Source organism: Cinclus cinclus, chromosome 3 (genome assembly GCF_963662255.1).
Source record: "Cinclus cinclus chromosome 3, bCinCin1.1, whole genome shotgun sequence".
In the NCBI taxonomy this organism is placed as follows: Eukaryota; Metazoa; Chordata; class Aves; order Passeriformes; family Cinclidae; genus Cinclus; species Cinclus cinclus.
In genome coordinates, this window is record NC_085048.1 from 258362 (window position 1) to 386609 (window position 128248).

The window sequence follows — 128248 nt, forward strand, 5'->3', positions numbered from 1 at the left end:
CTTCTGTCAGCTTCTCACAGAGGTTGCCCCTGTAATCTCCCCACTACCAAAACCTTGCCACACAAACCCGATACAAAACCAATAAAATGGACAAAATCCCACAAACGGGACACACAGTTGGGTAAGTGATGACAGTAAGTGGACAACCCACCTGCTTTTGGGCAAGAAAGTGAAAAGACATTCTTTAGGTATGTTAACATTATGCCCCTCATGGAGAAAAAGGCCTTTGGAAGCATAGTTATGGAGAAGAATAAAGAGAAATAATGATGGTTCTTGGAGACACCCTTGAACAGCAGCTGGAGCAGGCTGTGTGATAGAATCCATGCCCAGAGCACAGATCACCTCTTCCTGAAATCTCAGGTGGGGGTACAATGTAACCAGACAAGCAGAGGCACCAGCAAATTCCAGGGGGCTGTCCAGAGGCCAGGCTGCTTTGGGAGGGCAGTGTCAGGGGATGAGCACCTGGACACAAAGCACAAGGTACAGAATTGCCCAGAACAGAAGAGAACTAAGGTGGGGCGCTCCTGAAATATCTCAAGCACCGGGGTGGCACCCATGGCACCCAGCTGAGGAGCTGCTGAGTGCCTGAGAGTCCCCCTCGGTCACCTCCGCAGGGTGACGGCGACAAGGGAACATCCCTGAGGAGGGGGGAGGAGGCAAATGCTGCATCCACAAAAGTCTGGTGCAGGCATGGGGAAGCCACAGCCCCTCGTGCTCCCCAGGGATCACCCAAGGCCTGCCGGGCACGTTTCTGGTGTGGGAAGGAGCACAGAATGGTGGGGAGCAGCTGGTGCTGGTGCTGGTTCTGGTGCTGATTCTGGCTCTGGTACTGGTTCTGGTGCTGGTTCTGGTGTGTGAAGGAGCAGCTGGGCTGGGCCCCGGGGCTGGTCCGCCGGCAGCCACATCGCCTGTGCTCGGAGCGGCAGCTCGGGACCCGAGAGCGGAGATGTCCCGTTTGTCACCGTGGCTGTCGCCGTGCGCCGGCTGCTGGGGGGCCCCCAGGGCTCAGCCCTCGGTGTCCCCCGGCTGGGCAGGACGGGGCCGCGGGCCCTCCCCGCGGAGCCCAGCCCCAGGGGACCCGTCCAGCCCGAGGACCGCCGGCCATGTGCATCACCGGCCGCGCCGCCATGGCGACCGGGAGAGGCGGTGACGCAGCCACGGCAGCCGCGGCCGTCCCGGGGGACCCTGCGGGGCTCGGGGCCGCGGGCCCGACCCAGCGCTGATGTGGCTGTGCGTGTACTCAGCCAGCTCGTCCCGGCACCGTTTGCTCGGAGCGCGCAGGGGACGGTGCCGCCGCGGGCACCCGGACGGGGGCGGCGGGATGGGGCCACCTGAGCGTCCTCGCCCAGCAGGAGCAGAGCTCACGGGGCCCACAGCCCAAAGCGCCCGAGTCGGGCTCTGGGGTCTCAGCCCCTTGCCTGAGGTCCTGGGGGCGCTGCTGGGGTGACGGGGCAGGGGCTGCGCTGGGCTTGACCCAGCGGGGCCGAGCGGAGCTGCTCTGGGGCGACCCCCGCCTCCAGCCCGCCCACAGACCACACGGGAGAACGTGTCCTCACACTCTTTTAATGTTAGAGAGGGCCAGCGCCCATTTGGGGAATTCCAGCAGCAGGGATGGGGCTCGCCTGAGAGTGCCAGGGATGGCCCTAGCCAGGGCGGGGGTGACAGGGACAGCCATAGCTGAGGACATGCCAGCATTACCCCGTGGCTTCACTTCAGTGCTGACCTGCGCAGAAAAGAAGCCTCAGCCCTGTGACCCTGGGACTCCCTTCCCACTCCCTGCAGCAGGGAGACAGGATGGCCTGGGGGGAACCTGAGGTGTGACCTTCCCATCCACATCCTCATCCCCATTCCCAGGGGGTGTCTCTTCTGCCCCACAGCACCCCATGGCTGTGCCCATCTCACTCCCCATGGGGGTCTCACCATGGGGAGAACTCGCTGGCTTCTGCCTCAGCCCCACATCTGCAGAGGGAAAGAGGGAACAAGATCGACCCTGGCACCCTGAGGGACCCATGCTGCCACACGTGGACTATGGCACAGACAAGCAGGCATGGCACTGGACGGGGCACTGGGCATGGGGCCGCCACGGCATGCACTCACCTTCAGCAGCTTCGGGCACCTCCAGGCTGTCCAGCCGCTCCTCATCCGTTGCAGCCTCACTGCCGTCCCCAGGTCCATCACCCTCATCCTCACCCAGTGGTTCTGTGGGCAGGGGACAGCTCAGCTGGGACCTTCCCTCCCTCCCGCATCATGGGGATACACCAGGACACGCCAGGAGGGAGGTGACCAAGCAGGACACTCCAGGGTGTTCCCGGGAGGAATGTGACCAGCCCAGTGTGGGAACCAGGGAGAGAGAGCCTGGGGCAGGAGTGACCCTCCAAGGTCCCTGGGTAGTGCTAAGGGTGGGGGTCACATCCCCAGTCCTGTGTGGGATCTCCACACAGGGCATGTGGCAAGGGGGGCTCTGCTTGTCTGAGGGCTGGGCACCCCAGGCATCCCCAGTGCCCCCTCGGGACAGCAGCAATATCCCCAGTGCAGGCACCTGTCTGGAACTCAATGGTCCTCAGCATCTCAGCCACATAATCCACATTGATGGAGAAGTGGTCCATATTCTCGTAGCCAGGCTCAGGGCAGCTGCTCATTGATGCCTTGGACATGTCTGTGATCCTGCAGGGCAGAGACACCCTGGGAGCTGCAGGGTCCAGAACCCAGAGGGCCAGCAGCCACAGGCCTTTTGCCCCCATACTCCCCACTCACTTTTTCAGGAGTTCCTTGGAGTGCTGTGAAGGAAAGCAAGGAGGGATCAGTGTCTCCTAGACATCACCCCCACCACAGGTCCACCCCTGCACATCCCAGGGGCACCTGCAGATCCTTTTGGGTGAGCACAGCCCGCCGCCCCTCAGGGAACCATGGCACTACCACACAGCCCCAGGGCAGTCCCAGCCCCCTCCATCCCCTTCTCCCCCTATTCCCCTGGCAGAACCTGCAGGTACAGGGCCATCTGGGGCTCCTCCATGGCCTGGATGGCTGACTCCACCAGTTTGGAGGAGGCCTCCAGGTGGTCTCCATACTGGCGGATGAGCCCACGGACACGCTGCAGCTTGGCCTCCTGCTCGGCCGCGATGCTCTGCAGCAGCTCTTTCTTGCGCTCCTCCAGGATCCCGTACAGCGCGTCGAACCGCAGCCCCACGTGCTGCTTCTGCCGCCGGCCATTCTCCTGCGGGACGGGAGTCAGGGGCTGCACCGTGTCCCCCCCAGGACAGCCCCGGGGCTGGACCCCTCAGTCCCAACCTCGATGGTGTGGCAGATCTCCTCCATCTGTGTGATGATGGCCTGGATCCGGTCGTTCCCCGCCACCAGCATGGCGATGCCGTCGCTGAGCTCGCTCTGGGAGGAGAGGGCTTGGGTGTGAGGGTGGCTGTGTAAGTACCTCCGGTCCCCCAAGACCCCAGGGGCTCCCACCTTCTGGCGCTGGTAGACAGCTGGCAGCGGGGCCACCTCGCAGTCCTTGTGCGCCCCAAACACCTTGCACAGGGAGCAGGTGGGCGCCTCGCAGCGCAGGCAGTAGATGTTGATCCGCTCGTCCTCGTGCTCCTCACACATGAGGTGCTGCTCAGCCTTGGCATGGAGGGGTCTGCATGGGGTTTGGGGGTGTCAGATGGACACCCCGGCCCCCAGAGACACCCCAGAGCCAGCACTGGCCCCAAGACCTGCCCAGCCTTAGAGACACCTCTGGCTCCCAGGGACCCTTCAACCCCAGGGACATTCCCGGCACCAGAAACACCCCTGGCCGTGGAGACACCCCCAACCCCAAGGATATTCCCTGGTCCTGCATGGGCCCCATGACTCCCCAGTTCCTGTGGGATGCCCCCCACCCTCAGCCCTCTCGGTGGGCTCGCTGCCACCCGCAGGTCTCGCCCCCCCGCCCCGGGATCCCCGCGCCTCCGGACCGGGCCGACTCCTGTTTGTAGATGTCGATGATGTTCTCCACGAGCAGGTTCCGCTGCAATCCGTACACCCCGTGCCGGTCCAGCACCACCTCGTGCCGGCACGACGGGCACCGGAACCGCCCGCCCGACGGCACCGCGCTGGAGCCCCGAGACTGCCACAGCGGGTTGGAGGCCTGGGGGGGTACGCGAGGGGTCACGGCGGCAGCACCCCGCACCCCCGGCACCCCCGGCACCTCCCCTCCGCACGGATCTGCGCCCCACAGCACCCCGGCACGGACCCGGGCACGGACACGGGCACGAAGACAGAGATGGAGAAGGGCAAGAGCACGGACACAGGCGTGGACAGGCACAAGGACACATACACGGCCCCTGCCTCCCGTTCACCGTCCCCGCCAGCCGAGAGCGGCACCGGTCTCAGTGCCTGGTCCCGGAGCCGGGATTCCCGGTGCCGGACCAGGCCCCCCTGTGAAGAGGATCCCGGTGCTCCTGGCGCCCCCCGCTCCTCCGCCTCGCTGGCCGGGGACCCCGGGATGACGGGGCCGGACTGGGGTCCTGGGGACGGAGGTCCCGGCGCCTCCCCCCGCCCCACCGGGGGAGGGTCCCACCTGGAAGACGTCGTTGGCGCACTTGCGGCAGAGGTTGTGCTGGCAGGGCAGGATGACCACGGGCTTGGAGAACATCTCCAGGCAGATGGGGCAGATGAGCTGCTTCTCCAGGCTCTCCATGCTCCGCGCCTCCGCCAGAAGCGGCTTCAGCCCTACCGCGAAGTTCATGGCCACGGTTCTGGCCCGTCCCGGCCCGTCCCGGCTCTGTCCTGCGGCTCCGCTCCGGCTGCCCGGTGCCCGCTTTGTTTCGGCCCCGGCCCCGGCCCCCGGCGCTAATTTTAGCCGCCCCCGCCCCGCCGGGGCCGCAGCTGTCGGCGGCGTCGGGTGACACTGAGTCACCGTTCCTGCCCACCCCTCGGGACCGGCTGGTACCGGGACCGGCTGATGCCTTGGGACCGACTGAATTTCGGGACCGCTGATCCCTCTGAGCGGGGAGGAGTGCCCGAGGTTCTGGGGGACCGGAACTGGCTGGTGCAGGGGCTGCAGGGCTGGCAGCCACGCTGAGGAGTCTGTGCCCCCCTCTGCAGGCAGCAGGGCTGGGAAAGATTGGGGTCCCCCAAGATCTCACAGCCCCAGCCCAGTGCCAGCCCCCCCGAACAGCAGGGTGGAGGAGCTGGTGCCAGGACAGACCATCCTCACTCACCCTGGCACCCTGTCTATATTTAGGGAGTGAGGCAGAGCCCATGCAGCTGCAGGCAGAGGCAGTGACCAGAGATGGGAAGAAAGGGCAAGCAGCTCACTGTGTCCCGCTCGGTCCCATCCCTGTCAGTCCTGGCCCTCGGCAGGGCTCCAGGACTGCAGCAGCAACGAATGGGAGGAGCAGAGCCTGTGGGAGCCAGCATCAGGGGACAGAAAGTGGGACCAGGTGGGTGACAGGAGACAAGTGACGTTCACTCAACATGACCACGCCACACAGGACATGACCTGCCTACTGCACACCCCAGGCAGTCTCACCACCCCGCAGGATCCATGGACACAGCCCCCAGCACAGACCACACCGGGCAGAAGCACATCATGCTGCCAGGTGCTCTGGCAGCCACAGACAGAGCCCAGGCATGCACACACTCCCCTCCCGTCAGCCTTTAATGGTGCCCACAAAAACCCAGACAAACCCAGAGGGCAGAGGAAAGGGGTACAGATAGAAGCACCCCAACCCCACAGCAGCGTTTGGCACCCAGCACCCATCGGGAGGGTGGCATGAGGGGGCAGCGGGCTCAGCCCAGCCCCAGAGCTTACAGTGCTAATGGTCTTGGACACGCTCAGCTCCCTGGCGTGAGCCACAGAGCTCGGCCTGGAGCATCTCTGCTCGTGCCTGGTGCTCAGTGCCTGGCAGGGGCACAGGCAAGGCACTAAAGGGGGCCGCAGCAGCACGGTCTCCAGGCTACTGCCACCACCAGTGCTGGGACGCAGGGGCATTGCCCTGGAGCTCGAGCAGGGGCCCAGGAGCCTGTGCATTGATGCTGGTCAAATTAACCTGAGATTCTATCCCTCCCGAGGCTGATGAGCCAGTCGGGGGGGGGGTAGGGCGGGACCACGGTCCCAAAAAGTGACAGTCCCAAAGGAGAATCCCTGCCCCAGGTCCTGGGGGAGTCGGCAGGATGGGGCCGGCCTCAGGCATCACTCCTGGTGCTGGCTGGCAGCGGCTCTGTGCTGGCAGGTGGGGGCTGTGCTACAACAGGGATCTGAGGATCTGGAAAGGAAGAGCTGCAGATCAGTGGCTCAGCCCCATCCTGTGCTGCCAGTGACCAGGAATCTCACAGCAGCCCCACAAGGGCTCCCACAGCCCAAAGCTCCCACACCCGTGGCCAGAGCTGGGCTGCGAGGGAGTGCCCAGACCCCACAGAAATCTGCAGGAGTCATCCAACCCCCCTGACACCAGTATGGCTAGTGCCAGGGAACAGAGCTGGCCGGGAGCACAGCTGCTCTTCCCATACTCTGTGCCCCAAAGGGCACAGGCCCAAGGGTCTCTATGCTTCAGGCCTGTACAGGGGGCCTTTGTCCAGAGGGAAGGAGAAGGTACACCCACGGCCCACACAGCGGCTCCCTCTGTCACCATCACCAGCCCTGGTCCACAAAGGAAACACCAAGGGCTGGTTGGAAGTAAGAGCTGTGGCTAAAACCAACCCAAGGCCTAAGCCAGAACTCTGTACCTCACATGAGATGGGACATGGGATGGGACACAGGGAGACCTCAGAGCCCCCATAAAGCAAACACAGGTGCTCCCAGCAGCTGGGCTCTAGGCTGACTTACCGCCGTCCTCTGCACGCATCTGTGCTTCCAGGTCCTTGGGGTCCACATACTTGTAGGACTCGTCCTCCTTGGGCGGGCAGCATGTCCCGCAGCAGAAGAAGCAGCAGCAGCAGCAGCAGCAGCAGGTGAGGGCACCGCAGCACAGCAAGAGTGCCTGCATCACGGACAGATGCGCTGTGAGCCCACACAAGCCCCTGGCACCCATGACATCCAAACCACCAACCAGTCCGGGTTTGCCAGGACTGCAAACCACTACGCATACCTGACCCGCCAGCCCCATAACACCAGCCCCGTGGATGCCGGATGATGCCCGGCTCACCTGGAACCACCACTTGGACATAAGGAAGTAGTGCCGGACAGCATCATCGCCGAACTGCTCGGCCACGTAGAGGCCAAGGGAGCCGTACTGGTCATACAGGCGCCGCTTGTCCGCGTCGCTCAGGGTGGCGTGGGCGCTGTTGATCTCCTTGAACCGCTCGGCTGCTGCCGGGTCATCGGGGTTCTTGTCTGGATGGTACTTGAGAGCCAGCTTCCTGTGGGGTGCAGCGGGGGGACCTCCGGCATGGGGTCACAGCCTCACGGAACCGGGACAGACCCACACCCCCGGCACGGAACCGGGACCCCCGGCACGGGGTTACAGCCTCGTTTCCCGGAACCGACCCTGACCGCCAGAATGGGACCAGGACCATTCGGACGAGAACCCGGCCGCGTTCGCGGGACGGTCCCTCGTGCCTGGGCTCCCAGGACGACCCCGCGGACCCGACCGGACCCCCCCGTACCGATAAGCCTTCTTGATCTCCTCGGGGGAGCTGCCCTTCTGCAGCCCCAGCACGCGGTACAGGCTCTCCCCGACCCGGGACAACTTCCGCTGCGGCCGCGAGGGCTCCGCCATGGCCGCGCCGAGGACGCAGCACCGAGCGCCACCGGCCCGCCCGCAGCACCGAGCGCCACCGGCCCGCCCCCGCCCGCCGCCGCTTCCGCCCGCGCTCTGCGCAGGCGCGGCCCGCGACCCGGGACAGGGCACGGCGGGGACAGGGCACACCCGGCCTAGGGCACACCCGGCACCGGGCACGGCGGGAACAGGGCACACCCGGCACCGGGCACGGCGGGGACAGGGCACACCCGGCCTAGGGCACACCCGGCACCGGGCACGGCGGGAACAGGGCACACCCGGCCTAGGGCACACCCGGCACCGGGCACGGCGGGAACAGGGCACACCCGGCACCGGGCACGGCGGGGACAGGGCACACCCGGCCTAGGGCACACCCGGCACCGGGCACGGCGGGAACAGGGCACACCCGGCCTAGGGCACACCCGGCACCGGGCACGGCGGGAACAGGGCACACCCGGCCTAGGGCACACCCGGCACCGGGCACGGCGGGAACAGGGCACACCCGGCACCGGGCACGGCGGGGACAGGGCACACCCGGCCTAGGGCACACCCGGCACCGGGCACGGTGGGAACAGGGCACACCGGGCACCGGGCACGGCGGGAACAGGGCACACCGGGCACGGCCCGCCCCGGCCCCAGGTCCGGGGCTGCAGGAGGCGGCACACGGGATCGCGCTGCTCCTTTATTGGTACAAAACGGCGGCTGGGGGAGGGGGGGACGGTGTGAGGGCACGGCCGGGCCCGGGACAGCGCGGGGTGCGGGGCAGACCCCCGCCCCCGGAACCTCCTGCGGCCGCGGGGAGGGGGGAGGAACAAGGCTGCCGCTGCCCTTTGGAAAAAGAACCTGAGCAACTGAGGGCAGTACCGGGAACGCCTCACCACTCCCTAGTCACCAGCAACTCCGCGCACCGAGAATGGGACAGCACCGGGAAGGCAGCCCGATGCCTACCCCCCAGCCCCTGGGACCGGGGATGGAGTGTGGATTGACAAGGACAGGGTGATCCATGAGGTCCAGTCCCTGATGGCAGAGGGTCCCACTGAAGCAGGGGGCTGCCCCCAATAAATACAAATAAATACGGATTCCAGGCATGAAGCGCACCTGGACTGGACCTCATCCCCCTCTTCTCCTGGGGAGAAGGTGAGCACCACCTCAGGCACAGCCGCACAGAGGCCACCACTCCCTTCTGAGGGAAGGTGGCTGGCCCAGGCCCAAGTAGCAAGGAATGTCCCTAAATGTCCCCTTCTCCGTGGTCCACAGGGGAGGCCATCCCTCTCTTCTCCTCCCTGGGGAGGACTGGTCCTTCGGGGCAGAGGAAGACAAGCAGCAGGGACTTGTCGTACAGGTCTGAGAACCAGGGGCTGGCAGGTGGGCACAGCTGGCAGCTTAGGGCCTCTCTTGGGGGCAGGGATGGGGGCCAGTCCTGCAGCCAGCCTGGCCCGTGGTCCTGTGGCCAGCCAGCTCAGCAGTCCATGCTATCACTCTCACACCAGGCCGAGGGGCCATCGGTGCCGAAGTATCTGTCTCCAAAGTTACCTGGCAGAGAAAGAGACAAAGTGAAGCGACAGCAGCACCAGCCCCACCAGCGTCCCTTTAGTGTGGCCACAAGGCTACCCCCCTAGGGCTGCTGGCCCCAGCCAGGGGCTACAGCACATGCTGGTCCCCCTCACCAATGCCCGGGATGATGTGGAACTCCTCATTGACCCGCTTGTCCACAGCAGTGGTGATGATGCGGACACGGGGAAAGGCGTAGGCCACGGAGTGCACTCCCATCTCTGCCATCAGCAGCGACAGCAGGAAGATCCTGTCCTCCTGCACATCATGGTCCTGTGGACATGACACACATGGAGATGCGAGGGCCCAGCTGGGCGCAGAGGATCTCGTGCCCCCACCTGCCCAGCCGGCCCCTCACCAGCAGGACACGCACGGCCATCATGGCCGCGGCCCCCGTGGACACGGTGCTGTCCATCAGGATGACGTAGTCCTCGCTGATCTCCTTGGGCAGGCGCAGGTAGTGCAGCTGGGGAGGGAAGGAAGGGTGCTTGGTGACGTGCCAGTGCTGCAGGGCTGCGCGCCAGGCTGCAGCAGGCCTCACCTCAGGCTCCCCTGTGTCCAGGTTGGTCTGGATGAGGATCTTGCCCAGGCGGATGTCCTTGCAGACAGCGGTCAGGGCCTGCTCCATGGTCTCGCCTGCTCGCAGGATGGACACGCCGGTGATCTGGGAGAGGGGCAGGGACATGTGCTGGGTGCTCCTAGGGCATGCTGACCCCAGGAGCTGCGCTCTCATGGGGAGCAGGGCTCGTGTCTCACCCGCTGCCTGTGGAACCGCTTCCCCTCGTACATCGTGCCCTGCGGCGTCTCCACCGTGACCGACTGTGGAAAGGGGAGCACGAGGAGTGTGGGGGGAGCCAGACTCCTATGACTGGGAGCACCCGGGAGGGGAGATGGTGATGGGGCTGTGGCTACACCCAAGAGTGGACACTCACCTTCAGCGGCAGGAAGGACAAGGCATGTTCGATCAGCAGCCGCATCAGGCGCTTGGAGTAGAAGATAAATTCATCCCTGGTTGTGTCCTTGTTCCTGGGAGGAATGAATGACACATGTGAGGTGGCAACAGAGCCCTTGCCATCCCCTGCACACCACACATAGGGCTCCAGAGGCCAAACAGCATGGACAGCCGTCCTAGTCTGTGGGAACCAGAGCACACTTGGAGTGACACAGTCAGTGACCACCACAACCGTGGGGCTGAGGCTCAGTGAGACCTCAGCTTTTGTCTTAGACAGGACCACAGATGAAAGAGAGTGGCTTAGCTACTCTGGGAAGGAGATGCACCACCAGTTACAGGCATCAGAGAGAGCTGGGAGAGTGGGGAGCAGGAACAGGTCAGGCAGGACTATTGGTCCTGGAGCAGCACAAACTCAGGAGCAATGGGTGAGTGTTGGGGAGCCTGGGGAGAAACAGAAGGAGAGCCAGGATGAACTAGGAGCCTGCTGTGGAAACGGACATAGTGCACCACGGCAGAGCACGCTGGATGACAGAAAAGAGTTGAACATGTCCCCATCTCTCCCCTCTATGTCCACCAAGTCAGAGATAAAGCACTGCCAAGAACCAGGTGACTCTGAAATACCCATCCTGCCCTTTTCAAACCTCTGATGTACTGAGGGCAGCAAAACAAACACAAACCAGAACAAAGCTGCCACGGGGCTGCATTTCCCAGAGAACCTCTCCCCTCCCTCAGGAGGGGTAAAGCCAGCCCTGCATACACTAACCCCCCAGCAGAGGGAGAGTGGATGTCTTTTCCTATTGGGAGCACCCTGGCCACCAGCCTCACAGGGAACATGAAGACAAAGGAGTCCCGCAGACACCTGCCTGTTCTGAGATGGAAGAGGTGGAGCTGGCAACACTCCTGAAGAGGCAGAAGGATATGGAATATTTTTACTCTGGATTTGAAGACATCATCTGCCATTTCTAACACCTCGCTGGATGACAGACAGCCCTGCTGAGGCGCTCAGAGGAGGACGAACAGTCACTGCTGTCCCTGTGTGCTCCTGCAGCCACTCCAGGGTCACTCACAGCTGAGCACCTGCAGTGCCCACGGTATAAGTACATTCCCAAATGCCTGGGCACATCCAGCACCCCCAGGGAAGGCAGAAAATCAGCTCTGGTCTGCAAGGAACAGGCACCCTGCCTACGGCTTGCAGCGTGAGCATGCACTCACAGGTGGGCTGCACCCACACATCCACCCACAGCAGCTTGGGAGCAGCATGAGCCTGGCAGCCTCCCTGCCTCCACGGCAGCTTGTCCAGTCCCAGCCAGCTGTCCCCACTGAGACCCAGAGGGGCTGTGCTGGCCCCTGGCTGGGTGGGATGGGCAGGTTCCTCTGGGGATGGAGAACCACCCCTGGCTACAGTGCAGAGACACAACCATGAAGCTTCTTGCCCAGTGCACAAGCATGGCAGAGGGAAGGGCTGTGCCATGGAGGGCAGCCCAGACATGCTCGGCAGCAGCAGGTTAGCAGGATCCATAAGGGCTGCGACCCCACCTCCTCAGCTGGCAGAGCACTGCCAAAGGGGCCATCACTGTCTGGGTGAAGCCTGAAGAAACATACTGCTCCTACCCATAGAGGAGGCAGATGAATCTCAGCACTGGGAGCCTGCCACTGGGCATGGCAGCACCACAGCTGGCACTCCTGACAACCTCAGCCCTCCCTAACATGCTCAGGAGATGACAGAGGGACCCAGGAGGATGTGCCTGGGGCCTGATCAGCTCTGTGCATGAACTGGACTGTCTGCAGCTGAGTGCCACCTCAGAGTACCAGGCACCAGGAAATCTGGGCATAAATGGATTACAGAATCTCAGAATGGTTTGTGTCAGGAGGGATCTCAAAGGTCATCCTGTCCCACCACGGCACCTTCTATTAGACCAGGTTCCCTCAAACCCTGTCCAGCCTGACCTTGGGGCAGCCAGCTATCCTGGGCAACCTGTGGCAGAGCCTCACCACCCTCATGGAAGAACTTCTTCCCAGTATCTCATGTCACATGCACTCTGGCAATGGGACACCATTCCTCCTCATCCTGACATTGCATCCTTCATACCCCATCTATTCTCAGCCTCATTACTCAAACTGTGCAGCTATTCCAGTGTGGGACTCATTTTCAGCTTCTGTCTCTCCCCAACAGCAGAAATTGCCCTAGGGAGTGCTTCCCCCTGATGCCAGCCTGGATCTGCCACACGATGCTCATCTGCTGCCACCAACACCCTCCCAGCAGACAGACGGGCAGAGCAGGAGGAGCCTCTGGTGTGGAACAACAGGGAATGGTGCTGGCTGACATGACAGGATTGACTGTCTGCCTCCTAGAGAGCTGCACTGGGAAAGACCAGACAGGAAAAGGAGGGGAAGAACCCTGGGTCAGAGCTCTGTGGTGATGCAGGTGCCAGGCTGGACATGTGGAGGGGCTCAGAAAGGCTGTACTGGTGGGAGCAGCAGCACTCCATCAGTTGGAACCTGGTGCAGAGGAAGGTTCCCTGCTGATGTCAGGGGCTCAGCTAGGTAGCCTCCAACTCAACAACTCACACCACTGTATGATTAAATTAATAAAGACCAGGCACAGATCTGCCAAGATGCAGTAACCCCGCATATGGAGGTGCAGACAATGTGGCTAAAGGTTTGAGTCTCATCAGCCTGGAACTGTCTGGGAGCCCAAGAGAAGGGCAGCAGGCAAAAGCAGCACCTCAGGAGTAGAGGGTCACATGTGGTGACCAGCAACAGCCCCATGCCATGCCCAAGTGACACAGAAGCCAACGAGTGCTGCCAAATCTCACCAGAAACACATGCTGCCTCACTGTCCCCTGACACAGACAGCCAGCAGAGCTCCTCAACTCAGAGGTCTGGGAAAGGTACTGGCCCAGCAGGATTTCAGGGGTAGCTGACAGGCTGAGCTGGTGTTCCTCAGAAATGTGGCATTTCTTATAGACCATCTGGAACGGGCTCAGCTGCCTCCCCACCACCCCTGGCCCTGCTCCCACATGGGCATCAGCACAGCCACGTGATGCCAGCGGTGCCAAAGCCCTGCAGACTCAGGAAAAGCCCAACCCACCCCCAGGGCAGCCTAGCACAGCCCTGAGCCTCAGAGGATTAAGGTCATCAGGCACTTGTGGTACAAAGGTAGAGCCACAGCCTGGGGGAGGGACATGGACACTGGCACAGGGCCCTGCCAGTGGTGCCACATCACCTGCTCTACTGCCGTGACCTGTCTCGGAGCCTGTGGAGGTGGCTCCACAGGAGGAGGGAGTCAGGAGAAGGAAAGGAGGTGCCCAGCCTACATGTGGTCGTGAGTATCAGAAGATCATAAATTGTTTGGGTTGGAAAAGCCCTTTGAGATCAAGAACATGTGGTTTCTAAATTGCACCAGGGATGGGGACTCCATCACTACCTGGAGCAGCTGTGCCGAGGCTGGACAATCCTTTCCATGAAGAAACTGCTCCCAATATCCAACCTAAATCTCCTCTGGAGCAGCCTGAGGCAGTTTCCTCTTTTCCCCTGTCACTTTTTCCATGGAAGCAGAGCCTGACCCTCACTTGGCTGCATCCTCCTGTCAGGAAGCTATAAGGAATGAGATGGTCCCCCCTGAGCCCCCTTTTGTCCAGGCTCAGCCCCTTTCCCAGCTCCCTCAGCCTCTCCTGGGGCTCCAGCCCCTTCCCCAGCTCCATTCCCTTCCCTGGACACACTCCAGCCCCTCCAGGGCTCTCCTGTCAGGAGGGGCCCAGAGCTGCCCCCAGCACTGGAGGTGTCCCAGCAGTGTCCAGCTGGGACAGCCCAGGTGCCACTGGCTTCTTGCCCACCTCGGCTCATGTTGAGCCAACACCCTCAGGGCCTTTCCAGCTTTTCAGCCCCTCTACCCCAGCCCGGAGTGCTTCGTGGGGTTGTTGTGACCCAAGGGCATGACCTGGCACTTGGCCTTGTTGACCCTCACACTGCTGGTCTCAGCACATCGATCTAGCCCTCCCAATCCCTCTGCAGAGCCTTCCTGCTCTCCAGCAGATCCACACCCCACCCCACTTGGAGTCTTCTGCAAACTTACTGGAGGTGCGCTGAGTCCTCTCCAGGTCTCTCACAAGGATATGAACTTACGCTTTCCAAACACACATACAGGTGCCATAGCAGCCACAGCATGAGCAGGCATAGGAGGACCTGAGCTCAACATCCCCTCTCTGCTGTGCAGAAACACACCTGGGGGCTGCCAGGTTCTGCAGCCACAGAAATAAGGCACCTCTGGGTAGTCCTAAAGCCCTCAGCCCTTGACTCTCCACTAACTGATGCTACTGTCACCTGAAAAAAAGAAGCATCAGAGGGGAATGAAAAGATCAAAAAGTGGTGAAGTCATAGAAGCGCTGCCCAGGTCCCTTCTCTATGCTAGCTCTAAACCCAAGCGCCCTGGGAGAGGGGCAAGAGGAACCTTGCTCCACACCACCAGCTGCTCCACCTGTGCTCCAGTGAGGAAAGAGCCAACCAGTCCCCTCCCACTGTAGGAAAAGCCTGCCTTTGGCTCAGGAATCACCCAAAGCAGATGTGCAGAGATCTGGTTACCACAGAAGTGCCCATGGGGCCAGGGCCAGCTCCATTCAGCTATTCTGCTCCAGGCCAACACCCACAGCTGAGGTCCCAGAGGCAAAGGGGAAAGACTCACTGCAGGCCTCATGGTGTGAGCCCATGAACCAGCCTAGAGAAGGGGCCTGGGGGCAGCATGTACCTGATGATGGTGTGCATGCCCCGAACCTGCGGCGTGCTCTCCAGGACGCTCAGAGTCTTCGGCAGTGGCTGTCCTTGGTGGGCGGAGGCCAGAGCTGCCCTGCAGCGAGGAGGGGGTGTCAGAGCAGTGCAGCACACACAGAGCCACAGCACCGGGTCTTGGAGGGACATGACCCCACCAAAGGGAGAAGAACCAGAAGAACCCCCCTGGAAGGTCAGAATCATCTTTGGCCTTCCCGCCTGGATCCTGAAGAATGCCCCAAATCTGATACCAGACATGGAATCCCAGAGCCTGACTACCCAAAAAGACCAGGGTAAACCTCCTGGACTACACATACTGCTGCTGCAGCCTCTGCACAGCCTTAGCCAGCACCAGGACCTGCAAGGCAGGACATTCCCATGCACCCTGGGACCGGGCTGTGCACTGTGTCAGGGACAAGGGCTGTCCTGCTCAAACGGGACATTAACTGCCAGGAACAGGGACCATGCAGGGCACTTCTCCTGCAGAAGTGAACAGCCCAGGGTAACTCAGCAGTTGGGACAGGAGCCCTGCTCCAGCCAGGGGTAGGACCAGGGCAGGGAGCTAGCCACACGCACCAGCCACAGCGTGGGATGTGTCCCACAGAGCCCAGAGCTGCAGCCAGACAGACCCCAAGTAGCTGACAACATCCACTGCAGCACTGGGGAGGAACAGCTACGCTCAGGCACCTCAGCAAAGTTCTGCCAGCAGGGACAAGGAAGCTGCAAGACTTGGAATCCAGTGGGTGCCAGTAGCCCTCCCCAACCCAGAACTGGCTCCTCTGTAGCACAGGTCCCACGTACCTGACTGTAATCTCCCGCTGGATGATGGAGAGGTCATCAGCGTGGCACAGGGGAACAGGAAGGACACCCTGTCAGTCACTCACAGGCCAGCACAGCCACCACAACAGCCCAGGTGGCTCCCCACCCTCCTCCCCAGTGCCCACCTCACAGATCTGCTCCCCCAAGCACCATGCTGGGGTTTTTTGAGAAGAGAGGTGATGTCAAGACCCCTCCAGGTGCTCCAGGAGCACAGGTCTGTGTGCAGCCACATCCTGCTCTCTGCATGCAGGACCCTTCTCCTCCTCACCCCGGCTCACCTTCTCCAGCTGGCTGTGCACATGCTGCACAATGAGGTCCAGCGCCACGAAGTTTTCCCCACCTGAGAGTGGAGCAGAGGAGCCAGGTGGGGCAGATGCTGACCCAGCCCTGCCCCAGAACACCCGCTCCCAATGCCAGGCTCAGCTCGGGCCTCACCCCTAGGCACCACGATGTCGGCAACCTGCACGGTGGGCTCGATGTACTGCTCGAAGGCTGGCTTCACAAACTTGTTGTACTGCTTGATGACCCCTGCAACATCACGCCCTCGCTCCATGATGTCGCGCTGCAGCCGCCGCACCAGACGGATGTCGGAGTCCGTGTCCACAAACACTTTCATGTCCAGGAGCTGGAAAACTGGGAGGGGTGAGCACCCCCTATGCAGCTCTCACCATACCTGTGTTACTCCCCTCCACCACCCAGCAATGGCACCCAGCATCACCTCCCCTGAAGCTCCCGATACGTAGTGGTCTGCCAGCAAGTGGAGTCACCTCTCCCTCCACAGCCCCCACTGCTGCAGGGGCACCCGGGGCCAGTGCTTGTCCTGCTGCAGCACATCCCCTCCCGGGCCAGTGGCCACCTGAGGCAGCGATACCTTGAGCAGCTCCTTGTTGGCAAAGGCCAGGATCCCTTCAAACACGATGACATTGGCCCCATACACTGTTTTCTGCAGGCAGAGAGGAGCTGGCTTTGTCCTGTTTCTCTCACATGCCAGAGCAGTACTAACACTGACAAAGACAGGGCACTGACCCCCCTCCTCCCCACCCGGGCTCTCACCACTGTGTTGGGGCTCCCCATAACTGTCCTGCAGCACCCAATGCTCATGCCTGTGCATGATGCTCCAGCCCAGGGCAGAGCCCGAATCTTGCTCCAGATTCCAAGTCTCTGCTCAATACCATCCCCCCAGGACCCCTCTAAGTCCCTCCCTTATATCTGCAGTGTTTGCAGAGCCACTCACAGTCTCCCCAGAATGAGTCCCCCACTCTTGACGACCCCCAGCTGCCCCCTCCCTTTTAGCCTTCCAGGCCCTGCAGCACCCAGAGGCATTCTCCTTTCGCGGGACTCTGCCCCCAGGCTCAGCCCGGCCCCTGCGGCACCCACCCACTCGCGGCGCCGGCTGTGTGTGGTGAAGTCGTACACCGGCACCTTCACGCTCTTGCCCTTCTTGAGCTTGCGCAGGACACTGACGAGCAGCTCGAAGTCAAAGGCATCGGGGTGGTCGAAGTTGTAGTCGCTACGGGCTGCCAGCGCCTGCTGCCCTTCATCCAGCACCTGCAGGCACCGGCACCGCTCAGCGTCCTGCCGGATGCCTGGACCGGGGCACCAGCACCACCCAGCACTGCACCGGATCCCGGCAGCCACAGTCACCGGCACACCGGCACTGCCCAGTGCCGCACCGGATCCCTGAAGCCCCGAGCATGAGCGCCACCCAGCCGCACGCTGGAACCGCGAGTGACGGCACCGCTCCGCGCTGTCCCGGCCCCCGGGCCCCCCGTCCCGCACCTTGTAGAAGGAGTCCATGGAGAGCAGCACGACCCAGGGCACGTCCAGCGCCTCGATGATCCGCGTCGCCACCGTGGTCTTTCCCGAGGCGCTGCCGCCGCACAGGCCTGCGGGGAGCGGCGGGGGCACCGCCCCGGCCCCGGATCCGTCACGGCCGCGGATCCGGCCCGCTCCTCGGCCGCTCCCTCGGGGCCTGGTTCCACGATTTCCGACCGCAGCCCGACCCCGGCCCGGTGCGGCCTCCATCCCCTCCCCGGCCCGGTCTCGGCTCCATCTCCTTTCTGATCCAGCTCCATCCCCTCCCCGTCCCCGGCCCCGGCCTCGTCCCAGCGCTCACCGATGACAAAGGCCTCATCTACGGGCGCGCCGGTCTCGCTGTACCAGGGCGGCCGTCCGGCCGTGTAGATAGTCCGTTTGCTGGTGCGCAGCAGCGGCGGCTCCGGCTTGCACTGGCTGGCGGTGCGGCGCCGTGGGGCCGGGGCGGGCGCCAGCGGCAGGCGGCTGAGCAGCGATCCCAGCGGGGGCTCCGCCGCCCCGCGCCGCTCCCGCCGCTGCTCCGCACCCGCCGCCGCCATCGCCGCGCGCGGCCGCGGGGGCTGCCGGGATAGGTCGCGCTGAGGGGCCCGGCCCGGGCGGGCCCCGCCCCCTGCCGGTGCCCCGCCCCCTAGGGCCCCGCCCCCGGGAGCGCGGGGCTCACCTGCAGACCCCTCCCCACAGGTGGCACAGCCAGGGATCCCCGGGCCCGCTCTGCCCCGGGCTCAGCAGCCGCAGCTCCCTCGGCCTGACCCCAGCAGAGACGCTCCAGCCCTGCAGCATCGCAGGGTGCTCGGCGGGCTCTGCCCAGCTTGTCCCTGTCCCTCGTGTCCTGGGGAGCCAGCGCTGGGCCCGCCGCTCCGGGGTGGTGTCCAGGAGGCGGCAAGGGTGCGCTGTTGGTTCAACAGTGGCCAACTCGGTGTGTCCCAGGACCACGGGAGCCTTTTCTGCGGAGCTGCTTCCCAGCCGGTCCTGAGGTTGTTCCTCCCAGGTCAGGACCCGGCGCTGCCCCGTGCTGATCCTCTCCAGGCTCCTGCCCCCGTCACCGCAGCGCATCCTGAATCCCTCCGCACTACGGAGCAGCACGACCCGCCGGGTGAAGCCACCTCTCCCCGGTCCTTGTCATCTATCACCGTGCTCTGCCTGGCCTCCAGGTCCGTAAAGGCGGCGATAGACGGGGCTAGTACTCAGTACTAACCCCGGGGGCCGCTGAATACCCTGCTCTGGGCTCGGCCATATAGATATTGTTCAGCGCAGCCCCCCCGGCTCATCCAGCCCATGCTGCCAACACTGTTCTCGGAGGATCCCAAGGGGTACAGCGTCAAAAATCTTCCTTGCAGCCTGGGCAGACGCGGTCCCCTGCACTCCCCTTGTGCACCGGGTCCGGCATTACACCGCGGAAGGTGAATGGAATGGTCAAGCACGATCCCCGTCGGCGACACCGCGCTGGCTTCTCTTCAGCTCCCTTCCCTATCTTCCCTTGTTCAAACGGCTTCCAGGATCAGTTGTGTCATCACCTGCCCAGGGACAAGAGGTGAGGCTGCCCTCGAAGAGCTTCTCCCGTGAAAGCAGCGCCCCGTACACACAAATACTCCCACGGATTTGCCTGGAGATCCATTGGACCGCAACCCCCGAGCACCCCGCCGCGGACGCCCCCTCCCCGGAGTCCGGACCGGCGGTGGGGCGGGGCCGGGCCCGGCGGGAGGGGCGGAGTCACGGCAGGGGCGGGGCTCGGCGGTGCCGGTGCCCGCGGTGCCGCTCGCTCCCGGGATGGAGCCCCCGACCGGCACCGAGAACGCCCGCCTGGTCAGCCCGCGAGGCGGCCGAGCCGACGGCAGCCTGCGCCTTAAGAGGTACAGCCGGCACCGGCAATCATCGCCCCGGCATCCATCACCGGCACCTCCGGCTCACCCATCACCGGCACTCATCGCCCTGGCATCCCATCACCCCGGCACCCTCACCAGCGCCAATACAACCCCATCACTGGCGCCTCCGGCGCCGACGGCACGTCCGTCACCGGCACTCCCATCACTGGCGCCCGCATTGCCCCATCACCACTGGTCCCGGCTGCCCCTTTATCGGCACTAGCACCTCCATCATTGGCACCCCCATTACCCTGCCACCGCCACCCCCGGCGCCCCGTCACCTCCCATGGCCCTCGGCAATTCCTCGCACCGCCACCTCCATTATCCCCCGCATCCGCAACCCTCGGTCCTCCCGCACCCGCGCTGCCGGCACCTGCTCGCCCACCATCCCCGCCACCTCCACCGCCCCCATCGCCCCCAGCTCCTCCGGGACCCGCAAGCCCCCGGCACGTCCGCGCCGCCCACCCCCGACACCGGCGCTCCCGGAACGTCCCTTCCCGCCCGCCCACGTGCCTCCATCCACCCAACACGGACATCGGCACCTCCGCAGTCCCCGCGCCAGCCCTGACCGTCCGCCACTTGCACCGTCAGCCCGCTCGCCCTGCCACCGGCACCTCCGCTCAAGCGGAACCAGCCCCACCGTGCGCCAGCCTCGCTTCCCCCTCGGGTGTCCATCCCTCACCTATCGGCGCCCAAACACCCACGCACACCTGTACCATCCATCCATCACCCGCCCACACCGGTACCATCTATCCATTCGCCCCCGTCCCGCTGGGCTGTCCGTGCCCGCTCGTCTCCGCCTCACGTCTCCGCACCGCTGGCCCGTCCCTCAGCCTGGCCCCAGGCGCAACACCTCGCTCCCACCAGCACCTCCCCGCGGGTACCTGCACCAGTCCCGTCTCCGGTTCCGGCGGGAGCCCCGTGCCACCGCCTCCTCCTGCTGCCGCCGGTGCAGTGGCTGCTAGTCCCGCTGGGGGGGTTCCGGTGGTGCCCCACAGGCTGCCTGGCTGCGTACCATCGGGAGGTAGCAGGACTCTCGGGGGGTCTGGGCACGAGCCCCCGAGCCGGTGTTGCCGGCAGTGACCCCCGCCCCCAGTCTTTTCACAGGCTCTCGAGACCCTTCGGCACTGGCGGCCCCCCCGGCTCCAGATCCCCGCTGCCGCTGCAGCCTCCCGGCCCCCAGCCCCGGGCAGGGCAGGCTCCAGGCCCGCCAGCAGCTGAGAGTCGCCTGCGCCGTCTGCTGCCTCTTCATGGTCGGGGAGGTGATAGGTAACAGCGGCTGGGCCAGGGCGGGGGGCTGCTGCGGGGCGCGGGGTGCCAGTTGCTCTGTGCCCACAGGTGGGTACCTGGCACACAGCCTGGCCATCATGACGGATGCAGCCCACCTGCTGACAGACGTGGGCAGCATGTCCGTCAGCCTCTTCTCCCTCTGGGTCTCCAACCGCCCGCCCACCAAGACCATGACCTTCGGCTGGCAGCGCTCAGGTGAGCTGAGGGGCGTGGTCCCGCAGGGCTCCACGGGACCCCCCTCAGCCAGGTTGGGTGCTGACTGTCTCATCCCACAGAGACACTAGGTGCGCTGGCCTCTGTCCTCTCTATCTGGGTTGTGACTGCAGCCCTTGTCTATCTGGCGGCCGCCCGCATCATCAGCAACGACTACGAGATCGAGGCGCGAGCCATGCTGGCCACATCCGCCTGCGCTGTCGCCGTCAATCTAGTGTATGTCCCACATAGGGCTCCATCAGCCCAAGTCCTGCCCCACCTCTGCCCCCGGAACCCCAACAACCCCAGGTGTGCCCCCGCCTGTGTCCGCAGCCACTGCCTGCCCCACTGCCCTGTCCCCCACATGCTCGGTGCTTCCAGTCCGTGTGCCTACATCCCCACACCTCACAGTCCCTGGTCCCCAAGCAGTGCCTCCTAAGCCCTGCCATGAGCCCGAGGAACAGCCCCCTGCCCTGTTCCTGCACACCTTGTTGCACTGCCAGCCCTGCTCCTCCCACTGTCCCAAGACCCAGGTGTGACTGCCTGTTCCCCCTTTGCCCAAGCAAGGCTAGCAGGGCCCCCATGTCCTGTCAGTGGCACTGAACCAGCCCTGCTCTTCCCAGCATGGCCTACATCCTGCACCAGTCCCCTGCTGGCCATGGCCATGGCACAGGGGCCTACGAGATGCTGGAGAGCTCTGTGGCCTGCCAGCCCAGCCGTAGCCCCCTGCCTGGCAGCACCAGTGTGCGGGCGGCCTTCGTCCACGTGGTGGGTGATCTGCTGCAGAGCATCAGTGTCCTCGTGGCTGCCACCATCATCTACTTCAAGGTGCCCGGGCTGCACTGCCCCAGTGCCACCTGTGGGAACAGCTCTCCCAGTCCCATGTAGAGTGCCACGTGGGCTCTGCCCTTAGCTCACAGAGACCCCTCTCTCTGCAGCCCCAGTGCAAGATCGCAGACCCCATCAGCACCCTCTTCTTCTCAGTCTTTGTCCTTGGCTCCACCATCACGATCCTCAGAGACGTCTTCAGGGTCCTCATGGAAGGTGAGCAGTGAATGAGAGTGCAAGACCATAGGTGCAGGGTGGCCACAGGAGCTCCTGGAGCTGCATCTGCCACAGCACACTGTGCATGACGCAGGTCACCTCCTCTGTCTGTCCTTCCTTTGACCCACCTGAATCCCCCCAGTCCCTCCTCTCCACTCCAGCAGGTTCATTGGCCCCAAGGTGAGGCCTGTCTCACCCCAAAGCCACCACACCCAGCCTGGTTTCCCTGGGGAAGCCCCCAGCCCCAGTGGCTTCAACTGGGAGCCCTCACCCAGGTGGGTGCTACAGCTGGGGGCCAAGGGTGGCCCCCTGTGACCAGGTGGTGCTGGCAGGGGCACCGCGGGGCCTGGAGTTCGATGCGGTGAAGGAGGTGCTGCTGGGGACCAGCGGGGTGCGGAGTGTCCACGACCTGCACCTCTGGGCGCTGACGCTGAGCCACCCCGCGGTGTCGGTGCACGTGGCTGTGGGTGAGTGACCCGTGCAGGGCACGGCTGGGGGGGTCCCGCTGGCCATGCCAGGAATCAGCCCCTGCCCTGCTGCTCCTAGATGCCAGCGCTGACGCTGAGATGGTGCTGCAGGAGGTCACTGCCCGGCTCCAGAGCAGGTTTGGCTTTGCCTTGTGCACGGTACAGGTGGAGCAGCACCAGGAGGAGACAGCAGGCTGTCCCCACTGCCAGGACCCCCGAACCTGAGACCCCCACCTGCTGCTACATTGGGCCAGACGTGGCCTGGGTCCCAGCTCCATGCGCTAGAGCAGGGCAGTGCTTGAGATCCCACCCTCCCTTGTACCCACCCCACAGCTGTGGAGCCCTGGGGTGATTCCAGTGCGGTGTCCCGGGGGTATGGACACATGGCCTGGTCTGTGCAGCACAGGGGCTCCCTGGGATCTTCCACTCCCTGCTGTGCCACAGCTCCTGAGGAGATGGAATCCTGCCCCATCACCCACTCCCCAGGGAGCCTGCCTGTCCCAGCAGGAAGGGACATCCCCCATAGGGGACCTAAGACCGGGCCTTGGCCCCAGCCCCCCACGCTGCTGCCCGGGCTCCATCCGAATCCTGCTGTGCCTGGGCCTGATCCATTCCCTCTGCCGAGTTGTGCCTGTGCCCCTGGTGTCCATCTGTCCATCTGTGCCAGCAGCGGTGCCAGCGCTGCCAATAAATGTGTTGGAGCAGCAGCAGCAGTGCAGCAGACAGAGGGGCATGGGGAGGGAAAGGGTGGTTGGGTGTGGGACCCTATGGTCACAGCTACCAGCCATGTCTGCCCCGGTGCCAGTACCCACCACAGCCATACAAAACCAACCACATTTATTCTGCACAGCTGAACACAAGCTCAATGTGAGCGACTCCACAGCTCCCGGCCCCCTAGCCGCCCCCGGGCGCACAGTGGGGATGGAGGGAGCACAAGCACAGCTCCGTGCAGGTGGAGCCCATGGCCGCTTCCACAGGGTCACCCCCACAGCTCAGCCCCAGGACAAGCACAGGTCCCACCACCCCTGCCCAGCTCAGACCAAACAGCGCACACGGACCCTTCCAGGCCCAGAGGATGAGGACAAGTGTCCAGAGCATCCCAGGGAATGGCTGGGAGCAGCTGTCCCTCCTGCAGCAGACACCCATTGGGAAAGCAGCACTGAGGGGCCCACAGCCCCACACCAGCACAGCTGGCCCCAGCCCCAAGCCCTGCCCAGGGTGAGCACACAGCAGCAGCCTGAGGAACTGACACCCCTACTCCGCTGGCAGCAGGGAGTGCTCAGGGGGGCCAGGGCAGCTGGGTGTGTCCCCATAGAGGACGCTGAAGCGGGCCTGGCACTCCAGGAGCAGCTGGTGGCCCACGCCAGAGGCCAGCCCTGCCAGGCAGTGTGCCCGCACAATGCCCGCCTGCCCGCCTGACACCAGCCATCCCTGCGAGTCCAGGTTGGGGCTGAAGCGCACCTGTGGGAAGAGAGGAGCTCATAAGGGAGAACTCTGGCCCCCAGAACGAAGCCATCTGTGCGCAGGGCTGGGGCTCAGCCTGGCACACTCACCTTGTGGAGGGCCTCCATCTGCAGGCGGTCAAGGCTCAGTTCTGCCTTCAGCTCCTGCATGTGCATCCGTCGCATGGGTTCCCGGCTTGGGAAGTTCTGGAAGCTGCGCTGGAAAGTGGTGGCACCACCTTGGGCTGCAGGCCCGAGGCAGGAGCATCGCATGCACCGTGATCTCAGCCCTGCCGGAGGTAAGGGGCTGCCCCAGTGCCCCAGCAGCACCTCCTGGCCCTGCCACCCCCACTGCCCAGCCACAGCCCCACCAGCCCTGTTCATGGGCCGGACCCTGGCTGCCCCCTGTCCCCTCCTACCAGGTCCGTGTCCTGGAATCGGATGTAGCTCCTGGCTACCATCTCACTGTAGCAGTGGGTCCTCGGCAGTGCCTGCTCGGTACACTCAGGCCCATCAGGGCCGCATGGCAGCAGGTCAGCTTTGTACACTGGCTGTGGGTGAGAGGGGGCTCAGGGCAGGGCGGACAGAGATCCTGCTGCTCCGCCAGGGAGGGGACAGGGACCACTAGGGACCAGGGGGATGGGGGGCTCAGGACACTTTTGCTATGGTCCCCCTGCCCCCCGCTGGCCCCGCGTGCCGGGCTGGGCCACCCAAGGGCAATGGTCTCTTACAAATCTGCGGTCCGAGGAGCGCTTGACGTTGAGGGGGTTGACAGCCAGGTCAGGCAGCACAGCTGCCACCAGCTCACCGGTGATGTCACCCGCAGCTACTGTGTTCAGCCAGTCTGAGCCGGAGATGCTCTGCAGGGACAGAGGGCTGGAGGGAGGGCACGGCGTTCCCACCACCCCCAGCCCGGCAGCGTCACCCCACCCGCAAACCCCGCGCCCCAGCTGGTGTTGACCTGCCCACGGGGACAGAGTAGCCCTGCACTGGTCCTTACCCACACGGTGCCCTTGCGAGGTGCCACAAAATAGGCCTTGAAGCCCAGGTACCCGGCATCAATGTAGTGGATCCCACAGAGCCCGTACCTGGGGTGAGAGGGACAAAATGAGGTGTGGGATGCCTGACTGCTGTCACCAGGAATGCAAAAGCCAGGCACAGTCCACCTCCCCACAGAACTGGCCCAGGGTGAGGGGGCTGTTCTTGCTCTAGCAGCACATCATAGGGTCAAGAGGCAGCTCAAGGCAGCTCCCAGAGGCCAAGAACTGACTGAGACCCCAAACCCCTTTAGCAGCACACCTGTTGCCCAGTCCAGTGGTAGGCCATCCCCTGGCCCACCCTGATTCTGCCTTAGGATGGCATGGCAGAGGGGATGTCACGCTGTGCTACAGCAGTGTGACCAAAGACAAACGAAGCCTGCCCTTGCCATGGCACAGCTGGACAGTCCCAGGGAGAGCGAAGCCAGAGGGGCCCATGGGAAGTCGGCTGAAGCCCTGGCAACAGGACTGGCCCTCCAGCACTCACGGGGCATAGCAGTTGTCCTGGGCCACAGTGATGCCGTTGTAGGGCAGCAGCCAGGCCACCTCGGTGCTCAGGAAGCGCTTGATGCTGTTGATGGGCTCGTAGAGCCGCCGCAGGTCCCAGAACTTGATCTTGCGATCGCTGCCTACCGTGACCAGGAAGTTGCTGCGAAGCAGAAAGGCAGCACTCAGAGCCCAGCATGGAGCTGTGCCCCACCCCACTGCCCCAGTCCTGCAGTGGCTCAACTGCCCTGCCCTGGAAAGCTCTGGGTGCTGCAAAGGGCCAAGTGCCATTGGCACCACAGCCTCCCAAGCCCTTCTGGACAAAGGACCTTCTCCCGCAAGAGCAAGTTCCTCTCCTGGCAGCATCTGTGCCTGCTCCTGCCCTCACCTGTCAGCCTTGCACCACTCAATGCTCCGGACTGCGTGGTCATGGGCTAGAAAGCACCGGAAAGGGTAGAGCTTGAGGGAGGCATCGGGCTGGTGCACGCACTGCAGCAGGGATTTGGTGAGCAGGTTCCACACCGCCACGGTACCTGTGGAAAGGTCTGTGTCCATGAGGCCCTGCCAGTGACACAGGTACTTCAGTGGAGGACCAGCAGTGTCACATGCAGGGCTGTGGGAGCTGCAGAACACAGCAGCCAGGCTGGAGCTGGGGCTGAGACCAGGACAAGATGGTGGCAAGACACAGCAGCAGCATAGGCAGGGCCACGGGACATGGTGGCCAGGCTGGAGCTGAGGCTCCAAGCAGACAGCATGGTAGCCGGTCCTGGCAATATAGCACAGAGCTGTGGATCACTGCAAGCCTAGCAGAAAATTCCATCCAGGCAAGTTCAACAGATGCGGATAAGCCGAGAGGCACAGACAGGGACAACCAGCCAGGAAGTACATCAGAATGACAATAGCCAGCCCTGAGAAGCCTTCCCCTGACCCAGGGCTGGACAGAGGTTTCAGCACCAGCTGAGGCTGAGCACAAGGCTCCAGTGACTGTGCCAGGGTGAGGGCTGCTCCCCAAGTACTGCTGCAGGGCATGGAAAGAGACTCACCGTCATAAAACCCTGCTGCCAGGTGATGGTGGGGCTTGGAAGGCATCCAGGAGAGACTGAAGCACTGTCCACACTCAGATGCATTACCTGCCTGGATGGAGCCCACCTGAAGTGTGGCGATGCACTGCACCTGGGGGCCGAGGGAGAGCCCTGGGTCACAGCCCTGCACCAGTCCCATGCATGCCCCAAGAGTGGGATGCCTGGGGTGGGAAGACGGCACTGCTCTGCCCCTCCAACATTCTGCAGGTGCCTTGGCTCCCCAAGCTCTGCCACCTGCACCAGCTGGGGGGCTCGCCAGGTGCCGGCCCTGACAGGGATCACCATGGCAGGGAACACTGACCTTGCAGATAAGGTGCTTGTGGAGGGACCCATCTAGAAGAGAGCAGAAGGGGGTCAGGGCAGGCATTAGCTGTCCTGGGAGCTCCCTGCCTGGAGCTTGAACTGCAGCTCCTCATGGCCCTGGCCAGGGCTCCCAGTCCCTGTCCTGCCATTCCCCCGGAGCAGTGCTCCCAGCACAGCAGGAACTGAAGCACATGGAGGAGCAAACTGGCAGCAGCGGGACCCCCAGGAGCCAGGCCTGCCTGTGTGTTGGAAGAAGCAGCCCCTGAAACATGCCACAGGCAGAGACAATGTGCTCCTGCCCATGGCCAGTTCCAAAGTCAAGGTGACACAGTGACACACAGGTTCCAGCCCTGACTTTGACCACTCCAGGAAGGCAGAGAGCAGCCGTGCAGGACATCTGCTCCACGGCTGACAGGACCGGAGCAGCCAGGCAGCACTCCTGGGGAGGGCAGGCTGCAGAGGCCCTACACCAAACAGCTCAGGGCAGGATACCCACAGGACCACCAAGCACCAATTCTGTCTACCAGAGAATCCCCTCCATGAGCAACACCCAACACCTGTGCTGTGGGGACCCCGCCCCACATCACTCGGGCCTGGGCTCCCTGACCCCCAGTGTGGGGCTGTCCCCCAGCACAGCGAGCACCAGACAGGCACGTCACAGTCTGGAGTGTGGCAGCCATGGGTGGAGATACGGAGCAGCTGTGCATCTTCCCTGGCCGGGATGCAGTATGGAGAGCAGCCCCAGCTCTGCCAGGCAGGGACACAGGTGTGGGTTCCCAGTGCCCCTAGCACAGCCACACCAGTTTGGGAGCTCCCAGCAGGGCCTGTCCCCACAGCCTGGCCCTGAAGCTGTGGCTGGAAAGCAGCGCTCCAGCCCAGCCGTGGGTGCAATGACCGTAAGCGCAGCCGCAGCCGAGGACGTGCCGGGCACGAGCTGCCTGGGCTCCATCACAGCGTGCCACAGGGGCTGCGGCACGGCCCGGCCAGCCACAGCCACAGCCAGACTGCAGGGGGGGACGGGAGCTGTGTCTGCCCACAGGCAGCCCATTTCCCACTGCCAGCAGGGAAGTGCTTGCTGCCTGCCGGCCACGGCTGACTGCTCACCGCCAGCACGCACTGGCCATCGATCCTGCCCGGCTCCGGTGCAGTTCATTACAGGCACCATTAGCCCGAGCTCGCCAGCACTCCCTGTCCCACCCTAACACATGGAGGGAGCAGCTCTGGCAGCAGGGAGACGGGGAAGGGCTGGGGACACGCTTTGTGGCTGCACCACACCCTGCACCCCGCTGTGGCCACAGTGACGCTGCTCAGAGTCCCCTCCTAGTGCCCAGCTTTTGGGGGCTGTCCAGAAGCTACACCCCAGCCAGGCTGCTGTAGTGTCCCTGAGACAGAACCAAAGCAGCACTTTGCACATGGCCTCTGCTCACACAGGCAGTGAGTAAGGATGGAGCTCTTCTGCACTGGAATTCCACGATGGAATTGTGGAAGCCGTTGGAAGGAAGGTTTCGGCACTGGGGCTTGGATCTCTGGGCACAACAGTACTCAAAGCAGGTCCCAAACACCAAAAAGCAGCCCTGGATCCCACACTATACCTGTGACAGATGCCAGGCTGGGGGCAGCAGGGTCCCGACCTTGGGGATCAGGTGGGCTCACTCCCCCACCATGCAGCTCCCAGACTGGGGCACAGTCCTGCTGGTAGCTCCCCAGCACAGCAGGCTCCTACAGATAGAGGTGCCCAGCCCGGGGCTTGCAGTCCCACCCTGGCACAGCGGGAGGAGGGCCAGGACGCCCCTGCTCGGTGGTGTGGCTCTTCCTACCTTTTACCTGGGTTGTCTTGGCGTGGTGCAGGGCCCCAGGGTGCGGCAAGGCATACACCACCACCCTGCCGTCTGAGAAGGCAGCAGCCAGCAGGCCCAGCCGGCTCATCTGTGGGTGCTGGGGGTGGACAAATGGGCTCAGACATGGGGTCACCTCTCAGGACCCTTGGGGAACCCCAGGGCAGTCCCTGAGCAGCACTCACCATCCGGGCTGCAGTGGGTGGCTCCCAGGCACCGCTGGGGCAGAACTTCATGTCCCACACACAGCCATAGTCAGCAGCAATGGCATAGGCCAGCCTGGCTTTGTTGTCAGAGCTGTGGGCACGAGTTCAGCCATGAGTAACATGGCAGCTGGTGCCCAGCAGCTCCAACACACGCCAGCGTACACCACCAGCAGAGCTGGCCACCAGCACAGCCTCCTTGGGGTTCAGGCTGTGGCTGGTGGCTCTGGGAGAGGACAAGCCTCACCACCCACGCAGCTATGGAGGGATGCAAGATCTAGGAAGGTCCCAGCCTCAGGCCCAGGCACTCACCCCTGCTCTGTGTGCAGCACGCCCAGGTCCCAGATCTGCAGGAGTGCAGGGCCTGAGTGAAGCCCAGACACACTGTGTGTCTCCTCCATGCTCCTGTGGCAGGACACGGCCACGTACTGCGGGGCTGCGGAGCCCTCCGGGGTCGGGCACCACTCCATCGCCCACACCGGGCCGCCCACAAAGAAGGAGACATCCAGGCGCTCCGGGTGGGGCTGCAGAGAGCTGAACCTGTGGGTGGGAGAGGGGTGAAGGCTTCTGCAGAGCTGGGGCAGGGGCTAGTGGGAGCCCAGGGCACAGTATGGGCTGGCTGCTCAACCCATGGGTGCAACCCTCAGGGTAACCCCTGGTCCCAGTTAGGCCAGGGGACACCCTGATAGCCACTGCCATGCTAGGAGGGGGACAGCCTGACAGGCAACAAACACCTGCTGGGCCTGGGGACACCCCATCACACACCTGCTTAACCTGTACAAGGCACCATCGTCCTTGATGCCCTCACGCTGAATGCAGAAGAGGGGAGACTTCTCCTCTGCCGGCAGGTACGGGGCAGCCTCGCTGTGCAGGCACAAGTGAGAGGAGGTCTCCCCACCCTTCACCCAATCACCCCAGCACAGCCCCGTGCCCCAGCACCATCCCAGCAACCACACAGCCCGGTAAGCCCTGCTGCTGCCCACGCTGCTCCACAGCCAAATCCAAGAGACCCCCAAAGCCCACAGCAGACACAGAGGGGTGTGGGAGTACAGCCCCCCCCCATCCCCTCGCTCACCCCAGACACTGCTGGGACCTGCCCCGCTTTTCCTTTGGCTCTGCTCCCTTGGTACCTGTCAGAGAGACACGTCCACCTGTGTGCCACTGGGATCCAGTCAGGGAACTCCCACCGTGAGTGCTTCTGCTCCCGCCTGCAGGGCATGCCAGACCTCAGCCACAGCCCCACACCTTCACATCCCCTCCCCACGGCACGAGCAGCACCCCCCACCTGCACCCTGTGGCACAGCCTCCCCTTCTGAAGCACGGCTCCCACCCTTTGCACCCCTCCCGACCCAACTGTGCCCCATCCCAGCAGAATACTGACATTCCCAACAGCACACGCTGCCTCTGTGCTAGTGATGGTACCAGGACACACCCACTGCTCCCTGCAGTAGCCCCCCTGAGCCTCGAGCACCCCGAGCCTCCACTCACAAGCTGCAGGTAAGGCTGGAGCTCTTCTCCACTGGGGCCATGATGGAGTTGTGGAAACCATTGGGGGCAAGGCCTCGGCACTGGGGCTTGGATCTCTGGGCACAAGAGCAGACTCAGAGCAAGCCCTGAGGGACCCACCTGTCCCAATGGGAACCACCACAGCCCCCAAGAACAGAGCACTTCCCAGCCACTGCCAACATGCCACACCAACCTAAAGACACACAGCCCCACTATGAGAACTTCCACCAGGACCCCTTCAGGACTTGTCTCCACCTCCCCCTGCTCCAGCAGGAGTGTAGGCCTTGCTTCCTCTCCCAGAGGACCTGTCCCTGCTCCCATCCCCACTGGCCCTCAACTGGAGCTGCCACATGGCCTCCCCCATATGCCACCCCTGCCCAGTTGTCCTGCCCTGGCAGCAGGGACACTGTGGGACAGCACAGGCATCAGGAGCTGTTGGTGCTGGGACACAGGCAAGAAGGGACCTAGGCAGAGCCCCTGTCCCTGCCCTCACCCCTGTAGCTGCCATCCTCCCGCCGTGCCCTCGAGGTGCCTCCAGCTCTGGCTCCGACACCTCACTGAACAGCGTGTCGCTGCCCTCCTCCTCCTCCTCTTCTGCCTGCAGCACCTCCTGCGAGGGCACGAAGTCAGCATCTTGTGCAGGGTCATCGCTGTCTGTGTCCTCCCCCTTCCTCCTCCGGCTCCGGCGCTTCCTCCGGACGTGCTCAGGCTCTGGCACCCCCTTGGCTGGAGCAGGGGGCTGGCACGTGGGCATCAGCTCCTCCGCCAGCTCCTGCAGGTACAGCAGAGCCCTGGAACACCAGGGCAGTGCCTGGAGGTAAGGAGCAGGATGACACAGGGGTGGGCCAGCCCTGCCTCCCTCCCTCCAGGACCCGGTGGATGTGTGACAATCCAGCCCGTGGTGTGGGCAATAAATCTGCTCCAGCTGTGCCAGAGATGCTGAGCATACAGCCTCCCCCCACCCTGAACTCCCTGGAGCTTGCCCTGCTACCACCAATAAGCTCCTCCTGCTCTGTCAGGAACCAAGGGAATTCCTCCTGCCACAGGCAGCTGCTGCCCCCTGCCAGGGGCTCCTGGATCCAAACACATTCCCTAAAGTGGGAAACGATTGGTCTGTGAGGAATCAGTACATCCCACCAACATGGGACAAAGTCCTACAGAAAAGACACTGAGACTCTCTAGGGGAGACAGAGATCATGGAATCATGGAATCAGGGAATGGTTTGGGCTGGAAGACACTTTAAAGCTCATCCAGTTCCAACCCCCTGCCATGGGCAAGGACACCTTCCATTAGACCACAGGGTGCTCCAAGGCCCATCCAACCTGGCCTTGGAAAACTCCAGGGATGGGGCAGCCACAGCTTCTTTGGGCAACCTGTGCCAGGGCCTGCCCACCCTCGAAAGAAAGGATTTCTTCCCAATATCCCATCTAACTCACAGTGGGAAGCCATTCCCCTGTGCTCTGTCCCTACAGATCCTTGGCCAAAGGCCCTCTAAAACTTTTTTGGTGCCCCTTTAGGCACCATAAGAGGCTTCAAGGTCTCCCTGGAGCCTTTTCTTATCCACGCTGAACATTCCCAGCTCTCTAACACGTCTCTAGGGCTTAGGTGCCCCCGGGCCCGATTGCCACCATCACTTACACCTTGGCCGCCCTCCTCTTGGGCCGCCCGCCCCGAGGGGTCTCAAGGCCGTCCCCGTCCTCGCATCTCGCCAGCCCCTTTTCCACCGGGATGGGCTCCGGGTCCTGCGACAGCTCCAGGAGCAGCACCTCGGCCTTGCCCTTCCTGCCGCGCTTCCCGGCAGCCCGTGGCGGTGGCACGGCCCCGTTCGCCGAGCTCTCGCCGCGTCCCTCCACCGCCCCGCCGGCACCGCCTTGGGGCCGTGTTACAGATTTGTCCGGAGATTTGGCAGCTTCTCCTCCATCCTCACCGTCCAGATCTCCCGCCGGCAGCTCTTCCCCTGCCCGAAACAGCGGAATTATCAGAAGGAGGTAGCAAGACCCCCTGGCACGACTCGGTGTACCGCAGCACAGAGCACGGCGGCACCACCTCGCGCCCCGGGGAGCGGCCCCGCCTCGCTCCGTCCACCCCCGGTACTTACGGAGAACTCTCTGTTCACCCTCTCGCTCCCCGCTACGGCCCCGGCTCCGGCCGGCAGAACCCGATCGTCGTCCCGGCCGCTCCCGGAGACTCCGCTCTCGGCACGGCGGCCCGCGGGCGGCGCCTGACGCCATCGGGGGCTCCCAGAGCCGCCGCCCCGTCACGGGGCGCGCCACCAGCACCGAACCGGAACCGGGGACGGCCACAGTGATGACGTCACAAGGACCCGACGAGCGTGGGGTGGGCCGCGAGCCCGTTCTAGCGGGGCGTGATTATTCAAATGAGCCGCCGGCGCGCGGCATGCCGGGACTGAAAAGCCGCGCTTCACGGCGCTGCCCTCGCGCGTCCTTGGGCGCTGCGCGGGCCGGGCCGTGCGGGCCGGGGCTGGGGTTCGGGGCCGGTTGGGTGCGGGGCTGGCGGGGCTGTGGTCGGGGTGGCCGTGTGTTGTGGAGGCGTGTGGCGGGCAGGGCGGGAGGGCGGCGTGGTTGTGAAGTCATACTTACCTGGCAGGGGAGACACCATGATCAGGCAGGTGGTTTTCCCAGGGCGAGGCTCATCCCTTGCACTCCGGGTGTGCTGACCCCTGCGATTTCCCCAAATGCGGGAAACTCGACTGCATAATTTGTGGTAGTGGGGGACTGCGTTCGCGCTCTCCCCTGGTTTTGGTGGTTTAAAAGCAGAGCTTGGGCTAGGCAAGGCTTTCCGCCAGGTTCGGGGGTCTGCCGGTAGGGGCCACCTCCATCTCCGGTGATTTTGGGGGCAGCGGCGAGGTCTCTGCGTGCCGTCCCCGGGAGGTGGCTCGGGGGCACCGGGGATCCGGAGAGCTCCCGGCCTGCCCTCCACAGACAGGCTCTGCCCCTGCCCGGGTTATTCGCTCGCTGCTGGACTTGCAGAGCGGTTCCCAAGGGGGACTCTGGACTGCCGTGTCCGGATCCGGGATGATCGTGGCCTGTCCCAGCCCGGATCTGCGGGCCCAGGGAAACAGCAGAGAGCGGTTCCGAGCGGGAGGCAAAAGTCCCGGAGGTGCCGGTCGCGCTGGGCGATCACTGTCCGGGTGTCACCACACCGAGTCCCTGAGTGCCGCCGGACTTCGGCGGCGGCAATGTGACGCGTTCTTGTGAAGCGTGAGAGTTGATACAAAAGGAAATTCATCCCCTTGCTTGCTGAATAGAAGAAACTGTTTACGATGTTATGCTTGACCGTAACAGACGAGGCAGAACAACAAAGGGCGCCTTTAGCTGCAAATGTACAAAATCCCGGGCTGGAGAGGACAGGCGATGGAGCTAACGAGAAAAGACGAGCTGCCAAGAAAAAGTTGATCGGAAGCCAAGGCAAGACAGCTTCGGAATGACCAGAAAAGGAATTATAGAAAATTATAGAAATTATAGAAAAGCGTATAATGAACTGTTTGTGATATAAGATAACAGCAGAGACCATGAATTAATGCAAAATAGGTAGGCGAAGTTATGAAAAACATTTTTAAGAAAATGCAAATGATGTCTTAGAAGTTAAATAAATAAACAAGCATGCTGTAACGCTAGATAAGGGAAATAACTTTTTCAGGAAAATCCACAAACGCCGGAGGGTTATGTCCAAAAAGGAGACAAAGGAGTTCTTCAGCAGAATAAAGGCAGAGTCCACCGGGCACACGCCAGCGGGGTTTTGTCTCTCAGGGTTTCGGAGGACGCAGCCACCCTTTATCCCAAGCTCCCGGCCGCACACTGCCCAGTTCCTGTACCAGGAAGGTACAGCCTTCCCGAACCTCCTACTGCATATTCCCTCTTGGAGCGGTTATTTTACCCCAAAGTTCAGAAGTTCAGCCTTGTGCAGACCCTTGTCTGTCTCAGGTTCTGCAACAAACCTGCTGCCCGAAATTAGCAGAGACATTAAGACCCATTTCAAAGAACACCCACACCTTCGCCCCTCAAATAGTTTGTAAAAACATTAGCACGCATATTTCCTCTCATAAACTGTTATATTATTGGTTTTTCGCAAATATTAAAATGAATGCTATACATATAATGTTGGAAAATTTTGCTGAATGAACAGGTTTTCTTTCAGTTCTGCTATTAACAAAACTTAGAAGTGTGATAAATATATTTTCCTTGGACTGTGACATGGTGATGTAAAAAGCTTTTGTTCATGTAACTAACTCAGAGAATGGTAAAAAGATAATCAGAAAATTCTTCACATTACTGGATTGTCCTATCTGGATGAAGACGGGGTGACAAACGCCAGAACTCCAGGGAAGGAATTTATTGATCTCTGTTATCAGGGAGTACACAGACAAGAAAGAGCCACAGGGGGAAAAAATATATGTAAAGCAAATAATGTTGATTTACAGGTTGCGGGGGGGTGATTTTGAATAATGCATGAAGGTCTATGAACAGCAATAGGTTGATGCATTTAACAAAGTGTTTTCTGAGTTGGTGTGTGCTCCGTTGTAACCTTTTACTTTATTGCCTCTTACTGTCTTTTATTAAACTTTTTAAAATTTACCAGGAAACTGAACCTCGTTTTTCACGTAACCAAGGGCGTGGATGAAAGGCCAGAGTTACCCCTCATGCACCGGGCATGCCGTAACAAAGAATACCTGCTCGACAGGCGTCCACAGGTGCTGCCGAGTTCCCAAACCCGAGCTGGACGAAACCTCTCCTCCCGTCGGGGTCGGTGTGCGGAGTCTGCCAAAAACGCAAACGCGAGTGTCGCCGTCCGGCAGAGCCGCAGCTCGGGCCGGGCCGGGGCCGCTCCGGGCGCTGCTCGGCCTGCAGGGAGAGCTCGGGGAGGCGAAGCCGCGCTGCTCCCGCGGGGCTGCGCTTCTCCACCGCTTCTGCACGGACACGGAACAGCGACGGGAATGGGCAGGCACAGACCGAGAACATCACCGAGACCACCGAACAGCGGGCTAGGAGAGGGTGGAAAAAAATCTTTAAATTCCCGAGCACAGCCCACCGGACATGGACGAAAGCTCATAATCCTCCGCACTCCGCGGGGTAAGCACTGTCCGCTTGAACCTATTTTTAAACCACCAAAACCAGGGGAGAGCGCGAACGCAGTCCCCCACTACCACAAATTATGCAGTCGAGTTTCCCGCATTTGGGGAAATCGCAGGGGTCAGCACACCCGGAGTGCAAGGGATGAGCCTCGCCCTGGGAAAACCACCTGCCTGATCATGGTGTCTCCCCTGCCAGGTAAGTATGACTTCACAACCACGCCGCCCTCCCGCCCTGCCCGCCACACGCCTCCACAACACACGGCCACCCCGACCACAGCCCCGCCAGCCCCGCACCCAATCGGCCCCGAACCCCAGCCCCGGCCCGCACGGCCCGGCCCGCGCAGCGCCCAAGGACGCGCGAGGGCAGCGCCGTGAGAGCGCGGCTTTTCAGTCCCGGCATGCCGCGCGCCGGCGGCTCATTTGAATAATCACGCCCCCTGCCGACCCCCCCATGGTGTTATTTGCATGGCCACGCCTTCTCCTTAAAAGCCCCGCCCCCTGGAGCGCGGCGGAGCCTCCCGGGCGCGTCCGGATCCTTCCAAAGGGATCCAGATCCCAAAGGGATTCAAATCCCAGAGGGATCCGGATCCCAAATGCATCCAGAGCCCAAACGGATCCGGATTTCAAACAGATCTGGATCTCAAGAAGACCTGGATCCCAAACAGATTCAGACCCCAAAGAGATCCAGATCCCAAACGAATCCAGAGCCCGTCCCAAACGGACTCAGATCCCAAACGGATTCAAATCCCAAAGGGATCCGGATCCCAAACAGATCGAGGCCCGGCAAGGGAAGGAAGCACGGTGCTGTTTAACACGATGATTGCCAGCAGTCCGTGCCAGGTACAGGAAAGAAACTCGGGGAAAGACAAGGAGCAGAGACGATGGTTATTTCCCAAGTGATGCCTGTAACCATGGGAAGAAGTAGAAGAGAAGGAGAAAAGCCAAAAGAAATGACCCAATCTGTTCTCAGGGGCGGCGAAGAGGCAGAAGGCCGGGCACATTTCAGGGACAAGGTCCTGAGTTGGGATTAGGCCCTCCAAAAGCATCAGGGTGCAGGCCGGACGGGCTGAGCACGGGCAGAAGGAAAAATCAGAAGAGGAAGAAATTGGGCTGGACGGAAGGGGACCGGAGCATCTCCCACTTGCCCAGGCAATCCTTTGGTCCCAGTTAAGGCAGGGAATGGGACCCTGGAGTTTCTAGTGGGTACAGGAATATCTTGTTCCGTAGTCACTGGCTGTAAGGGCCCTTGGAGTAAAAGGTCATTGTTGTTGCAATGGGAGGAAATCCCTCAGGGCAGGAAATCCCTCCGGGGCAGGAAATCCCTCAGACCTTTTTTACAACCCCTGCCTGGAATTCAGGACTGGGAACACAAAATGACCCCAGCGCTTTCTCCGCGTGCCCCAGTGCCCTTTGCCATTGCTCAGGCACGGTTTGCTGCACAAGTTAAATGCACACTTAACTTTTCCAAAGCACTCCGTCCAGTTAGCATATTCCTCTGCAAAATGCATGGAAAGGACAGCTCTGCCCATTCCATTCCCCCAGGGTAACCTGGGGGGTGAAGGAAAGGAAACGCCGGGTGAAGTTTTGGCACACTTTTTGGTACCCGTGCTTTGGCTTTGGGAATCCTGGGGCAAGAGAGAAACCTGAGTGTGCGAGAAGCTGAACTGGAAGGGGGAGTGCAGCCGGTAAGAAAAGACCTACCCCGATACAACGAGAGGCCCAAGGGGCACTGGAAATGTGCGCGGGCTCCTTTTTAGAGTTTGGGTTATTGCCAAGTCGAATTTACCCGTGCAATCCCCCCAGAGAAGCAGCCGAAATCACGGGGATAGAGCGGTGCAGGAGTTACAGGAACTTAACTGAGCCCAGCCTGCTGATGTCCATCGGGTTGTCCCGAATCCCGACGCCCTTCTGGCCTCGGTGCCAGCGACCGAGGCGCCCCGTGCGGGGCCGGCCGTCAAAGACGTCTGCTCTCGTGTCCCTGCGGGTGAGCGGCGTCACCTGGTCTTTGCCACTGAGGGGGAAAATCCAGCTCAAAGGGGGAAATGATTTCTCGAGATTCGAATGAAACTGTGCGGGGTTTTTAAGGTGTTCTTCAGTACCTGCAGACGGACACTTGAGAGCTACCAGCTCTCCCGTGCACGCCGAACGCCGGGCCGATCTCTTGTCTCGGGGAGAAGAGAAGCCCAAGAGGGATGGACAGTCTGGCCGGGAGGCACCGGGAGGGCGACCGGCAGGAGCGGGCAGGACCGCGGGAAAAGGCAATTCCGGCAGCGGGAGACGGCGAGCACCGAGCCACGGCCGCTGGCCGGGAGCAGCGGCCGGCCCGAACGGAGGGAAGAGCTGCGCCCGGGGCTCGGGGCAGCGGCTCCCGCGGCACACGGGGCTGCCGGCGGGGCCCGGGCCGGGCGAGTGCGGGGAGCGGCGGGGCCAGCCCGGAGGGGGGCGGGGCAGAGGGGAGGGAAGGGCGGGGGCGTGATTATTCAAATGAGCCGCCGGCGCGCGGCATGCCGGGACTGAAAAGCCGCGCTCTCACGGCGCTGCCCTCGCGCGTCCTTGGGCGCTGCGCGGGCCGGGCCGTGCGGGCCGGGGCTGGGGTTCGGGGCCGGTTGGGTGCGGGGCTGGCGGGGCTGTGGTCGGGGTGGCCGTGTGTTGTGGAGGCGTGTGGCGGGCAGGGCGGGAGGGCGGCGTGGTTGTGAAATCATACTTACCTGGCAGGGGAGACACCATGATCAGGCAGGTGGTTTTCCCAGGGCGAGGCTCATCCCTTGCACTCCGGGTGTGCTGACCCCTGCGATTTCCCCAAATGCGGGAAACTCGACTGCATAATTTGTGGTAGTGGGGGACTGCGTTCGCGCTCTCCCCTGGTTTTGGTGGTTAACAACAGAGCGGTTGCGCGTGGGTTGTACTGTCGCAGCAAATTATGAGTGGCAGCTGAGGTGGTTCCTGGTCAGGTGCTGCTGCTGTCCCCAGAGAGGTGACAGTGGACAAGCAGGTCCGACTGCGCCCGTTCTCCCTGCAACCCCTCCCGCCTCCCCTTCGGTCCCATTGCGCAGCCGGCTCGGGGGTTTTCCGGGTTTTTATCCGATTTTGCATGGCTCCCGTCCCTTGGGTTCCACCGAGTCCCCGCACACATACCCACCCTTTCTCCGGAAGGAACCGCACGAACATACAGTGAGAGCCTGCAGCTTTATTGATCCCAGGAGCCTCCCAAGCCACAGAGCTTCCAGCCCAGGCACGATCCCCTGCCCTGCTCAGGGGGTCTTGACTTTCCTCCGCTGGGTGCCCCACAGCAGCAGGGACAGGGACACAGTGGCGGTGCCCAGGATTCCTCCAAAGAGAAGCATCGGGAACGTGCCCTGCCCGGGACCAGGAGTGAGCATCACCGTTCCCTGCAGCCCCTGCTGATCTGGCCAGGGCACAGCCGGAGACAGGTTCGGTCTCACAGGCACTCACCTCACGCAGACACTTGTAGCCATGGAAGGGACTGTCACAGAGGCACTGGATGAGGCCCGGGCCGTCAGGGGAGCACACAGAGTTTTCAGGACATGGCCAGGCTGGCAGAGCAGAGCAGGGGGTCAAGGGCCAAGGCCAGACCCCAGTGCCAGCCCCGTGCACCACTGTGACTGCCAGGGTCACAGTCCCCCACCATACCGAGCTTCACAGAGCTGTTGCAGGGGTTCCTCTGTCCGTGGCACAGCCGGCTGCTCCTGTCCACTGTCACATTCTGCCAGGCGTCATTCCCGCCTGGACACTCCAGCGGCAGCGGCACCGCGCTGGGGGCAGAGCTCAGCACTGGCACTGCAGTGACCCCCCAGCCCCTGACTCCCCCAGCACTCACAGGTTCTGCAGCTGGATGAAGCCCAGGAAGGAGCCATCGGGGAGAGTTGTCAGGGGGTTCTCAGTCAGGTCCCTGCGAGCACACAGACCTTCAGTGCCATCCAGCACCCCTGGCCTGGCAGGCACCGGGGATACCCCTGGTACCTCACTGAACCTCGGGAGGCTCCCATGCACCCACAACCCTCCCGTGCCCGCCCCAGGCCCTGGCAGTGCAGCCCTACAGCCTGGGCTCAAAGGTCTCTGCAGAGCTGCTGAGGGACTGCTTGGTCATTAACAAAAGCACTGATGAGCTGAGGTGTCATGGTGCCCCGAGGGCCACCACAGCTTGCTGGGCTCATTTGCACACTGAGCCCCGTGCCCTGGATGTGGCAGTCCAGATGAATCACCTCCCTGACTCCTGTCTCTCCAACCTGGGGACAAGGACACCGTGTGGGACTGTGGCAAAAGCCAAGATGTGACCACGTAGCTCATCTCTCACCTGCCAGCGCAGGCCCTCACTGGAGGATATGACAATGGTGTCACCCGGACAGAACTCCAGAAGGATCTGTCCCATGCTGGGGACAGGGGTGAGCCTGCCTGGACAGAGAGGTCCTGGTGCTCCCCATTTAAAAATGGGGGTGGTTTCCATTTGTTCAGACCCTGTGGATTGTCGTTGGTAGCCACCAGGGCAGAGGGTGGCCACTGCTCCTGGAACCAGCAGGACACGGCTGTGCTGGCCTGGGCACATGGTAATGTCCCACCAAACCTGCCCCAACCCCCTCTCCCAGCCCAGCCCAGCCCAGTCCAGCTCAGCTCAGCTCCTTGCAGGGGCCCAGGGGAACTCACAGGACAATGGCAGCAGTGGCCTCGGCCAGCTCTGGGGGGACACTGTGCAGGGAGCAGTTGCTCAGGTCCAGCCTGGGAAGGGGCAGAGGTTGGGGGACACAGTAGCCTGCCTGTCCCCCATACTTTCGCCTTTTTGACCCCTGCCTGTACCTGGTCCCCCTGCACCACCACCCAGGATGCTCCATCCAGGCATTCCCCAGCCCCGCCATTCCCCGGACACCCCTGTTAACCCAAAGACCCATCCCGGAACACTCCATCCCTCAAGCACTCCCATTGCGTGTCCCCCGACACCCTCAGCACCCCAGATTCGCCCCCAGCCTGTGCATCCCCGTCCACCCCCGTGCCCCCCGTACCCCAGAAGCCGCCCTGGGGACGAGCCCCGCTCCCGGCAGCAGCGCCCGTCGCTCTCAGTGCCTCCCCGGGACTCACAGAACCGGGACACGATGGAGACGTTCCGCGGTGGCCCCGGGCAGAGCCCGCACACCTGGAGAGGTCGAGGGGTCACGGGCAGCACCGGCACAGCGGCATCCTCCCACTCCCGCGCATCCCTCAACCTCCCGGTATCCCAGAACCCCGGGCACGACCCGAATCCCGGGTAACGCCGCTCCCAGGAAAAGCCACCCCACGACTCCCGGGCACCCCCGAGCTGGGCACCCCCGAGCTCGGGACACCCCCGATCGGGGACTCACCGACCCTCGGTTTCCCCTCGGGACTTCCCGATCCGGCCATCCCCGTTCCGGGCCCTCCCTGACCACTCGGCACCTCTGATCCGTGACATTCTCTGCCCACCGGAGCCCCCCGTTTCCGGCCCTCCCCTGGTTTCCGTGACCCCGACTCTGTTTTCCCGTTGCTCACCGCGACCCCGCGGGCGGCCCGGGGTAGCAGCAGCAGCGGCAGCAGCAGCAGCAGCGCGACCCCGCGCACGGCCCCGCCAGCCCCGAGCATCCCCGCACCGCCGGGGAGCACCGAGTGGGCGGGGGCAGGCCCGTGCCCCTGCTCCCCCCGTCTCCACGGGCCGGGAGCCCTCTGGACCCGAACGAGGCCACGGAGGGGCCCCCGCAGCGCGGGCACCGGGGCGCGGTGACCGCCCGAGGGGGCGGGGCGGGGCCGGGGCCGGGGCCGGGGCCGGGATAGGGACTGGGATGGGAACAGGGACGGGGCCGGGATGGGGCCGGGATGGGGACCGGGATGGAGACCGGGATGGAGACCGGGATGGGGCCGGGATGGAGATCGGGATGGGGCCGGGATTGGGATCGGGGTGGGGACCGGGACGGGGCCGGGATGCAGACCGGGATGGAGACCGGGATGGAGATCGGGCCAGGAGCCCCGGGCGGCGGTGCCGGTAGCCGCGGCCGTGCGGAAGCGGCAGCGGGAGCGGCCCCGCCTGCTCGCGGCGTCATCCCGGTGCGCCCCGGCTGCGGGCTCACATGGGGTGAACGCTGCCGGTGAGTGTCGCACCGGGACCGCCGGGACAAGGTCATACCCCCACCCCGGCACCTGGGGCACTGCGGGCAGAGGGGACCGCGGCGGGGGCGGCTCCCGGGATGAAAGCCCCGGGGACACCGGGGACAGGGAGCAGAGCCCTGTGTTAGGGACACGGCGAACACCGGGGACACCGGGGAAGGGGAGTAGAGCCCCTCAGAGCCCCGGGATGAGGACACCGGGGGCAGCGCTGGGCAGCGGCGCGGCGAGCGGGGTCCCCGAGGACACGGGGGGACAAAGGAGGGTGCGATGGAGCATGAGGAGCGGAGAACGGGGGAAGGCAGGCTGAGGATGGCAGGGACAGCATGGTCACCACGTGGGGACACGGGGCACCCTAGGGCTGGCAGAGTGGGACCTGGGCCTGCTGAGTTTTGTGGGGACGCATTCTGGGACCATCGGGCTGAGGGGGAAACAGGGTCTCGGGGGGGTGACCGGGACAGCAGGGCTTGGGATCACCAGGCGATGAGGATGTGGGAACACCAGGGCAGAAGGCAGCAGAGCCTCAGGGACACCCAGCGGTCTGTGGGGCTTGGGAGCCTCGGGCCAGGGCCATCCAGGAGGCTGGGGCTGTTGTGTGCCCGTTGGGGACAGTCTGTAACCTCCCATGTTTAGTCTGGATGGGGGAATGTGGGGAGTGACCTTGGACTCTGGCCGTGAGCTGCTGCATTCAGAGCCACGTCCTGGTCAGGGACAGGCCAGCCAGCGCTGGTGGCAGCAGAGACGCTGCCCTCTCACCCCATTCCCCACCCAGACACTGCTGGTGCTGCTGGTGCTGCAGAAACCCATGCCAGCTCAGTTGCCCCTGGCCCTGGCGGGCAGGCCCAGGCAGGCTGTGCCAGGGGTGCCAGGAGAGGCTCAGCCTAATCCCACCAAGCATTCCCCAGGCAAGCATTTCTCCAGGGATCACAATGGGATAATGGTGGGCGCTGTGCCACTCCCTATCTGCCTCCCCCAGTCCAGACTTGTCCTCTCTGTGCTCCTAACATTGCCCTGCTGGGACAGAGGGACCCTTGGAGCCTGCACCCCCTCCCAGGCCAGGAAGAGGGGGTATCCACAGCCCTGTGGCACCTGCTGCTCCCAGGTCCCCGCAGCCGGAGCCCTCTGGATGTGGAGGGAGGCAGGGGCAGCCCAGCTGTCCCATCCAGTTCCACAGTGATTGGAACCAGGGCAGGGCCGGAGCACAGGGGGCTCTGGGGAGATCCCTGTGAGCGGGTCATTGTGCCGGAGCTGGTGGATGCTCAGGTGTCTGCTCCACCTGACTGACACCCAGAGCCCCTGAGGCTCCCAGCTCCCCTGTCCATTCCAACCCTGTGTCCATCCCTGGCCTGTGGGGTGTGTGATGTGTGGGTGTGGTGTGCACAGTTTCTGCATTCTGGGACAAGGGTGTGGGGCTCCTCCTGTTTCTCCTCTCTCCTCTCCAGTGCAGACTGAGCTCAGTGCCCTCCCCAGCCCAGTCCATGTGTTCTGCAGCTCCAGGAGCTGCCGGGGGGGGGGGGAGCGATTCTAATGCAGGAACAACTGCCCCAGTGCTGGATGTGCTGTGCTGGCCCCAGAGCATCGGGCTGGCATTAGGGCCAGGGCAGTTATGCTGGGCTTAGCCAAGCTCTTGAACTGGGGACAGTTCTGACAGTGCTGTGGGGTGCTGGAGTGGTTGGGCTGGATTGACTTTGATGCTGGTGGGACCGGTGCTGCTGGGTTTGGTGGGGTTGTGCAATGCTGGGGTGGGTGGGCCAGGTTGGGTTTGACTTGAGCAGGACTGGCACTGCAGGCTCAAAGCTGTTCAGCTCCGGGGGTGGTCATGTTGGGTTTGGCTCAGGTGGGATTGGGACTGTCCTGCACCGGAGGCGGCTGTGTTGGGTTTGGCCAGTTGTGCCGGGACCGGTGGTGCCGGTGCTGCAGGGGGCCTGGGTGGGAATGTTTTTGCAGCCATTGTCTTGGTACCCTTTGAAGATTCTTCAGTTTCCTTCAGTGGGGCAAGTCGCACAGCCCAGGCGTGGCCAAGCCCGGCCCAGAGGGAGGAGGAGGAGGAGGAGGAGGGTCTGGCTGTTTTTTCCCCAGCTCTGGGTCCTTGAGGCTGGGACAGAGCGAGCGAAGGTCCCTGCAGCACTGACACGTCCCTCCTGCAGCTGCCAGGGCCAGGCTGATGCTGGTCAGGACGTGCTCCCAGGGTCAGGTGCGCCCATGAAGCCGGCAGGGCGTGTGCAGCTGGGCAGCGGTGGCACCGGCTGGGCAGTGGCACAGGGACACTCACCATGGAGTTCACGGCCATCGACTACAGCATCTTCGCACTGCTGCTGGTGCTGTCCTCGGCCATCGGGCTGTTCTACGCGCTCACCGGCGACCGGCAGCGCACGGTGCAGGAGTTCCTGCTCGCCAACCGTGACATGGGCTGCCTGCCCGTCGCCCTGTCCCTGCTGGCCTCCTTCCAGTCAGCTGTAGCCATCCTGGGTGTGCCTGCTGAGATCTTCCGCTTCGGCACCGAGTACTGGTTCCTTGGCTGCTCCTATTTCCTTGGGCTGCTCATCCCGGCGCACATCTTCATCCCTGTCTTCTACCGTCTGCACATCACCAGCACCTATGAGGTGAGCAGGGGGGACACGGGGAGTGCAGGGGGGGGTGTGGGAACCACAGAGGACCCTGCAGTCAGCCTCTCTGACCTCTCTCCTTGCAGTACCTGGAGCTGCGCTTCAACAAGACGGTGCGAGTCTTTGGCACCGTCACCTTCATCTTCCAAATGGTGAGTGGGGCTGGGGCTGTGGAGGGTGCAGAGTCTGGGGGGCTGGACATGGCTCAGCACTGCTCTTCCCTGCCCACAGGTCATTTACATGGGAGTGGTGCTCTATGCACCTGCGCTGGCTCTCAATGCAGGTATGATGTGGACAGGGGGTGTGGGGGGGGTGGCCATGCCAGGAGGCTGCTGCCTCTCACCCCATGAACGTCCTCTGCCACTTCCAGTGACAGGCTTTGACCTCTGGAGTGCAGTGCTGACCATGGGGCTGGTCTGTACACTCTACACTACACTGGTGAGTCCCTGTTGCCGCAGGTGCCCCGTGTCCCTGCCACGCCAGGGTGAGCACTGTGATCCCATGGTGATGGGCATCATGTGTCCCCAGGGTGGGCTGAAGGCCGTCATCTGGACAGACGTGTTCCAGACGCTGGTCATGCTGGCGGGGCAGGTTGCCGTCATCGTGGTGGGCGCATGGCGGGTGGGGGGCATGGCCCGTGTCTGGCATGTGGCTGAGCAGGAGGGCAAGATCGCCGGCATTGAGTGAGTGATCTCCTGGGACACCCCTGTCGTGCTCTGGGGACACTTAGGGCATCCTGGGGTGGAGGAGACAGACCCCAGTGTGCTGTGGCAGTCCATCCCTGTTACCCTCTCTCCCATGGGGCATGGGTGCCAGTGAGGACCTGCCACCACGACCCCCCTGGTCCTCCCCACAGCCTGGACCCCAACCCCCTGGAACGTCACACCTTCTGGTCGCTGGCTGTGGGTGGGATCTTCATGATGCTGTCGCTGTACGGGGTGAACCAGGCGCAGGTGCAGCGCTACCTCAGCGCCCGCAGCGAGCGGGAGGCCAAGCTGTGAGTGAGGCTGGGACTGGGGGTCCCCGCAGCTGGGATGGGCCCCCGGCCACTGCCCGTGCCTGACACCCCCGCACTGACACACCCACAGCTCCTGCTACGCCGTGTTCCCCTGCCAGCAGATTGTGCTCTGCCTCAGCTGCCTCACTGGCCTCGTCATGTTCGTCTATGACCGGGAGCACCCGCTGGCCCCTGCCCAGCGCCCCACCTCCTCTGACCAGGTGGGTTGAGACCTCCTCCCACGTCCCCTGCTGCCCCAGCCCCTGCATTGACCTCTTGCCACAGCTGGTGCTGTACTTCGTGATGGACGTGCTGCAGGACCTACCGGGGCTGCCCGGGCTTTTTGTCGCCTGCCTCTTCAGTGGTGCCCTCAGGTGAGCGGGCGGCCCTGGGACGGTGGTTCAGGCCCCTGGCCGAGCCCCCTCCTGCTCCCTCTCCTCCCCAGCACCATCTCCTCGGCCTTCAACTCGCTGGCCACGGTGACCATGGAGGACCTGGTGCGGCCGCACTTGCCTGGGCTGTCGGAGTCGCGGGCCACGCTGCTCTCCAAGCTGCTGGGTGAGTGGGTGGGGGCAGCCGTGGGGCTGGCACGGTGGGGGCATCACCATGCGCCCCACTCCCACCACCATGACACCCACCCCAGCACCACCGTGACATCCCACTCCCCTCCCCAGCTCTTGGTTACGGGCTGCTATGCCTGGGGATGGCGTATGTGTCCTCCATGCTGGGACCCGTGCTGCAGGTAGGCACGGAGATGCAGGACCCCTGGCTCTGGACCCCAAATGGGGTGAGGGACCCCCGGCTCTGGCACCCCTAGGGGCACAGGGCTGGTGCTGAAGGCCATGTCCCCGCAGGCAGCCATCAGCATCTTTGGCATGGTGGGGGGTCCGCTCCTGGGGCTCTTCTGCCTCGGCATGTTCTTCCCCTGTGCCAACCCCACGGTGAGTGTCCCCTGACCCGGTCCGTGCCCCCCTGCCCCGTGTGGGTGCGTGGGGACGTGTGGGGCACCCTGAGTCCGGAAGGGGGGCAGTGCCCTTCTTTGTCCCTTGTCACAGGGAGCCGTCGTGGGGCTGCTGGCTGGACTGGCCATGGCCTTCTGGATAGGCATCGGCAGCTTTGTGAATGGCACGGGAGGGGCCAAGGGCACGGCCAACAGCACAGCACTCCCCACTGTGGGCAACCTCAGCACCGTCCTGGCTACTACCCTACTGCCCACCACATCAGCACCCCCAAGGTGAGTGGGACGAGGGGGCTCAGGGGCTGGGTGTGCAGGGTGTGGAGGTGCTGCTCCACACACCTCCTGACCCCGTGTCCCCCAGCCCCACGGGGCTGCAGCGGTTCTACAGCCTGTCCTACATGTGGTACAGCGCCCACAACTCCACCACCGTCATCCTGGTGGGCGTCCTAGTCAGCCTGCTCACCGGTGAGTGCGGGGTGGCGGGAGGGGCCACCACGATTCCCCTGCCCTACTCATGTCCCCGTGCCCCGCACCCCCAGGCCCCACGCCGGCAGCGGCCCTGGACCCCCGCACCATCTCCCCCGTGCTGCCACAGCTGCTCTGCTGCCTGCCCCCCAAAATGCGGCAGTGGTTCTGCTGCGGGGGAGCCGACCCTGCCCAGGTGAGGGACAGACTCACAGTACCCCAGGGGGAGGGGGACATAGGGGGGTATCCCCCCATGCCCCTGCTGCCTCCCCTGTGCTGTCCCTGCCCCCCGCTCTGTCCCCACAGGCTCCCGACCATACGGACACCACAGAGAAGAGCAAGGGGGTGCCCAATGGCCTGCCCCCCCCTGGCCCGGACCGGCAGGAGGAAGAGGAAGGACAGGGGTACATCCGCAGTTCTGGTGCCCCCATCTGCAGCGTGCAGGAAACCTCTTTCTGATCCCCCAGCGTGGGGGTCGTGGCCACCCCCCTGGTTGGGGAGCTCAGACCCTGGTGGGACACCCACAGACAGCCGGGGAGTGCCCCATAACAGGCGGCTGGGTCTCTGTGGGGAGACTGGTGGGCTGCCCCGTGGTGGGGCTCTGGGACCATGGTTGGGGGATGCCTCTCCAGGCCGGGACGTTGTCCAGTACCCCCGGCTCAGCCATGTGCCTTACACACCGCTCCAGGGCTGGGGGCTGCCCTGACCCCTCAGGGTGCCAAGTGCCCCCACAACCCCTGTCCCCTGGCTTTGTATTTGGTGTCCCCCAAATAAATGGTTCTGGAGCGCAGGTGTTGGAAGGTCCCAAGGAACAACCCTGCTGTACCCCAGGACCCCCAGCTCCCCCAGCAATGAGTGGGGTGTCTCCACTGTCCTCCAAGAGCCCACAGGGTACACGAGACTGCCATGACCCCAAACACCGGGCTACTCCCACTGTCCCCCAGCATCCCACAGGTGCCCCATGTTTCCAGCCAGTGGGATCCCCGTGGAGTTACAGGACCGCTGTCTCCCCACGTACCGCACCGGGGTGTCCCCGCTGTCCCACAGGACGGTCCCGTTCCCCGTGCACCGGGGTGTCCCCGTTGTCCCACAGGGCGGTCCCGTTCCCCGTGCACCGGGGTGTCCCCGTTGTCCCACAGGGCGGTCCCGTTCCCCGTGCACCGGGGTGTCCCCGCTGTCCCACAGGGCGGTCCCATTCCCCGTGCACCGGGGTGTCCCCGCTGTCCCACAGGGCGGTCCCGTTCCCCGTGCACCGGGGTGTCCCCGCTGTCCCACAGGGCGGTCCCATTCCCCGTGCACCGGGGTGTCCCCGCTGTCCCACAGGGAGGTCCCGTTTTCCCGTGGGAATCTCCCCGTTCTCTCATCCCCCCAAGCACCGCGGTCTCCTCCCCGGCCTACGTGACCTCGTGGCCACACCCCCCGCGGGTGACGTGAGTGACGCAACAGCGTGCTGAGGTCACGGCGCGCTGACGTCACGCCCCTGTCATGGCGCCCCGGCGTCCCGCCGAGCTGTACCGGGCGCCGTTCCCGCTCTACACCGTCCGCCTGCACCCGCGGCGGCCCCTCGCCATCACCGCCGGCGGAGGAGGCGCCGCCAAGACCGGAATCCGCAATGGCGTGGTGCGGGGGAGCGGGGACGGGGCTGTGGGGAGAGAGAGGGCACGCGGGGGGCTGAGGGGTCCGGGAGGTCCGAGCGTGGCGGGGCCTGAGCGGGTTGGGGTGTCCGGGCTGCGGGTGCGGAGGGGCCCGGCTCGGGGCAGCTGTCCCCCGCGCAGGGGCCGTGACTGAGCCCTCCCGGCCCGCAGCACTTCCTGCAGCTGGAGCAGATCGGGGGGCAGCTCAGCGCCTCGCTGCTGCACTGCCACGACACCGAAACCCGCGCCACCATGACCATGGCGCTGGCCGGGGACGTCATTGCGGCCGGGCAGGACAACAGCTGCCACATCCTGCGCTTCAGCCTGCAGGAGCCTGAGGGTCCGGGCACCGCCGGGAAAGACGGTGAGACACCGGTTCACCGAGATGTGGTGTGAGGCGCTTGCCCCCGGGGCTGTGGTGTGCTTTGGGGGTGGCCCTGAAATTCCCCTTCTGCCTGCCCTGGATGGTGTGGGGAGGGCTGAAAGGTGTTTTGGAGATAAGACGTTCTGTGAACAACCCTATGCCCCCTGTGGATCTCCCCTGTGCCTGCCCTGCATCCCCCTCCTCTTGCCGACTTTGGGTGCCACGGGGCAGAATATGGGGGTCTATGGGGTTGTTTGGGGATGGGGCCCTGCCTTGAACCACTGCCTGCCTGTCCTTAACCTTCTCTTTGCTTGCCCTGGGTACCATGGCAAGCTTTGGGGATGGAACACTGCCCTGGGACTCCCCGCCCACCAGATGCTGTGGCCAGACTGTGGAGGGCTATGGGATGTTGTGGGGCCGGGGTAGAGCTTTGGACTTCCCATGCTCACCCTGTACCTTCCCCTTGCCTACCCTGGGTGCTGGAGGGCAGGGAGCTGGGGTGGCTTGGTGACGGGCATTGCCCTGAACCCCTCCATCCCTGCCACGGACCCGCCCCATGTCTGCCCTGAACCCATCTCCGTATGCCTGCTCTGGGTGCCATGCAGAGCTTTGAGAATTGGACACTGTCCTGGAACCCCCTGGAACCCCCACCCAGTGCCTGCCCCGAACCCTCTCATGCCAGACCTGGGTGCCGTGGAGCTGTGCAGTGTATCGGAGGGGGGCACTGCCTCGTAGCCCTGACCAGCCGTGTCCCGGCCCGCAGGCAGTGGGGACAAGGGCGCGCGGCGGCGGCGAGGCGCCGGCGGGGGGGCGCAGGGGAGCACGCAGAGCGGGGCCCGCGAGGTGAGGGTGGAGAGCCTGCAGCGAGTGCGCACCGACTTCAGCCCCGACGCCCTGCAGAAGGCCGTGCGCTTCAGTGCCGACGGAGCCCTGCTCGCCACCGGCGGGGCTGACGGCTTCCTGCGCCTCTGGGAGGTGGGCACGGGGGCTGGGGGACACAGGGGGAGGCGGGGCCAGCAACAGGGCTGGGGGCACAGGAAAGTGGAGGTGGGCAGGTGAGAGCAGAGGTGAGTGGGGGGGAGCCAGGCCAGGCACAGGGAGCTGGGTGGGCATGGAGTGCTGGGGAGACATGGGGAAATGCATGTGGGCACAGTGGTCTGGGGAAGCCAGGGTGGGCAGGGGGAGCTGGGACAGACACGGAAGAGCAGCAGTCACCATTGCTGTGCCGATGGCAGCACAGGGGCAGGGACAGCTGGGTCAGCAGCACCCGCAGTTACCTAACACTGTTCCCCCCACACCTGCCTGGGGCTGTGGCAGGGCCTGGCCCATGACCAGTGCCCATGCCAGCTCTGCCCCCACAGTTCCCCAGCATGAAGAAGATGTTGGAGTTCAGAGCCCATGACGGGGAGATTGAGGACATCGCACTGGGCCCTGACAACAAGGTGGGTGTCAGGTGGTTCCCCAGTTCCCTGGCCCTATAGGAAAGTGGCCTCAGACCCCTGTGCTGTGTGCAGCAGGTGGTGACAGCAGGGAGGGATTTCCAGTGCTGCGTGTGGCAGCAGGACCATCTGGTGACAGGTCTGCGCTGGCACGAGAACCTGCCTGGCATCCCTGACAAGGCCTATCGCTACCAGGCCTGCCGGTGAGGGCTGGGGATGGGGCCCTGGAGCTGGAGCTGGAGCCGGGGGCAGATCCAAGTGCACTGGGGGATCAGACCAAGGGCAAGGGGACAGGGAGGGGCGTTGGGGCTGGGGCTAGGCAGTGGGGCTGTGGCCATGGTCAACAAGTCTTGGGCTGGGTCAAAGGGCAGGGAGTGGGGAGGGGCCACTGGGGCTGGAAAGGGGCCATCCCTGCCTTCTACCCTGCCCTGTCACTGTTCCTACTGGGTCTGTGGGAAGGGGACTCCTGGGCTCTGTTGACAGCTGTTTGGGGAGGGGGCTGGGGCCAGGTTTGGATTGGGAGAGAGGTGGTGGTGAAGGGCTGTGCCCCATATACCCCCATGCCCCCTGTGGCCCTCTCCCCTGTGGCAGGTTTGGGGCCGTGGAGGGCAGTGCCGGGGCTCTGCGGCTCTACACAGTGCAGGTGCCCCACAAGCGGGAGCGCCGCCCCCCGCCCTGCTACCTGACCAAGTGGGATGGGAAGAGCTTCCTGCCACTGCTGACACGGCCCTGTGGCTCCGAGGTGGTCTCCTGCCTCTCCATCAGGTACCCCAGGGCCAGTGGGTATGGGGTGGGGGCCATGGCAGCCCCCACTCACTACCCTCCCCCATAGTGATTCGGGCACCTTCCTGGGGCTGGGCACAGTGACGGGCTCCGTGGCCATCCACATTGCCTTCTCACTGCAGGTGAGCTGGGGCAGGGGTGTGGGGCAGCCCTGCTGGGCCCCGAACAGCCCCTCACCTCTTGTGTGCCCCCAGAGATTGTACTACGTGAAGGAGGCCCATGGCATCGTGGTGACCGACGTGGCCTTTGTCCCCGAGAGCCGGCCCGGGCGGGAGCTGCTGGGGGGCCACGAGGCCGCCCTGCTCAGCGTGGCCGTGGACAGCCGCTGCAAACTGCACCTGCTGCCCACCCGCCGTATGTCCGGGGGGCTGCCTGCAGGGCTGAGGTGCCTCTGCTCCTCCTCTGGCATGGGGGGCTGCAGCCTCCCCTGACCCAACTCTGTCCCACAGGCTCCCTCCCTGTCTGGCTGCTGTTGCTGCTCTGTGCCGGGCTCATCGTGGCCACCATCTTACTGCTGCAGCTCGCCTTCCCAGGCTTCCTGTAGCCCCCTGGACCCCGGAGGGACCCCTTGGCACCAGGAGCGACCCTCCAGCCTCCACCTACCCCACACAGACTGTGAAGGACATGAGGGACCACCCCTGGCCCCGCTGTCCCCGCTGGTGTCGGGGAGCAGATGCGGGTCCAGGGAGCCACGCAGGGCGCTGTCCCTGTGGGACTGTGCTGGCAGCAATGCAGGGCTGGCCCCGGGACAGGGGGGCTCCTACCCCAGGAGAAGAGGGTCCTGCTGGCCCCCCGCCCTGCTGCTGCCATTAAACTGGAGCATGAAGGCAGTGTTGTCCACGTGTGCTGGGGGAGCGGGCCTGGGGCTGAGGGCATCACACTCTGGGACGGTGCGTGCCCTCCGGGGCCTGTCTGTAGCACAGGGGCTGGCTACCCAGGACCAGCGGGGCCCGTGTGTACCGGCACAGGCTGACCCGGGACCCCGGGGGTCGGTGCCGCTGGGCTGCCCGGCTGTGCCCGGGACCGTGGGGGGCTTGGGCGGCGTCTCACCCACCGGTATGGGACCATCCTGCTGTGCCTACGCGCACCAGTTTAGAGGAGCCGGGTCCCGGTTACCCCTGGCGCTGCCCCGGGATGTGGGACTGAATCCCGGCTCCCCGCGGGCTGGGCAGGGCAGGACCGGGGCGGGCGGGGCCGCTCCTGGCTCCGGTGGCAGGGCCGAGACGTGTCGGCTACGTGGCCCCGGGGCGGGGCGGGCGGCACCGACACGCGAACGGTGCTGGGTGAGTGGGTACCGGGGGCACCGGCGGTACTGGGTGTGCTGGGTCAGTGGGTACCGGGGGGATGCATTGCCTGGGCAGCCTCAGCCGATTCCGCACGCTCTGCGTTCCCAGCGCAGCCCCTCGCGCTCTCGGAGCCCTCGCCCCTTTCCCAGCACCGGGGCCCCACGGGCCCTCCCATCGCCCCCCCCGACCCCGTGTTCTCGTCCTGCTGCAGCCCCAGGTGTTGGGATGAGGAAGCCGCTGGTGATGCTGATCCTGCTGCTGCTGCTGGGGCCAGTGGCCTGGGCTGCCCCCAGGGCGGGGACAAAGAGGTATGGGGGGCACAGTGATGGAGGCAATAGAACGGGGGAACACAGTTAGGGGAAGGCAGAGGTGTGGTGTTTTCACGGGTGCAGGTGGAGTAAAAGGTGGCCACGGGAGGGGCAAGCACAGGGGTCTGAGGCTGCACAGTGAGGGATGGGACCCATGGATCTGCAGGGGTCGTGGGTGGAGGGGTGTCAGGCTGGAGTGGGCAGCCCCCCAGGACCACAGGTAACCAGCTCCCTGTCGCTTGGCCAGGCCTGGGCCCGCCATGGCCACACTCGTGGATCCATATCCTGACCCGCTGAGCCCGGAGTCGCCTGCACTGCTGTGAGTCCCTGCCCTGGAGAACCCCACAGCACCGGGACCCCCACCATGGTCCAGGGCTGTGCACTGGGGTTGGGTGGTCACAGTGATGGGTGGAGGGCATGGACAGAGGGCATGCCAGTTGGCCATGGGGCAAGGTGGGCCAGGAGGCAGGTGCACTGCTTCCCACCCCAGCTCTGCTCCCCCCAGGCTGCTGTGGAGCGCAGTGAGGAGCCTGGGGCCACCGGAGCAGGATGTGAAAGCCATGACACGGGAGCAGGGTAAGGCCACAGGGGCGCTGATGGGGGGCTGAGGGGCTAGTGGGATCAGGGACCCCAGCCCCACAGCACCCCATGCCTCACAGCCCTGCTCTACCTCTTCGTGCTCCACGACCACGACCGGAGCAGGCACCTGGATGGGCTGGAGCTGCTGCAGTTGCTTGGCACGGTGCTGGCACAGGCTGGGGGGCAGCCAGATCCTGATATGGTGGGTCCCACAGGGATGGCTCCTCGTGCCCCACTGAGCCCCTGGGCTGAGCCCTCACCCTGTTCCCCATCCCCATAGGTGGCTGCAATGGTGGACCAAGCCCTGGCAAGGCAGGACCTGAATGGGGATGGGCTGCTGGACCCCTTTGAGCTGCTGGACCCCCCCGAGGTGCTCTTGCCTGGCCAGGACCAGGGACCCCCAGGACAACCTCCCTTAGAGCAGCAGGCAGGGGTTGGGGCTGTGCCTGGGAGGGGCACAGAGATGCCCAGGCAGGACCTGGGGTTGAGAAACCTAGGACAGGCACCCACTGAAGCTGGAGACCCCCAGAGTGGAGCCCCCGAGGATGGAGCCCCCAAAGTGGAATCTCTTGAGGTGGAATCTCCCAGTGCTGAGGCCTTGGAGGCAGAAGTGATCCCTGAGGCCAAAGCCCCCAGCAGTGATGCCGCAGAGGAAGAGGAAGCCCCTGAGGCTGAAGCCCCTGAGGAACAGGCAGCCCCAGCCTGGAGGGACCACGGGGAGGGGTAGGCAGTGGGGGCTGTGGGATGCAGCCCTACTCCCTGCCCTGCTCAGGGCACAGAGTGGCAGGGGGATGCCCAGTGGCCAGGCTGCTAGGGCCAAGGAGGGCTGGGGTCACAGGATCTCCTCTGTAATGCATCGGATGTAGAAATAGAGGCACTGCTGGGAACCTTGGCTGTGATCAGTGCATCCCAGGGGCAGTGGGACCCCAGCCAGGGCAAGGGGGGCACAGCCAGGGGACACAGTAGGCAATAGTGGTGCACGTCGGGCTTTACTGGGAGGTTGCTGGGTGCAGTGGAGGTGGCGTGTGCCTGGGGATGCAGAGGTCTCCAGGCATGAGCTCAGACAATGCCATCGAAGCCGTGGATCCCACATTTCCTGCCCGCGATCTGGCAGCCAAAGGTGAGGGCATCCTGCAGGGTCCTCCCTGGGGATGGAGCCCAAGATGAGATGTGGCCGTGCTGTGGCTGTTCCATGGCCATGACAAACTGAACCACGGCCACGTCATGGCCGTGCCATGTTTGTGCCCACCTTCTGCGAGCGCAAAGATGACGGCGGCATTGAAAGTGTCCCCAGCCCCCAGTGTGTCCACAAGGGTCTCTGGGGGGAAGGCGTCTGAGTGCACCAGCTTCCCGTCAGGCCCCATGGCATCAGCCCCCTCCTCAGCCCAGGCGCAGATCAGCGTGGCCCTGGGGGAGTGTGAGGTGGGTCTGGGGCACACCATGTAGCCCCCAGCCCCTCAGATGCCCTCCTACCCTGGCTGGATGTGTCCCCGCAGTCCCTGCAGGGCTGCGGGGGCTGATTGGTACCCGAAGTGCCGGGCCAGGTCCTTGCTGATGAACACCTGTGAGAGAGAGGCTGGGGCGGGGGGCAGCCCCCCGTAGCCCCAGCCAGGTGTGATTAGGCCTGTGCCCTGGTGGCATCCCCAGACCTTGCCTGCACCCCTGGATCCAAACCCCCACCCCTGCACCCCCTGAGGCTTGACTCCCCCGAGCCAGGAGTCCCAACTCCCGTTGGGCCGAGCCCCCCCGCAGATGTGACCGCTCCCGTCCCGACCGAGCCCCCCACCAGGCCTAGGACAGGTAATCAGGACAGGTGATTGAACGGGAGATAGGGACGGGGAGATCAGGACGGGAGGGACGGGTGATCAGGACGGGTGATCAGGACGGGTGATCAGGACAGGTGATCAGGACAGGCCATCCCGCCCCATCGCCCCGGCCCCGTCCCGCACCACGTGTCCCCGCCCCATCAGCGGCAGCAGCTCCTCCCGCGGCTTCTCCAGCTCCACCGAGATCCGGACCCGCTGTCCCGGCGCCGCCGCCCGGTTGTGCCGCTCCACCCGCTCCAGCATCGCGCCCTGCTCCGCCGCGTTCCGGGCCTGCAGACACGGGCACGGCTCCGGCATCACCAGGGGATCGCCGGTCCCGGGAGGCCCCTCGGCCCCGGGGATGCTCCCCCGCTGGGGATGTCCCCCAGATCAGGATTCCCTCCGGTCCTGGGCTCACCTACAGCCCGAGGGATTTTCCCCAGCGCCGGGGATCCCCCAGATCCCAGAACCCCCCGAGCCTCGGGCTCACCTCGAAGTGGATCCACTTGTACTGGGAAAGGTCGACCCGCTCGAAGTCGCGGGCTGTCACGTCAGGCAGGTTCCTGTGGGATGGAGGCCAGGTGGGAGATGGGGACCCAGGGGCCGTGCAGGGCCCCACACTACCGGGACAGAGGTCCCGGAGGAGGCACTGCCTGAGTGAATCATTAATGATGGCATCTGTCCTCAGCTGGACTCGAAGGGCAGCACAAGCGGTGGCCAGGCTGGGGCCTGGGGGTCAGCCATGCCTGACAGCCCCTAACCCTATGGCACGGCTGGGGAGCCAGGTTATCCCCATGGGGCCGTGCCGGCTGCCCTGCCTGCGCTCCGGAGTCTGGGGCTGCGTGGAGACACCTGCACCGGTCCCAGCAGCGGCACCGGAGGTGACAGGGCTGCAGGGGCCATCGGCGGTGACAGTGTGCGCGGGATTACGGCGAGTCGCCCCATCTGGCACTCGGTAGCCCCCGGTAGGCAGCGGGAGGGACCCTTGAACTCGAGCTGGCACAGGGCAGCGGGGTCGGGGCTGCGGCCCTTACGTGTCGTGCAGGACGATGGTGCGGGAGCCGCTGCGGGCGTTGACGAGGCAGCAGGCGCAGGGCACTTCTCCGCGGGGCTGCCAGGCCACGTGTGCCGTGTCCACACCCCGGCGCTGGAAATCCGCCGCGATGAAACTTTGGGGGACAGAGAGCGGGATGAGGGGGACGGCGGGCGCTGGTGGTGATGGAGGAGGAGGGCGGGCAACCGGGACACCACGGCCACGCCGAACGTCGAGGCCGGCGGCAGCAACACGAAGGGGCCGGTGAAGCGCCGGGACGGGTCGGCCCGGTGTCCCGCCGGTGCGGGAGTCCTCGCACCCCACTTACTCAGCGGCAGGGCCGGGGGCCAGCGAGCCCATGAAGGCGCAGGGGACTCCCAGCAGCGCCAGCACCGTGCAGGAGTTGGAGGCGTTCCCGCCCCGCTGCCACCGCTGTGACAGGCACCTGCGGGGGGAAGCAGAGGTTGCGGTGGGCGCCGGGTCGGTTTGGGGGACACCGGAGGAGTCCCCCCCGTTGCCGGTACCTGGTGTCGGAATCCTCGGCCGGGAAAGTCTCCACGACGCTGATGATGTCCAGGCACACCAGCCCCACGCACATGATCCGCCGCTTCCCCGCGGCGCCGCCCGCCTCTGCCGCCATCCCGGGCCGCTGCGGTGCGGGACCGGGAGTGGGAGAGGGACGGAGAACGGGAACGGGACCGGGACCGGGACCGGGACCGGGTCAGAACCACACCGGGCACGGGCGCAGCTTTGGCCCCGCCCCCTCGCGCCGCCGCCAATCAGAGCCAGCGGCCGCGCCGGGCCCTCGGGGGGCGTGGTCATGCAGCACTTCCTGGACACGCCCCCTGCCGCAGGGCGCGCGATCGGCGGGACAGGGACACACGGACACACAGGGACACACTGACAGGGACACACGGACACACGGACATGGACAGACAGGGACACACGGACACACAGGGACACACGGACACACAGGGACACACTGACAGGGACACACGGACATGGACAGACAGGGACACACTGACAGGGACACACGGACACACGGATATGGACAGACAGGGACACACGGACACACGGACACACGGAGAGGGACACACGGACACACAGGGACACACTGACAGGGACACAGGGACCGGGACACACGGACAGGGACCCACAGGGACACACGGGGACACACGGACAGGGACACACGGACAGGGACACACGGGGACACACGGACACACAGACACGGACACACAGGTGCACAAACACATGCCACCCCCCATGACACACTGACCAGGACAGACGGACGGGACTGCAGAGCGTGTTTGGTGCCAGCAGCTCGGGGACAGCTCCAGCTGAGCCATCGGTGGGAGCCCCCGAGGAGGGGCCAGAGCTGCCAGCCCTTGGCACAAGGAGAGGCTTGGGGAGCTGTGGCCGAGGATGGGGAGCTGCGGCCCTGCCAAGTTAGGGACACCTGGAGGCAGCAGGAGCCGAGGTCTCCAGGCTTTCCTGTATCCAGACTGAGAGGGGGCAAGAGCCCACAGGGTCCTTTTTTGGATCCCTCCTTGGAGGCACCAGCTAGGGCTGTTAATTTGTTATTTGGTGAACGAACTATGAGTAAATTATTTTAAGGGCTGAGTCGTCTGAGGCTGCACTGGGAGCCCTGGGGCCAAGCCGCAGGGCAGCTCTTCTGTCTGGGGAAGGGTGGGCGGTGCAGCTGCAGGGAACTTTGGTCCCCGCTCAGGTGGGGCGGGTGTGGCTGCCGGAGCAGCTCCGACAGCAAAGTTTCCGTGGCAGTTTGGTGACGCAGGTGTGACACTGGGCCATCCCTTTCACACCCTCCCTGCTCCAAACACCCACCCGCCAGCTCTGGGTGAGCTCACCTGGATCTTTGGAGCAAGGAGGAGCCCAAAGTGTTACAATTCCTGGAGCAGATTCAATGTCAGCGATCAGGATCTGTGACTAAATTGCTCCAAATCTCTCAGTCTGTCTGCAGGTGCAGCGTTTTGTAGACTCCGGGAAATTTCTGCTTTGGTTTGAGCGTGAATGCACGGCTCCAGCAGCTGGAGGGGAAATTGGGGCATCTGGGGTCTCATCCAAGGTGTGCAGGGGGCTGAGGGCACCTGTAAAGGGGCACGGGAGGGTTTGGAGCCTCGCCAGGCACGGAGGCATCTGGGCTCCCTCGTGGGGTGCACAGGGGCCGAAGTTAAAGGGGCTTTTTTGGACTACTTTAAGTACCTCCAGCAAAGCAAGGGGTCACTCTTGGCCAAAGTTGTGCAGTTGGGAACACTGGGGATGATTTGAGTCTTCGCTGACCTAGGAGTGAGAGAAAAGGTTGACAGCAGAGTTGTTGAAGCATTTTAGAAGATTAAGAGAGAAATGGTGTAAAATCCTGGGCTCTAGCATGTGCTACAGACAGTGTTTAATGTCTGGCAATTCCCTTAAGGCACCTGAAGAGATTCTTTTGCAGCTACCTAAGAGGCAGTCGGTGCCCAGACATCGTGTCTGGAGCACAAACACACTCAGAGGGAGGCAATCACTCTGGCTTGCTGCTATGTGCACACAGGATCTCCCCAAAAAGAGGAATTCAGGGAGGTCTGCATCCAGAGGGAGCTCATCTCCCACCTGTGCTCTTTGTACCTGTCTGAACGGGTTGTTGGGGTGTAAAGCTGAAATCCTACACCAGGAGCAGGATCTCCAGAGGGCAAATGTCAGCTGAAATACTGCTTTATCTTTGTACCTGTATAAGATTCCTGTGCAGTGGTGCTTGCAATGGTGGTTATTCTGTGTGTGTTTCTAAAAACTATTTCTAAAAGTACATTTTCCTGCATGCAAATTTCTATTCGGTGAGAGGATAGCAAATGGGCACATAGCATTTGAAGACTTTTTTCATAATGAGGAGAACTTGTGGTGGTTCTTGAGGAATTGCTGTGTTCTATCCATGGCTGAAGGCATCATTTGTGCCTGGTTTGCTTCACTGGCACAACAAGAGGAAACGGTTTCAATTTTAAAATTAGTGCTATTCATATTAACTTGGGGGAACCTGTTTCATTTCCTTCCAAGAGGATGGTCCAGAGTCCTCCCTGAGCAGGAGAGGGGTTCTGGTGCCTGATGATTTGTATGGCCCCTTCATGGAGGAGGGAAGGAAGCCCTGTGATACTTAAGAAAAGTAAATGAGAGGATGCTTTTAAAGTTCTGCTGTAGTTTTTTGATGGTTGAAGGTACGACCCCTTGAATCTCCAGAGAATTTTGGCTCTTAATAGACTGGTACACAAGGCACCAAGGTACAGAATTCCTGTGCCAGTCAGCTCTGAGGAGCTGGCTCCTGTTTATCCTTAGCAAATGGGGCTGAGGTGTCCTGTGAACAGGGAGCAACTGCATCTCCATCCAGGCCTCAGCTGGGCCAAAAGGAAAGGGAAATACTCGGGCTTCATACTGGGGAAGGGGCAATGAATGACAGATCCAGAGAGAATAGAATGAAGTTCCCATGTCCAGTCACAAAACGCACGCACGAGATGTGGGATTTTGGTGGCTGTGGATTCCTGGGTTGGAAGAACCGACTGAGGCAGCCAAGGACTAAGAGCCAGAATCCCTTGTGGAGAGGTACCACAGTAAGGAAGGCCCAGGAGAGGTGGCAGGGGCACCTCCAGGGGCAGCAGCCTGTGCTCAGACAGGAGCAGCAGCAGCCCGAGCTCCAGGGCCACACAGTAGGGACCTGGAAGGGACTGGAAAGGAAGGAACACCTGGAATCCAGCAAGCCTGATGGCTGTGTGTGATGGTGGAGAAGAGCAGCAGCAGTGTGAGCAAGGGCTGGTGTGGCTGGTGCTCCCTCTCCCTGCCCTGTGCCATGGGTCTCATCCTGGACAGGACATTACAGGGGTGCTGTGGGGAGCAGGAGGAGCAGGAGCTGAGCCCCTCCCAGCACGGAGCAGGCACGTGGAGCAGAACTGGGGGCTTTGACATGTGCAGCCCAGCTGGGAAGAGGAAAATGACTCAACACCAGTCCAGATGTTTGGGCTGCTTTTTGCGGGGGTGATGTGCATCGGGGATGCTCTGGGAAGAGCAGGGTTGTCACATCCACAGGGAATCTGATGGTGGGCCAGAATGAAGGCCAGATCTGACAGTCCCTGAGTCTGTGCATGAGAGGGATAGCTCAGCAGGAGAAGAAAGATGAGGGGAAAAGTTAGAGGCAACTCAAAATGGTGATGGGCTATGGATAACTGGGGGAAAGCCACCTCTGCCAAGGAATATTTACTCATTTATACTGCCAAAAAAAAAAAAAATCACAAAGGGCTGCCAAACTTCCAACTTGTCAGGAGTTCTCAATTTTCAGACTGAGCTTGGAGTCAGAGGGAAGCCTTGGGGCTGCTTCCCTTTCCAGCCCTGCAGCAGGATGCTCTGCTCTGGTCAATGAGCTGCTAAGCTGACCTGGAGACATGTGACTGGCAGTCCTATCACTTCACTCTGTAAAAGTCCAGTCCACCCTCAGATGGTCGGTTCTCCTGGCATATTCTTTCTTGGAGTGTGTGTGTGAAGTTTTCTCCCTTGAGAAGCAGACACTCTCCAAGTATAACTCCTTGGGTACTTAAGAGAAAGAGAGCTGCCCACCTGGTGTGGTGAGTTACATCAATCTCTGATTAATATTTGTTCCTTTTTGCTTGCTTTAGTGTAATTTCTTTGATATAATTGCTTTGATATAATTAGAATATAGTGTATATACTATACTATACTATACTATACTATACTATACTAAGTGGTTTTGGCTTTTATACTGTGTAGTAAATACTTCTGATTAAGATCTTTCATCTAATAATTTATCGTAATAAATAACTCATTTTACACAAATACAGCTGCTTTGCAGTCTTTCATCCTATGAGACAAAGTTTCTTAAACCATTGAGAATCTGAGGCTATGACTGGATCCAGCCTCGCCAGGGCTGCTCTCTGAGGAGGAGTCCAGGGGTCCTCTCTGCATGCCGTGACTCAACAGCAGGGCTTCTCTAACAAACTTTGTCTGAAGCTCCCACTCCCACCCGTGACAAGCTGTGCAGAGGCCCTGGGAAACGCCGCCTGTGCTGGGAGCAAGCGTTTCCTGGTGACAGCAGAGCAGTGATCCGAGCGGGCAGAGAGAGCCCTTCTCACAAGAGGCACTGCCACAGGAGGAGCAGGGAAAACCTGGCCAAAGGGAGCTACACCTGGAGATGGGGCTCCACAGTCAGTGGGATCAGACAGGGGTCATTTCACAGGGACCGTAGCTGATGAGCTGTGTAAGTCTCTGGGGACAGGAAGACTCCTCAGGAAGCTCCTTGGCTATGCCAGGAACTTGTCCCAGCTGGGAGCAGCCTGTTGGACAGAGAATGCCTGACCCAGCATGAGAACAAGTAGTGAACGGTCAAGTAGTTGATATTAAATGACTTTTGAGAATCCTTTGTGATTTAAAGTCGATAATAATTTCTGCCCTATGACAATCCTGTTCTGTTTGGTACTTGCAATAATGCAAGGGGTGAAAGCCCAGGCGTTCCTTTGTTCTGGGTCCCTTCTGAGGCACCAGCTCAGGCTATCATTCTGCTACTGGTTATTGCACCAAGATTAAATTATTTTAAAGACTGGGACATTTAAGCCTCTGTGATGGGAAACCTGGGACTGAGTCAGTGAGAGGAACTGGTCTGACTGGGGGAATGTGGAGGGTGCAGCTGCAGCTCAGGTGGTGCAGGTGTGACTGCCAGAGTGGCTCCAGGATGCTCAGACAGGGAAGTTTTTCTACCACAGACAGACAGACACAGAGACACACACATGGACGCAGGGACATGCACACGCAGGATGGGTCATTTCAGGTGCCTGGAGCAGCCTGTTCTAGTGGTAGGTGTTCCTGACCATGGCAGGGGGTGGAACGAGATGAAATCCCCAGGGATTTCTTTGTCTGGGTCCCTCTTTTGAGGCACGAGATGCTGTGATTGATCTGTGCCAATAAATCCGATGGATACCAGTGCCTAGTGCCAAAGCTCCCTTTAATATTCCCCCATGGCAGGACTCCCCGTGCAGCTGCCCAGGCACAAATCGTTTGTTAACTTCAGTTTAGAGGAGGAAAAGTGCTGTTCCCTCTCTTGGAACTGTGATGCTGTCAGTGTTTGGGTAGTTTCTCTGCAGTTGCCATCATGGTGCCTCAGCACCACAGGAGTGAGACTCTGGAAATGCCCAACACCAACACTGATCCCACGGCTCCCTACATTCCCCAGCCCTGAGCTAGGGTCAAGTTCTTGAGGTCAGGGCGTGCTGATCTCTGTGCTGGGGGTGGCTGGCTCCTAGGAATGCCTGGCAGTGAGTAACATGTCCGACATTCCAACCTGTGGTTTTAGTTTCACTTGATTGCTCCATTCCAGTTCTCCCCCAGGAATGACGATGTCAGGTCTCAGTGATGCTGAGGTGGGACATCCCTGCATGCCTGGGCTCCCTCCCATCCTCAGGCACACATTATCCCCGACTAATTATCAGGAATAATTAAGAGCCCTCTCTCCAGGTTATCTGCAGATGCAGCAGATCCAGGTCAGCTGATCTTCCCCTCCTCAGTGGGTTCATTGTCCATCTCACGTTCTGGAAAGCATTCATGGATAATAAAGGTTAATGGATAATGGATAAAGGATAATCTTCCTCGGCTGCCTCAGCCCTATCCTACCCTGTCAAAAGGAGCCTGCAGCACCCCACAGCACTGCTCTGCCCATCCCCAGACCGGGGAGGGGGATTAACCCTCCAATAACTGTGAAAATGATCCAGCTTAGAGCAGGCAGGTCAGAGCAGCCCCATGGGACTGCAAGGGCACAGAGTCCAGAGCACAAGAAGCAGCTGAGGGAGCTGGGAAGGGGCTGGAACCCCAGGAGAGGCTGAGGGAGCTGGGAAAGGGGCTGAGCCTGGGGAAAAGGAGGCTCAGGGGGGACCTTGTGGCTCTGCACAACTCCCTGACAGGAGGGGACAGCCAGGGGGGGATTTGGGATCTGCTCCCAGGGAACAGGGAAAGGACAAGGGGAAATGGCCTCAGGCTGGGCCAGGGCAGGCTCAGATTGGATATTGGGAACAATTCCTTCATGGAAAGGACTGTCCTGCCCTGGCACAGCTGTCCAGGGCAGGGGTGGATTCCTCATCCCTAGGGGAGTTTAAAAGCCCTGTGGTTGTGGCACTAGGGGACAGGGGTCACTGGTGGCCTGGGCAGTGCTGGGGGAACGGTCAGGAATACTCGATGGTGTCAGGGGACTTTTCCAGTCTTAATTATTCTGTGATTCTAGGAGTTGTAGGAAGACTCTCACAGTCATTTTCTGTATAAAACTCCTTCTCATGGCTAGGAGGACAATGATGCTTCCAAGATTGGTAAATCTTAGAAAGTCACCAGCAGGAATCTCTCCTTCCCCTTGCACCCCATGGGCTGAGAGGGGCCAGAGCCATCATTGCCCAGGGATGATCCCAGGATGGGACACAGAACTTTCCAAGTGGAGACAGCGGAGGGACAATACAGAAAGACTGAGCCCTTCTTAGTTTTCAGTTCCCTCCTGCCCAAGAATTACTGTCATGGCTCTGGATCTCCACCTTCTGCTGACAATGGGAATGCCATCCCAGAGAAACAATTTCCCAGGGATTCTGCTCATGATGGGATTTGCTGCCCCAGAGCAGGAATGAGAGCCTGGCTATGAAGTGCCAGAATGGCTGGTGGTGAGCAGGGATCCCATTGATCCTAAACTGATAAAAGTGAGCGCAGAGGAGGTCCTGGAGCTGCTCCAGGGCTGGAGCTTCTCTGCTCTGGAGCCAGGCTGGGAGAGCTGGGGGTGCTCACCTGGAGAGGAGAAGGATCCAGGGAGAGCTCCGAGCCCCTGGCAGGGCCTGAAGGGGCTCCAGGAGAGCTGGAGAGGGACTGGGGACAAGGCATGGAGGGACAGGACACAGGGAATGGCTCCCACTGCCACAGGGCAGGGCTGGATGGGATACTGGGAATTAGGAATTGTTCCCTGGCAGGGTGGGCAGGCCCTGGAATTCCACAGGGTGGAATTCCCAGAGCAGCTGTGGCTGCCCCTGCATCCCTGGCAGTGCCCAAGGCCAGGTTGGACATTGGGGCTGGAGCAGCCTGGGACAGTGGGAGGTGTCCCTGCCATGGCAGGGCTGGCACTGGGTGGGATTTGAGGTCTTTTTTCACTGAAACCATCCTGGGATTTGATATTTTCTCACACATTTTTTATCCATCACCAGCAGTGGAGCTGCACTAACAGAATGACCGTGCTCTGACCCTCTCCCACACCAACCCCCCAATGAGCTGTTGAAGAACCCAGGCACAGACAGACAGACAGAGCCACTGGTGCTCACCCGATGATGGCACTGAAGATGTCAAGAGCACTTGAGGACAAAAGACTTGGTCCCAACCTCACCATTAATGAGCTCCCATGACAGTTATGGCACGGACTGGGGCCGGACACCCCCCTCTGCCTAGCCCCAAATCCTGACCTTTCTGCACCAAAGTATCTGCACAAAACTATGACCAGAACCGCTCAAATCTCTGGGGAGGTGCCAGTACCCCAGACCCTGGAGCCTGTTCTACCATCCATAGCCCTGGGACCTCCCACCACCCCCATCCTGCCCCTTCCAGGGCACAGTGGTAGGCACAGTACCCCCGACACCCTGGCAGGCCAGGAAACAGCCCTGAAGTGGAAGAATGGGGTTACCCATGGCCAAGTAAACAGCAGAGGGTGAAAGCACCCCCAGAGGAGGATTCAGCAGCAGTGTGGTCCTGTAGGGCCTCCCGGGCAGGTAACCCCGCACCAGCTCCAGCCCTCCACCACCTGGGGGGATGGGGCGCGCTGGAGGCTGCTTCAGCACACCAGGACATGACCACAGCACCTGGCAGGACCCAGCACCTCTCCTTGGAACACGAGTCCATCCCCATCACACCACAACCAAAACAGCTGGACGTGCCCAAACCCCCACCCTGCTGTGATGCTGTTCGGGCCGCCATGGGACCATGGTGCCATGGTGACACTTGGCAGCCACTGGGACCCCTCCCCACAAGGTCCTCCCCCCCCTCCCACCCCGCGGGCGAGGGATGGACCCGGAGCCACGGGTACAAAACCCGGTGCCGCATCTTTATTGTGGGGGGCAGTGGGGGGGCCGGGGGCCGTGGGGCAGCGTGGGAGGCCAGGGCATCCGGGGTGGGCGGCGTGGGGCAGGAGTGTGTGACCGTGGGACAGCGAGGGCTGGGGGGTGCTGATAAATAACGGGGTGGGGATGGGGGTCCCGGCAGGGCGTGGGGACCCCCCGGCCTGGCTGTGCCCCCGCGGGGGACCCGGCGGTTCTAGGGCTCGTTGGAGTCGTAGAGCAGGGCGGCGCTGAACACGGTGAGGGGCTCGTCGGGTGCGTGGGCCAGGCGCCCCGACACCAGGTCCACACACAGGGTCTCGCCGGCCGCCAGCGGCAGCAGGAGGCTGAAGACGCCAAGGGCACCGGGGCTGGGGGCCTGCGCGGCCACGGGCCCCTTCTCCAGCCCCTCGGGCTGGAACCCAGCCGAGTCCAGGCGGGCGATGCCATGGCCGGAGCGGGACAGGACGGCCTCCAGCGCCTCGCCCCGGTGCCCCGTCAGCACCGCGCTCACCAGGTACCGCCCGGACACCGGCACCGTGAACGTGCCTAGGACACGAACAGGGGATCAGGGACCTGCAGGGACCCCTGGTGCCCACAGAGCCGGATGTCCTGCAGCACCCCAAGGTCAGTGGGCCATCCCGTGACAGGCACGACACCATCCGAGAACCCCTGGCCACCAGCACGCGCGGCATCATGTTCCCCCTGTGACTCCGCAGCCCCCGCAGCTCCTACTGCAACATCCATTACCCCAAAACCACCGCGGAGCCCCCAGCGCACCCTCGTCCTGGCTCTCACCTGTCTCGGGATCGTAGGCACCGCCGTCGTTGAGCAGTACCTGATCGAAGAGGACGGTGCCTGGCTCCGTGCGCTGGGTGCTCAGGGCAGCCGAGAAAGCGATGCGGGGCACCGAGCCCGGCTCCCCGACCTCGCCTGGGCACGGTGTCAGGATGAGGCACACCTGTGCCCACTTCCCTCACCCCTCTGCCACCCTGGTACCCTCTGCAGCCCAGCAGCCCCTGACTCCCAAGCCCAGCAGCCACACCCCATGACCCCTCCATACTCACCCCTTTAGTGTCTGCTCCCCTCCACATCCCCACCATGCCCCCCTGCTCCCCAGCCACCCAGTGCCTTCCCATGCCAGCTCAGACTGCTCCCTGCTCCCATTGAAAGCCCCCAGCCCGCAGCCCCTCCCAGATCCCCACATGACTCCCGCCCTCCATGGTCCTCCCTGTGCCCCAAGCCCCCAGACTGGGGTCTTACCAGCCTTACCTCTCTCTCCAGGCAGCCCTGCAGGAAAGATGAGGAGGGGCTGCTGCAGGGCCAGCTTGGGGCAGGACCCCAAGGGACGAGGTCCGGCCACAGCTGAGTGGTCGGGGCACACGGAGGGGGGCTGAGCCTTACCGGGGGGACCCATGGGACCCTGTTCTCCATCCTTGCCAGGGGGCCCAGTGGGGCCAGGCGGGCCTGTCTCGCCCATGGGGCCGGCAGGTCCAGGGGGGCCAGGGGGGCCTGGAGGGAGGAGGGCGTTAGAGCCACCCCATGGCCGGTGCTGCCATGTGCGATGTCCCCTTTTCCCCACACAGTGCAGCCCCACAGCCGGGATCCTCCTGTGGCCTTGTGCCCCCACAGCACAGCATCACCCAGCCGAGCCCCTGCCTCCCCACACCCACTGCAGCACTCCCTGCTTATCCGCGTCCCCACATTCCCGCGTCCCCACACCGCCACCACCGTTCCCGCAGCCCCACGGGCCCACCATGTCCCCCTGTCCCGAAACACCTGGGATGCTCTGAACCCCCGCAGCCCCCCCGCAGCCCCACAAGCCCCTAGTCTCCTCCCCACACAGTTCTCCTTATGCCCGCAGCCCCGCGTCCCCTGCAACGCCCCATGTCCCCACCACGTCCCCGCAGGCCCGCGTCCCCCCGCGTCCCCGCACCGTGTCGCTCCAGCTGTGCCAGGCGGTGCAGCTCCCCGCGCAGGTGCCCCAGGCTGGCGTTGAGGGCGCCCAGCCGGGGCGGCAGCTCCAGCGCCTTGTCCAGCAGGGCGGCCTGGCCGCGGGCCGTGGCGTTCAGGTCCCGCACGGCGCCCCACAGCCCGGCAACGTGCCGGCCCAGCCCCTCGCGGACGCCCCGCAGCCCCCCGGCCACCGCCTCCAGCTGCTCGCAGACCCCCTCCAGCTTGGCCACGCGTGGCTCCAGCCCTGCGGGGCAGCCCCCGGCCCGCGACAGCTCCCTCGCCAGCGCCTCCAGCCGCTCCTCGCTCTCGGCCTGTCGCGCCGCCGAGGCTGCCGCCGTCTGGTCCAGCTCGGCCAGCACGCGGTCGGTGACGGCGCTCAGCTGGCGCTGCCGGGCGTCCTGCTCCTCCAGCTCGTCCTGCAGCCCCTCCACCGTGGCATTGAGCCCGCTCAGGGCCACCAGCGCTGCTGCCAGCTCCCCCCGCAGCACCCGCAGCTCCGAGGGTGACGTGCCCCCAAAGACGCCGAACCCCTCCAGCGGTGCATCCAGCTCCCCTGGCTCTGTGGGGCCGGGCGGGAGGTGCTCCGGCTCCCGGGGGAGCGGCGAGCAGGGCCGGGAGCAGGGGTCACCGCTCAGGTCCCCCAGAGCCGCCTCCAGCCGCCCTGTCCGGTTGCGGAGCTGCTCCAGCTCCTCGGCCAGCGCCTCCCCCCGCGCCCCCAGCAGCCCGCCCAGGGTCCCGGTCAGCCCGTCCTCCCAGAGACCTTCGGTGTCCTCCGGCTGCCGGGGGTGGGGGCCGAGCACCCCGTCCTGCCCCGGGCACGGGTGGCCGCAGCGGGCCAGCAGCCCCTCGAGCTGGTCCAGGCGGGCGCCGCGCCGTGCCCCACTCTCCGCCAGCCCCTCCACCGCCCGGCTGAGGTTGGCCAGGTGCCCCGGCAGCCCGGCCGGCCGCCCCTCGGGCTCGGAGGGCCACGGGCCGGCCCGCGAAGCGTTCAGCCGCCCCTCCAGCTCAGCCAGCCGCCGCGCCAGCACCGGTCCCTGCCCCGGCCCCGCTGCCGGCACCGGCAGCCCCTCCAGCCGCCGCTCTAGCTCGGCCAGGCGACGGAGCACGTCCGGGGACGGGGGAGCCGCAGGGGCGGGGGCCAGGCGACTGCTCAGGCTGCTGATGTGCCGCTGCACCGACTCCACTGCATCCCTGTTGCGCTGGTCCACCGAGCCCACCAGCTTCTCCAGCGCCCGCATTCGCTCCCGGTCCTCGGCCGCCTGCCGCCGCAGCCCCTCGGTGCCGGTCGTGCACGCAGCGCACATCTCCTGCAGCCGCTGCTCCAGCTCGTACAGCGCCGCCGTTCCCGGGCCCCCCGGGCCGTCCCGGCCGCCCTCGGCGCGGCGCAGGCGGGTCTCCAGCTCCTCCAGGCGCCGCTGAAGGTGGCTCAGCGCCTCCCGCACTTCGGCGGGGGCGGCCGCGTCAGCCGGCTGCTCGCCCCCGGGCTGCCCCTCCACAGCCTCCCGGGCCGGCTCCTGCCCGGCCCTCAGCTCCTCTAGCTGCTCGCTCAGCCGCCGCACCTGCTCCTCCAGCCGTCGCACCTTCTCCGTGTCTCCGCCGCCTGCCACGCACCACCAGGGTCACGGTCACGGTCGCGGTCGCGGCCACAACGCTTTCCCCCACCAGCGTGTTCCCCACCACCGCATCCCCCGCCCCTCTACTACCTTCACCCCCCAGGCCACTGAGGGGGTTGCCGAAGCCAGAGAGCGTGGGGCGGCCGGGCCGGGGCGGGGGACGGCCGGTGGGCTGGGGGGATGCTGGGGAAGGCCCCTCGCTGCAGTCCGGACCCGAGTATCCCTGGCAGCAGCGCCAGGCCAGCTCCGACACCGTTCGCTGGGACACCTTGTAGCGGGGCCGCAGGAAGCTGCGGTACCTGCAGGAGGAGGGGGACTGGGGCTGGGGGATGCCTGGAGGGGTGTGGGGCTGCCCCAGAGAACCAAAGCCAGCACAGGCTGCAGCCCGACCCAGAAGCGCCGGAGTCCTGCCCAGTGGCCGGCGGCTGGGGGGCTGCCCCTGCCCAGCCCTGTCACCAGCGTCACCCCAACACCAGCGTCATCCCAGCACTGGTCCAGAGAGCCGCGCGGTGCCCCAGGGTTTTGGCTGCACGTCATGGGGGGGGGGGGACAGTGGCCGGTCACTCTCCGGCACTACAGTGAGGTCACTGACTCTTGCGTAAAAGTAAACATGACCCCAGGGTGGGTAAACACCAGTGGCGGCGGCGCGGCCGCGGCTCGCCCTGACTCTGTTGCTGGCCCCTCCAGAACACCCCAAATCCGTCCAGAGCACTCCGGCCCCATCCCGGCCCCACTTACGCCAGGACACGGGGGCACTGGAGCTGTCCCCAGGCGCAGGGCTGATAGTCTGGCTTGATGAAGCTCTCGACGCCATCCTCCACCACGCAGCTCACGCTGCGTGTCACCACGTAGGCACACCAATTCCTGCCAGAGGGAAGGGCTCAGGGCACACACCCGGGATGCGCTGGCACAGGGCATCGCCCCGGCACACACCAGGCATTGACCTGCCATGGACTGAGCACGACACACGCTGGGCATCATCGGAGCACACGCCGCGCGTTCTCCTGGCATACACCGGGCATCATCCCGACACAGAGCAGCCACTGGCACTGCCCTAGCATCACTCCAGCCCACAGCAGGCATTGTCCCGGCACACACCAGGTGCTGTCCTGGTGTAGAGCAGGCACCAGGGATCACCCTGGCAGAGACACAGCAACACCCCCTGTCCCAGGCCTTCTTTGACACCCACCAGCTCCCCAGGCACACCCCGGATCCCCCAGCACACTCCGGCCCCTCTGGCCACACCCCGGATCCCCTGGCGCAGTCCAGCGCTCGCCCAACCAGCCCCACCGGTAGCACCGTCACGGCCCAATGCGGCGGGTTAAGGGGCCGGATCTTGCCCCACCACAGCCTCTCAACCATGCCTGGCGAGCGTCCAGAAACGGCTGCAGCCCCCAGCCACGCGGCTGCCCTCGGGAGCCCTGCAGGGACGGGGCTCTGCCAGGAGGAGGGTTCCCACACCCCGTCACACCGTGCTGCGCATCCTGCTCTGCCTGGCCCAGGATGCTGCCCCGTCACTGACCCCGTGTTCCCTGCCCCCTCTGTGCCGCTGGGGCAGGAGCAGCTGGGGCAGCCACACACTGGGTCCGCAGCCCAGAGCCACAGGCTGTGGGGACCCCAGCCCCCCCGCGTGGGACTCCAGCCTGGCCCCGTTGCAGGGACCCCGTCGCAGCCTTATATGGTCCGGACCCGGAGACCGGGCCCCGCTCGGGCCCCCCAGCCCCACTGAGCATCCCCCGGGGAGCGGCCCCCGGCCCTGTGTCCCCGCCGCGGGGCCCCGGTGAGGCGGCCGGTTCCCGTCAGCCCGGCTGGTTCCCCTCAGGCCCCGGCTGGATTCCAGCTCCTCCCCGGGGGCCGCCGGGAATTCCTGCGCCGACCGACGGCCCCCTCGTCTCCCCCCATCCCAGCCCTGAACCCGCGAGGTCCTGGGACCCCCGGGCTGCCCTGGAGTCCCACCGCCCGCACGGGGGCTGTCCCCATCCCAGGCGTGTGATGGGACCAGAGGTCCCCTGAAAGGGCGGGATATGGGGACACCCCCTTGCTCCCCGAGCCGCGGGGATGGAGCGCTGCACACGCCGACCCGTGGAGAGCCCACGCTGAGCCCTCAAAGCCGCAGCTCAAGGCTCCACCGTGTCCGTGCCCCACCACCGGAGCCGGAGGCGCCCCTCCCCAGGGACCCCACGCTGCGGCCAGGTCCTGCCATCCCCCCGGGGCCACCACCGCGGGGCCGGGGCAGCCCCAGTCCTGCGGCCGCGCTGCTGCGGCGCCAATGCGTCCACGGTGAATTTGTTGTGATCCCAATCCAGCGTGGGGCCGCCCCCAGCCCTGCTCCCCCTCAACGCCCCGACCCACAGACACGGGATGCCCCACGCTACGGGACAAGACGGGGACAGGGCAGGTCCGGGCCCCTCTCCGGCTCTCCGGCAGCGCTGACCCGCGCGTGGATGCCGAGGAAGGACCGGCTCGGAATCCTCTGCCCCGCTGCACCGGCGGCCCCGACCCTCCACGTGCGCCCACTGCCCACTCGTCCCGGGTCCGGGGGTGACGCCCCCGCTTAGGGGACCCGCCGCCCCTCCCGCCGCCCCCCGGGCTGGACGTGGCACGTGCCGGTGCCTGCCCGGCGCCGGGGCTCCCGTGGCATCGGGGTGGAGGCTGCCAGCCCGTGTCCCCGGTGCGTCCCGGTGCTCTTGGCTCCTACCTGTGCCGGCTGGCGGCCCGACCACCGCCGTGGGCCGCGGCCGGGCCGGGGGCGAGCGGGGCGGCCCCGCCGGTATAGAGGCTATACCGGGGGGGAAAGTTGGCGGCCAGGGCCTGTGCGGCCAGAAGGCACGGCCAGAGCCAGGGTGTCATGCTGGGCCGGGGCGGCTCCGCTCGGCTCGGTCAGCCTGGTCCGGCGCGGCTCAGGACCGCATGTGGCGTCCCGTCGCGGCTCCGCAGCTCTGGGCGGCTCGGCACGGCTCGGCTCGGCTCTGCCCTCCCCCAGGCCGCCTCTCGGCCAGCCCCTCGCCACCAGAGCCGCCCCGCCGCCGCTGCCCGCCGGCGGGGTCCCCGGGGCCCCCCGCTTCCTGCCCGCCGCGGCCCCCGCCCCAGCCGCGCCGGGCACCGCGGCCCCCGCCGGCCCCGCCGCCGCCACATCTGCTCCTCGTTAGGCCGGGCCGGGGCTGGGGCAGCCAGAGAGGCCGGGCAGGGGGCCAGGGCGAGGGCGGCCAGCGAGGCGGCCTGGGCTACCTCTGCGGCACCGGCACGCCGCGGCCATCGGTCCCCCGCGGCCGCCGCTCCGCCCCCGGCACCGGCTCCGGCACCGGCTTCGCACTGTGCCCCGCGTCTCCCCGACCGCCGGTGCGCTCGAGCTGGGCGCAGCAGCGACAGGTCGCAGCACCAGCACCGCATCCAGCAGTGCCACGTCCCTGCCGCCCGTGCCCCTCTCTGTGCCGGATGACACGTCCCGGTGCCAGAACCGAGCCGGGAGCTGCCCTGCGCCCCCGGCCCCACCCTGACACCGTGCTGGGGACAATAGGGGCACTGGAGCTCCGGCGGTCACACCGCGGCCACCCCGAGCCGCCGTGGCCCTGAGCCCACGGTGATGCCATGGCTTCCCCGGACCATGCGGTGACGTCACGGCCTCACGGTGACATCACGTCTTGGCCTCGGCCCCATGGTGACGTCAGAACGCGGGAACCCCCCGCCCTCGGGGAGCCGCGAGTGTGGGTTAAGCACAAACAGCTGCCGGCAGCTGGAGGGGGAAGGGGGATATGGGGGAGGGAGGCACCGGGGAGGGGGACGCGGAGCTGAGGGGCCCTTGGCCGGGCTTGGCCAGGTCCTCGCCGTAGCCGCTCCCAAGGAGGGATGGTGTCGCCTCCTCTGTGCTCTCAGAGGCTGTGGGGAGCAGTGGGGGGCCATGGGGGTCTGCGGGGGGGGGCGAGGCTTTGCCGTGCCCCAGAGGACTCCAGACCGCGCTGGGGCTCTGCGGCCGAGCGTGGGGAACAGCTGGTGGGGCACAGGGACGGGGACCGCGGTGGGGGCAGGACCCCGGGGGGACTCACTGCTGGAACCCCTCGACTGGAGACCATCAATACATCCCAATACATCCCAATACATCCCAGCCACCCCAGCGAGTCCCAGCGCATCCCAGTATGTTCCGGCGTGCCTCCCTACACCCCAATATACTCCAGTACAGCCCAGCACCTCCCCGTAGGTCTCAGCAAAGCCCAGTACAGCCCGTCCCGCTAAAGCCCCGCGGCGTCGACCGCTGTCATCAGCTGTAACGAGCTGTCACTAGGGTCATTAGCGCTAATTAGCCGCGGCCGCCCCGGGGCCGCTCGGCCCCGCCCCGCCCTCGCACCGCGCCTTGTATGGAGAAGGAACCGGCGGCGGCCGCCAGGGGGCGGAGCGCGAGGGGCGCTCCCAGGACGGGGGTGGCCCCGCCCAAGACGATGACGTCATCACACGGGCCAGGCGACTCCCGGCGTGCCCCGCGGGCGGAAGTGGCGCGTGCAGGGAGACGTGTCGGAGCGGCGGGCCCGGAACGGGAGCCGGGGCACCGGGGGAGCCAGGCAGGAGCGGGAGCCGCGGGGCACCGGGGGAGCCAGGTAGGAGCGGGAACTGGGGGAACCAGGCAGGAGCGCTGAGGGGCCTTCAGTGGGTCCTGCCAGCGGCGGGGCCCTCGGCCGGTCCCTGCAGGATGTTACCGTTTGTTTCCCCATCCCCGGTAGGATGATCACGGACGTGCAGCTCGCCATCTTCGCCAACATGCTCGGCGTCTCACTCTTCCTCCTCGTTGTCCTCTACCACTATGTGGCCGTCAACAACCCCAAGAAGCAGGAGTGACGGAGCCCCGGTGAAGCCTCCACCGCGATGGTCTCGCAGCGGCGCCACTCCCGCCGCCCCTCGCTCCCTCCCGCGGGGCTGCCCCACGATCCCTCGGCGGAGCCCCGAGAGGCGCGAGGCCGAGCTTCTTCCAAACCAGCTTTAACAGAAACACGATGATACACGACAAAACCGAGTGGCGTCATAAACTCCCCGTCGGCCCGCGCCGCTCCTCCGGGCCCGTGGGGAGGAGCGGGGTTGGGGCGGGAGCACGGGAGTGCCTCAGCAGGGCCGGGTGGGGGCTCAGCGCAGGAGGAGAGGAGCTGTCGGCAGGAGCTGGGTAAGGTGGGATCGGTGTTCGGGTGCTGTGGTGGAGGACAGCGGCGTGGGCAGGGACAGGGGGCCCCCAAGGACAGTGCTTTTGCCCAGGTGCTGCCGCCACGGGGCAGAGCAGGGCCGGAAGACCTCTGCCCGTGCTGTAGTTGCATGGTACTGTGGGGCTGTAACTGGGGGTACAGGCCTCTGCCCCAGCACAGGAAGAGTCCCTCGGTGCTCAGCACCCTCACGGGGGGCACGGGGCCCTCGAGGCAGAGCCCTGTGGGACAGAGACCAGTGTCAGTGGGGCACAATGCTCCTGGTGACCCCAGCTCCTCCCCCACAGCCCCCTGCCTGGGGGTGTCTGGTCACCCAGCTCTCCCTGCCTGGCAGGGGCTTGCTCCGGGCTCCCACTGCCTGACTGTCAACAAGGGCTCTGAGATGACCCCACACTGCAGCTGGCAGCAGCACCTACCCAGGCCTTTCTGGGGCTCTCCGGGCATTCAGCTTCATTGGGAGCACCTGTGGGGGCAGGAAGAGGATCAGTGCCAGTGCTTTGTCCCTGGGGTTTCCCCCTCTTTTGGGGAAAGGTATGTGGGACAGAAATATCTGTCCACTGGACTCCCAGTCTTTAGGGTGGCCCCCTACAAAGGGCCCACCCAGCAGAGCCATGGGGCAGCCCCTTCCCTGGGCACAGGCCTTGCTGCACCCCCAGGTCCCTCTGATACCTGCAGAGGTGCCACAGGCTGGAGCTCTCCCACACCTCGCTGGGCCTCTCGTGGTCTGTGGCCAGTGCTCAGCGCTGCTCGGGTGCCCTTGGGCAGGGTCCCTGTGTGACAGAGGAGACACAGCTCAGCCTGTGTTGGTGAGGGGCTCCGTGCCATGGTGGAGTCACCAGCTGCGCATCATGGGGCACACTGGCACAGCCTCTTGCCATGGTACCTTGCAGTGGGCACACACCAAGTGCCCCTCCCTGCCAGCTTTGCCAGGACCAGGCCCCTCTGCACAGCCCAACACCGAGGGGTCGCCCTGGGAGTGGCAGGAGGATGTGATGGGCACAGAGCTCAATCCCAGCTTGTGCTGCCATTGCAACAGGTTCTGCCCTGGCTGTGCTGTGCGCTTCTGTGCATCGCTGGCTTAGTTTCCCAGGGCACTGGTATGACCATGCTGGCCAGGCTTAGGCAGGAGTGAGGAACTGGGAGCACAGCCATGCCCTCTGAACCAGGGCAGGTCCTGGAGCATAGAGCATCTGCTCAGCCAGGGGAGCTGGGGGGAAAAAGAAAGACGTTTGGGGGCCTGGCTGCAGTGGACAGCACTGAAGGAACACACCTGCATTGCCTCAGTTTTGCTCCCAGTTTCTGCTCACCTAGTTAAAGTCCAGTTTTCTCCCCATTCCACTGAAGAAGTGAGGTGAGGGGGGCACACTCCCCACTGGGGTGAAGCCAGGGCCAGACTGCAGAAAATGGGACCCTGCAAGCAGGGTCTGCTGGGCAGGATGGGACACAGCCCCTGCTGCCAGTGGAGGTCCTGGCAAGGGGCAGCTGGCTTCACCCAGACTAATACAGCACAACCTGGGGACCAACCTCAGCCAGCCAAGGCCAACAGCAGCTGAGGAGGGGGGTGGCACTGGGTGTCTGGCGGAGACCCCCTCACCCTAGCATGAACACAGGTCTGGGCTCCCCAGGGTGGGGCCAGGCTGGAGTGGGACATGAGGAAAAGGAGGTAGGTGGGACAAAACCAGGGTCTTCATGCTGTGCCATGCAGCCCCTACCCTATCACACCTCCAAGTGCACTCAGCTCCTTCCCTTCTGCTTGGGGAGGGCAGAGGCTGGGGTGGCACAGCCAGCATGAGGGCAGCAGGCAGGGGTTAGAGCATCCCTGGGCCCTGATCCCCGTGCAGACAGAGGGCCCCTCATAGTTGGAGTGGTAGCACTGTGGGAGAAGGTTGTGGGAGAGCTGGAGTGGCCAGGCAGGAAGCAGGTCAAGCTGATGCCAGGGCAGGAGAGGAAGAGCCAGGTCCTGGGCCCCAGTGCCAGGCAACATGAGGGTGCAGAGTCCCGTGGGGCACTCACTGTGCTGGAGGAGACTATGCCAGCGGGGACACGGGCCAGGGAGGCAAGAGACCCCACCCAGTGGGGTGGGAACACCATGGACCAGACTCTGCCCCACCGGCTCACACGGTCTGCTCCTGCTCACGACCCCAACTGTCCCCAGTCCCTTCAGCCAGGGAGGGGACCAGGGCTTGCTCCAGGTGGGCCCAGCTAAAGGAACAGACGGAACAACATGCCCATGAGAACATCAGCCTTTTATTTCCTCCCCACCATGTTCTCATGGCAGACAAGACACAGTCATGACAGGGCTGGGCAGCAAATCCAAGGACAACACAACAGATACCAGAGGAATGTACAGGTCAACACAAGCACAGCTTCAGGCATACAGGCAGGCACCTGCCCCCCAGCCCTGGGCACTGAGAGGCTTTGGAACACAGTGGATGGGAGCACAGGGGTGCAGGGCTTCCCCTGCCACTGCCTGCCCATCCATGGCCCTCAGCCCCTGCCCCATGGTGGCAATGCTAGCATAGGGGGCACAGCCACGGTCTTCCCTGACTTTAGCATCCCACTGCATCACATCAGCTCCCACTGGAGGGGACTCTGCATGTTGGAAACCCCCAGGTGCACCCTGCCAGCTCACCTCACCAAAGCCACGGGTCACAACCCATTGTTGCCCAGCCAGTGCCTAAAGAGGGGAAAGGCACTTTGGTGTGTCCCTGCTGGCCTCAGGAATGCTTTAAAACAGGGGGAAGGTGAGCAAAGGTTTTCTGTGCTGGCTTCCACAGAATGCCCTTGGGCCCAGCACTGGAGGGGGGGAATGTGCCTGCAGCCCCAGTGCTCAGGGTCCCCCACATCCCAGTGGAGCAGCAGCAGCTCCTGCACAGCCAGGGCTGAAGGGCTGTGGAGCAGGAACTCAGCAGGATCAGGGCAGTAAAACTGCAGGTCGTGCTGTGCAGTGTCAGCGCTGACCCCATTCAGGACCCTCCTGTGGGGACAGGGGCCTCTCATGCTCCCTGTTCCACACAAACCCAGGGTCACTGTCCGAGCCCAGGACACGCTGGTGCTGACCTCTCTCAGGGCTCTGGTCCTGCCCAGCAGCCGGACAGGCGCCGCAGCAGGCGTGCAAGGGGTCCCCAGCCTGGCTTACCTCTGCCCAGGGCCGGGGCGCTGCTGCCACTCAGGGGGCTCTGGGAGGCCACGGCCACAGCCGGGGGCCTGGGACTGCCAAAGGTGAAGCTGGGGGAGGCTCGGATCCGGGGGGAGTCCTGCTGGCTGCCCCCGCTCCCACTGGTGCCGTTGCTGAAGCTCCTGGCACGGGCCAGTGTGTTGTCAGAGGCTGAGGTGGGCAGCCCACTGGAAGGGGGAGAGATGGGGGTCAGCCCAGCACGGTGAGGGGGGCTCCCCTCTGCACCCCCACCCACCATCACACCCCAGCACCGTGTGCTGAGCAGCTGCAGCACCACCTCTGGCAGAGCCCTGGACTTCTCCTCAGGAGCTGGTGAACAGCTGAGGACAAGGATGTCACCACAACTGTCCCTGAGAGCTGCAGCCCCAGTGCCCTGTGCCATACACCGCTGCCCCAGCAGCATTGTCTCAGGGTTCCTTCACCCCCAATCCCAAATCACGGAATTGCTGAGTTTGAAAAAGGCCTTACACACCACTGTGTCCAACTTTTCCCCAGCTCTGCCAAGGACACCACCAACCCATGTCCCCAGGTGCCACAACCACAGGGCTTTTAAATCCCTCCAAGGATGGGGACTCAACTCCTGCTCTGGGCAGCCTGTGCTGGACAGCGCTTTCCACAAAGAAATTGTTCCCAATATCCAACCTAGACTTCCCCCTGGTATAACTGTTCCCTCTGGTCCCTTCCCTTGTTCCCTGGGAGCAGAGCCCCCACCTGGCTCCACCCTGCTGTCAGGGAGCTGTGGAGAGGAAGAAGCACCCCCGAGCTTCCTCTTCTTCAGCCTGAGCCCTCCCAGCTCCCTCAGCCTCTCCCATCCCAGTCCAATGCCGGAAGCGATGCAGGAGAGACGTCCCAGATTACTAGGGGTGGCAAATCCCAACCAGTTCACTCTCTGCCCTTCTCTGCCCATGGCTTGGAGCAGATGGACTGACAACTGCAGTTCCCGGAGCTTGGAAGGGCTAGGGCCGGGGCAGGTGACCCTGGCAGGTGACTCACTTGGGGACATTTATCATCTCTAAGTGCCGTTATCCTGCAGCTCCCACGCTCGCCCCAGCCGGCCCTTACGTGGAGCTCCTGGGGGGGGTCCTGGCACCTCCTCTCCTCCGCGGGCCCCCGCCGGTGCCGCGCAGCCCCCGCACGTGCTTCAGCATCCAGGCGCGCAGGTTGCCCAGGCAGGTGTGCTCCGAGAGCACGATCCGTGGCCAGGGGTTGCAGTCGGCCATGTCCAGGGCCGCCACCGCCACCGCCCGGCCCACCTGCCCGGGATAGGGCACACGTGAGGGGGGGCAGGAGGAGACAGCAGGAACGGCAGAGTGCGGGGCACAGGAGAGAGGTGCGCTGCTGAGCATGAGAGGGAACAACGAGCGGGCGCAGGGAGAAGGGGAGCACAGGAAGATGGGAAACGTGGGGGAAGAAACAGGGACACAGGGAAGGAAGGATATAGTGGGGGGCACTGGGGAGAGGAGCAGTAGTGAGGGTGTCACAGGGAGAGGAAGCCACCAGGAGAAGGGGGAGCATGAGAATTCTCACCAGGAAGGGGAAATTCCAGGAAGGGAGAATGCCCGGGAGTGGGGGCACTGGGGAGAGGAGCAGCTCCCTAGAGCCTGGGACAGCAAAGCAAGTGGAGGAAAGAAAGCCAGCCCCAAACCCCAGCCCACCCTGTGGATCTCATTCCCCACACAGGCTCCCCTGTACCTGCTCGAAGAGCTCCACGGTGTATCGGGAGGGGAAGGCGGGCGGTGGCGGGGGGCTGGCACGGCCGTTGTCATGGCAGGCCCCTGGGATGCTGTTCACCGAGCGCCCCGTGTTGTAGTTGCACTCCAGGGTGTAGCTGTGGGGCACGAGGGAGCCCCTGTTACCCCACAAACCCACAGCAGGGCTGGGGTTATCCCATATTATTCCCCTGGGAGAGCCACTTCAGAAGATTCAGGGTACCAGCAAGGGGGTCCTGCTCCAAAGGACACAGAAGTGCAGGGTAAGTGGCAGGGTTTTGAGGACAGCACCCTCCAACGGCAGGAATGACCCACGCCCCGTGTAGGGATGCATGGATGTACCAGAGATCAGCATGATAGGAAACCAGGATGGATGTCTGGGACCCTGAGGGTGGCCCCCAAAGAGCGAAGGTCCCTGTGAGGAGACCTCTTGTTCACCTCTAGAAGGTGATAAGGAATAGAGGGGATCCCTGATAGGTAGCAAAAGGGAATTATCTGCTGTCAACACCAACAATCGAGGGAGCGGGCAGCTGCAGCCTCCCCCAGACCCTCAAGGTGCATTGGAGCATGTCCTCCAGGAGGAGAAGGGATGGAGAAGTGTGGGCTAGGAGCTGCCAGTTGGGATGGCTCCCATCTGTCCCACTTCCCAGAGACAGCTACAGGGCCAGCACAGCAGAAAACCTGCACAGCTTTGACCCAGTCTGCCTGAGGGACCACACGTGCACTGTGAGTACTCCCAGCACTTCTTGGGATGTTGCTGTTGGATCAACAACCTGGACTGCTCCAGGTCAGTCACAGAACAAAGTACCCAAAGTGACCCAAGCCCAAAGCCCACGTGTGTGTTTGTTCCTGTGGTACTGGGCAGCAAGCAGCTGCTGAACACACAGCAAGTGCTGAGGAAACAGAGAGAACCTCTGGTCTGTGGGTCTGGCTGCCTCGCCCTATGGTACATTCCCAGGAACAGGCCAGGAATATCCCATCCCACGTGGGAGAGGGGTGGAGCACAGGTATCCCAAACTCGGGGGATCACTGATGGGCTGAGGCCGGAATCTCACACACAGCCATGGGGATGTTGTGCCCACTGCAACGCTATTTAATTACAGCTCATTATAGAGAAGAACACCAGGAAAGACAACTCCCCTCAGAAAGCTGTGCAAGACCAAGGAGAAGAGGCCAGAGCATCTGCAGGAGGGATGGGGAGGAAGAGGAAGGAAAGGAGCCTGGCTGAGCCTGCATCTCAGGAACATGGCAGCACCCAGCACAACCAGGCCCAGCCTCTGCCGACCCGCCCTGGGGCCATACGGGACATGTCTGTGCCACGGAACCGGTTCCCCATTTGTCATCCCCCGCCCAGCACGAGCACTTAGTGCCACCGGGATGGCCCCCGTGCTGCCCTACCTGTGGATGATGCCCAGGGCCTTGTAGACAGCCACGCGCCCGCTGCCCTCCTTGGACTGCCCGTCCCGCTTGTCCCGCGCGTACATGTTCTTCTCCGAGAAGTTGCAGCCCGTGAAGTCAAAGTGAGGGGAGTTCAGGGAGATCAGTTTGGGGAACAGCATGTTCTCCACCTGCAGAGTGCAGGGAACAACAGGGGTGAGCCTTGGCTGCTCATCCCGCTCCACTGGGACCAGTGCCCAGCACAGGGTTGCAGCAGGGCCCACTCTGCCCACAGTTCCAGGTCTCTCAAGCTCCAGCTGTGCCCAGGGCATGCTGCCCACTCCTTGCCCAAGTCCCGCTGGGCTCTCCTTACAGCTAGCTGGGAGGACACCCTGTTGACCCATGCCAGCTCCCAGGGGCAATCTGAGACCTCCTGCTGCCCTGGTCACCAGACTGAGGGAGGAGTGAGAAGGAAGAAGAAGAAAGAAGGAGGAAGAAAGGAAAACAGAAGGAAGGAAAAGAGAAGGAAAAGGAAGGAACTGTGGCAGGGATTCCATGGGTATCAGGTACCAGGGGCCCCTGGGTAGTGGGCAGAGCAGCAGGAGTGTCCCAGCAGCAGCTACAAAGCAGGGCTTTTGGCTGTGCCCTCACCTGGTCGTTCTCATCGCTGAAGCTGTTGCCGTACATGAAGCAGCCGCGCTTGGACGCGTGGCCGTGCAGGTCCACGTAGTAAGCCAGGCCACTGTCCCGGGGTGCAATGGGCTCTGTGGGCTCAGCAGCTTTGGGGACAGGGGCTGGGGGAGGCGCCCAGGGCCCCTCCTCACAGTGCTCGGTGGTGTGGCTCAGCGGCAGGATCCAGCTGGCTCGCTCTGTGCTGTCTGACAGCTGGGCATCCTGGGCCAGGCACGAGTGGGTGCTGGCACGCCAGGTGCCGGGGGAGTTGCGGAGGTTGTTGGTTTTGTCCAGCTCTGATAACGTGGCCTCCGCAGCTGGGATGGGACAGTTGGGAGATTTTATGCTCAGTGAGCTGGTGCTGAGTGGGGAGACAAACGTCCTCCAGTCCGGAGAGCCTGGCAGGACACGGCTGTGGATGTGGTGGTAGAGCAGGACGGCTTTGGCCCCGTACACAGCGGGGTGCAGCTCGGCGTCGGGGTGCAGGTACTGCCGGTTCAGGTTCACCCCGCGCGAGTCGGTTCTACGGAGACAGAGCAGAGACGTGAGCACCTTCCAGGGCACCCCAGCAGAGCTGAGCTCACCTTGGAATGCCCAGGGCTCTGGGCTCTGTCCTGGAGTACAGTGGCCGGAAGCTGCCAGAGCACCGACACTGCACAGTGTGGCAGAGCCCTGCGCGATCCTCCCCAGAGACAGCAGCGGAGCTGGGGAAGGGGCTGGAGCACCAGGAGTGGCTGAGAGAGCTGGGAAGGTTCAGCCTGGAGAAAAGGAGGCTCAGGGGGACTTTGTCACTCCCTGCAACTCCCTGACAGGAGGATGGAGCCATGTGGGAGGGCTGGGTTCTGCTCCCAGAGAACAAGATGCAGGACCAGAGGGAACAGCCTCGAGTTGAACCGGAGAAGGTTTAGGTTGGATATTGGGAACACTTTCTCATGAAAAGGGCTGTCTAGCCCTGGCACAGCTGCCCAGGACAGGGGTAGATTCCCCATCCCTGAAGGGATTTAAAAGCCCTCGGGATGTGGCACTTGGGGACAGGGGCCAGTGGTGGCCTTGGCAGTGCCAAGGATGGCTGGGCTCAATGGGCTCACAGGGCTTTTCCAACCCAAGTGAATCCAGGATTCTGCGATTTTTATAAATTTTACAAAAATCCTAGAATCAGCTTCCTAAGATCCCTTCTTCAGCAAACTCACAGCCTTTTCCATATCCACACCTATAAATGAAGGACACTCACCTTTTGCTCACATCCATCAACCAATATTCAAATAAATTATTTCTGCTTCTTTTTTTTAGGGAAATGGTTGGACTCAGTGGTGTCTGAGAACTTTCCCAACCCAAACAATTCCATGAAACACAGAGCAGGCTCCCAGCCAGGAGAGCCCGTGCGGGCCCTGCACTCACCGGTAGTGGCCCCGTGCCACCCCGTCAGGGTTCAGCATGGGGATGAGCTTGAAGACAAACATCCGCCGCAGCATTTGGGCACGGGGATCCTCCTCCCGCAGGATGAAGTCCAGGAAGCCGTTGAAGACAAAGCTGGAGGGGGTTTCTCCTGGGTGCACTCTGCTGCTGAGGAAAAACACCTGGGGACAAATTGACAGGGTGAGGGGGGCATCCTGCCTGCTCCAGCGTACTGCAATAGCAAAGTATCAAAAAACTCTGCCCAAATGCTCCAGCCCTTGGGCCGTGGTGCCATTCTGGGCACAGACATGGGGGCTGCAGTAAGGTGCCAACACACGGGCCACCACTGGGGCTGCTGGCCCCCCATCCCCAGCCCAGATGCTGGTGTGCTCTCTCACCCTCTTTCCAGTGAAGCAGCGAGGCCGGGGTGTGCCGGTGTCTGGGAAAAGCTTGTCCAACCGGGGCTCCCGCTTCTCCTGCATGCCATGGCAGGAGGTGATGGTCAGCAGGTCCACACGCAGGTTGTCCAGAGAGTGGCAGAGCAGCTCCCGGTGGTAGTAGACTGAGTCGAGGGGGCTGTGAGGTGAGAAGGGATCTCAGCCAGCTTCAGGAGCAAGAGGGCTCCCACCCAGCTGGGTTGGGAATGCTGCCTGTACTAGCAGCCCCAGCTCTGCACCCCAGGACCTCAGCAGCCACAGCCCCATAAGGACTACGGCCACATCTGGGCCGTTCCTTCAGGGTAAGGAAAGGGGCCCAGGGCTGGGGTTTGCATTGCCCAACCCCCCCCAGCTGTGGGGGATCAGCTTGTGCACAGGCAGACCTGGCACAAAAGGTTAGGTCATCCCATCGGGAAGACAATGCATCCCAGCAGGAGGGACAGGGCACTGAGAGATCCATCCCACCAGGGAGGTAACCCATTCTGGCAGGAGGGACTGGGTTCCAGAACAATAAGGGATCCTCTCGAACCCCATGGGCAGCTCAGGGCGAGCTGCTGCCACTGCCTGTGCAGAGCTGAGGCACAGAGAAGCATGGGCCAGGCAGCTATGGGGAGGGCACAGAGACCCTCCAGCTGCAGACAGAGCTTCCCCAGGGCAAAAAAAACCACAAGCAGGCAGAGACCAGGAAAGGTGTGAGGGCTAGGAAGGCGGGATAAAAGCCAGGAAGGAGAAAGTGAGGGGCACACCTGCTGGGGGACATGTGCCTGCAGTCCTGGAAGCGGCCATCCAGCTGTGCCAGCATGTCCTGGCACTCAGTGTAGGAGAAGGGATAACAGAAGGCAAAGTAGGTGGTGGCCCCGCGGTGCTCCAGGAAGCGGTGCACAAAGGACAGCACAAACTGCGTCTCCACCACCTGCCACGGACATGGAGAGGGCTGGGCACAGGCTCAGGGGCAGAGCCAGCCTAGCACAGCCCCTACTGCTCTCCTCCGGCCCCCACCAGGCATTGGGGGTGCCCGTGGCCACTGGCCCTTGGCTATCCCCATGGCACAGCAGCTGTCGCTGCTCCTATCACTCCCTTGGAGATGCCAGGAACGAACCAGCTGCTCCACCAACCCAGCAGAACCTGGGGCTCACCCCAGCGCAGGAAACAAAGGATGGCTGTGCCCCCAGAGCTATCCTTGCCCCGAGCACAGGGTCCGTGCCGGCCTGCCCCCCACCCCTGGCACAGGGAGCACTCCAGGCTCTCACCTGGAAGCTGGGCCGCTGCCGGATGCGCTCCCAGCGCGGGCGCACGGGCAGGGTGCGCACGAAGGGGGTCATGCCCTGCGCGTACAGCCGGCTCTGCTTGTTCATGTTCAGGATGTGCAGCTTGATCAGCTTCCCCGGGGCTCCCCCCCGCACGCTGAAGTAGAACCAGGACCTGGGGAGGGATGGAGCAGCGCTGCCTCAGCCCCTGCCCGGGGGTCCCCGAGCTTTCTGGTGTCTCTTCCACCCATCCGGCCCCAAAAAGAGCCTGTCAGAGCCCCGGCGGGGGTGGAACCAGACCGCCTGAACCCCCTCGAAGGGCACCTCTGACCCCGCTACCTCCCCCAGCCCCTTTCCTCAGATCCACCGCTCCCCATTCCCGAGGCACCCAACCCTACCGAGTACCACCCGATCCCTCCAGAACCTGTCAGACCCGCCCGGGGAGGGCAGTGACTCCCCCGAGCCTCCTCCCATGGCACCTCTGGCATCATCGGCTTCCCCAGCCCCACCGACCCTCCTTCCAGCGCCCCCCCCGCACCGTACCAGCCACTCACGGGCCCCCGCCAGAATCTTTCCCGGGGGAATGCATTCGGATCCCGGCCCGCCCGCCCTATACCAGTGGCCCCTTCCCGGTTCCCCCGCCCACCGGTACCTGTTGCCGTTCTCATACTCAGTGTGGGCGCAGTCGGGCCGCGTCCACACGTTGAACTCGTAGTCGGCGGCGGGGAGAGCGTTGGGGCGGGCGGTGGGGCCGCCCCCCGGCTCTGTAGGCCGCACCTGTTCCACGTGTGCCAGGTTCCCCGAGTCGAAGCGGGAGCTGAAGAGGAGACCCCCGCAGCGGATCTCCATGGCCCGGCAGGGCCGGGACCGGCATCGCCCCGGGACGGCCGGTACGGGCCGCCCGGCAACAGCAACGCGCATGGCCATTGGCTACCACCTCCAAGCAACGCGCCCGTCCATTGGCTGGCGCCTCGGCAACAGCCGCAGCGGCACGGGGGCCGCGGCTCTCCACCACGCCCCTCTCGCAGAGCGAGCTGGCCACGCCCCTTCACGGCCCTGACCACGCCCCCCGCGGGGCTCCGCGCCGGCAGCGACACCGGAGGGACGAACGGACACCGGAGGGACGAACAGACACCGGCGTGTGACTGGATATTGGGGGTGTGACTGGACACGTACATGGAGCACAGGTGAGCACAGAGGCAGACACCTGTACATGCCCACACATGGGTGAGCACAGAGGTACACACAGGTGTCCCTACACACACACACCTGTAAGAACACAGGCACTCCCAAGCCCAGTGCACACCCACACAGGTGACACACCCACACTGGCAGAGGCAGGGGTCGAACCTGACACCTCCCCACTCCACATCAACACTGCACGCCCAGGGCCGACCTGTGGGGTGGCACCAGCAGCTCCTTGGACTCCTCTAAACCACCCCAGGCAGAGCGTGTGGGGTCCAGCCAGGCATTGCCCCTCCTGTTGTGGGTGGGAGTGGGATGTAGGGGGGTCTGGACAGCCCCTCCCCCCTACCATGCACAGCCATCTTCAATAAGGAAGAAATATAAAGCATATGGAGCAATTATAAGGAAAAAATAATAAAATAAATCAGTTCATTCATTTTTGGGAAGGGGTAGGAAGGTGAGGGGCTCCAGGTGTCCACTCCTGATCCTGTAAGCAGGCAAACCACAAGGGGATGGGCGTCACCCACCCTGGGACAGTGGGACAGGGAAAGCCAAAGTGGTCACAGGGTGTGGAAAAACCTGGACGTGTGTCTCCCCAGCCCCCCCAAAAAATAAGCCTCCCCAAAAGCTCCAATTTGACCCAAAGTTCCTGTGGGCTCTGCCCTTGAGGCCTCTGTCCCTCATCCTCCTGCACTCTGGATACTCCTTGGCAGCCAGAACACTGGGACACGGTGTGACCTCCAGAGAGCAGCTCAGTGTCCAGAAATCATGGCCAGGGCCCAGTTTTTGAGGGCCAGGGTTGCATTTTGCAGGTAAATCCAGGAAGAATAGGTGAAGCTCATCAAGTGGTCCCTCACGCACTCCCACGTCACATCCCCACTGGAAAAACAAGGACAAGGGATTACAGGAGGGAGTCAGAGCCGGAAGGGATGAATGACATGGGGGATGCAGGAGCCTCCTTAGCAGGGCCACGTCTGGTGCTGGGTCTGCAGAGCAGGACTGGGGACAGCCCCAGCCAGCACAGGGAGAGACAACTGCAGCACCAACGGCTTAGCCCCCGAGGGGGAGCAGAGCCCGACGGGGAGCGCGCGGTGGGGGCTGCTCACTTGCAGGAGTCGAGGCAGCTCTGCCAGCCCTGCTGCAGCACTGCAGCCAGGCCCTGCAGCAGCGGCAGCAGGCAGCTCCGGGCCAGGAACAGCAGCAGCTCCCGCACGCACTCGGCGAAGTGCAGCAGCGCCTCGGGGAGCCGGGTCTGGAGCTGTGGAGCAGAGACACGGCGTGGGGTGAACACCAACCCCTGCAGCAGGTCTGGCACAGCCAGAGTCTGGGGTCCTGCCTACCTGTGATGGTCCCATCTCACCCACCCCCTTCTCAGCATCCTTGAGCTTCCCCACATTCCTTCTTCTCCAGTACTCAGCAGACAGGGCACCCACACTCTGGGAGACACTGATGTCACCCCACTGCCACCAAGATGCTGGCTCCTGGAGCACCAGTGAGTTTTCTGAGCCCTCTCCCTTGCACAGTCACTGGAAACAGCTAGAGCAGGCTGGTGCCACAGGAGGACAGATGGCATCAGAGACCTGCCATGGGGCTGTCTCCTTCCCAGAACCCCAACACCAGTGGTTCTTGCCAGGAGCAGTGGCAAACACATCACTATCCTACTTAAGGCCACCTCCTGTATCCCCCCCCGATACAGATTTCCCAGTCCTACAAGCCCCCGTTGGCACTCCTAGTCTCCTCCAGCCCTAGGAGCCCCCACTCACCCAGTTGCTGAGCCAGGGCAGGTTGCCACAGAGCCAGGAGAGAAGGGAGTAGCACTGCTGAGACACATCCCGGGCCATCTCACCACTTGTTTTCCAGAGCAGCTCCAGCTGTGGCCACAGGACAGATACAGCCACAGAACTGTGGTGGGCCAGGCTGTGCTCCAGCCACCTGCAAGGGAGCCCTCAGTTGAAGGCAGTGCTGGACCACGGCACCACAGCTGCCACACAGAGCACATGGGCATGGAGCTGCCCCAGGGCGAACAGGGGAGAGCTCCAATCTGAGCTGAAAGTGCTTCCAGGCAGGGCTGGGGAACAGCTCCCAGCTCCCTCCCAAGCCCTCGTTGTGCTGCACAACAGCCTCACCCACCCCCCTCGCCCCAGCCACCCAGGTGTCACAGACCTGTACCCCTCCAGGCAGCCAAGGGACACCTTCTGCCAGGCCAGCTGGGAGGCAGGCAAGATGCCGGAGGAGCGGAGCAGCCGAGCAGAAGATGAGGCTGCAAGAGACAAGTGTGATCCTTGAGTGGCCCTTGGCTGTGGGGACACGTGTCCGTCTGTCCCCAAGGACTCCCCTGCAGGGAGGGAGGACCACTCCTGAGTAAGGGGAAAAAACCTCAAGCTTGTGACAGGGAAAGTTTGGGTTGTAAACAAAACAGTTTCTTCACAGAAAGGGCTGTGCAGGCTGCCCAGGGCAATGGTGGAGTTTCCATCCCTTGTGGGGATTTAAAAACCATGTGAATGTGGCACTTGTGGGGACGTGGGATAGTGGTGGCCTTGGCAGTGCTGGGGGTGCCTGATGTTCCCAGAGGATTTCTGCAACCTGGATTATTCTGTGACACCCCACTGTACCCTGGAAGGAGCCGTGTGTCTGCACGTCGTGCAGGAAGAAGCCAGCAGCGAACACCAGCAGGACGAACAGCAGGCGTGACCAGGGGAAGCCCCGGCCCTTCATCTTGTGCAGCAGCTCCTGGAGGGGAGGACAAGGCCCTGTCACTGTCACCGCAGGGTCCTGACAACGGGGAGGCCCCAGAACAACCCCAGCCTCCCAGCTGGGACAGAGACATCTGCGGAGCAGCTGGGGCTTGGACAGGGACCAGCACATCTGTCCCCAGCGTGTCACTGGCCCAGCAGCAGGAAGGGCCGACCACAGCTCCAGCACAGAGCTGCAAGCTGGCCCCGGGTGCTGCCTGCTGTCCCTCACCTTGCAGGCAGTGTCACAGGCGGCCACATCCTGGTCCCCTCCGGCCCCCCTGGCCGCCAGCTCCTCGTTTGTCACTTTGAATGAGCAAACCGTTTCCTGCAGGGACTGATGCACCTTGGGGACAGCAGGAGCTGTGTCATGAACCCCAGGTCCCCACAGACCCCCTGAGCTGCCATGGCACCAGGAGGGCAACCACAGGTTCCACGGGGACATTGCCAGCCCAGGGAGCTCTCACAGCAGCACGGGGATACTCTCCCACCCCACAGTACCCCTATCCCACAGCTCACCCCTACCTTCTTGCTGCTGCTCTCCCAGGACTCCAGGAGGTGGTTCAGCAGCAAACTGGGGGAAAGGAGAACACAGGCTTGGTCAGGAGCTCCCAGAAGGAATTTAGGCATCCCAAAGGTTCTGTAGGTGAGCCCTGGCCCTCCTTGGAGCCACTGACCTGGACTGAGCTAGGTGTTTGGTGTAGAGCTGCCTCCAGACGCTGAAGCTCAGTGGGTCCAGGCTCAGGCACTGGCTCATGGAGGTCAGAAGCTGAGGAGGGGACACAGCAGGTGATTACATGAGACCTTCTCCCTGGCAGGCCGGACACCCCATGCCTCAGGCTGTACCCTGGCACAGCCATCCAGCTCCTGAGGCACCAAACAGAGCTGCAGCACCCCTGCCCTGAGTGGGGCAGAACTGGATGGTCTTCAAGTGCCCTTCCCACCCAAACCATTCAAAGATTTCATGACTTCTACCCCCTGGGAGCAGACAGCATGACCCCTGCCCTGCCATCACCATCCCTGTGACAGCACATGCCCATCCTGCCATCCCTCCATGAGACCACCAAACTCAGCCTGTGCCCCCCTGCTAGGCTCACCTCCTTCTTCATGGCAGGTGGGCAGGCGGGCGTGGCTCGGGAGAGGAAGGAGGGGAAGTAGGTGTGCAGGGCTGCCTCGGGCCGGGCACCGAAGGCCAGAACCTTCAGGCAGGGGTAGAGGCGCCGCAGCTGCTCCTGCAGGCTGGGGGAGAGCACGAGGCTGCTGGGGGCCAGCGGGCACCAGGGTGGCACATGGGGGCCCTGAAGGCCTGCCCTGCGGCACAGCTGTGCTGAGGGATGCTGTGCCTGGATGGACCAGTGTACCTGGGGGACAGCGAGTTGTTTGGCATGAAGGCGAAGTCCAGGAGGGGGAAGAAGTCCTTGGGGCCGATCATGCCGAAGCCTTTGGTGAGGTTGGGGTGCATCCTGCAGAGCAGAGCCCTGAGCTGCTGCGGGTCTGGCACGGGGGAGTGCCAGCTTCAGAGCCCCAGAGCCCCAGACCCCCAGTACCAGGGGGACGCAGGGTGGCACTCACATCAGGAGCCGGTCCAGGTAGGAAACAGCGTATGGTGAGAGGGACTTGATGCCGAGCACCGGGAGCATGACTCCAAGCCACACTGCAGGGAGAGGCAGGAGGAGTCTGGTTGGGCTGTCCCTACACCAGGACAACCCAGCACACAAATCACTGTTGGACAGGCAGGCAGACCCTTGGGAAGGGCACCTGCACTGCAGAAGAGTGGAGCAGCACGCTCCCTGTCCTTCCAGGCAGGATGGTTCTCCTCGGGATCCCAACCTTTTCCCACCCCTAAGCACAACCACCAGCAGGAGAGGAGGTGCACAGTCCCAGGAGAGAATCCCATACTTCTGCTCCCAGCTCTCACCTTTCAGGCCCTCGTGGAGGTCACTGAACCCAGCCTGCCCCAGTGCCCAGAGGACAGTCAGGCACTTCGCTGGCCGGTTCTGGTGGGAGCGCAACACCTCCAGGTACTGTGAGAGCACAGGACACATTGGTTGGGAAGAGCTGCAACCCATCCCAGCCCAACCAAGCCTGCAGCCATGGGACCAGCAGCACCAAGGCCCCCAGCCCCTGGGAGGGACCTACAGCTCCACGTGAGGTCAGGAGCCATTCTGGGGGAACAGGGGGAGCCCCAAACCCAGCTCTGGGGGTCCAGGGCTGCTGGGCGGGACAGGCAGAACCCCCTGGGGACATTGGAGGGCAGAGAGGTACAAGGGCTTTGTGCAATGGGATGGAGGAGCAGCACCACCAGGTCTATAGCACCCACAAAAACCTGGCTCACCCCAGCTCACCTTGCCCAGGTTGGTGGTGGCAATCCGGGGCCTGTCCAGGAGAAGTGCCTGGATACAGATCCTGTACCCGTGCAGCGACTCCCCTGGAACAGAGATGGGGGAGGTCCTGCTCAGCCACGGCCTCCATGGAGGAATTACAAAGAGCTTCCAAAGAGGCAATGAGGCACAGACACCGGGGGGAGGCCAGGGAGCCTCAGGGTACTGACCTGAGGTCTTGTCCAGCTCCTGCAGCATGGTGTAGATGCAGTGGTCAAAGAAGAGCTCCAGGACGCCCGACGCCTTTCCCAGCAGGGAGCGGATGATGCTCCTCAGCTCCTTGCTCACCAGGCAGTATGGATAGTCTGGGGTGGCACGAGAGAGGGAAAACTTTTTTGAGACCCTGTTCTGGAGAGCTCCAGCAGCTGAAGGAAGGGGCCCAGTGTGAGGTGAGTGCAGGGAGTGCCTCATCCTCAGACCAGCCAGGCAGCACTGGCCTCCTCCCCAGTGACTCCACGTCAGAGGCAGCTATCCCATCCCAAAGGGATGGTTTCCCATTCAATGTTGATGCTGGGGGATGGACAGGAGTCTGGAGAAGATACTTTGTTCCCCTCCCCCTTGCCACCAAAAATGACACATTCTCACTGTGAGTGGGGACTAACTGATCACACATGAGAGGGAACTCCTGCCCCAACACCCCTCTAGCATTGAGGGCGGATAGCTGAGAGTGAACCCCCAAACTCCACAGCAGGAGGCAGAGGTCATGGACCCCTATGGAGAAGGGGTGACTGGGGAAGCCTCCAATTTGCCAACTGTATGGGCAATTTCACTGTGTTTGTGGCCAAGAGAAGGCAGGTGTGGGGACAGCCCAGAACCAAGCAAATCCTCCCTGTTTTGCTAACAAAGGACCACAGCCCCCATCATTGCTGAGTGGCAGCAGGACACGGACCGTGGGGGTGCTGGCTCAGCACGGGGTCACTCCTGGGTGCTTGCAGCTTGTAGTTGAGGTACCCAGCCAGGTCCTTCACCCACACTGAGGGGTTCTCGGGGAACACGCTCCTGCTCTTCTCCAGCTCCTTCTGCAGATCTGCCAGGTCCAGCTGGAAGTGACAGACAGACAAACTCAACCCAGGACAAACAGAACTGGGCAAACAGCACAGGAAGGAGAAAGTTAACTCTGACTCCTATGGGGCCACAGGGCACGCAGGGAAATGCTTCCACCTCCATTCTGAGACCACTGCCCTTCCCACATGGAAAACCTCTGGTGACAGAGCTCCAGGGCATTGCCTGGGGCAGCTGGCTCCTGGCCACTGAGCCCATCAGGCCATCAGTCCAAACCAAAGACTTGCTCATGGCTACAGCTTGGCAAGCACAAGCCCTGGGTGATCCCTGCCATAGCTGGTCCACAGTCCACAGCCAGAGTCCTCCAGAGAGGAAAACAGCCGTGGGCAACCAAACCCACCCAACGAACAGCCTGACAGCACCAAACCAGGTATTCAGCAGCAGCTCCCACCCCTCTCCACTGCTACCCAGACACGCTTGTGCCTCGCTTTTACACCCGGATTATCTGTGGGGCTGCTCCATCAGGGCTTGCTGCAAGGCTCAGACTCCATAAGAGCCTGACCATGTCCCCTGCAAGTAGATTCCCACTGCCACACTGAGCCAGGTGCCCTTGGGCACCTTGTCTCAGCCCCACCTTGTGAGAGGAATTCTACACAAACCATCTGGGACCACAGCAGGTAACAAAACCTGCCCCCAAACCCCCATCAGTGACCTGACAAGGCCACACAGTGGCCTGAGCACAGGGACAGCTCTGGCTGCCCTGCCTCCCCAGGGAACATGGGAATCCCACACACTGCTGCACCAGCTGTCACTGTCTCCACTGGATGTGAAGAACTACTGGAAGGATGGAAAGAAACCTTTCCCAGAGCAGGGGGATGCAGAGGTAAACAATAGGGAGTCTGGGAGGCATGAGGAGGATGTAACACACAGGGGTAGGGGAGCAACTGAGTGAGCAATGCCTGCCAACCCCGGCAACACATCACCCTAACGCAGCCTGCCTCGGCCAGTTCTGGAAGTCTCTGTGCTCAGACATAGTCAGGACAGGCAAGACAAGACACAGACAGGTTCTGCAGATCCAGCCAGAGCACAGGAACTACCAGACTGACTCCCAGGGCCCCACCACTGAGACAGGGAGGAGGTTCCAGCCATCACGAGGCTTACTTGGGGTTCCTCCCAGATGCAGCAGTGACAAAGGGAATCAGAAATCCCAACCACCTCCTGCCACCCTGTCCTCTGCCTCCCGTGTGGCCCACAGGGAGATCAGCCCTCATGGGAGGCTGAGGCAGGACAGAGCACCACTCTGCACTGCTCCCGTCCGTCACCCACGGCAGTCGAAACACGGGCTGGAAACGCCAGCCCGGGAACACCGGCCCTGTGCCCTGGGTCCCAGCCGGGAACACTCACAGCTTTCAAGGCTTCCTCCAGCGAGCGGCACCTGCCCGGTTTGGCTCCGGCGTCGTTCCCCGACGGTTTCTTCCCGCTCTTCCCCGTGTGCTGCTTCCGCTGCGGCGGCTCGGGGGCCACGGCTGGGGGCACCTGCTCCTTGTTCTGCTTCCGCATCGCCCGCTCGAAACCCAGTTGGAAGATGGTGCTGGAGGTGGCGATGGGAGCTGGGGAGAGGGGAAGGGTGACAGAGAGCGCCGTGGGCAGCGGCGACACGAGGGGACAGGGACGGGACTGGGGCACAACGCGGGACCGTTCCCCCCCCCGCCCGTGGGCGCGGTGTGCAGGGGCCCGTGGATGGGGCACGGCACCCCTAAGCCCCACAGACCACGGACAAGCCCGGACGAGCCCGAGCGGCCCGGTACCGCTTCCAGACCTGTGCGACCCACTGGAGAACCGAACCCACCCCACGCGAGACGCTCCAGCTGCGCCCTCCCCACCCCGGGACTCACGGCGGACCCCGCCCGTCCCACAGGAGCCCCCAGACCCACGGGACCGCCGCCCTCCACACCGGAGGGCCACAGGCGATGACGCTCACCGGGCAGGGGCAGAGCGCGACCGGCATTGGCCTCTCCCAGGGCACGGCGGTTAGCGGCGCCGCCCGCGAGACCCCGCCGGCCCTTGCGCACCACCTCCCAACGCCCGGGACCGGCACCGGCCGTGCCCGCTCCCGCCGCCGCCATCGAGACCCGGAGCGCTTGGGGCGGTGCCGGGGCGAGCCCAGGGCGCGTGCGCATGGCGCGGCCGCTGATTGGCTGGACCCCCGGACACGCTCCGCCAGCGCCGGCTGCCACGTCCCCGCCCCGCCTCGCCGGGAAACGTGACCGGGAGAGCGCGGCCCCGCCCCCGGCGGCATCTGCAGGCGCCCCCTCACCGGAGACCTCGCCCACACAGGCGGGGCCGTTGTGACGAGAACAGGCGGGGCTTGGGGCGGGAGCCACGCTGATGAAGCAAACGAGGGGGGCGGGGTCACGAGGAGGGGGCGCGTCCACGGCCCTCGAGCCACCGCCTGCCGAACTGCCCTGACCAGTCAGGGGCGGAGCCTAGGGCCAGACAGGGGGCGTGATTATTCAAATGAGCCGCCGGCGCGCGGCATGCCGGGACTGAAAAGCCGCGCTCTCACGGCGCTGCCCTCGCGCGTCCTTGGGCGCTGCGCGGGCCGGGCCGTGCGGGCCGGGGCTGGGGTTCGGGGCCGGTTGGGTGCGGGGCTGGCGGGGCTGTGGTCGGGGTGGCCGTGTGTTGTGGAGGCGTGTGGCGGGCAGGGCGGGAGGGCGGCGTGGTTGTGAAGTCATACTTACCTGGCAGGGGAGACACCATGATCAGGCAGGTGGTTTTCCCAGGGCGAGGCTCATCCCTTGCACTCCGGGTGTGCTGACCCCTGCGATTTCCCCAAATGCGGGAAACTCGACTGCATAATTTGTGGTAGTGGGGGACTGCGTTCGCGCTCTCCCCTGGTTTTGGTGGTTAAAGGAAGACTGAATATGTAGCGGCCTGTCGCTCACTGCCGACGGCTTCTGCTCCTTTCCCGTTCTGTGATACCGAGCGAAAGTTGTACCTCGGGCTGTCGCTGCTGCATTGCGGGCGCTGCTCGCCGTGTAACCAGAGGACAGCGAGCAACCCGGCGCTGCATCGAGGACAGGGCGAGGGACACGGGAGCCGCGGGGTGTGGGACCGCGGGTGTAGGAGGCGATCCGCGAGGGGTCTGGAATTCTCCGGCAGGACAGGAAAGCAGCGAGGGCAGTCCTATCGTGCTCTCCGTGCGCAGTTCGAGAATAGCCAGAGGTTCAGGGGTATCCCAGGCGCTCTCTCCGAAAAGGCGCTGCCGCTGCCCGGGAGACGTGTCCCTGCAAGAATTGACCAGCGGATCCCCAAAGGGGCCCTCTGGACTGCTGCCTCTGAAGCCGGGATGATCCCGGCCTGTCCCAGGCCGTGTCCGCAGGAGCAGGAAAACACCTCGGTGGAACGGGTCCGCGCTGGGAAAGGGGTGAGGAGATGCGGATCCTGCTCGGTGAGCCCTGCCTGGGTCGCACCCGGTGGATACAGACATGTTCACGGACAAAGATTCTCTATCTAGTTGAAATTACAAAGTGGTATATATTTATTAAAACTCCAGTGGGCTGTACAGGGGTAGCCTCCTAGAGATGTGGCAGCCTCGTACAAGGTTCCTTGCCTTCTGTTTATTTCCTAAATTTTTACATTCCATACATTTGCATATCCCCGGCACCTCCCATCCCCGCTCTGTATTAAAATAAGGCAATTATTCCATCACGCGTGCACAATTCTTCTCTTGAATTGGGACGGTGGTCTCGAACTGGATCGGTGGTCTTGAAAGATGAAGTAAGGAACGTCTTCATCAGATGTCGGTGACCCTCTGGCGCAATGCAATGTCCTCTGGTTCGTGACGGATTGCTATAAATAGCAATAGTTCTAGTCATTGTTCTACTGTTCTTACAACAGATCACTTGCTCCATATCTTTCTATAAACAAAACTAAAACAAGATCATAATGGGAAACCACACATCTATTAGCTCCATCTTCAGCATCTAACACTCATTAACCTATCGTTTCTTTATCTAACTTACATTCTGACCAATGTGAATTGCTTTTAACCATTAACTAAAATCTTAACTCTTTAAAATCACGATACACGGCCCAGTCCGAGGCCGCTCGTACAACCACAGAGAACCGGCAGCGACGTGCCCGGGAGCGTAGAGCCGACAAGTCCCGGGAGAAGAGGCGGATCACCGAGCTCCTCCGGCAGCTGCTGAAGGGTTCGCGGGTACAACGGAAAAAAAAAAAACAAACATGACAACCGAGATATAGCAGCCTGTTCTTTTAACCACCAAAACCAGGGGAGAGCGCGAACGCAGTCCCCCACTACCACAAATTATGCAGTCGAGTTTCCCGCATTTGGGGAAATCGCAGGGGTCAGCACACCCGGAGTGCAAGGGATGAGCCTCGCCCTGGGAAAACCACCTGCCTGATCATGGTGTCTCCCCTGCCAGGTAAGTATGACTTCACAACCACGCCGCCCTCCCGCCCTGCCCGCCACACGCCTCCACAACACACGGCCACCCCGACCACAGCCCCGCCAGCCCCGCACCCAACCGGCCCCGAACCCCAGCCCCGGCCCGCACGGCCCGGCCCGCGCAGCGCCCAAGGACGCGCGAGGGCAGCGCCGTGAGAGCGCGGCTTTTCAGTCCCGGCATGCCGCGCGCCGGCGGCTCATTTGAATAATCACGCCCCCGCCCTTCCCTCCCCTCTGCCCCGCCCCCCTCCGGGCTGGCCCCGCCGCTCCCCGCACTCGCCCGGCCCGGGCCCCGCCGGCAGCCCCGTGTGCCGCGGGAGCCGCTGCCCCGAGCCCCGGGCGCAGCTCTTCCCTCCGTTCGGGCCGGCCGCTGCTCCCGGCCAGCGGCCGTGGCTCGGTGCTCGCCGTCTCCCGCTGCCGGAATTGCCTTTTCCCGCGGTCCTGCCCGCTCCTGCCGGTCGCCCTCCCGGTGCCTCCCGGCCAGACTGTCCATCCCTCTTGGGCTTCTCTTCTCCCCGAGACAAGAGATCGGCCCGGCGTTCGGCGTGCACGGGAGAGCTGGTAGCTCTCAAGTGTCCGTCTGCAGGTACTGAAGAACACCTTAAAAACCCCGCACAGTTTCATTCGAATCTCGAGAAATCATTTCCCCCTTTGAGCTGGATTTTCCCCCTCAGTGGCAAAGACCAGGTGACGCCGCTCACCCGCAGAGACACGAGAGCAGACGTCTTTGACGGCCGGCCCCGCACGGGGCGCCTCGGTCGCTGGCACCGAGGCCAGAAGGGCGTCGGGATTCGGGACAACCCGATGGACATCAGCAGGCTGGGCTCAGTTAAGTTCCTGTAACTCCTGCACCGCTCTATCCCCGTGATTTCGGCTGCTTCTCTGGGGGGATTGCACGGGTAAATTCGACTTGGCAATAACCCAAACTCTAAAAAGGAGCCCGCGCACATTTCCAGTGCCCCTTGGGCCTCTCGTTGTATCGGGGTAGGTCTTTTCTTACCGGCTGCACTCCCCCTTCCAGTTCAGCTTCTCGCACACTCAGGTTTCTCTCTTGCCCCAGGATTCCCAAAGCCAAAGCACGGGTACCAAAAAGTGTGCCAAAACTTCACCCGGCGTTTCCTTTCCTTCACCCCCCAGGTTACCCTGGGGGAATGGAATGGGCAGAGCTGCCCTTTCCATGCATTTTGCAGAGGAATATGCTAACTGGACGGAGTGCTTTGGAAAAGTTAAGTGTGCATTTAACTTGTGCAGCAAACCGTGCCTGAGCAATGGCAAAGGGCACTGGGGCACGCGGAGAAAGCGCTGGGGTCATTTTGTGTTCCCAGTCCTGAATTCCAGGCAGGGGTTGTAAAAAAGGTCTGAGGGATTTCCTGCCCCGGAGGGATTTCCTGCCCTGAGGGATTTCCTCCCATTGCAACAACAATGACCTTTTACTCCAAGGGCCCTTACAGCCAGTGACTACGGAACAAGATATTCCTGTACCCACTAGAAACTCCAGGGTCCCATTCCCTGCCTTAACTGGGACCAAAGGATTGCCTGGGCAAGTGGGAGATGCTCCGGTCCCCTTCCGTCCAGCCCAATTTCTTCCTCTTCTGATTTTTCCTTCTGCCCGTGCTCAGCCCGTCCGGCCTGCACCCTGACGCTTTTGGAGGGCCTAATCCCAACTCAGGACCTTGTCCCTGAAATGTGCCCGGCCTTCTGCCTCTTCGCCGCCCCGAGAACAGATTGGGTCATTTCTTTTGGCTTTTCTCCTTCTCTTCTACTTCTTCCCATGGTTACAGGCATCACTTGGGAAATAACCATCGTCTCTGCTCCTTGTCTTTCCCCGAGTTTCTTTCTTGTACCTGGCACGGACTGCTGGCAATCATCGTGTTAAACAGCACCGTGCTTCCTTCCCTTGCCGGGCCTCGATCTGTTTGGGATCCGGATCCCTTTGGGATTTGAATCCGTTTGGGATCTGAGTCCGTTTGGGACGGGCTCTGGATTCGTTTGGGATCTGGATCCCTTTGGGGTCTGAATCTGTTTGGGATCCAGGTCTTCTTGAGATCCAGATCTGTTTGAGATCCGGATCCGTTTGGGCTCTGGATGCATTTGGCATCCGGATCCCTCTGGGATTTGAATCCCTTTGGAAGGATCCGGACGCGCCCGGGAGGCTCCGCCGCGCTCCAGGGGGCGGGGCTTTTAAGGAGAAGGCGTGGCCATGCAAATGAAACGGGTGGGGGCGCGGCCGTGGGGGGTGTCGGCAGGGGGCGTGATTATTCAAATGAGCCGCCGGCGCGCGGCATGCCGGGACTGAAAAGCCGCGCTCTCACGGCGCTGCCCTCGCGCGTCCTTGGGCGCTGCGCGGGCCGGGCCGTGCGGGCCGGGGCTGGGGTTCGGGGCCGGTTGGGTGCGGGGCTGGCGGGGCTGTGGTCGGGGTGGCCGTGTGTTGTGGAGGCGTGTGGCGGGCAGGGCGGGAGGGCGGCGTGGTTGTGAAGTCATACTTACCTGGCAGGGGAGACACCATGATCAGGCAGGTGGTTTTCCCAGGGCGAGGCTCATCCCTTGCACTCCGGGTGTGCTGACCCCTGCGATTTCCCCAAATGCGGGAAACTCGACTGCATAATTTGTGGTAGTGGGGGACTGCGTTCGCGCTCTCCCCTGGTCTTGGTGGTTAAAGACAGATCTTCGACTGGCCTCTTCTGTAGCAGTGGGATAGGAAGGGCCTTGTTTGTTTTTCCTGATCCTCCTGAAGCGCTTCGACCTCCACTTCTGGCAAGGTCCATTCCGGCACCATTGAATTTCGCCTGTGCCGTCCCGCACCCTCCAGAACCCTCCCCGCAAGCCGAGGCAGGAGCAGCTTCCAGAGCGTCTCCGGGTTTTTATGGCCAAAATAAACCTCTAAACAAACCGGTCACCAAATTTCTCAACCCGGCCCTCCTCACACGCTCTGGTCCTGGAGCCTCCACCTGGGTCGACTCCAGCCAGCTTCCCACCCTCCTGCCGAGGATCTGTCAGCACAGAGGAACCCCCAGGCCAGGAAGCGAGTCCAAGACCTTGCAGTGACCCCCAGCACGGGCAGGACGCAGTGTTACCACACGAGTTTATTTAAATAAAACCGAACACAGATGCAGCGTTGCGACCGGAGTGATGGACCAGACAAGCGATGCGACAGGGACATGGCAGCCAGGGCGGGTGGGCGCTGCGAGCCCTCACGGTGACCCACCCCAGCCCCGGCTCCGTGGGGGCCACGGGCGAGAGGAGAGGGCCCACTGCCATTCCATGCTGTAGTGAGGACAGGCTCCCTCTCCGGGACCCCCGTGGCTGCAGGTGCCCTCTCTGCTGCCATGGCCGCGTTGGCCTGGGGCTTCCTTCTCATCTTCCCAGGAACCTGAACCAGCATCTCTCTCCTCTGTTCTGTGGCGTCCCACTCCAACAGGCTGCCAGGCCGGCACTCACTCCACCGTAGGGGTCCTGGGGCCTGGAGGGTCCCAGCAAGGTGAGCAGTACACGGCACCCCAGGCCAGCCCCCAAGGACTCGGTGTTTTTTTCACTGTCACCATGGGCAGGCAGGACACCAGGGCGGATGTGGCACTCGCTCACACCGGGGGGGACAACAGAAATAAATATGGGGAGGGGGTGGCGCGGGCCAGGCCCCAGCACGGGGACAGAGCCCATCCCCAGCCCCAGCCCCAGCCCCCAGCGCAGCCGCGCTCCTCGCCCGAGGGATGTCAGCCAGTTATGGAGATGGTGGCTTCCCCCTGGAGCTGCTGGCGACGGCGATGGCGTGTGACAGTGCAGGGCGAGGCGCGGGCTCGAACCTCAATGTCTATGGTGGGGGGCGGCGCGGGGGGCGCGGGCGCAGGCCGGGGCTAGTACTCGTCCTGGTCCTCTGGCGGCTGCTCCTCCAGCTCGTCGTCCTCTGGTGGGGCAAAGCCCTCCTAGGGGGAAACGTGGCAGCCGTCGACACAGCGGTGGCACAGGCAGGCAACACCGACCTCCACCTGCCGTGGCATGAGGGCTTTGGCAAAGCCCAACCCTCTCCTGGCACCCCACAGAGTGAACAAGGCTGAGAGCAACTGCGGGGGAAGAGAGTCCCTCCCCTCCCAGGGAAGGCCAGAAAGCAGAGTAAGGGCATGGGTTCCAGGGGCGTTCCAAGGTTCCCGGCCCTCACCTCTGTGGCGTAGAGGACACTGACGATGCCGGTGATGATGGGGCTGTTCTCGTTCTCGTGCTCCTGGCAGATGAGCTCAATGTCCCGCAGTTTGCTGAAGTAGAAATCCCGCTCCTTCTCCAGCCCGTCCACTGTCAGCTTCAGGTCCATCAGCTGTGGGAGAGGGAAAGGGCCAAAACCTTCAGATCCCCAAATCCCACAGTACACTCCAGCTCCCTGGCAGGGAACCCCTACCTGGCTGAAGCCTTCAGTCGCCCCCAGCACTGCGCTGCCCCCCAGTCCCCTGGCAGGGAACCCCTACCTGCTGGTTGAGCTCCAGGATCTGCGCGTCAGCCTCGGGGCCGCCATTGCGGGTGGCAGGCGAGTTTTTCCGTAGGATGCCGCTGGGCACGTTGCCGAGGCGGGCTGGGTTCGGGGTGTTCTTGGGGCCTGTGGGGGAGGTCCTCTGGGGGACTTGACAGCACACAGGGACCAATGGGTTAATGCCAGCTGGGGGTGGGGGGGGCTGCCAGCAGGGACCCCCCTACACGGTGCGGGGGGCAGCAAGGGCAGGCAGACGCCCTATGCAGAGCCGCAGCTCCAGGCTCTCCCAGTTCAGCCTCCCCCTGCCTCAGTTTCCCCTGGAAAATCTTGCCCCCAGCCCTCCAAGGGTGCTCGTGGATTGTTTGGGGTTCAGCACGAGATCTGAGGAGGTCCCAGACCTTCACAGCTCCCGCTGGGCCAGCACAGGGAGCCCCCAACGCCCACGGGAGCGGCACGGTGATGGCACGGCACGGGGGGATGGCAGCCAGGGGTGCTGGGGTGACAAACCACCCCCAGCCCACGCTGAGCAGGCAGATGGAGGCAGCCAAGATCCCTCCTGCTCCTCCTCCGCTGTCTCGGTGTCCCTGCAGACCCGCCCGGCCCCCCCGGTCGCAGTCAGGCAGGCAGGCAGCAGAGCGGGGCGCAGGCAGGAGCAGGGGGACGCCCGGCCACGGCCAGCGCGCCACGGGGTGCAGAGGGCAGGGGGCAGCGCTCGCTGGGGGGCCCCAGACATTACCTGCAGTGCCAATGGGTTTCTTGGGTTTGTTGTAGATGTGATCACCTGGGTTAGGGGGGGGCGCGACGTCCTGGCCCTGCCGCGCCAGCAGCGGGTTGTACTCCTTCCCGTCGTAGTTGGCGTCAAAGAATTTCTTGAACCACTGGATGAACTCAAAATTGTCCTGGAACTTGCCCTTCACCAGCCGCTCCACCGCGATGATCTAGGGGGCCACGGGGGGCTGGTAGGGCAGCGCTGCCAGCGTGGCCCCCAACTCCGTGGGGACACCGGACAGAACAGCACGGACCCAGTGAAGCAGCTTCCAACAGAGCAGCCCCACCCCCCTGCTGTCCCCATGGACCTACTTTGTCCACTCCCATCTTCTTGAAGGCGGCCTGCAGCACCTTGAAGTTGTGGATGTACTCGTGCTCCAGCTTGGCCTGGAACTTCACCTTCCGCAGGTGCACGCAGCCGGGGAACAGCATGTCCATGAACTGGCAATACGCAGCCCCTGCGCCGGCCCATGCCACGGTCAAAGGGGGCTTGGGGCACCCTGGCAACACCCCCCATGTCCCCTACACCGCCCCACAAGCCCACCTGAGCAGAGCTGCTCGATCTTGGTGTAGTTGAGCTGCAGGGAGTCGTTGACCCAGGCCAGCATGTCATGGCGGCTCAGGTTCTCGCTGGTCACCGACGTTGAGTACACATTGACGGCCATGCCCCAGCTGCTAAGAGACAGGGGTCACACCAGCACCCCGGGGCACCCCAACCCCACACCAGGGGCACTGGGATCCAGGGCATCCATCCCACCCACACCCTGACACTGGGGGCACAGGGACCCAGGGTGCCCATCCCAGCTGTGCTCCCAACACCAAGGGACACCAGGGCCAGGCTGCTACGGTGCAGCCTGTGGGACCTTTAACTCCAGCTGCACCCGAGGCATGGTGGGGAGGCATGAGGGCCCCCAGAAGTTCCAGTGTGGCCCACCCGACCAGGTGGACCTCTGCCCTGAACAGGGGTACCCAAGGGAGCCAGGCTTGGGGTATTGCTGGGAGCGAGACGTGGATACAGTGCAGGATGTGGGTCACAGGGAAGGGGTCCCAGGCTGCAGGCACTGCTGAGGGGATGCAAGCACTGCCGAGGGCACTGCCCCTGTGCCCAAGGGCTGCTGCCCTGTGTGAGCCCATGGGGCTCCTGGGGGTGGTGCCCATAAGCAGCTTAGGGCCCCCCTCTCCGGCCCCCGGTGCTGCCTAATCTGCCGGGGCTGGGATCGGGGTCCATTAGAGCAGGGCTTAGAGGGGCAACATCTGCCGGCAGGCGGCCTGTGCCCAGATGGCTGGGGGCTCCAGGACCCCCTGGCTGCAGGCCCAGTATGGCAGAGCACAGGGATCCCACGGCGGAGTGGGGGGCAGCGAGCCCCAATCTCACTGTCCCGCACAAAATGTTTTGGTGCAGGGACCGAGGAGCGGCCCCGCTGCCCCTTCCCGGGACTGGGGGTCCCGGTGCCATCGCGGCCCCCCCGCACGGCAGCGGCGGCAGCGGCGGCGTTAATCCGCTTCCCTCCTCGGTGAGGGGGGCTGCGGGCCCGGGCCAGCTGCCAGGCGGGGGCTGGGGGGAGGTGCAGCTCCCCTAGCCCCCCCCTCCCGTGCCACAGCCCGGGGGAAGTGGGGAGACACTCCCAGCGCACATCTGTGCTCTGGGGCTGCAGTGCTGGGGGCCTGTGGGGCGCTGCCACCCCGGGGTGCTGTCACCCCCCAGGGCCCGTCTGGGGAGCAAAAGGTCCCGGTGGCCGCAGTGCCCCCACTCTCGGGTACAGCACCACGGTGACTCAGCACCGGCGATGTCGCACCGGCGATGTTGAACCCCACCGGCAGCCGAGCCGATCCGTGTCTTGCCGCGGCCGGGACCCCCGAGACCCCCGACCCACCCCACCGTGTTACCGCACGCAGCCGCGGAGGGGGGGGGAGGGGGGTCGGTTCAGTATTTTTAGCCACCACCGCAGCAGCTGGAACCGAGGCCCCCGCGCCGCCGCCCCCGGCACGGCGAGGTGCGCACCGACCCTCTCCCGGTACCGGCGAGAGCCAAAGCCCCGTCCCGCGCCTGACCGGCGGCATCACGGCAGCGGGGTGCGGGCAGGGGTCCCCCCCCACAGGGCTCTCCCCATCTTCTCCCCCTCCCCTGGCTCCGGCAGCGGAGCTGAGTCATGCGCGGCGCTGAGCCAGAGCCACGCGCACTGCGGTGCCGCGGCTGCCGGGTACCGGGGCACGGGCTGCAGCGGGGGCGGCAGCGGGGGCACCGGGAACGCGGCACATGGCACGGGACTGCCCGCCCGCCCCGGCGAGGAGCAGCTGACACCCCCGTGCCATCGCTGGCCCTTCCCCAAATAACCGGGGCAGCTGCGGGCAGAGCCGGAGCAGGATCCCCCCGCGAGCCGTGGGGCCGCGCCGTGCCCGGGCTGAGCGGGGGATGCTCGTGGGAACAGGCGCGGCTGCCGGGGCTCTGCGGCATCCTGCCTGTGGGGCGCTCGTGGGGGACGGGGCAGGGACCCCCAGGTTCCCCGCGGGGAAAAACTGGGGTGTCACCGCGCCGGCCGGACCTTGACTCCCGCACACGCCGGCACACGCGAGAGCCCGGGGGCGAGCAGCCTGATCGACAAAGGAGAACAGTGACACGCGGAGAGAACCCTGACACCGCCGGGAGGACTCTGACCCCGCCAGGCACCGCCGTGTCGCGATCGCGGAGCGGGGACGCCGCCCGGGGCGCGCGGTGCCACCCAGTCCGTCCCCCACCCTCCCAAACGCCTTCCAAGCCCCCGGCGCAGCGCCGAGCACGCCCCGGTGTAATGACAGGGCAGCCAGGGCCTGCGGCACCTTCCGACACACTGCCGCCCCGACGCCGGGGATGGACGCGCCCAGGGCCGGCAGCCTCCGGCCCAGCCGGTTTGCCGCCGGCTCTTGCCAAAAAAAAAAACCTAATAAAAATAAGAATTCAGCCCAGATTCCCGGCAGGCCGTGAGGAGAGGGGTAGTTGCCGGGCGCCCAGCCAGGCGGGGGACGCTTACCGCTGCATTTTAATTGTCCGGGCAGGAGCTGCTAATCACGGCCCCACGGCGACCGAAGCCCCGGGCGTGCGTCCGTGCCCGTCCCGCGGCGCTGCCGGGGCGCACGCAGAGGTCGTCCGGGCCCGGTCCCACGCCGCAGCCCCCCCGGCCGCTCTGCCCAAACAAACGGGAGCAGAGTGAGGCCGTGAGGTGCCAGCGCGGCGGCCGAGGGCGGCACCGACGGCGGGCACCGGGAGCTGAGCAGCGCGTCGGTGCCGGTCCAGCAGCACCGAGGTGCCGGTGCGAACTGGGCTGCTGCGACTGGCGGGTTCTATTTTGGGAGCCGTCCCGGTGGCTTCTCAAGTGACAAACACGCGAGGGGGGTGGCAGACAGCCCGGCGGGGGCCGAGCGCTGTGCGGAGCCGCCACGGGGCTGCCGAGGATCTGCAGCGAGCACGGTAGCCCGGGTGCTGACAGCGAGGGCCACTCGCCCACGTCCCCCCCCAGAGCCTTCCCCCACCCCGAGCAGACCATTCCCGTGCCACAGCCCGTGCTGTGCTGGGCACAGGTGGGTTTGGCGGGGGCGGGCAGCGCCCAGCTCGGCACCAGCTCCATCCCCAGCTCCGTACCGGCTCCGGCCCCGGCACCCTTCCCGGTTTCCCGGTGGCAGTGCTCGTCCCGGCCCGCGGCGAGGCAAACCGGCCGTTCACGCACCGGGAGCTGGCGGCTCCCGCCGGCGACGTTCGGGGCACAAAGCGAACGCCCGACCGCCCAAATCCCCCCGCCGCGCTCGGCTCCCGCTAACCTAAATAACTCGGTACAGCGGCGGGAGCATGTGCAGAGCGGAGCCCTCCCCCCTGCTCCTGAAATATTAATGCCGCGGGCTGAGCCGAGCTGGGAGAGCCGGGGTGGGTGCGGGACACGCTCGCATCTCCGGCCGGGACAACGCGGCTGTGACATGCCGCGGGGCAGGGCTGGCCCCAGAGTGTCCCCACACGCGTGATGGGAGGCACCGTAAGCGCTCACGACATCCCCAGGACCCCAGTCACCCCGCGGGGTGTCAGGGAGGCCGGGTCCGTGCGCCCGACGGCGGCGGGAGGACCCGCTCGGGAAGATCCCCGGCGGGAGATGGGACTGGATATCCTGGGAATGGCGGGGGAGCGCAGAGAAGGGCCCCGGCCCCATCCCGATACGAACGCGTTACCGGCACCGTCGCTTACCGGTGCCACCGCTGTACCGATGGCCGTGCCGCCATGAGTCCGGGGACCGAGAGCGCGTCACGCTCGGTGTGTCACCGTGACGGCCACCTGCCGCTCTGTACCGCCACGGCGGCATTCCGGGAGCATCACCCGCAGCGGCACTCGCGGGACCGGACCGGCGGCACCGGCACTGCCCGAGCGGCGGCGACGCGGGTCCCGCAGGACCCCCCGAGACCAGAGGTCTCCGGGCGATTCCCGGGCTGGTGCTGCAGCCGAGACGACAGCTCCCGGCGTGCCGTACCGGTGCCGTGACATGCTGGGGCCGTTCCGTGCCGTTCCCACGGTCCCGCGGCCGCCGCTGAGTCAGGCCGGGCCTCGCCACCAGCGGCCCCGCGGGACCGCCCGGCCTCGCCGCTCAGCCCAGACCCATTCGCGGCCCGGCTTCAACCGCTCCATCCCGGCGTTACCGGACGAACGGGCCCACCTCTCACCTCCGGACGCTCCATCTCCGGGGCCCCTCGCCCCTCTGGCCTCGCTTCTCCAGCCCAGTCCCGGCCCGGCCCCGCCACTCCATCCCCGAAGGCCCCGCGGTCCCCCCGGGCCGGTCCTGCCGGGCGGCGGCGGCCAGTGCGGGGATGCGAGTGATGTCGACAGCGTTGCCCGCTCCCTCCCTTGCCCCCGGGCGGTCCCGCCGCACTCACCGCTCGGTCGCGGCCGCTCCACTGCCCCCGCTCCGCTGCTCCGGGACCGGGACCGGGACCGGGACCGGGCCGGAACCGCACGGACCGACCGCGCCTGCGCCGCCCCCCCCCCCCGCGGGCGGTGCCAACTGCCCCGCCCCGCCCCCGCTGCCATGGCAACGATCATAACCACGCCCCTTTCTGCGCGTAGAGATGGACTGGCCACGCCCCCGCCGCGGCAAATCCTGGACACGCCTCCTTTCGCTGCCATGGCAACGCCGAGGCCACGCCCCTCCCGCCATGACAACAGACATGGCCGAGCCCCTCTGTCGCCATGGCAACTGGTCCGACCAGCGCCCCCTGGTGGCGGGCGGCGGCTTCTGCAGCCCCCGGAGCCCTCGGGGACCTCCCCGGGACTGTCCTGTGACCCTTCAAGACTCTTCTGGGACCCTCCCCACAGTCCCCCAAGACCCCTCTAAGAACCCCCGAGCCTCTCCCGGGATCGCTCTGGAATATTTCCTGGACCCCTTCGGGATTCTTCCCTCGGGACCTTCTCAGAGCCCCCAAGCACTCCTGGTCCCACTGCAGGGTCCCCTCTGGGACACCCCCAGGGACCTCCCGAGATCCCCAAGGGACCCTTGGGTACCACTGTGAGCTCCCTCTCAGAGCCCCCCGAGCCCCAAATTACCCTGGGAATGCGGGACCCCTCTGTAACCCGGGGACACCCAGAGCCCTTGATCCACACCTGAGAGACCCCAGAGCCTGTTCAGGACCCCCGTGACACCCCACATCCCCCTGTACCCACCTGCGTTTGTGCATCAGAGCAGAGGTGTCCCCGTGGTGACAGGGCCAGCTCTGTGACACTCTCTTGTCTTACCGTGCCCCCACGCATGTCCCATTCGTGTCCCCATGCATGTCCCCAAATCTTCATGCATATCCCACATCCCCTTGTGTCCCCACATCTATGTATGTGTCCCCATGCATGTCCTCCCTGTGTCCCTACCCGTCTGCCCCCATCCCCACGAATCTCCTCTGTGTCCCCATGTCTCCCCTGTGTGTCCCCACGTGTCCCCCCTCTGTCACCATGCCAGGGCTCTGCTCCCCACGCCCTCCTGGGACCTGCTGGCCCCCAAGGGCTGTGGGGTCCCTAATCCTGGCCCCAATCCCGAACGCCCATCCCAGACCCCCCGGGACCCCCGGACCCCAAACAGCTGCAGGCCAGGTGCTGTGAACGGTCTTTAATGAGCAAACAACTGACGGCATGTTCCTAAATTGGCCATGTGGGACCACCCGGGGGGGACACGGGACCCCCCACCAGGTGCCCACCGGCCCCCAAACACCTACAGGGACCTACAGGGGGAGGGCACAGGGGACATGGGGGGGCGAGGAAGGGGCGAGGGGTTGGGACACCCGCCAATAGCACCAGGGGGGACACGGACTCCTTGGGGGGATCCCCAAGGGCAGCAGGAGCAGTGCTGGGGACCTGGCAGGTGAGGAGTGACCTGGCAGGGCCTGGCACAGGCGTCAGAGAGATGGGACACACGTGTGCAGGTGTGCTGACCCCTGCCGAGGGGCTCACCTGTGCACAGGTGTGTGCAAACACCCCGCTGGGCCCGCGCAGGTGTGACACAGGTGTATGACACAGGTGTGTGACACCACTCACTGTGGGGCTGGGGGAGCTCAAGGTGGGGAGGAAGGGGGTGTGTGGGGATGGGGAGGTGCAGGGATAGGGATGGGGGTGCAGGGATAGAGCGGGGCTTTGAGGGGGGGCAGAAATGGGGGTTCAGGTGGGGATCAGGCATGGAGATCAGGCAATGGGTGGGGGAGAAGAGATGGGAATAGGGGGCTGGGGCAGAGGGGTCGGGATGGAGATGGGGGTGCAGGGATGGAAACGGGGGAGTGCTGATGGAGATGGGGGCCAGGGATGGTGAGTGGGTTCAGGGAGGGCAGGACAGCAACGGGGATGGGGGGCAGGCACGGGGAGATGGCGATGGAGGGGGGCAGGAACGGGGATCAGGACGGTGGCGTGGGCTGGGGATGAGGTTCAGGGATGACGCGGGCTGGGGCAGGGAGGGGTGGGGGCGGTCCCTGCGTCTCCCCTACGCTAGTGACACAAACCACTTCAGAGTATTTCCACGTGATGCACAAACAAGTCAAAAATTCACTGATCCAAATCCAACGTGCAAACAGAAAAGGGCCGGGGGGGGGGCACCCACTGCCCCCGGCCCTCCGCGGCCCCCGGCCCCCGCTCACGGCCCCACCGCCGGCACGGCCCCGCCGGCAGCACGGGGACCGGGCAGGGCCCCCGCGGCGAGGGGAGCCCCGCCGGAGCCGGGGTCCGGGGGCGCAGGGGGCGGCGCCTGGTCCTCAGTTGGGGGACAGGTCCCCGGCTCTACCAGATGCCGCTCGACCGGCCCCCGGGGGGAGCGAGAATCCGGGCCGAGGCTCGTTTTGGAACGTGGTCATCGATCTGAGAACCTGCCGGACAAACGGACGGTCGGCAGGTGGAAGGGGTAGGGGTAGCTGGGCACAGCCCCGTGACCCCCCGGCACCCCAGCACCGCTGGAACAGAGGCGGGGGGCTCTGTGTCCCCCCAGCACCGCCAGGACTGTGGGAGCTCCGCGCCCCCCTTCTCCCACCGCGGCTGTGCTGCACGTGGGGAGCACTGACCGGCGCCTCTTGAGCCCTGGCCTTGCGCCAGCACTGACCTTCGGGATCTCCCCCGGGCAGTCCCTACGCCCTGCCTGACACGGACAGAGCGGTCCCGGTCCCAGCCGGTACCGAGCATCCCTGAGCACCCCGAGCACCCCAGAACATCCCCGAGCATCCCCGAGTTCCCCCGAGCTTCCCCGAGCATCCCTGAGCCCCCGGCCCCGGCACAGCGCGGGGGGGGGGGGGGGGGGGGGGGGGGGGGCTGCCAGGCTGCAGCACAGGGCTCCAGCCTTCCCCACACAGACCCCAGTGCCCCCTTCACCGGCACAGACCCCAGCCCACCCCCGAGCCCCAGCCAGCGCAGCCACACGACGGACGGTGCACGGAGGGATGGATGGGCGAGGGCTGGGGCAACTCCCTGCTCTGCCACGGCCCCCTGCCCGGGAGGAGGAGGGCTGCGCCCTGAGGTGGGGGATATGGGGATGATTGGGGTGCTTTGGGATGGCAGTGGGAACGCCCTGCAGGGATGATGGGGACAGCCTGGAGAAGGCGGTGACAGGACAGCCCTAGGGGAGGGATGCCAGGACAACCCGCGGTGGCAGCGGGAGCACCTTGGGAGGTGGCGGGGGGGTAACGTGGACACCCCGGGGAGGGGACAAGTGCCTGGCTGGTGATGCGGGGCTGCCGGCGAGCCCCGGGGGCCGGAGCGCCAGGCCCCTCGCTGCGGCCCCGCTCTTACCGGACAGGCTGAAGCTGGACTCGTGCAGGTCCCTCATGCCCCCGTGTCGTGTGGCCGGCCGGGTGGGAGTATCGGCCAGGGGCGTCCCCGTCTCTTTTTTCCCGGCATGCACAACCACGGCCACGTCCCCCAGGTACGGGGTGCGATCCACACCCCGCAGCTTCAAATTCTGCCGGGAGCGAGAGACAGCGGAGAGAGCATCAGCAGCCGCAGGGGCAGCGGGGTGCGGGGTGCCAGGCCCCTGCGGCGGGGTGCGGATCGGCCGGGCGGGGCGGGGGAAGGGGCCGGGGCATGCTGGGGCTGGGGAGGGGGCACTCGGAGAGATGCTGGGCGGGCTGAGGGGCTCCCGCTGCAAAGCACAGTGCCAAGGCAGGAGCGGGGGCTGGGGGAGGTGGGTGGCCCTGGCAGAGCAGCCCCTCGCCCCGTCCACCCGGCAAAGCCAAGCCAAGCCAAGCCAAGCCAAGCCAAGCCAAGCCAAGCCAAGCCAAGCCAAGCCAAGCCAAACCCATGCAATGCCCTGTGCCCCCCCAGCCACACAGAGCTCCCGACTAGCGCCCCAGTGCTGGCCACCATCTCCCTGTGACAGTGCCAGAGCCCCCCGCTGCCTCCTGCCCTTGCAGCACCAGCACCATGCTGTCACCCTGGCCTGTCCCCTGCAGCCACAGCATGGGGACACACGGGTGCCTGTCCCAGTGCATCGGGGGCCACTGTGAGCTGTGCCTTGGGAGAGGCAGCAAAGCGCAGAGTGTGGATGGGGGACAGGGGGAGCCTTGTTGCTCAGCACATGCCTCGAAATGGCCACGGGCCTCACAGGTGTTGGGAGAATTGTCCTCTTGCACTGCCGGTGGGCTGGCAAGGAGCCAGGGGAGGGTCCTCTGTCACACACTGACCCTCAGGGCCCCCGTCCCCTGCTCTGTGCTCCTGGCACATGCTCCAGTGTGGCGTGGCATCGGCCTGGCACACACCCTCCTCTGGCACAGCCACTGCCCCCTTGTCCCCTCCAGCAGCCAGCGCGGTGCAGGCCAGTCCCACACTGCGGCATCGCTCTGGCACAGCCACGGCACGGCCACGGCACGGCCACCAGCCCCCCGTTACCTTCTCCCGCTGCACCAGCTTCTTGTAGGCGATGTCGGGGAAGGAGCGCAGCGGGCAGAACTTGCCGGTGCCCTCGGCGCACATGAAGACGCCGTTCTCGTAGACCACGCGCCCGCGGCTGATGGTGACCAGGGGCACCCCGTGGCACCGCATGTTCTCGTACAGGTTGATGTCCCCGCCCTGCACCTGGGTGCTGGCAGAGATGGTCCTGGGCGGGGGGACGGGGTGGTCAGTGGGTGCTGGGGGCACGGGGAGCCCTTCCCCTTCCCCAGCCCCACCCCCTGGCCCTGGGCTGCACCTACTTGGTGGCCTCGGGGTCCCAGACCACAACGTCAGCATCAGCCCCGGGGATGATCCGGCCCTTGCGGGGATACAGGTTGTGGATCTTGGCAGCGTTGGAGCTGGTCACGGCCACGAAGCGGTTCTCATCCATCTTACCCCCCACCTGCCACCGGAGCAGGGGTGAGGATGTGCTGAGCTGTTTGAGTCCCTGTCACTCCCAAGTCCCCCAAAAATCCCAGCTGTTCTGCGGGGTCAGGATCCCACTGGGGTTCTCCGGGGAGCTCCTTGCCCACCGCCCTCCTCCCAGGGGGTGAACACCCCATGGCATGTCCCACTCCAACAAGGCCCCTGTGAGCCGCAGCACCAGCCCCATGCCAAGGCCAGCAGTGCCATACCACGCCACGCTCCCAGATGATGTTCATGCGGTCCTGCACCCCGCTGACACCGTGGGGGATCTTGGTGAAGTCCTCCTTGCCCATGGCCTTCTGCTTGGTGCTGAAGGGCCGGTGGTCTGAAGCCACGATATTCAATGTGTCGCTGTGGGGGACAGAGCAGGGTGGGGGATGGCACTGCCAGGGCTGCTTGGGGTGCCCAGGGAGCCCAGAACTCAGGGAATGGAATACCCCTGCCATGGGGTGCCTGCGGAGCTCAATGCCCAGGGAACGGGCTACCCACACCATGGGGTGCCTGCAGAACAGGGTGCCCAGGGAAAGGAGCATCCATGCATGGGGTGGGTGAGTGGACCACCGGCAGCCCAGGTGCTCAGCGAATATTTGGGAAGTGCAGCACCCACAGAGCGTGTCCCCGAGGGTGTCCAGGCAGTGAGGCACAAAGAGCCCGCTGCCCACCTCGTGGGGTGCCCAAAGGATGAGGTGCCTCGAGGTCACAGCACCAGGGGAGCAGGGTGCTTGGGGCAATGGCACACCTCACACCCAGCGTGGGACACCTGGCTGTGCCAGACAGCAGGATGCCCAAACAGCTCCAGGAGCGTGGCTGGCAGGGAGGGGGTGCCCGTGGGGCAGACAGAGGTGCCGGGGCAGGTCTCACTTGGCGAGCAGGCTCATGAGGTAGGCGGAGGTGTTGGTGTCGAGGCGCAGCGGCGGCACGGTGACGTAGGCGGCGGCGTGGAACCAGTCCTGGTGGTAGTAGTGCAGCCCGGTGAGCGTGGCGTGGGCCGTGGTCGTCTCTGCGTACACCACCTTCCCTGCCAGGTGGAGGCACACGTGTGTGCAACAGGTGGGTGTGGGGCAGCAGGTGTGCGAGGGGCACACGTGTGTGCACTGCCCATGGCAGCATACCCGTGTTCCCATCAGGGGATGAGCCCTCTGTCCTGTGTGTGACCTGTGTGTGTCCTGTGTGTGTCCTGTGTGTGTGTGACCTGTGTGTGTCGTGTGTGTGGCCTATGTGTGACTTATGTGTGTCCTGTGTGTGCTCATGTGTGTGCTCGTGTGTGTGACCTGTGCATGTCTCCTGTGTGTGATCTGCGTGTGTGTCCTTTGTGTATGAGCAGAGCAGAGGCCCAGGTGTGCTCACCTGTGCTAGGGCACAGTCCCACAGGTACACACGAGTTCCTGTGCCCATGTGTCTGTGGGTGCCCATGTGTCTCTGCGTGCCCACAGCTCCACAATCCATGCCCATATCCCACCAAGCCAAAAACTCCCCACACGTGTCCCGTGTTGATGGGATTTTCTGTACCCACACAGGTGCCCCTTGCCCACACGTGTGTTGGGGAGGGAGGTCCCCACCCGTGTCCCCTACCTTGCATCTTGGCAGCAGCGATGACATCCCCTGCGGACATGCTGGATACATTCACCAGGTACACAGGGCAGTGGGTCTGTGGAGAGGGGGTCAGAGGTGCTGTCCCTGTGGTGCCCAGCCCCCTGGGGGGTTCCTGCACCCCTAGTGAGGCGCAGGGACCCCCTGGAACCAGGACAGTTCCCTGATGCTCAGGGCCACTCACCCGGTTGGCGATGGTGATGACACGGTGTGTGGCCTCGGCTTCCAGCTGCAGAGAGAGCCAGTGGTGACACACGATGGTGGCACCAATGGCGGTGGGTGACACAAGGAGGGGTGGTGGCAGCTCTATGGATGTCCTGGACCATCCCAGCCACATCCCATGCCACTGCTGCAGTGACATGGTGACACCTGCCATCACCTACCTCTTCAGGCCGGCTGATCTCGATGCCCTCTGGCCCCGTAATGCCCAGATCCAGAGCTTCCTTGGCTCCCTGGGGAATTTGGGGGGTCAGGGGGAGGGTTCTGCTGCCCCAGCTGGGTGCCCATTGCACCCCCCGTGCTCTGCCCTCACCTCGGCCACCAGCTCGCCGTTCTCGGCGTGGACGCGGGCGATGGCACCGATGTCACGGCACGCACGCAGGACCTGGTAGAGCTCGCTGTCCCGCAGCATGTACAGGTCCTTGTAGGTCATGAACATCTGGAAGGAGTTCACCCCCTTCTCCCGCACCAACGTCTCCATCTCTGCCTTCACCTGTGCAAGGACAGGGGGTCAAAAGTGGGACCTCACTCCACGAGAGGCCCCGGCCACTCCCTGGGGACACAGGATGTGGCTTTGTGGGTGACATGGGCAGTGACAGATGCTGGGGGGGAGCAGAAGGGATTTTCCTGCCCCCAGGGGGTGCTCACTCCATCCCTCTGCCCCTGCTCTGCTGGAAGGGGGGTCAGGGCTGGGGTCTTCCTGCAGCACAGCCGGGAGCTGGGTCTGATCCCACTCCAGCAGCTTTGAGGGGATTGCAGGGGCTGAGTGTGCCGTGGGATGGAGCCTGGTCACCAGTCCTGACTGCCACCCCCATGGGGGTGGGTCTTGCTGTGTGTCGAGGTCCCCCCAGGGTGGACCACCAGCCCTGGGCACTCTGCTCCCCTCCATGGACCAGCAGCAGAGCCTTCCCTGCCCCAGTGAGGGGCTCGGCCCCAAAGGGCCCCCTTGCCCCAGGGCACCCCTGAGCCCCTGCCCCGCTGAGCCCGGCTCAGGGCAGCTCAAAAGGCATCCTGGGGGCTCAGCCCACTCCCCAAGCAGCTAATGGGATCAGCGGGGCTGGGAATTAGCCCCGGCAGCTGCTCCCGGAGCCGTGCCAGACTCACCTTGGGCGCCCACCAGGTGATGCCCATGTGCAAGGCGTAGTCGCAGCACACCTTGGGGTCGGCCAGGCTGCGACACTTCTCGTACGCGTCCAGCAGCGACGTCTCCTTGTCGGGCAGGACGTGGCCGATGATCATCGTCGTGCCCCCCACCAGAGCTGCCTGCGGGGCACAGGGACCGCGGTGGGGGGCTCAGGACTCATCCCCCCCGGTGCTGGCACCTATCCTGCCCCACCCTGAGCCAGGTGGGCCCCCAGGTGCCAGGCTGGGGCTGCCACGTTTGGCCATCGCCCGCAGACATGTGGGGCTTGTGGGCGCAGGCAGGGACCCCCGCATCCCCCCGGCCCCACCAATGGCTGCTCCTCTGCAGCAGCACATCTGGGTGCGTGACGCATCTGGAGAGCCCCGTGCAGCCACCACCGGGGAACCCACTGCCCCCCCAGCCCCAAGCACTGGATTTGGGGTACCGAGGGGCCCAGCAGCCTCCCTGGCACAGAGCCTGGTGTGGGAGGGGCCGCAGGGAGCCCCCCCCCCGGCCGCGGCAGCGTGGGCGGCAGTGCAGGCGCTGTGGCACTGCCGCTGTCCCCGGCTCACCCGGCCCTGCTAATCCCCAAAGCTCCTTTGCCCATCGGCCCTCGGGAGCTGCCGGCGTGGTGCCACGAGGCGGGTGACAGTGACAGGGAGCAGGCCTGGCATGTGGCGCCCGTGGGCATTCCCTCCATCCCCTTTCCTGCAGCACACTGCCGAGCCCCCTGCCCAGGGACACCGGGCACCCTGGGGACAGGCACGGCCAGCGCTTGCCTGGCACAATGGCTGCTCTGTGTGGGAGCTGGGGACAGTGGGACGAGCTGCAGGGACAATCCTGTGCTGGCCCCCTGACACTCCCAGGCAGCAACACTCGGTGCACAGTGCCACCGGCACGGGGAGGGCAGAGGGTCCCTCCCCGAGCTGGCACAGGGTGCCACGGCCCCAGCGTGGGAGGAGGGGACACAGCCAGGGGAAATGATGGATGGGGACGTGGGGACAGGCAGTGCCATGCCACAACGCTCCTGTGGAGCTGATGCTGCTGGGACGCTCGCGGTGCTGGGGCTGAGAGCTGCCTGCACCTCCCGGTGCCCCCAGGGAGCCCCCAGAGCAGGGGGCAGACCCCACGCGGGGCTCAGGCCGCGGGGGTACCTTGGTGCCGTGGTAGAAATCGTCGACACAGGTGGCGTTCATGAAGGTCTGGTGGAAGTGGGTGCTGGTGTCGATGCCGCCCGGGATGACGAGCTTGCCGGTGGCATCGATGACCTTGGCACCGCCGGGGATCATCAGCTCGCGCCCCACTTGCTGGATGATGCCATTCTCGATGTAGACGTCGGCCTCGAGGGTGCAGTCATCGTTCACCACCTTCCCCCCCTTGATGAGAATCCGCATGGTGGCCGCGTTGGCCATCATGGTGCTGCAGGGCAGAGGCGGTGCCGGGGTGACCACGAGGAGCCCCCCAGGGCTGGGGGTCACTCCCCTGCCCCCCCTCGCCGGAGGTGCCCGGTGTGGACAGGGCTCAGCCCCGCAGCTGCGCATCCTCCACGGGCCGTGTCAATGGATTATCCCGGGAAATCCGCCGAGAGGAGGGGCCCTGGCACGGGGCTGGGGACTGCCTCCCTGCCAAGAACCCCGCTCCAGGGACTGCAGGCTGCACCCCGGCCAGTGCCACCCACCCTGCAGGCCCAGCACCTGGAACGGGGCTGCCAGACCCCATTCCTGCCACCCTCCACTGCCACGTGTGCCATGGGGACGCTGCTGGATGTCCCCACAAAGTGACAGCACTCACGCCCAGGACAGGCTGCCCACCTTGTCCCTGTGAGTGACCAGAACTGGCATGGACAGCACCAGGGCTCGCATCACTCTCTGGGATCTCAGTCCACCGCCCCATGAGGTGCCAGCTCTGCCAGAGACCCCTGCACTGCCTCAGCACTACATGAGCCCCCACAGCGAGGGGCATCCCCAGACACGATCAATAAGTCATTTGGTGAAGGTCAAACACCATCGACCCATCAGAGCAGGGACAGCACATGCCCACCCGGGGGACATGAGGTGGGCTAGGACCCCACCAGAACCCCCAAACCAGAGACCTCGCTGCAGAGACCCACAAAGAGACCTCTGCCTCATTGTCCCCACTGCAGGGACCACCAGGGACCCCTCCATCAGATAAAGCCCAAGGCACCCCCACGGGCAGTGTGGGTCACTCTGGCATTGCCAACACGATGCTGGCGCTGAGCGGCACTGCGGGAACGGCCCCTGCTGCCCACCCAGATCCTCGGATGGGCACACTGGGGCCAGGACTGAGCCACGGGCAAAGGCACCTGCTGGAGGGGGCAGGGACCTTGTAGCAAGGGGTGGCTGGTGCTGCCACAGCCCCACGGTGGCCTCAGGTGGGTGCTGAGACCGGGACAGTGCTCTGAAGAGACCATCCTGAGCTGCGCCAGGGATTCCCAGCACCCATCCCAACACCTGCTGGGAGCAAATGATCCTCAGGCACCAGAGCTGGCAGAAGCCGTGGTGGCCGTGAGGCTGGGCCGGGCTTTCCTGGCAGCTGGGCATTCCCAGGCCACAAGCCACACCACCTGCAGGGGTGGGGGCAAGGGGCTGTTCCCAGGGACCATGGCTGTACTGGGGGAGGGGGGCGGGGACCAGTAGCCCTTCCTGGGCTGGCTCCTGCCCCTGGGCTGCACAGGAGCTGCCGTGGGTGATCCCGGTGCCAGCTGGTGCCTTGTCCTGGTGCCCTCACCTCGGCACAGAGCAGCAGGAGCAGCTGCCGGGGTGCTGCAGGCGGCCCCCCTCGGGAATGTCACTGGCATGCACAACCGTGCCACTGCTGAGAACCTCCCGGGGGACCGAGGTGGGGCAGCAGCGACCTCGTGCAGCACGCCAGGCCACTGTGGCACACTGGGCACTGGCACCCAGAGGTCCGGCGCCCACTCCTGCCCCCCGCTGCCTCCCAGCATGGGGAAGCTGCTGCCCCATGGGAGGGCCGTGCTGGGGGATGCTGTAAGGGATGAGGGGGGTGACAGGAACAAGAGGGTCAGCCCCAGCCAGGGCTCCCCGAGTCCCCACGCTCGTCAGGGACAAGCCATCTGCACAGAGATCGTCCTCGGTGGGGCGAGCCCAGGGGGGCCGAGCAGGTAGCCACAGTGCCACCGCGGGGCACGCTGGCCCAGGTGGGAGATGCAGGAGGGGGTGCCAGGAGAGGGGTACAGTGCAGAGGGGGCGTGGGGGAGGCGGAACGTCGCATCCTGAGATGAAAGCGGGCTGTGCTGACGGATCTGGAGCACGGAGCACGCGACTGCCAGCGGCGCTGCAGCACCCAGCACCGTGAGACCCCCTGGCACGGGGGAGCGGGGCACAGGGGGCTGCCGTGGGTGGGCAGGAGGGGCGTCAGCACGGTAGAGGGGGTGTGGGGCTGGCAAGAGGACAGGGCAGTGCTGGGGGCACAAGCATGGGCTGGCCACCGTGCACAGAGAAGAGCTGGCAGCTCTATGTGCTGCCCGTGGCCTCGGCCACCGTGGAGCCACCCACGCTGCTGCCACCACACGGCCCTCGTGCTGCTGCTCCAGGCACCCCTCCCACCCCCTCCCCAGGGAACCGTCAGCTGCCCCCTGCACTCCCGTGGCACAGCTCTGATGTCCCCACCCCACCAGGCGCGTGCCCAGCCCTGGATGCCCACAGTGGCCTGTCTGGCACACCGGTGCCCTCGGTTCACCCTCACTGCCCCCAGATCACACTCAGTGCTCCCATTCAGTCCCCCCAGCTCACACCAGTGACCCCAGCTCACTCCCAGTGTCACACCGGCGCCCCCAGCTTACACCAGCGACCCCCAAGCTCATACTGAGCATCCCCAGGGGTTCCGCCCCTCTGTCCCCCAGCCCGGGCCACAGTGCAAGCACGGCACCGGCTCTGGTGGCACCGGGGCCCTTGCCCGCGTTCCAGCCAGCAGCTGCAGCGTGGTGGCACAGCCAGCCTCAGCCGGCGGTGGCCGTGCTGGCGCGGTGGCCGGAGGCTCCTGCCAGACCACACGCTCCCGAGCAGGGCAGAAACGCAGCGTCAGCGCCGGGGGGGCCACCAGCAGGCACCCCCGGGACCCCCGCCCACCCCGCGCCACGGCCCCCGGCTCGGCCACCTCGGCAGGCGGTGCCGCTCCCCGGCACACAAAGCGGCGCGACCGCTCGGGGGACTCGCAGCCCCCCCAGCCCCGCCGGCTGCCGCGGCGGCCCCCGGCCGCGAAGACAGCTGTGACCCCGGCAGGACAAAGGGACCCCGGCCCCAGCGGGGGCTGCCGGGGGCACCTGTTGGGGTGGGGGCGGCTGCGGGGCCCGGCCTTTGTGCCGGGGCTGCCGCATTGTGCGGCGCGGCGGGGCCGGGGGCCCCTCACCGCCCCCCGCTTTTGTCTGCTCCGGCGAGACCCCGGCACCCACCCTGCGCCCACCCAGCCGCCGGGGACTCCCCTTTGTCAGGCTGGGCTCGGTGACCGTCACTCCGGTGACACCGAGCCGCGACCACTGCCCGTCCCTGGCCAGAGGCGGCGGCTGGGTGGGCATCGCTCTCCGTCCGAGAGATGCCCTCCGGCCGTGCCCCAGCATTGCCCGGCTCCTGGCCAGGCTGCTGTCGGTGTCCCGCTGCCGGGATCCCACCGCCCGCCCCCCCGGCCGGGACGAGATGCGGTGCCACAGAGCCACCGCCCCGGCAAGGACCGGGAGCCCTGCGGGGCCGCGATCGGCGGGCGAAGGATGCTCCGTCAGAGCCGCTGCCGCCAAGCCCGGGATGCTGCGGGCGGTCCTCGTCCCCGCGGGCACCTTGGCTTGGCCCGGCCCAGCCCGGGCACGGAAACGGGCACGGCGCGGCCACGCCCGAGCGGGCGCGGGGCGCTGCGGAGGGTCCCGGCGCAGGCTGCGGGAACACGGGGGGTCCCATTCCCGCTCCCAGGTCCCCGTCCCCCCCCGGCTCTGACCCTCGGGGCATTGCGGCAGGAGGCCGGAGCGGCGGGCACCGAAGCAGGGGCGCTGCGGGCTGGGGGGCCCGGCCGGGGGTTCCCGCGGGAGAGCCGGGCCGTGCCCCGGTGTGGGGCGCCGGGCTGGGCGCAGCCCCGGGACCGGGCCGGGCCCGGGCGAGGCGCGGGGGCGGCGGCGATGCCGTGGGTCCCGGGGCGCCATGCGGGGAGTGCCGGGGGTCCCCGTGCGGGGTCAGGAGGTGCGGGGGGGGTCCCGGTCTCGCCGGCCCGGAGCGGCTCCGCAGACAAAGCCCGGGGCCGCCCAGCACAAAGGATGCTCCGAGCCGGGGCGGGGCCGCCCGGGAGACCCGGCGGAACAATGAACCGGGCCCGGCGGGACCCCCGCCGCCCCTCGTCCCCCGCGCCCCGGGGTCCCCGCTCTGCCGTGCTCCGCGCACCTGCTGCTGCGCTTCCGATCGCGACAGGGCGCCGAAGAGCGAGCCGGGCCCGTTCGAGGAGGCGCAACCATCCCCAGCACTACACCCCGCAGAAGCGAACCCCTCGCGCTGTCGCGACACCATCGCCCTGTCGCGACAGGTGTGTCGCCATAGGTGGGCGGCGGCCACACGCAGCTTTTCTGCCCGGCGACACCTCGCGAAGCGCCCTGGGCGGGGATGGCGGGGCACTCCCCTCCATCCTCGCCTGTGAATTCACCCGCGCCTGTCGCCGCACACGCACCTGTCGCGATTGTCCAACCCGTCGCGATAATGAGCCAGGTCCGCCGGTGCGGGAAAGGAAAAGCCCAGCCCAGCCCAGCCCAGCTCGGCCCCCTCGGCCCCGCCCGGACCCGCCGGTACCTCCCGCTCCGGTGCCGCTCCCGGTGCCGCTCCGGCCGCGATCGCCTCTCACCCGAACCTGCGCCGCGGGGGCGGGGCCTCGCCGCTCCTGGACCAATCGCCGCCCGCGCTGCCGGAGGGGGGCGGGGCCGAGCCCCCAGCAGGGTGGGCTGCGCGCAACCTGACTGACGGGCGGAGGGGGCGGGGCCAGGGCCCAGGGCCCCGCCCCCCGCCACCTGCACGCGCTGTTGCCTTGGTGACGGAGCGCGCGCGGAGACCCCGGTGACCCCTGGACCCTCCGGGACATCCCCGGGACACCCCCGGGACACCCCCTTCGGGACCCCCTGCCCACCGCACTCCCCTGCCCCTCCCGGCAGCCCCCACAGCTCCCTCCCCCGTGGCACCCAGTGGTCCCCCTTGGCTCCCCCATCGCCCCCCATGGCCACCCACGACATCCCCGTAAGTCCCTCCCAGCACAGCCCAGGACAGTCCAATACATGCACAAATGCCCAGTGACGTCCAGCAGCACCCAATAACACCCGGCAGTGCCCAGCACAGCCCATGGTATCCCATCAGCTGCCAGGCTACTATCCCTGCACTGTCCTGGTGGCCCCCAGGTGCTCCTGGCACAGCCCATCTCAGTGGCCTCAGGCTCCTGACATGTGGTGACAGGACAGGATGGTGCTGTCCCCATTTACTCCACAGCCTGGCAGAATGGTGGCACTGGACGCCTGGAGTGACAGATGTGGCCCTTGGCCTGTGGTGCTGGAGCTGGTGCAGCAGTGGGGACACAGGGCTGGGTCATGGAGCTGGGGGGAACCTTCTGCTTCATCCCCATCCTAATGTTCACTTCATCCCATCCCATCCCATCCCATCCCATCCCATCCCATCCCATCCCATCCCATCCCCTCCCCTCCCCTCCCCTCCCCTCCCCTCCCCTCCCCTCCCCTCCCCTCCCCTCCCCTCCCATCCCATCCCATCCCAGATGTGCCACCCTGTCCTCAGGCACTGCCCAACTCTGCCAGGTCCTGTCCACTGAGCACTTTGGTGTCTCTAGGGCTTTGCTGTCTCCCCTCTATCAGAGGCACGGGGACACACGTTTGTTCTGTCTCTGCCAGGACCCCCAGGTCATTCCCACAGAGCTGCTCCAGCCCATGTCACTGCCAGGGGCTCTTCCTTCCCCAGGGCAGCATGTGGCATTTGTCCCTTTCATGTCCCTGTTGGTCCCTTCCCCAGCCAGGCTTGGTCCCGCTGCAGCAATGCTGCCCTTGGGCACGGGGACAGATGTGCACGTCTGGTCATCACCGTCACAGTCTGAGTGGGAAGGGACCTCAGAGCCCACCCAGTGCCAGCCCTGCCACGGCAGGGACACCTCCCACTGTCCCAGGCTGCTCCAACCCCAATGTCCAACCTGGCCTTGGGCACTGCCAGGGATGCAGGGGCAGCCACAGCTGCTCTGGGAATTCCACCCTGTGGAATTCCAGGGCCTGCCCACCCTGCCAGGGAACAATTCCTAATTCCCAGTATCCCATCCAGCCCTGCCCTGTGGCAGTGGGAGCCATTCCCTGTGTCCTGTCCCTCCATGCCTTGTCCCCAGTCCCTCTCCAGCTCTCCTGGAGCCCCTTCAGGCCCTGCCAGGGGCTCGGAGCTCTCCCTGGATCCTTCTCTTTTCCAGGTGAGCACCCCCAGCTCTCCCAGCCTGGCTCCAGAGCAGAGGGACTCCAGTCCTGCAGCAGCTCCAGGTCCTGCTGCTGTTTGGCCCTGTTGAGATCCAATTAGTGAGAGATGCCTCTGTCTGAATTAAATTGCAAATGAGACCCCATGCCAAAGTCAGCAATACGGATTTTACTTAATAAACGTGAAGTAAAGAGATAGAAATAAATAAAAAATACAGAGAGAGAGTGTCCCACCTGTGGATCCAGTAGTGTCCCCTTGCCCCTTCTTCACCCCGGGCTCCTCAGTGCTGGGGTGGGAGGCCTGGTTCCTAGCTCTGCACAGAAAGGGGGCTGGGTGGCAAATCCACAATGCCCAGCTATCAAATCTTTTCACTATTTATATATTTTGGCAAACAAAGGAATTAGTGTCATTGGCTACAAGTTACACAGTTCCCTTATTAATTAGTAGTTTACCTTCCATTGGTTAAATGTGTCCTTTGCTTCTTATGCTAATTAGCCCCATGCTCAGTATTACTCTTCTTTTGGGCCGGGGGCTATTTGGGTCTCTGGGCCATGAGTCAGTGGCCACAATCTGCCCCTGCTGAGTTACCCTTTCTGCTGCTGGGGCAGATTCAGCTCAGTTCCCCAGCTGGTTTTATCAATTTCTTCCTTACCTCAGGATTTCTGCCGAACGTCCTCGTGGCTGGTGAGTTCTTCATTCTTGGTGTCCACTTGCAGTGGCACATCCTTCTTTCCAAGCTTTGTTAGCCCACCCTGGGTATAAGATCATTGAATTTATTTTCCTCGCACCTGGGCAGCAGTATCAGTTTATCTGATCCCAGTTCCAGGTATCCACAAGGCACATTTGGGAGGCTTGGGTGGTCACTGGTGGCCACGGCTGCTTTCTGTCCGCAACCTGGGCTGGTGTTTGTGACTCATGTGTGAGCAGTTGCTTCTTTCCACACACTGCCACAGGGGGGAAATTTTGTCTGGAAGCGTTAAACCAGGATGTGCCGACCAGACCTTGCCTCTTCCAAGCCTGGAATCAGCACCTTCCTGTCATCAATTCCTCCCTTCCGTGGCCCTAACAGTGCTGGAGACAGACACCTGTGCTCTTTAGCTCTGAACAAGCCCCAGCGCTGGGGCAGCTCTACAGGTGAGGTCTCACCTGAGCACAGGGGCACAATCCCCCCTTTCCTGCTGCTCACAGTGGGGATCAGCCCAGGAATGGGGGGTTTCGAAGCTGGGCTCTGTCCAGCCTCTCACCCACCACGTTCTTCTCCCAGGGCTGCTCTTGAATCCCTTCATGCCCCAGCCTGGGTGCAGCACCAGCACTTGGCCCTTGTGTCCTTCTGGGGAGCTGGGCTCAACCCACAGCCCCGACACCTGGGACTGGGACCCTCCTGGCACCCCATTACTCATTGGGAACCCAATCACCTCAGGGCTGGGACCCCACCATCCCCAGGACCCCAGTGCTCTCCAGGACTCCACCTGCAAACACCTGAACTCCACGCCTGCTAGGGCCCCACCAGCACTGGGGCTGGGATCCCCTCCCACCCTGTGACCCCACCACACATTTGGATTTCAGCACCTGCACTGAGACCCCTCTGCCCCCAAAACCCAGTCACCAGAGTCCCAGCACCTGCCAGGGCCCCAGCATCACCAGGACCCCATCAGCACCTGGATCTCCCCACCCAGCAGGACCCCACCACGACAGACAGACCACACAACCACACAGAGGGGGTTTTTTTCCTCTCTTTTTTTTTTTCCTCTTTTTTTCTCTTTTTTTTTTTTTTTGCACAAAACAGGACATTTATTCAAGTGTTCTCCAGCACAAGTACATTAGAAAGGAGCTCGTCTGTATTATACTCTTCTGGGCACCAAAGAAAAAGAAAAGGAGGATGGGATGGAAGCGGGACGGACAGACTTTCTACATCTGCTGCACGCATTGACCTTTATTAGTTCAGAACAGCTATGTCACGAGCAATACTCACACAGATACAACAGCGCCGGGCGCCCGCGGCACCTCCGGCCGTGAAATGCACAGTTCAGCGGCAATAAATAGAGAAGCGACCCTAAAAAAACAAACCAACAAAAAACAGGGGCAACGAACCGAGAGAGAGAGAGAAGTAGAAAATAAAACCGGGGGGGGGGGGGGGGGGGGGGGCGGTTTCAGGCTCGGGGTGGGAAAAGGGGAGGGAGAGCAGCCGGGGCGGCCGCGGCGGCGCCGGGAATGTGGCGGCGGAACCAAATCAAAGGGAGGAAGGAGGGTACCAGCTCTACGCGCGTATTCCTCGGGATGATGAGTACATGATTCCCACAAATAGTTAAGCGTCAGCTACTTCAATGTCTAGGCTAAAACACATGAAATCTCTCGTTTAGTTTTCAAGTACAAAGTTAAAATGCCTTTTTCTTTTTTGTTTTTTTTTTTTAATAATAATATATAAGAGTAAAATAATAGTGCTCTTTGAAACTCCACTACGAGAAACAAAACAGTCATTGTCCAGACAGCAGACTTAATTTAACAATATATATTTTTAATAAAATGTTTTAGCACCGTGTTTGTCCCCACTCCCTCGGCGGATCTTAAGGAATTTAGGCCTTTCTGTGTTGTTTTGAGTTTTCATCTAGGGCTGTGCAACAGAATTTTGTCTGGTTGTTTTTAAAAAAAGACGTGAGTCGGGTACATTAAAAACAGAACTCTTGCCCCAGGCATCCCCACGGTCCCCAGCGCCGCCGGCACCTGTCCCCAGCAGGAACCTGCTTCCCACCGGCCCCCGCACCACAGCACCTGCTGGGACCCAGCCCCCAAAGGTGCAGCGGGGCCAGGGGGGGTCCCAGGAAGCGCTGCAGGGCTGGGCTGAGCCGGGGCGGCCCCGGGGGTCCGCTGGGACCCCCAAACCCGGCACGTGGCCGCGCACAACCTGCCGACGGTGCCACAGGACAGGGCAGCGCCGGCACCCGGAGCTGCAGGGCCACGCAGGGTCAGCACCCAGAGCCTCAGGGGCGTGCAGGACCAGCACCCAGAGCTGCAGGTCCGCGCAGGGTCAGCACCCAGTGCCACAGAGCCACGCAGGACCTGCCAACAATGTTGCAGGGCCGTGCAGGACCAGCACCCAGCATCTCAAGGCCATGTAGGATCAGCACCCAGTGCCACAGGGCCGTGCAGGACTCACAAATGATGCTATGGGTCCACGCAGGACCCTCATTTGCCATAGCGAGGCCACGCAGGGCCTGCAATCAGCACGGCAGGGCTCGCAAACAGCACTTGCACTCAGGTCTGGGGGGTTGCGCAGGACCCACAGCCAGAGCAGTGGATACACGCAGGACCCACAGCCAGTGGCATACAGCCCTGCAGGACCTGCAGCAGTGCTGCAGGGCCATGCAGGACCTGCAGCAGCCACCAGGTCCTGTACAGGACACCCGGGGCCATGCCAGCCCCACAGATGGAGTCGTGGGGCCACACGGGCTAAGACAGCCAGCAGGACCCATGCCCGGTGCAGCAGTCCTGCGCCATCCTGCGCCACCCGGCCCCGGGAGCGAGCAGGAGCCCAGAGCCGGGGGCCGGTGCCCTCCTGCCTCGCCACCTTCACTCCCCAGCAAAGCCAGGCCCCGCGGTGCCCCCACCGCAGCCGCCTGCGCCAGCTCAGCTCCCTGTGCCCCCCGCACCCAGAGGGGCCCCCAAGCCCCCAGTAGCACCAGGAGGGAGGGGAGGTGGGGGCCCCTTGGCCACCCCTCGCCAGCCCCGCCACCGTCGGTCCCAGCACCTCAGAGCGCCGCCGCTCGCTGCCATTAGCCAGCACCCCGCAGCGAGCGCGGCCCCGGAGCCCGCGCCTTTCACAGTTAGAGAGGAGACAGCGACGGGCCCCGGCCCTAGCACCAGTCCCTGCCCCGCCGAGTCCGGCCGCCCCACGGGCACCGGGGCTGCACCGGGCCGGGCCCGCGGCACCGCGGCCACCGGACCCGTAGCACCATCCGTCACCGCACCGCCAGCACCAGCACTGCCCACGCTCCGCTCGCGCCGCGGCTCCCGGCCCCTGCGCCGGGGCTGCCGACACCGGGGCAGCGCCGAGGGGACGCGCTCGCTCCAAACCACGCGCGGGCAGGGGAGCGATGGCCCGGCGGCCACGGTGACGCCGCCGGGGCGTCGTCCCGGCTCGCCGGGGCATCGCCCTCCTGCCGCCAGCCCGGCCCCGCGGATGTAGCACCAGGGTCCGGGCACCCGCAGCCATCCCCGTGCCATGCCGGAAGCGCCCCGGCCGCGCTCCGGCACCGCTGCCGCTCTGTCCCCCCTGCCCCGCTGGCGTCCTCGCCGCCGCACTCGGCCGGAGCCTGTCCGCAGCACCGTGCCCCACGCCGCCCCGGCGAGGCGGGGGCACAATCGGGGTGGGGCCAGGACCCCTCCCCGCTGCTGCCGGGGCACCGGGGGACACCCGGCAGCGGCCCCGCCGGACACCACGTACGCAGAAGAGCACCAGTACGCTGTAGAGTGGCGCCGGCGGGGCAGGGGGGCACCGCCGAGGCGCTTCCTTTCGGGACAGAAAAAGGTTATTGCATGACTCGGGATGGAGACGCTTCCGCCTGGCCGCCCCGGCCCTGCCGCTCGCTCGGAAAGGCCCGGCCCGTAAGGCAACGTGGAAGCTGATGTCTCGACTCACCCCGCTGTGTAAAGCACCATTATGAAGTCAGGTTGTACAGTAGTAACAGTACCTTTTATATATATATATATCTATATCTCATATCTATCATATATATATAAACTGTAAACAAGAGGTAACAGCGGCTTCTAGGATCTGCTCTCTTCAAGGTTTCCGTGTGGTAGGCACCCAAAATACTGTAGAAAAGGTGTGTGTGTGGTGTGTGTGTTCCCGGCCTCCCTGCCGGGCTGGCTCCATGTCACCGGAGAGCGGTGCTGGTGGAACAGAGCGAGGCTCAGCCGCCGGGCGCTGGAGCCGCCGAGCGCTGCCGCAGCCGGGGCCGGGCCGGCCGGGCGCTGGCACGGACGGAGCGGAGTGGTCTCGGAGCGGGTCTCGGAGCAGAGCGGGTCTCCTTGGCCTCCACCTCCCTCTCGACTGGGCTTTCCCGCTGCCGTTTCCCCCTCTCCGAGAGCGGCACTGGCGACGGCATCTCGTCTGGCCCGCTGCTCCGAGAAGTGGAAACCAAACCGACAGGAAAACCCAGCCAGAAAAGAGCGGAAAAATTAAAAGGTTACCCCAAAAAAAATGGTTTTGGTTTCTTTTCTTTTTCTCTTTCTTTTTTTTTTTCCTCTGTTTCCTCGTCGTTTGTTTGCTTTCGCCGTCTTCGTCGTTTGTTTGCTTCTTGTGGTTTTTGTTTGTTTTTCAATAGCTAAAGCTGATCCTGGGAAATTCCGGAGAGGACACCGACCCCTTTCACTCGGGGAGACGTGTGCTGGGTTCCCGTCGGGCTGCGAAATCCCGTCTCTCTTCTGGGTGCTGACTCTTCTCTCATTCCGTGTGTTCACTTCTCTTGGCGTGGATGGGTTTGTTTCCGACTCGCTCCGTGTGACCAGTTCCTGCCCATCTCTAAACGCAGGCAAAGTATTCCTTCAGGGGCGCGAAGAGGTGGCGAATCACCGGCACGCTCCAGGACCTGCCGAGCAGTCTCTGCCGGGCCAGGCGGCTCATGTTGGACACGTCCGTGTAGTGCACGGGGAAGCCAAAGACCCTGCGGGACAGGGATGGGGAGGGGTCAGTCAGGGGCGCGGCACGAACAGGACCCAGCCTGGCACCCCCGCCAGGTGCCTGCAGTACCTCTCCATCTCCGTGCACCACAGGATGTCCTCCTTCTCGTTCATGAACACGGGGAAGTGCTGGTCCTTGCCCTGCTTGATGGAGTTGGAGCGAGTGGTGATGGTTCGCACTTTGCTGAACTGCAAGAGGCACAGGCTGGTCAGGCTGGGGTGGGATGGAGCCCCCAGCCCTGGGAGCCACCACCCTGCGGCACCCCAGAGAGCCTGGGACTGCTGGTGACAGCACTGGAACCCCGTTCCCGTCCCTTCAGGAGCCCTCCCCTCAGCCCCTCACCACCCAGCCCTGCTGACCTTTGCTATCCTGCCGTGCTCCAGGCACTCTTGCAGCTCCAGCTTATCGTTGACAGTGGAAGCGAGGGGCCTGGGGGAGAGAGATGGTGAGGAGGGGGTGGCAGCGCTGTGGCCCCATGCTGTCCCCACACCCTGCCCGCAGGGCAGGTCTCCAGCTGGGGTTTGTGGGGGTCACAAAGTTGCCATGGCTGTTCTGGGGGTCTGTGGCAGGTGACTGGCAAGAAGTAGCCAATTCATGTGGGAGCCCATCTGTGGCCACCAGCTGTGGGCCACCTCAGCCAACATCCAAGAGGGACACAAAGGACAAATTAGTGCCACCCCTCCCGCACACGAGAGCTGGGACAGGACCAGCCAAGCCTCATGGGGGAATCACCATAAGTTTCTAAGGTGTGCCATCACATCTTTGTGAGACTCCCACTCTTGCCCAGCACTGACCAACGTCAGGAGATCTCCAGAGCCACATCTGAGCTAGGGGAGGGAGGGAGGGAGGACCCAGGAGTGCAGCTCACCCTCCCAGAGCCACGCCAGGGGCTCAGCTTTGGGCTGCTCTCACCAACCTGTTCATGCCGGGCAGGTTCCCCCAGAAGTACCGTGCCCGGTGCGCTGCAGACACTTCTTTGGCATCAATCATGACGGGATTTGACTGAGGGATGGAGAGCGGGAAAGGTCAGAAGGGCTGCACAGCCCCTTGCTGTGGGGGTGGGACCTGGGGGTCCCAGGGCTGGAGAGGGGTGACCCCAGGCGGGCACTGACCTCCAGGAAGCGCGAGATGTCCCTCTTGTCGCTCACCCCCATGGCCACCACGTTCTCAAAGAGCCAGAAGAAGGGCCGGTCGTCACCCTCCTTGGGCCGGGCTTCGTGGAGCAGGCGGTAGAACTCGAAGAAGAGGCGCCCAGTACCCTCTGGGAAGAGACAGGAGGGGCTGGGGTGAGGGCTGGGGGTCTCTGTCAGCCCTGGGGGACCAGCCCCATCCCTGTAGAGCCCCGGCCCTCCTACCGTAGAGACCCTTCCTGGCTGGGTTGACGATGGACAGGTCGTTGCAGGGGCTCCCCCCAATCACCAGATCAAAGGGGCCCCACTCCTGTATCTGCAGAGTGAAAGGAAACCCGGGGTGAGCCAGGCGCTGCCACAGCCTGGGGCAGGACGGTGGCCGAGCTCCCAGAGTGGGAAGGGAGCCACCAGTACCATTGAGCCCTACTCCTGGCCGTGCACAGCACACCCTGATGCTCCCACCCTGGGCCCAAGGGCTGTCCAAAGGCTCCTGGAGCTCCAGCAGCCTTGGGGGGGGGGCTGGAGGGGGGTCGAGGGGCCGAGTGGCAGGGCAGGACAGGACGTA

The 128248-nt window shown here is 64.2% G+C and overlaps 16 protein-coding genes and 6 non-coding genes across 30 annotated transcripts in view; 8 read left to right on the forward strand and 14 right to left on the reverse strand.

The window, feature by feature from the left end:
* Window positions 1-1663: 1663 nt before the first annotated feature.
* On the reverse strand, window positions 1664-4720 carry TRIM54 (tripartite motif containing 54). The gene is made up of 10 exons (XM_062488325.1): window positions 4553-4720; window positions 3948-4120; window positions 3460-3631; window positions 3289-3384; window positions 2981-3214; window positions 2755-2777; window positions 2540-2664; window positions 2098-2199; window positions 1921-1959; window positions 1664-1723 (listed from the first exon to the last, which is right to left on the reverse strand). The coding sequence occupies exons 1-10, from the start codon at window positions 4718-4720 to the stop codon at window positions 1713-1715; spliced, it is 1143 nt and encodes a 380-aa protein (XP_062344309.1). The 3' UTR covers window positions 1664-1712.
* A 1351-nt stretch (window positions 4721-6071) lies between these two features.
* On the reverse strand, window positions 6072-7707 carry DNAJC5G (DnaJ heat shock protein family (Hsp40) member C5 gamma). The gene is made up of 4 exons (XM_062488327.1): window positions 7582-7707; window positions 7122-7335; window positions 6803-6956; window positions 6072-6242 (listed from the first exon to the last, which is right to left on the reverse strand). The coding sequence occupies exons 1-4, from the start codon at window positions 7692-7694 to the stop codon at window positions 6163-6165; spliced, it is 561 nt and encodes a 186-aa protein (XP_062344311.1). The 5' UTR covers window positions 7695-7707; the 3' UTR covers window positions 6072-6162.
* Window positions 7708-8415: 708 nt separating this feature from the next.
* On the reverse strand, window positions 8416-18134 carry LOC134041523 (uridine-cytidine kinase-like 1). 3 transcript variants are annotated; one of them, XM_062488328.1, is made up of 14 exons: window positions 17897-18134; window positions 17560-17666; window positions 17158-17328; window positions 16652-16723; window positions 16216-16405; window positions 16059-16120; window positions 15763-15779; window positions 14942-15040; window positions 10178-10271; window positions 10002-10064; window positions 9787-9909; window positions 9604-9711; window positions 9362-9518; window positions 8416-9227 (listed from the first exon to the last, which is right to left on the reverse strand). In XM_062488328.1, exons 1-14 carry the CDS (start codon window positions 18132-18134, stop codon window positions 9154-9156), a joined length of 1575 nt encoding a protein of 524 aa, XP_062344312.1. In that variant the 3' UTR covers window positions 8416-9153. The 3 variants fall into 3 exon arrangements, with proteins under 3 accessions (XP_062344312.1, XP_062344314.1, XP_062344313.1); XM_062488330.1 differs by having other exon boundaries at window positions 17203-17328; window positions 17897-17906; XM_062488329.1 differs by lacking the exon at window positions 17560-17666 and having other exon boundaries at window positions 17897-17914.
* Window positions 18135-23270: 5136 nt separating this feature from the next.
* On the reverse strand, window positions 23271-32597 carry GTF3C2 (general transcription factor IIIC subunit 2). The gene is made up of 18 exons (XM_062488331.1): window positions 32443-32597; window positions 31983-32301; window positions 30838-31135; window positions 30327-30421; window positions 29969-30046; window positions 29604-29702; window positions 29151-29378; window positions 28821-28932; window positions 28618-28735; window positions 26799-26830; window positions 26459-26588; window positions 25804-25948; window positions 25417-25578; window positions 24893-24980; window positions 24624-24752; window positions 24312-24443; window positions 24004-24111; window positions 23271-23911 (listed from the first exon to the last, which is right to left on the reverse strand). The coding sequence occupies exons 1-18, from the start codon at window positions 32573-32575 to the stop codon at window positions 23705-23707; spliced, it is 2613 nt and encodes an 870-aa protein (XP_062344315.1). The 5' UTR covers window positions 32576-32597; the 3' UTR covers window positions 23271-23704.
* Window positions 32598-32936: 339 nt separating this feature from the next.
* On the forward strand, window positions 32937-33100 carry LOC134042850 (U1 spliceosomal RNA). Its single transcript, XR_009933115.1, has one exon. It is a non-coding gene; the product is annotated as a U1 spliceosomal RNA (small nuclear RNA).
* Window positions 33101-35476: 2376 nt separating this feature from the next.
* LOC134042851 (U1 spliceosomal RNA) lies at window positions 35477-35640 on the reverse strand. The gene has a single exon (XR_009933116.1). It is a non-coding gene; the product is annotated as a U1 spliceosomal RNA (small nuclear RNA).
* Window positions 35641-38136: 2496 nt separating this feature from the next.
* Window positions 38137-38300, forward strand: LOC134042852 (U1 spliceosomal RNA). Its single transcript, XR_009933117.1, has one exon. It is a non-coding gene; the product is annotated as a U1 spliceosomal RNA (small nuclear RNA).
* Window positions 38301-38622: 322 nt separating this feature from the next.
* On the reverse strand, window positions 38623-41043 carry ATRAID (all-trans retinoic acid induced differentiation factor). The gene is made up of 7 exons (XM_062488332.1): window positions 40954-41043; window positions 40452-40582; window positions 40099-40170; window positions 39275-39346; window positions 39088-39209; window positions 38890-38990; window positions 38623-38792 (listed from the first exon to the last, which is right to left on the reverse strand). Exons 1-7 carry the CDS (start codon window positions 41041-41043, stop codon window positions 38688-38690), a joined length of 693 nt encoding a protein of 230 aa, XP_062344316.1. The 3' UTR covers window positions 38623-38687.
* Window positions 41044-43817: 2774 nt separating this feature from the next.
* On the forward strand, window positions 43818-47127 carry SLC5A6 (solute carrier family 5 member 6). The gene is made up of 15 exons (XM_062489560.1): window positions 43818-44162; window positions 44252-44317; window positions 44397-44448; window positions 44536-44603; window positions 44694-44848; window positions 45022-45162; window positions 45254-45383; window positions 45448-45536; window positions 45608-45720; window positions 45837-45904; window positions 46017-46103; window positions 46218-46396; window positions 46482-46585; window positions 46660-46781; window positions 46892-47127. Exons 1-15 carry the CDS (start codon window positions 43833-43835, stop codon window positions 47042-47044), a joined length of 1857 nt encoding a protein of 618 aa, XP_062345544.1. The 5' UTR covers window positions 43818-43832; the 3' UTR covers window positions 47045-47127.
* Window positions 47128-48070: 943 nt separating this feature from the next.
* On the forward strand, window positions 48071-51629 carry PREB (prolactin regulatory element binding). Of its 4 annotated transcripts, none has more exons than XM_062489557.1 (9): window positions 48071-48205; window positions 48391-48583; window positions 49347-49558; window positions 49945-50025; window positions 50098-50225; window positions 50614-50787; window positions 50855-50927; window positions 51000-51159; window positions 51255-51629. In XM_062489557.1, exons 1-9 carry the CDS (start codon window positions 48071-48073, stop codon window positions 51347-51349), a joined length of 1251 nt encoding a protein of 416 aa, XP_062345541.1. In that variant the 3' UTR covers window positions 51350-51629. The 4 variants fall into 4 exon arrangements, with proteins under 4 accessions (XP_062345541.1, XP_062345542.1, XP_062345540.1 ...); XM_062489558.1 differs by having other exon boundaries at window positions 50101-50225; XM_062489556.1 differs by having other exon boundaries at window positions 50101-50225; window positions 50855-51159.
* A 180-nt stretch (window positions 51630-51809) lies between these two features.
* On the forward strand, window positions 51810-53770 carry CGREF1 (cell growth regulator with EF-hand domain 1). The gene is made up of 5 exons (XM_062488333.1): window positions 51810-52399; window positions 52647-52718; window positions 52905-52975; window positions 53059-53180; window positions 53259-53770. Exons 1-5 carry the CDS (start codon window positions 51864-51866, stop codon window positions 53703-53705), a joined length of 1248 nt encoding a protein of 415 aa, XP_062344317.1. The 5' UTR covers window positions 51810-51863; the 3' UTR covers window positions 53706-53770.
* A 267-nt stretch (window positions 53771-54037) lies between these two features.
* KHK (ketohexokinase) lies at window positions 54038-56456 on the reverse strand. Its single transcript, XM_062488335.1, has 8 exons — window positions 56341-56456; window positions 56145-56261; window positions 55818-55952; window positions 55274-55346; window positions 54928-55074; window positions 54452-54540; window positions 54228-54385; window positions 54038-54123 (listed from the first exon to the last, which is right to left on the reverse strand). Exons 1-8 carry the CDS (start codon window positions 56454-56456, stop codon window positions 54038-54040), a joined length of 921 nt encoding a protein of 306 aa, XP_062344319.1.
* An 8666-nt stretch (window positions 56457-65122) lies between these two features.
* Window positions 65123-71324, reverse strand: EMILIN1 (elastin microfibril interfacer 1). Its single transcript, XM_062488336.1, has 8 exons — window positions 71173-71324; window positions 69213-69338; window positions 68565-68773; window positions 66842-68461; window positions 66310-66417; window positions 66178-66195; window positions 65704-65838; window positions 65123-65454 (listed from the first exon to the last, which is right to left on the reverse strand). Exons 1-8 carry the CDS (start codon window positions 71322-71324, stop codon window positions 65123-65125), a joined length of 2700 nt encoding a protein of 899 aa, XP_062344320.1.
* Window positions 71325-72952: 1628 nt separating this feature from the next.
* OST4 (oligosaccharyltransferase complex subunit 4, non-catalytic) lies at window positions 72953-73484 on the forward strand. The gene is made up of 2 exons (XM_062489562.1): window positions 72953-73063; window positions 73187-73484. Exon 2 carries the CDS (start codon window positions 73188-73190, stop codon window positions 73299-73301), a length of 114 nt encoding a protein of 37 aa, XP_062345546.1. The 5' UTR covers window positions 72953-73063; window position 73187; the 3' UTR covers window positions 73302-73484.
* A 2429-nt stretch (window positions 73485-75913) lies between these two features.
* On the reverse strand, window positions 75914-84518 carry AGBL5 (AGBL carboxypeptidase 5). The gene is made up of 11 exons (XM_062488337.1): window positions 84322-84518; window positions 83673-83844; window positions 83169-83335; window positions 82384-82561; window positions 81989-82167; window positions 80743-81113; window positions 80570-80697; window positions 79940-80109; window positions 78525-78660; window positions 77895-78085; window positions 75914-76999 (listed from the first exon to the last, which is right to left on the reverse strand). Exons 1-11 carry the CDS (start codon window positions 84516-84518, stop codon window positions 76720-76722), a joined length of 2169 nt encoding a protein of 722 aa, XP_062344321.1. The 3' UTR covers window positions 75914-76719.
* Window positions 84519-85133: 615 nt separating this feature from the next.
* On the reverse strand, window positions 85134-93095 carry TMEM214 (transmembrane protein 214). The gene is made up of 17 exons (XM_062490762.1): window positions 92951-93095; window positions 92374-92579; window positions 90857-91007; window positions 90138-90272; window positions 89932-90014; window positions 89505-89610; window positions 89159-89240; window positions 88948-89049; window positions 88684-88825; window positions 88264-88355; window positions 88112-88160; window positions 87819-87932; window positions 87467-87584; window positions 87018-87114; window positions 86618-86786; window positions 85961-86112; window positions 85134-85733 (listed from the first exon to the last, which is right to left on the reverse strand). Exons 1-17 carry the CDS (start codon window positions 93093-93095, stop codon window positions 85607-85609), a joined length of 2070 nt encoding a protein of 689 aa, XP_062346746.1. The 3' UTR covers window positions 85134-85606.
* A 607-nt stretch (window positions 93096-93702) lies between these two features.
* LOC134042835 (U1 spliceosomal RNA) lies at window positions 93703-93866 on the forward strand. The gene has a single exon (XR_009933100.1). It is a non-coding gene; the product is annotated as a U1 spliceosomal RNA (small nuclear RNA).
* A 1395-nt stretch (window positions 93867-95261) lies between these two features.
* Window positions 95262-95425, reverse strand: LOC134042836 (U1 spliceosomal RNA). Its single transcript, XR_009933101.1, has one exon. It is a non-coding gene; the product is annotated as a U1 spliceosomal RNA (small nuclear RNA).
* A 2494-nt stretch (window positions 95426-97919) lies between these two features.
* LOC134042837 (U1 spliceosomal RNA) lies at window positions 97920-98083 on the forward strand. The gene has a single exon (XR_009933102.1). It is a non-coding gene; the product is annotated as a U1 spliceosomal RNA (small nuclear RNA).
* Window positions 98084-98508: 425 nt separating this feature from the next.
* Window positions 98509-105617, reverse strand: MAPRE3 (microtubule associated protein RP/EB family member 3). 3 transcript variants are annotated; one of them, XM_062488340.1, is made up of 6 exons: window positions 101209-101817; window positions 100977-101122; window positions 100678-100834; window positions 99895-100046; window positions 99594-99746; window positions 98509-99360 (listed from the first exon to the last, which is right to left on the reverse strand). In XM_062488340.1, exons 1-6 carry the CDS (start codon window positions 101327-101329, stop codon window positions 99292-99294), a joined length of 798 nt encoding a protein of 265 aa, XP_062344324.1. In that variant the 5' UTR covers window positions 101330-101817; the 3' UTR covers window positions 98509-99291. The 3 variants fall into 3 exon arrangements, with proteins under 3 accessions (XP_062344324.1, XP_062344323.1, XP_062344322.1); XM_062488339.1 differs by having other exon boundaries at window positions 100633-100834; XM_062488338.1 differs by lacking the exons at window positions 98509-99360; window positions 99594-99746 and adding an exon at window positions 105552-105617 and having other exon boundaries at window positions 99953-100834; window positions 101209-101336.
* A 2280-nt stretch (window positions 105618-107897) lies between these two features.
* On the reverse strand, window positions 107898-118892 carry DPYSL5 (dihydropyrimidinase like 5). 2 transcript variants are annotated; one of them, XM_062488342.1, is made up of 13 exons: window positions 118819-118892; window positions 114571-114835; window positions 113398-113556; window positions 112607-112786; window positions 112458-112526; window positions 112259-112303; window positions 112057-112132; window positions 111346-111502; window positions 110694-110835; window positions 110319-110461; window positions 110017-110224; window positions 108922-109090; window positions 107923-108008 (listed from the first exon to the last, which is right to left on the reverse strand). In XM_062488342.1, the coding sequence occupies exons 1-13, from the start codon at window positions 118887-118889 to the stop codon at window positions 107923-107925; spliced, it is 1770 nt and encodes a 589-aa protein (XP_062344326.1). In that variant the 5' UTR covers window positions 118890-118892. The 2 variants fall into 2 exon arrangements, with proteins under 2 accessions (XP_062344325.1, XP_062344326.1); XM_062488341.1 differs by lacking the exons at window positions 108922-109090; window positions 118819-118892 and having other exon boundaries at window positions 107898-108008; window positions 114571-114831.
* Window positions 118893-126394: 7502 nt separating this feature from the next.
* Window positions 126395-128248, reverse strand: part of DNMT3A (DNA methyltransferase 3 alpha) — a 23589-nt gene continuing 21735 nt past the window's right edge. Inside the window, exons 17-22 of the mRNA XM_062488343.1 lie at window positions 127909-127999; window positions 127666-127814; window positions 127470-127555; window positions 126913-126982; window positions 126623-126741; window positions 126395-126536 (exon numbers count right to left, since the gene is read on the reverse strand). Of these exons, the coding sequence (XP_062344327.1) occupies window positions 126395-126536; window positions 126623-126741; window positions 126913-126982; window positions 127470-127555; window positions 127666-127814; window positions 127909-127999 (657 nt within the window). The remainder of the gene's footprint in view (window positions 126537-126622; window positions 126742-126912; window positions 126983-127469; window positions 127556-127665; window positions 127815-127908; window positions 128000-128248) is intronic.

What these genes read in the sequence shown, in the direction of transcription:
- PREB (XM_062489556.1), top strand. Translation starts at nt 48,071, where the DNA reads ATGGCGCCCCGGCGTCCCGCCGAGCTGTACCGGGCGCCGTTCCCGCTC. An exon ending in CACTGGGCCCTGACAACAAG is followed by an intron (nt 50,026 to 50,100) that starts GTGGGTGTCAGG and finishes TGTGTGCAGCAG; the next exon opens with GTGGTGACAGCAGGGAGGGA. An exon ending in TATCGCTACCAGGCCTGCCG is followed by an intron (nt 50,226 to 50,613) that starts GTGAGGGCTGGG and finishes CCCCTGTGGCAG; the next exon opens with GTTTGGGGCCGTGGAGGGCA.
- OST4 (XM_062489562.1), top strand. Translation starts at nt 73,188, where the DNA reads ATGATCACGGACGTGCAGCTCGCCATCTTCGCCAACATGCTCGGCGTC.
- GTF3C2 (XM_062488331.1), bottom strand. Translation starts at nt 32,575, where the DNA reads ATGGCGTCAGGCGCCGCCCGCGGGCCGCCGTGCCGAGAGCGGAGTCTC. An exon ending in TGGACGTGTCTCTCTGACAG is followed by an intron (nt 29,703 to 29,968) that starts GTACCAAGGGAG and finishes GTGCCTGCACAG; the next exon opens with CGAGGCTGCCCCGTACCTGC. An exon ending in CAAGACAACCCAGGTAAAAG is followed by an intron (nt 26,831 to 28,617) that starts GTAGGAAGAGCC and finishes GCTCTCTTCTAG; the next exon opens with ATGGGTCCCTCCACAAGCAC.
- DNAJC5G (XM_062488327.1), bottom strand. Translation starts at nt 7,694, where the DNA reads ATGGCGGAGCCCTCGCGGCCGCAGCGGAAGTTGTCCCGGGTCGGGGAG. An exon ending in GAGATCAAGAAGGCTTATCG is followed by an intron (nt 7,336 to 7,581) that starts GTACGGGGGGGT and finishes TGCACCCCACAG; the next exon opens with GAAGCTGGCTCTCAAGTACC. An exon ending in TGTCCAAGTGGTGGTTCCAG is followed by an intron (nt 6,957 to 7,121) that starts GTGAGCCGGGCA and finishes TCCGTGATGCAG; the next exon opens with GCACTCTTGCTGTGCTGCGG.
- TMEM214 (XM_062490762.1), bottom strand. Translation starts at nt 93,095, where the DNA reads ATGGCGGCGGCGGGAGCGGGCACGGCCGGTGCCGGTCCCGGGCGTTGG. An exon ending in CACCTGCCATGAAGAAGGAG is followed by an intron (nt 88,356 to 88,683) that starts GTGAGCCTAGCA and finishes TCCCCTCCTCAG; the next exon opens with CTTCTGACCTCCATGAGCCA. An exon ending in AAACACCTAGCTCAGTCCAG is followed by an intron (nt 88,161 to 88,263) that starts GTCAGTGGCTCC and finishes CCTTTCCCCCAG; the next exon opens with TTTGCTGCTGAACCACCTCC.
- SLC5A6 (XM_062489560.1), top strand. Translation starts at nt 43,833, where the DNA reads ATGGAGTTCACGGCCATCGACTACAGCATCTTCGCACTGCTGCTGGTG. An exon ending in GTACACTCTACACTACACTG is followed by an intron (nt 44,604 to 44,693) that starts GTGAGTCCCTGT and finishes ATGTGTCCCCAG; the next exon opens with GGTGGGCTGAAGGCCGTCAT. An exon ending in GGCAAGATCGCCGGCATTGA is followed by an intron (nt 44,849 to 45,021) that starts GTGAGTGATCTC and finishes TCCTCCCCACAG; the next exon opens with CCTGGACCCCAACCCCCTGG.
- LOC134041523 (XM_062488328.1), bottom strand. Translation starts at nt 18,134, where the DNA reads ATGGCGGCGGCGGGTGCGGAGCAGCGGCGGGAGCGGCGCGGGGCGGCG. An exon ending in AGCGGTTCCACAGGCAGCGG is followed by an intron (nt 9,910 to 10,001) that starts GTGAGACACGAG and finishes CCCCTCTCCCAG; the next exon opens with ATCACCGGCGTGTCCATCCT. An exon ending in CCACATCATCCCGGGCATTG is followed by an intron (nt 9,228 to 9,361) that starts GTGAGGGGGACC and finishes TTTCTCTGCCAG; the next exon opens with GTAACTTTGGAGACAGATAC.
- KHK (XM_062488335.1), bottom strand. Translation starts at nt 56,456, where the DNA reads ATGGCGGCAGAGGCGGGCGGCGCCGCGGGGAAGCGGCGGATCATGTGC. An exon ending in GCCCCCGGCCCTGCCGCTGA is followed by an intron (nt 55,953 to 56,144) that starts GTAAGTGGGGTG and finishes TGTCCCCCAAAG; the next exon opens with TTTCATCGCGGCGGATTTCC. An exon ending in ACAAGTGGATCCACTTCGAG is followed by an intron (nt 55,075 to 55,273) that starts GTGAGCCCGAGG and finishes CCGTGTCTGCAG; the next exon opens with GCCCGGAACGCGGCGGAGCA.
- CGREF1 (XM_062488333.1), top strand. Translation starts at nt 51,864, where the DNA reads ATGGGACCATCCTGCTGTGCCTACGCGCACCAGTTTAGAGGAGCCGGG. An exon ending in CCCAGGGCGGGGACAAAGAG is followed by an intron (nt 52,400 to 52,646) that starts GTATGGGGGGCA and finishes TCGCTTGGCCAG; the next exon opens with GCCTGGGCCCGCCATGGCCA. An exon ending in AGCCATGACACGGGAGCAGG is followed by an intron (nt 52,976 to 53,058) that starts GTAAGGCCACAG and finishes CATGCCTCACAG; the next exon opens with CCCTGCTCTACCTCTTCGTG.
- MAPRE3 (XM_062488338.1), bottom strand. Translation starts at nt 101,329, where the DNA reads ATGGCCGTCAATGTGTACTCAACGTCGGTGACCAGCGAGAACCTGAGC. An exon ending in GATCGAGCAGCTCTGCTCAG is followed by an intron (nt 101,123 to 101,208) that starts GTGGGCTTGTGG and finishes GGGCCGGCGCAG; the next exon opens with GGGCTGCGTATTGCCAGTTC. An exon ending in AGAAGATGGGAGTGGACAAA is followed by an intron (nt 100,835 to 100,976) that starts GTAGGTCCATGG and finishes GTGGCCCCCTAG; the next exon opens with ATCATCGCGGTGGAGCGGCT.
- TRIM54 (XM_062488325.1), bottom strand. Translation starts at nt 4,720, where the DNA reads ATGAACTTCGCGGTAGGGCTGAAGCCGCTTCTGGCGGAGGCGCGGAGC. An exon ending in TACAAACAGGAGTCGGCCCG is followed by an intron (nt 3,632 to 3,947) that starts GTCCGGAGGCGC and finishes AACCCCATGCAG; the next exon opens with ACCCCTCCATGCCAAGGCTG. An exon ending in TCCAAGGAACTCCTGAAAAA is followed by an intron (nt 2,665 to 2,754) that starts GTGAGTGGGGAG and finishes TCTGCCCTGCAG; the next exon opens with GATCACAGACATGTCCAAGG.
- AGBL5 (XM_062488337.1), bottom strand. Translation starts at nt 84,518, where the DNA reads ATGGAGATCCGCTGCGGGGGTCTCCTCTTCAGCTCCCGCTTCGACTCG. An exon ending in GAGCCACACCACCGAGCACT is followed by an intron (nt 80,698 to 80,742) that starts GTGAGGAGGGGC and finishes CTGTCCCCAAAG; the next exon opens with CTGCTGAGCCCACAGAGCCC. An exon ending in CCGTGGAGCTCTTCGAGCAG is followed by an intron (nt 78,086 to 78,524) that starts GTACAGGGGAGC and finishes TATCCCGGGCAG; the next exon opens with GTGGGCCGGGCGGTGGCGGT.
- DPYSL5 (XM_062488342.1), bottom strand. Translation starts at nt 118,889, where the DNA reads ATGGTTGCGCCTCCTCGAACGGGCCCGGCTCGCTCTTCGGCGCCCTGT. An exon ending in TCACCTGGTGGGCGCCCAAG is followed by an intron (nt 112,787 to 113,397) that starts GTGAGTCTGGCA and finishes GTCCTTGCACAG; the next exon opens with GTGAAGGCAGAGATGGAGAC. An exon ending in TCATCTGGGAGCGTGGCGTG is followed by an intron (nt 110,462 to 110,693) that starts GTATGGCACTGC and finishes CTCCGGTGGCAG; the next exon opens with GTGGGGGGTAAGATGGATGA.
- EMILIN1 (XM_062488336.1), bottom strand. Translation starts at nt 71,324, where the DNA reads ATGACACCCTGGCTCTGGCCGTGCCTTCTGGCCGCACAGGCCCTGGCC. An exon ending in GGCACAGCTGGAGCGACACG is followed by an intron (nt 66,418 to 66,841) that starts GTGCGGGGACGC and finishes TCCTCCCTCCAG; the next exon opens with GCCCCCCTGGCCCCCCTGGA. An exon ending in TGCCTACGATCCCGAGACAG is followed by an intron (nt 65,455 to 65,703) that starts GTGAGAGCCAGG and finishes TTCGTGTCCTAG; the next exon opens with GCACGTTCACGGTGCCGGTG.
- ATRAID (XM_062488332.1), bottom strand. Translation starts at nt 41,043, where the DNA reads ATGCTCGGGGCTGGCGGGGCCGTGCGCGGGGTCGCGCTGCTGCTGCTG. An exon ending in GGGCCGCCCGCGGGGTCGCG is followed by an intron (nt 40,583 to 40,953) that starts GTGAGCAACGGG and finishes CGACCTCTCCAG; the next exon opens with GTGTGCGGGCTCTGCCCGGG. An exon ending in GCCACTGCTGCCATTGTCCT is followed by an intron (nt 39,347 to 40,098) that starts GTGAGTTCCCCT and finishes GTGTGCTCGCAG; the next exon opens with GGACCTGACTGAGAACCCCC.